This window comes from Archocentrus centrarchus, chromosome 10 (genome assembly GCF_007364275.1).
Source record: "Archocentrus centrarchus isolate MPI-CPG fArcCen1 chromosome 10, fArcCen1, whole genome shotgun sequence".
NCBI lineage: Eukaryota > Metazoa > Chordata > Actinopteri > Cichliformes > Cichlidae > Archocentrus > Archocentrus centrarchus.
This window is the reverse complement of record NC_044355.1, coordinates 29,725,519-29,869,697: the sequence shown is the minus strand read 5'-3', so window position 1 is coordinate 29,869,697 and position 144,179 is coordinate 29,725,519. Positions and strand designations below refer to the sequence as shown.

General features: G+C 40.2%; 1 protein-coding gene across 1 annotated transcript; it reads right to left on the bottom strand.

Moving 5' to 3' along the window:
* Positions 1-27,607: 27,607 nt before the first annotated feature.
* LOC115786548 (zinc finger BED domain-containing protein 4-like) lies at positions 27,608-143,152 on the bottom strand. The gene is made up of 4 exons (XM_030738737.1): positions 143,039-143,152; positions 32,575-32,630; positions 29,427-30,814; positions 27,608-28,856 (listed from the first exon to the last, which is right to left on the bottom strand). The coding sequence occupies exons 1-4, from the start codon at positions 143,150-143,152 to the stop codon at positions 28,429-28,431; spliced, it is 1,986 nt and encodes a 661-aa protein (XP_030594597.1). The 3' UTR covers positions 27,608-28,428.
* Positions 143,153-144,179: the final 1,027 nt, after the last annotated feature.

Here is a 144,179-nt window from a genome sequence, read left to right as displayed (position 1 = left end):
TGTCCACTGTGAACAACCATCATTGAACAGAGGAGGTGGATTACGTCACCAACTTTCCCCCGCTTACAGTGCTGTCCTGAGCTCCCTTCCCAGACGTCTCAACCCCCATTCACACCTTTGTTCCAGTGACCTCAATAGGCCACAGGAAACAATGGAGCGGAGTCCTAAATTGGTTTCAACTGAAACCACTGATTAAATATGACCCACGCCCCCTTCACACCTGGGCACATGTGTTCACGCACATGATCAATAGAGGGTCATAACCACCTCCAGGGGACTACGCCCACAGGGGTTTAAATACCTGGGTCTCTCCACCATTTGGTTGAGAACTGAAGAAGCCTTTCGGATGAGAGGTGAAACGTCTTCAAGAAACAAAAAGAAGTCCAGTCGCCCCTTTTCAAGCTCCAGAGACTACTATGACCTGGATGACTGAGAATCTACACAGACATTAGCTTACTAATTAACATTAGCGTTAGCCTGGGCTGAAAAATATTTCTTGCTTGAACCCTGTAGTTACCATGGCTACCAATGAGGGCAGATAAGTAAGTTGTTTCTCCACCATTAGTACATTGAGCTAGTGGTGGGCAGATCGATTCTAATATCGATAATATCAATACCAATGTTGATATTAGTATTGATCAATATCAGTGTAATGAGATCGATACTTTGGCTTCAGTTTCTCTCCTGTATGCAGTGCTGTGGTTTCATCAAAGATGCGAGCTGACTGTCGTGTCGCTCCTGTCACAGCACAGAGCACTTTGCTCCTCCCCTCCCCACAGTGGTTTGTTATACTGGGGGAAATAAAGGAATTTGCTATGAAACATTTAAAGCAAAATTAAATTTAAATTTGTACAGCTTGTTTATTTAAGAAAAAAATCTAGAAAATTAGTGAATGAATTGACATTTTTATTAAATTTATGTATTATACTTTCTGAACAATCTACCTGGAAAACAGTTTGCATTTGTTCTTGAGTGATGATTTGGTACACTTCATTTACCAAAAAAAACCCCCAAAAAAACATAAAGATAAAAGACAAAAGATAAAAGATACATACTGCAGCTTTAATCTGTATATGAGAGAAACCTGTAGCTTTAGTTCTTACTGTCGATGATTTTCACATATTTAGCTATGTGGTTTTGAAATAGCGCACATTTTTGTAAAGATTGTTAGTTTAAAACAGTGATTCAACACAACTGAATCAAATGGCTGAATTACCTCCTCGATATGCAGTCAAGTTCTCCAGAGTCCTGCTAATGACTTCTATATTTGACTCAGGTGTGTTAGATCAGGGACACATCTAAAATCTGCAGGACACCGGGCCACGAGGCCTGGATTTGAGAATCACTGGTTTAAAAAAAAATATAACTTTATATATTGTTTATGAAAGGCAGAGAACAGTTAAGAGTATTGTGATGAACTATGAATAATTGTTTTACATTCTGTGATAAATAATGGAAGTCACCCAGGAGTATTAATAAAGATGGTTACATTTATTTGAGCTGTGAGTGTTTAATATCAGGGTGGTTTTATGGCAATGTGGATCTTTCAGATCAATTTGAGAAGTGATTTTTATCATTTTTCACATTATATTATGTCATATAGCATCAGGCATTGGTCTTGGTCTTGTCTCGTCTCGCCCTCCCTCGGTCTTGGTCTCGACTGGTCTTGGACCCTAAAAGTCTTGGTCTTGTCTTGGTCTCGATACCCTTTGGTCTTGGTCTTGTCTCGGTCTCGGGTTAGGCGGTCTTGACTACAACACTGATTAGACCCTGAAGGTGTGCTGTGGCATCTGCTCCAAGAGCTTAGCAACGGATCCTGTTGCGAGTTGCAGTCTCCATGGATCAGACTTGTTTGCCCTGCACATCCCACAGATGCTCTATCGGATTGAGCTCTGGGGAATTTGGAGGCCAACTCAACACCTCACACTCGTGTTCCTCAAACCATTCCTGAACCATTTTTGCTTTGTGGAAATGGTGCATTAACCTGCTGAAAGAGGCCACAGCCATCAGTGAATAATGTTTCCATGAAAGGATGTACATTGTCTGCAACAATGTTTAGGTAGGTGAAACGTGTCAAAGTAATATCCACATGGATGACAGGACCCAAGGTTTCCCAGCAGTGCAGGCCCAAAGCATCACACTGCCTCTGCCTGGTCTGTGGCTATTTGAACTGCTGTAGCTTGTCAGTTGGATTGGGCCACACAGGTCAGCCTTTGCTCCCCACATGCATCAGTGATCATCCATAACCCTGTCGCTGATTCACTACTGCTTGGACCACTTTTGATAGATAGTGACACCCGCAAAGCAGGAACAACCCACAAGAGCTGCAGTACTGGGGATGCTCTGACCCACTTGTCTAACCATCATACTTTGGCCCTTGTCAAAATCACTCAAATCCTTATGCTTGCCCATTTTTTCCTGCTTCTAGCACGTGTTAGAACCAGGAAAAATGTTCACTTTCTTCCTAATATATCGCACCCATAACAGGTGCCATGATGAAGACATAAATAGTATTCACTTCACCTGTCAGGGGTCATAATGTTATGTCGGTGTATAGTGGACTATAGCTAGATAAAAGATAACCAATTACTGCAGAGCTGAACTGGTTGCAGATGGGATATTATGGGATAGCCATGGCAGAGATGAGAAGAGTGGGGCAGAGTGTGTGATTGGATGTGTGAACTCTATTCAGCTCTGTTCAGCCTCAGGTCCAGAGTGTGGAATACAAATCAAAGTACGTAAAGAGTGAAATCTGCAGCCCTCCCCAAATCTCCTCAGTGGGTTTCAGACCCACTGGATTTGGCTGCTCTGATGTGGGGCAGTGTGGATGGTAGGCTGCAGGGCAGGTGAAGAGGAGGTGATAAACTTTATTGGTAGCATAATTAATTTTTTAAAATATGTTTCTTATTTTGTTGTTGTCAACTGTGAGGCCACTTTTAAAATATATTTTACCTGTTGTCGTCATCCTTGATCCAGCAGTTTGAGTTTAGACTTTTAAATTCTGTATATTATGGGCATGTCCTACATCACTGTTTGTTTGTTCATTGTTTATGGTGTTCTGAGTTTTGTTTTCTTGTTAATATTTTCTATTTGGCTTCACCATGTTCATATTTTCAGTTTTTCTTTTTTCTCTTTTTTTTTTTGGTCACCTTTTGCTGTCTAGTTTCTGTTTATAATTTCTGTTTATAGATAATTCCATGAGTTTCAGGCTATTGTTTTCCTCCATGTTTCCCCATTGATTTGTCTCCATCTCTGGTTTCCCTCCATGTCTTCCTCCCTCATGTTACATATACTTTTGTGTTTGAATTTCATTACTGTTACTTGTTTCCTGTTTTACTTTGCTAGTTAGTTGTCTGATGTGTTTGCTATCTATTTTTACTTCCTCCCCCATCGTTCTGAGGATTATGTGTCTTAAATCTGCACTTGTGGATCCTCATCCACAGCACATGACACCTATACAATTTGTAATGAAATTATTTCAAACATTTGTAAAACTAATAAAACCTAATCTTAAAAAATGCAATCTTAAATATGTATTTTGCCAAATTCTTATGGTGGCTCTAGTGTCATTATCTAAAAAGTTCCCCATGTTTGAGATCTAAGTTTAATTTTAGTAAAATAAAACCTAGCACAACAGCACCAGCGAGCTATTGTGTGATTATTTTCCCTATAGAAGTAATTCATTCAACTTTGTTTCACTTCACATATTAGCTCTGGTTGGCCATGATCCACCTGCATTAATTATGTGCCAATTTTCTCCAATTTGAGAAACACTAGCTTAAAGTTAAAAGGTTAGCCTTTAAGGGGGGAGGAGCTAATATAACTTAATTTCAGACTCTGGATGAAGTGATGGACTGTACTAAGGTTAATCATATCACGAACAAGGCTCCTCTTCTTCAGTATCTTTCAGTTGAATGTTAGTTTGTTTTTTTTATTTAAATGTATTTATTTTTTGTATGTGCTTGACTGAAACATGGCAACAACTAAATGGTTTGTCCCAGCTGAATCAGTCCACTCCTCCTGGTATTTGTTTACATCCGTCAGCCCCCATATCTCTGGCAGAGGGAGAGGTCTTGCAATAATCTACCACAAGAAGTAGAAAAGTTCAATCTGTTTCTTTGACACTTTACAGCTCACTTAAATTCACTGCCCCACAACTGATCGGACCTATCCCTACTATAGTTACCACTCTATATCACCCACCTAAGCTCAATAATGATTTTATAAATTAATTTGCTGCTTTTCTCACCCATCTTTGTTCACCTTCCCCTGAGAGATTTTAATATACATTAAAATCTCTCACAAGGGATGTTACATCTTGCTTGGAAATCTGTGGACTGCAGCAGCATATTGATTTCCCTACACACTCCAAAGGACATATTCTGGATTTAATTTGCTGTTTTGGTGTCACTCCTCTGACCACATGTTAATTTAATATCTTTTGATGTCAAATTAACTCTATCCAAAAACAAATCTACCATGTGTCATTTTATTTCAGGGGTGTTAATTTACAGTAATTGCTCTTTTTGAGTGGTAAGCTCCCACCACCACCACACCATACACTCTCTATCCACCCCTGATAAACTGGTTTGCAATTACAATGTAGGTCTTCACGAACTTGTAGCTGCCCACCAAACTCTGTGTTGCCTCATTTGTACTCAACACCCTGGGGTTGAAGGACATGCCAGCATATCTAAAAGACATTGCCGATTTAAGATGATGTAGCAGCAGGATGCTGCCTCACTGAGTCTCTGTTTAAACATGAGTCCAAACTGTGGACTTCAAACTATGTACCAGTTTTTAAATTGCATTGATAGGCCAAATAAAACCAGAGTTATGAACAGTAGTTTAGTTTTCTTGTATATTGTCCTCACTTTTGGTGTGAGTTTTGACCAGGAAGAAATGGTTAAAAACAGACGATTTGTTAGCAGGACGTGCATGCAATTTAAAAAACAAAAGAAATCACAGCATTGCCTTTCCTACTGGTGGAAATATACACCACATCAACCAATCAACAACCAATCAACAAGAATAAATGGCAACATGTGACATTTGGTTGCTGAGGAACAGGTGAAAGGGTGTTAAAGGACAGACTAATATTGATGGTGAGTTTTGCCTGTGATGAGAGCCTCTGTCTTGTGATGGATGGGAACTTATTGTGACAGCTGATCTTTTTAGAAATAGTTATACCAAAATACCTGACGCATTGCCTGCATTTTAATGTAAATAGTTTGCTAAATGTATACATAGGTTTTTAAAATTTACAACTTATATTCTTTTGTGGGATTTTTAGCTCCAATGTGTTAATACAGTATTTAAAAATGAAAAAAAAAACAAAAAACTTTTCATTCACACACGAAGTTGTGCTTAAAAAAAAGATACCAAACAAGGCAACATAAGCGGTTTTTAAAGTGAAACATAAAGGTAAAATTAAAAGTCAAAAACGGCCAATTAGACCCCAGAGGGTTAATTCAGTTTTATTTATATAGCACCAATCACAACAAACAGTCACCTCAAGGCAAACAACAGCTTATTGTAATTCTTCATGGCCTTTTTAATACTAAAGTTGACAAGTAATCACTAGCAACTACTAACACTACCCTCTTCCTGCTGTCTTGGTAAAAGCCTCCTCACTGTCCACCAGAATGCCAAGTTTCCATTAGTACCTACTCAGCGCAAGTCGACTCTACTTGCACGACTTGCCATTACATCACCTCACCATTGTTTCCATTACAATTGAGTACAATTGTAGGAGTAGGTACGGCTTGTAGGGCAGGTAACGGGTGCTTCAGCGGTGATAGCACAGCAGTATAGGGTTAAAATATGTATGCTGTGTGTGCATTTCAGATGGCTCTTTACTGCTAACTACCACTGCAAATTGTCACGCTAAGCATTCAAACGAGCCTCCCCGTGCTTTGTGTGCCTCCTTTTTCTTGCTGTTGGGTTTTAAAAATTGGGTGGTTGATTCTGGTGAAGGAGTCACTCTCATGACTCAACTAGTAACGACACTCCCTAGCCAATCAGTGGCATGTTGTTATTCCGCATCACATTTTCGGATCGCTTGGAACCCTGGCCGAGTGAGTACTAAAAAGTACCTGGTACCTGGTACCAGGTACTAATGGAAATGCCTACAAACCGTGCTGAGTCAAGTTGAGCCGTGCTGAGTAGGTACTAATGGAAACGTGCCATAATAACTGCAGTCATTCCTTTTTCACCACTCACTGGCATTAATGATGTGCAGATTGATACTGAAATATCGATACTTCTGATACCAGACCTTTATGCTTTAAAATTGATTCTCAAATCCAAGTATCAATACATTCAATACTTCATTTTAGATAATAAATCTTAACAAGAATATGGTAGAACGTGACTAAATTATTGAGATTGTACCTAAATGAGATGTGGTTGATGGGAACTACTTTTTCTTCTGCCTGGTACGTGTGTAATGCGTAAGGATGTAATGCCAAAGTGCAGCGTCCTGGTACAGAGAAAGGAAATGTCGAGCTTTAAGGGGAGATAAGCACGGTCTCTGTTTGATTTGGACAGATTAATTAAGATAGTATAAGTAACGAAATAAACACATGCTTCAACACATAGCTGCATGATTTCAGCTTGGAGTAATATTTGTATGATGCCTACGTGAGATAATCTTGCATAGGTAAAAAAAAAAAAAGCTTAGATTTATTCAAGTAAGCTTTTGTAAAGTGTAAGATAATTTAAAGTGTTTACATAGATGTCATTAAACAATACGATATAATTAAACAATTTAAATCGGGTTATTACTTTAAACAACAACAACACCATTTTCACATAATTTTGTGTGATTGATGTTGTTAAAGTAGACTGGCTATTGTAAATGAGGCTGCTACCTACTTCTGAGTTTAAAATAAATAAATCAGAGTGACGTCTTGTGTTCTTTATGATCTGAATTACACCACTTTTTTTGCCAGACACTTTAAGTGTTTTTGCACAAAGTATCAATATTGGATTGGTGTCACCAATATCAGTTTGAATTTTACTCAGTATTGGTTCGGAAAGAAAATCTTTGATATCAAACATCACTAACTGACATAGGCTTTAAACCAGTTTAAGGGTATCTCCTTGACCTCAGTCATTCAAGTCAAAAAATTAAAATCCCAGCTATTTCCATTTAGTACCAGTGGGATTCGACCTTGAACCCCTCCTATTTATGATCTGCTTCCTTTTAGTCATATTGTCCATAAATTTAAATGTCCACTATTATGCTGACGACACCCAGCTCTATCTGACTACCAAACCTACCACCACTCTCCCATCCACAGCCTTCTGTGTTTGCCTCCAGGAAATCAACCCCTGGTTCTCTTGCAACTTTCCCAAATTAAAGAGTGATAGAACAGAGGTTCTCCTCATTGGCTCCAAATCCACCTTGTCAAAATGTAACAGTTTTTCCCTTCTCGTTGACACAGGGTTTATACAGGAATCCTAGAGTTCAATTTACTACCTTTTACTACCTATTTTTACTACCTCTACAATATTTTTACTACCAGCACGAAATCGAGCAGCAGCTTTTTTTGGGATGGCGGTGGATTCACAGCACTAAGCCATGAAAGATGATAGCCCATCTCTCACCAAAGACAAAACTTTATCCCACTTACTTGAAGGTGTAAATGTGACTTTATCTTGACTAAGAACTCATACAAATTAATATTCCAAACACATTTCAAGAAGTGTTTGGAATATTAATTTGTTGTCAGGAAATTTGTCTTTTAAGAATATAAACAAAATACCATGAAATTCAAGTTTATTTTCCAATATAATATTGATAACATGGCAAATCCTAAAACTAAATAATCAGCAGGAATAACATTAAGCAACTAAAGTAAGGTAAATAACATCACCAACTGCAACACAAACAGATGTCAGTGTGAACATGCCCCAAAATGAAAAATTCCACTGCAATTTTAGGAAAAGTGGTAAAACTTTTATCTGTACAATTACATCATTCATCAGCTGATACCATTTAATATTACACTCAGATTGAGGAAGAGCGTGCTGTGGGGAGTGAGATGGCAGAGGAAAGGAGAGAGACAACTAGATGTAGAAGAGAGAAAATTTCCAGAGAAACATACTCACTTTCACAGACACACACACACGCACACACACAATGTGACAGGAAACAAGCAAGAGACGAATGGACAGGGAGGAGGAGACAGGTGGGGTGAAAGCGTGAGCTCTGGGGGAAGAAGATGGCAGAGTAAAGAAGAGAAATCAAGACATTGAGATAGAGAGAAGGGGTGGGGCACAGTTACAGCAGTCTCAGTTGTGAGGCCTTCTCCTCAATCCTTTCCTCCAATTGGCAGAGCTCTTCTTTTTTTTCTTTTAGTCTTCTACGAAGTGTGTTGGACTTTGTGATAAGTTCAGCCATTTTGGACCCGGCCTTTCCCTCAGCCTGTTCAGCCAACTTGTCGGCATCATTTTCAAGTGATTCACAGACACTGCTTAGTACCCGACACTGGGTTCTGAGGTCCAACAGCTCCTCCTCTGCTCTCTTCCTCTTCAGAGCATGTGCTGCACTTTCCTTCTTTTTTCTTTCATTCTCCAGGTGCAGTCTGTATTGAGATCTTGCAGATGCAGCAGAGGCAAGGAGCTCCTTTGTCAGAGGCACTTCTAAAACACCTCCACAACTGCTGATCCTATCACAGACTAATCGCAGTGATTCCAGGGATTCTTCCTGGAGGTTACAGGTTTCCACCTCTTTGTTGATTGAAAATCCTCTTTCAACAGTGGCTTGTCCATGGGACAGAAGGAGGAGACTTTTGCAAAACTGTAGTAAGTCAGGGTAAGACGTGCTGAGAATTGTGTGAAGAAACACATCAAGTCTCTCCTTCATTGGTTTAAAGGACAGGAAACGCTCATCTCTTACTTCCATTGAGGCCAGGGTTGTAAACTGCTGAATGATGACATCACCTACAACATTGATAAGTAAAGTAAGATATAATTATCCATGATATTTATGTACACTGGAGTCAACTCCTTAATTGTCCAACAAATAATAGCTCAAATGGAGAGTCAAAAGTGCATATGGTAAGTTCTAATAACTGTAAAACAGTTAACACCCTGCAGACCTTAGGGTAAAAATGCAGACTCAGGTCTATCAAGATAACAAATTTTGATGGGCGATTAATTGTCCCAGAAATTATTGCAATAAACGATAAATTGATTTATTGCTTATCGCGACAGGCCTATGCAGTCTACCTTTGATGACACCCTAAAACATGACCTTCATTAACCTTTGCACTTCTGCTGTCCCTACACATATGTTCTTACCAGCTGGTATGCCACCAGTCAATTGCTTGCCCTACAGGAACGTCTGCACTATAGTTTTCATCTGCTTGATGCACCTCTCTGGTTCTTGGTGGATTCTTCTGGGATCAAGGCATGCAATGTTCCTAACTGTAGAAAACTTTAAGGGACATTTCTCCTGCAGTTTTCCCACCACCTTGACAAGGCACTGCAAACACTCTCGCCTGAAGTTGAGCACCTATCTTGCATCCTGGTTTTCTCTGTAGGGCCTAACAAATAGGGAACATTAAATATCATTCACTATACATGCTATAAATTAAAAACAATGAAACCAGTGAAGCATGAGTGAATGAGGAGGCTATTCTCTGTATGTAAATGCTGCCCGTAGGCAACATGTCCATTGATTGAGATGGGGATTACTGTACAATATTTCAACATATTTTATTATATATATATCCTAACTTCTACACTCTGCAATTGTGAACATTGTTAAGGTGACCATTACTAACCACACAATCATGGTAGCTATTTTGCTTGTCACAGTAGGTAGTTAAATAATGCCCATCATGTAATACTAGTTCATTGTCTACTTCTTAGTTTGAAGCAAAGCTTTTACAAGAGGTCTGGTCAATTCTTAATACTTCCTGTTTATGCAAACAGCACAATATAGGTATAACCAGCACAAAACGTACCTTAATGGCAGATTCAGCACCCAGGCCAATGTCGATATTTTCAAGACAGACCCAGTTCTTCTCCTCGGACACCTGGATTTTGATCAGGTGCAGTGGGCCTATGTCTTCTAAAAGCTCCCTTTTTGATAAATCGCCGCAGTAAACCCTTAAAATGACAAGAGAAGACGTTAATCAATCTACAACTGTCAACTGAAAGAATTTATTCACATTTAAATGAATGAGTCTCCCCAGTAATTACAATTATTACCATCAATAGCTCTGTCAGATCTTTAGCCAAAAAAGGCAGCACGGGCTCGTCTGTCTGATATTTAGTCAGGAATGGGCTGAAGGTTCTTGCCACTGACAAGAAGAACTGGAGTTTCGGTACCATAAAGTCATCGCCACGTGCTGCACAAATTGTGTCCTATGAGGCAGTGTTGGGGCTTGGCACCTTTTTCTTTTCGACAGCATCAATATATGTTAAGAGCATGGGCCATATGTCGACAGCTCTCTCAGCCACAGGAACATTTTCCACCCACCGGTGGCCGCAGAAAGATTGGGGAAAGACAGAGGATCCTGTGGTGCTGGTGTAATCTTCTCTACGCGCTGGAACATTGTGGAAAATGTAGTGCATGGCCCGCAAGAGCTTGTCTATCTGCCATATTGTGAATCCTGCCTTCATTGCATTGTGGAGGGTATGCAGACCACAGCTGCCAGTACGGATGAGTTGTGCATCCCTATGAAGCTCTGAATGTTCACTCTGAAGGAGCTCCAGCATCTTCAGGTTGACGTTTGGGCCATCCATACTGACTGACAGCAAGTGTCGCATATTGAGTTGTGCAACACATTCCTGTGAATTGTCACAAAGAATACAATATATTAAAAATAGATTTTTGACCTGAGTATTTGGTTATTCATAGAACATTGCTAGATTGTAGCCATGTCCCAGTAAGTATTCATCTTTCAGAAATACTCAAATCTTTCATCTGTAGATGTTAACATAGATCCCTTCACAGTCTCACTCTCACCCACACACACTTAACTGCACTCCACCATATCAAGGACACAGGCCAAGTCTCTGAGAAAAAGTCATTACCAGTGGTCTGATGTCATTTATACTAGAATGGAATTAAAGATATCTCAAATAGGTATTTTGTCTAGTCAAACTATAATTAGAGATATAATGTACTAATACGTCTAGTCATAAAGCAATTTAAGATAACTGGAATGTAAGTGTGGTGAAACCGATTTTATGTTAAAATGGCCTGCCATAGTGATTGTGGCCTGTAACTTTGCTATGAAATTGCAAAAAACATGTTAAAATAGGCCTAAGATAGAAAAACAATAGGAGATCAACTTACTTTGATGTGTTGTAGCCAAGTCTTCAGCCTTTGCATGTCCAAGAAACTGCGATCTGAAGTATGAAGACGTTACACGATCATCTTTTCACACACGAACGTGAATATCCAGCTGCTTTTTTTTGACCGACTTGTTCAGAGACTCATCGAACATAAGTACAAATGGTCCCGCGTCGTTAATGCTATTCACAAGCAACTTCTTAAAATGAGATGCAATACCAAACCTAATCATGTAAGCAGTCTTGTCCTTGCCGCATGCAAAACTTTTAGCTATGTTGGAGTCTGTGAACATGTTTTGGAATAGCTCCCCGATGCCGTCATTAGAGGAGTACGAGTGATGCTTAGCTGCTGTGTTCAGGCACCAGAGAACCTCAGCTCTTATCGCTGACGTTGGTGTCAGGAGGGTCTGCTGCCTGTCTGTGGCCCCCGTCACGTTGCTGGTAATGCTGGATTGCTGCAGAGGTGTGACAGCAATACTTGTGCTTGTCGCTGACTTTGATGCTGCAGTCCTTGATGTAGCACCAAAAAACGAAACAGGGATCTGCTTCTCGCACGCCCAAATTTGCTGCTGGTGAATGTTGGATGCTCGGTGAGATTTGATAGCCGTCACACTGTTCTAGGTCAAATTTATATTTTTTTTGCACACTTTACAAAGTGCCACTCGATCATTCCCCATGACTGGCATAAGCCAGTCTTTGAATTCTGGGTCATCGAGCCAAAGTTTTGAGAACTTACACTTTCCCATGACGTGGTGAAAAAAGGACTCACTAGACTCAACATATTAGGCGGTTGCAACACTGCACATGCGCGCAGCAGATCGGACAGCGGAACCAATCGAGTCTATCAACGTCAGCTCAGGTCCTGCTGAGTAGTTATATTTTTAATACAGATTTTATAGTTAAACGAACTTAAAACAAAAAGTCTGCATCAGTGGAAAAGTCAAAATATATTGAAGGGGTGAGGAAAAATTTACTACCAAGTCAAATTCTATTTGTTACCTTTTACTACCTTTTACTAGCCTTAATTTGAGCTCATTTCATTTACTACCTTTTACTACCGCGCGGAAACCCTGTGACAGCTCCCATTTCCCAGACATAAGAGTCCCGCTTAAGAATCTGGGTATCATATTTGACTGTACACTTTCTTTCAAAGCACGAGTAACATCCTCATACTTCCATCTCCATAACATTAATCACCTCCGTCCATCTCTCACATGCAACAGTACCACCGTCCTGGTTCACAGCTTGGTATCTACTATATTGATTTGTACTGTTTTTTTTTTTTTATTATTGCATTCTTTTTGCTTATCACACACACCAAGTCTTTATTTTTCCTTTGAAAAGTTAAAACCAAATAGCCAAAATGCAGTTTAGCTCAAGAAATGAATAATTCTGACTCTAAATTAACCACCTGCTGCTTCCTGTTAACCTCTGTTTTCGTGACAAGCCATCATCACCTGGCTGTGCCTTGCCTGCACCTGCTCTATTCACTGTGGTTAAAATATCAAGCTGAGTGCTATAAACCAAGGACTACATGACTGCTACTCATCTTCAGCCCACAGAGAGGTGGTTCTGATACAGCCAGCCTGTGAGTTCAACAGTAGTCATATGAACTTAATTTCAGCTGTCTTATGATGAATGAGTCTGAATTAATTACCCTTGTTGTAATCTTACATAAATGTATTTATTAATTTATAACCTGATATCTTTCATTTATTATGCTGCTTTGCTTATGTTGATATTTAAGGTGCATTCATCTGCTCATTAGTTATGTCTATATTAACATCTGGTAACATCTTCATTTAATGTATTTCTGTTCCTTTTATTCGTTTGCCAGTGCACTAATCTCTGATCCTTTGCATGAAGGGTAAATTAATGGATTTCCTTACAGTGGTTTAAACTACTACCCTAAGATATACCATATTGCCAAAAGTATTCACCCATTCAAATTATCGAATTCAGGTGTTTTAACCCCTTCCATGACCACAGGTGTATAACACCAAGCACCTAGGCATGAAGACTGCATCTACAAACATTTGTGAAAGAATGGGTCATTCTCAGGAGCTCAGTGAAATCCAGTGTGGTACTGTGATAGAATACCACCCGTGCACTCCTCGCTACTCAATATTCCACTTGCCTCAGTTAAGGTCAGTGTTCACTAGTCAATAATAAGAAAGAGAAATCCATGGGAGATTTCCAAGGCAAAAAACACTGCTGGCCAAAAACAGCACAAAGGCTTGACCCACATTTGCCAAGAAAACATCTTAATAATCCCAACATTCCTCCACAGAAATGTTAGACTCATTACCTGTTATTGTAAACACTTGAACACAGTTCATCTTACCAAGGGTGGCACAACCAGTTAGTAGGTTTACGGGACAATTACTTTTTCACACAGGTAGGCTTGGATAACCTTTCCCCCTTAATAAATGAAATAATCATTTAAAAACTGCATTTTGTATTTAATTGGGCTTTGTCATATATAAAAAAAAATTTTTGCTGTGAAAGATTAAAGAAATATGCAAAGCAAGCAAATACTTTTTCACAGCACTGTACCTGTTACTATCTCGCCAAAACTACATTAGGATTTGGGGAAGGCTGGGGTTTTTCCCAGGCTTACTTCTGCACATGTGCATCTCATTGCTTGCTGTGTATTTCAGGACTGTGGCAGTGATCCTCTGACAGGTCGTTGTCTCCACTATGGTGGTTCATTGGCCAGCCTTGTTTGGCTTTGACTTTTGCAAGTTCTGATCAATAACCCTTGTGTCTTATCTGCTTTGTGGAGGTTCTGCCTCACTGTCTGAGAATCTTACCTGCTATCCCTTCTCAAATTTAGGGCTCATAACCAGCAGCAACAGCACTCAGGTTTTGTGATTCTCTTCATAAACAAGGACTTACCGGCCACTATCCATCTCCAAGCCCCAGCCTACCCACCAGCTACCCCTCTCATGCCTCAGGATTCAACTTTGACAAGTTAGGACTGTAAACTTCAATCCACTGAGCAGTTGCAGTTCTCTTCTCATCACAGGCATATGTTAACTACCTCTTTCTCTCTTTGCAGATCCTCCCTGAACACCATTGCCTGAGTAACCTGTCCTTTAGCCCCCCGGATCCTGTTGTAATTAAACCTTTCAAACTTGTCATCAGTTGTCTGAGTCTGCTCTCTGTGAGGATTTTACAAAGGATGGACCCTTGCTACTTTATTCTTCTAAGTTTTGCAGAAATGTACTTTGCCTTTGCACTTGAATCCTTTGATGCATGGCAATGCCTTTTTATAACTTCAAGCTAACATTTAAAAATATAATTTGCAATGATTAAAATAGTCACACATTGGCAAGTGATTCTACTCTGTTTTAGTAGAGTTATTAAAAGTGTTGACAGCTAACACTTGAACAGCAATAATGTGAATAGACTGTTGTACAGCTTTTATCATGGTCTGCTACACATGCTTTATATTCTGTAACATTGCCTCACCTGCTTTATCCCTCATTTATCATTCTACAGTCTTCAGCTTACACTGTCATTTATCATTCAGTGAGTGGAGAGGAAGAACTGTTAGTTCTCCATCTTGTTCCATTACGGCAGAATGTGTTGAGTATAATTTAACATTAATGAGTCACACTGTGCGTGTGTGTGTGTGCGTAATCTTATGCCCTCTCTCGTTCCCATACGCCATATGACCCCAGTTTCCTGCACAACTGTGTGCGTGAGTCTGCATTTCTTAATGAGTGTGTATTAACCAGCTAATGAAGGATTTGTGGTTCCAGACGGGAAGACACAGTTTGACTTCCTGATTCATGATCTGTCACTTCCACTTTACCTTTCTCCACCTCTCACGGAAAGTGGAGCACAGGCATAGCTGCAGCACTGTGGAAACTGACCAACAGGCTTAAAAAGAATTTTCAGAATTTTCAGAATTTTCTCTTACATTTTAATGGAGCCTTGCCTGAAATCCATGATTTATATGGCTTAAGTTTTAAGGTTAAGAAAGTCATCAGGTTAGGATTACGGTCATCACTGTATTATTTGTTTTTTAAGACTTGGCAATCAGGGTACAATGAGTTATTATTCTAAACACATATATTAAAAAAAAAAAAATTACAATTTTTCCCAAAAAGTCCTTTTTGATTTTCTCCAAAACATCATCAAGGATGTCTTGTGCTAATGCCAAAAACGCTGCATTAACATTTTAACTTTTGTTTAAAATATTTATTCATTCAAATAATTAGAGAAATGGTTTAAAGCTCTGGATTATTGCAGGCCTTTGAGGTTTGCACATTGCAATATCTGTAAAACAGCAACAGCAGTGCTTAATGTGAATTACTGTGAGTAATGTTTAGGCCATAAAGCTGGACTGGAGCCAAAGACCAGGCCAGAAGAATGGATGTGCAGAACGGATGGATGAGAGTGTGTGAGCACACTCATCCATCCGTTCTTCTGCCCTTTGACACGCAAAGTGCCCTCGTATCAAGATTGTCTTATGCCTTAAATAGGACCGTATAAAGTGGGACATTTAACAACTATATTTTAAATAGAAGTAAAATCACTAGCTGGGAGAAATACCAAACTCACATGAATTTATTTTAATACAGTCATGTAGGTCTATAATTATTTGGGAAATAATTTTCATAATTTGGCCTCTGTGCACCACCACAGTGGATTTTAAATTAAACAATCAATGTTTGATGTGCAGTTTGTTTTAATTCAGAGGGTTTAACTAAACTATTCCATTAAATATTTAGTAATTACAGCCATTCTCATACATAGTGAAACATTTTCAGAGGTTCAAAAGTAACTGAATGAAAAAAAATCTAAAATTTTTATGAATTATTAGTATTGTGAGGAGAGGTAGAGAGGCAGCTGCACTTCTCTGCCTTCACTTGTCTGTGTGTCTGAACGACTGTTTTCATTGTTGTGTGAGGAATATTTAAAAAAAACAAACAAAAAAAAAAAACATTGGTCAGTTGAGTGAGTTTTGATGGAGATTCCACCGCACACAGTAGTGGGCTGTTTTAATTTACTGCTGTGATTTTAAATCGTAGTAGTTCTCGTTGTGGCGCTCTATGTGCAGGAAGCATGCTAAACAAACACACTTATTAAAATAAAGGAAATGGTTTATCTTGTAAAGAACAGCTTACATAAGCATTGCTTCTGGAGGACTTATACAGATACAGCCACTTAGAATTGCAGTCTGATGACCTCCGATGCTAATTTGTGCTTCTGATTAGGTGTGAATATTACTCATTGGTCAGGCTACCTGTAGGAGCCATTACCCAATAGCAAACGTTTGTTTGCAGTGCGCCTATTGGCATACTCTACAAATGCACACTGTTAGGCTCCTACTGTCTAAGCACCTGTCTGTTGCTACAATGGAGCAGACATGATGAACATCAGTAAGACCTCCCAACAGATCCAGCTCATGACGGCAAGTTAAAAATTCAAAGGCAAACTTCAAAAGTAAGCAACCATTACATTACATGTACATTAATATAATCAATTAATTAATTATATACTTGGATGTAGCAGTTCTATCTCACACTGCATAACATAATCTGTTTATTGCTGTGTTATCTAATGCTTTAATTTTTTGGACTTCTACAGTGATGTCCTGGCTGCCACTGACAACATGACCAAGACATGACATCACTGCGCAAGTGTTACAACACAAAACTGAGAGTGATATGGGAACATTGCTTTGTCTGACCAGCATTCATCATGCCTGAAGAAAACTTGGCTGGAAGTATGGAAAGACCCAATTCTCTCTGTTGATATAGGATAACAATAAAGAGGTGAGGCTTCAGCAGGATAGAACTGGGGAGATATAACACAGCTTGCTCTTCACTGATGAAAAAACCACAGCTCTGGAGTACTATGCAGAAAAAGCACCTTGTTTCTAAACCACAGCCCAAACATCCACTGAAGCTCCATATCTGGTGCAGGTCCTGTGGTCGTCTTTGAGGGAATCATGGACAAATAGCATTTTGAATAGACAGTTATCAGAGAATTTCCTGCATCCTATATCAGGGAACATTTTGGCCAGCACACGCTCCAGCCTATATAGCATCAGAGGGAATCACCTGGTAAAAACTCTGCCAGAATCACTGGATTTAAATCCCATCTAGCTTGTTTGGCACTCCATCAAAGATTTCACCCGTAAGAAAGCCAAATCAGGCACAAAGCAGGTAACTCACTGAAGCAATAAAGGTGTTCTGGAACACGATACTTAGACAGGATTACAAAAAAAGAGTGTCACAAACTGTTACCAGTATTGTGGAAAATGTATGTGGATATTTGTTGTATGTTTTGCAAAATTTATTGTTTGTACTTAGTCTTATTATCTTTATTTTACATGTTTCTGAGACAAAAATGTGTACTCAAAATAATCTTAATTGCACTTTATGTTCTCCACACTGGATTAATTAGACATGATTTTTGAATAAACTGTTAGGCTGAAGAAAATTATGCAATTCATACATGAGTAAATTGGTGTTACAGTAAGACATTTATGTAATACCTTTTATAAATCATGTTATTAATGCGTTTATTCATCTATCATCATTCTTAAGTAAGCTTGGAGGAACTTCAGCGGGTTTTTGTTTCCCATAGTTTTACAGTATTTATACTGTAAATCAGACACATGTACTGTCATTAAAAGTCTTTTGTACTACAGTTGTGCCTCGCTATATTCAGTTCAGTTATTGCAGCTTCACTGTATCGTGGATTTTTAAAAACATATCTAATTCTGTATTGCGGCATTTTCACTACATTGTGGGATTTTGAGGTATATAGATATTAATATAATTCCCCAAAACTATGTTCATCACTCGGATGAAGCGATAAGTTACGCCTACGCCGTTAGCAGAAATAGGAGTTACGGCAGAGGGGAAGAAACAGCACCATGTAATCCTCTTCATCATTTATGTTGTAGTAAGAGAGTGGGAAAGGTTTATAGGGGTGTGGGAAGGGTTTATAAAGCCTTAAAATATATATAAATAATAAAATAAATATATAATAAATATATGGATTTTCACCTATCGCGGGGGTCTCTGGAATATAACCCCCTCGATAGGTGAGGGATCACTGTATTATTAAAGATCTTTAGAACTTTTGCAAAGGAAAAAAATGTCGATTTAAATACTAAGGATAAAAACATGTAAACCTTTGCAGTACCCCTTTGTGACTGACTGGCAATTGCATGACTGTTTTACGTGTTGGTCAAATTGCAACCACATACAATAGAGCCATAATTCTTTTTGCAAATAGAACCAGAGGATTTACGCTTCATGCATTCAGCCAGAGCGCTGTATCCTTCCTCTAGCGCATTTGCAGATATCGTGTAAAAAGCGCAAACAACAAAATGTACTCCATGCGCTTTATCGTCATTAGCATTTACAGCTATGGCATTTCTGTAGCTAGCATAATAAATGGTAAATGGACTAGTTCTTTTATACCGCTTTTCTACTCAGTCTGAGCACTCAAAGTGCTTATACAACAATACAAAAAACTACAAAAAACAACTTTCAATTTTTTTATGGGTTAGTGCACTTTTTAGCTACTTTCTGTAGTTACTATTGATTTATTTCATACATATTAAAATTAGGGTTCTGAAGATTCTATTGATGTTTAGTAAGTTGAAATATTCCACAAAATTGTACTACAGCATATATATCTGTGTAGATTCTCAGTCATCCAGGTCATAGTAGTCTCTGGAGCTTGAAAAAGGCGACTGGACTTCTTTTTTTTTTTTGTTTCTTGAAGACGTTTCACCTCTCATCCGAAAGGCTTCTTCAGTTCTCAACCAAATGGTGGAGAGACCCAGGTATTTAAACCCCTGTGGGCGTAGTCCCCTGGAGGTGGTTATGGAGCGGAGTCCTAAATTGGTTTCAACTGAAACCACTGATTAAATATGACCCACGCCCCCTTCACACCTGGGCACATGTGTTCACGCACATGATCAATAGAGGGTCATAACCACCTCCAGGGGACTACGCCCACAGGGGTTTAAATACCTGGGTCTCTCCACCATTTGGTTGAGAACTGAAGAAGCCTTTCGGATGAGAGGTGAAACGTCTTCAAGAAACAAAAAGAAGTCCAGTCGCCTTTTTCAAGCTCCAGAGACTACAGCATATATAAATGTACAGATATGGTCTGGCAGGCTTGTTCTATTGTGGGTCATTAGGGAAACAATTGGCATTTGGTTAGATATGTTTTCTTTTTTATTTTTTTCTTCATCTGCAGGTAAAATAAGGCTTTCATTTCACACTGACAGAGAACTAAAATCTGGGCTCTAAACACAGGAAAAAGATGTATAAATATGCTTACTTCTTCCCAATATGGTCACAATTGCTGCTTTTCAGCAGATCAGACATGCAAAACTCCCATCTACGGACAGCTAACTAGAGCTAGCTAAACAACAACAACCGCTGGTTATAAGCTAACATTATGCCAGAATTTTCTAAAAATCACTTTTCCGCTGATAAACAGTTTGATTAGATTGATAATATGAGAGTTTATTTGTTAAGTGCCTGAGTCTGACATTAGATACACACTGAAAAAAGTTTAAGTAACACAACAGGAACAACGGAAATCCTCAACAACTCACCTCAGTATTGTTGTCATCAGACAGAAGTGAGCTTCACTGACTCTTCGACTGGTATCAGACTCCTTTCACGAAGTTTTACAGCCAGAGCACAATATAGAGGCTTAAACACCAGCTCGGCATTAATGCTCCCAACAAACTTTAAGAAAAGAGAGGGAAAAGAGCAGAATTCTAGCGTGAAACTCCTCACTTTTTGTTAAAATTTACTACCTACTCTTTTTACCTCTCAGAAGTAGTCACCACAGCGGCAATGAAAAAAGAGGACAAGAAAACTGGTGAGTCAAAAAGAAATAGAGGCAAACAAACACAAATCGGTGTCTGCTGGGGATACTCCTACTAAATCCCCCAACAAGAAAAGTACTGGATGAAGATGACTTTGCACAAAGCATTATAACCTCAATAAGTGTAATTATTAATGAAAGAGCTGACAACCTGCAAGCCAGCATTAATGAGTCAGTGAATTTTGTCCACTCTCAAATGAAAGAAATGAAGGAAAAAATCACGGAAACTATCATGAGAGTTAATAAAACTGAACTAAAAATACAAGAGATGGGAAGCAAGATACTTGAGCTCTCTCGTTATAAAAGGCGCTGGGGCCTTCATCTAGTGGGATTGCCTGAATGGGAGGGCAAGGATGTTCGCACTGAAATCAGTTCCATCTGCTAAAACACAGCACCCAAATGCAAGGATAAACTCACAGATGTCATTGACACTGTCCATTGGCTGGGTCGGGCAGGTGGTTCCGAACGCCCACGGAATGTCATCATCCAGTTTGCCATGAGGCACTACTGGGATGCAGTCTGGAAGGCAACAAAATATTCCTCATTTCTGAAAACTGAGAATCTGCCCTTCAAGGAGGATCTGTCCCCAGATGACCATCAATGGACACTTGCACTATGGCCGCTAATAGAAAAAGCTTGAAAAGAAGGTAAAAGTGGTCTTCTACAGCAGATCCAAGGCACATCTCATTGATGCGGGAGGGAAAGGAAAAGAGCTGCAGCACCTTGAATAAGGTGCGTCTTCAAGGAGGTGCACCATTTATATTGACTGTGACTGCTTCCTCACCAGCAACAAGGCTTCCAACAAAACGATCAGAAACATCGTTCTCAGGAACTCTATCACCTCTCCTTCCTGTATTCCTTTCTGGAACAACGCCTTTGAGGACATCAACTGGGAATGGTCGTGGGTTTTACCTAGGAAGTTCTTACTGACCAACAAAGTAAGAGAGGTGACATTCAAAATTATTCACAACTGTTACCCTGTGAAGATGTTATTGAACCACAGATATAAAGTGGAACTGTATAATCTATATTTAATCTATGTTTGTGGAAACAATAATGAAACAGTGACGCATCTATTTTGGAATTGCTCCCTTACAAAAATCTTCTGGTTTGAAATGATGAACTTTTTTCATAAAAAAGGACAAATTTATATTATTTGGCATAGATAAAAGTGTTCTTAAGGATAAAGATATATTTTTTGTTGTTAACCTATTTCTGAGTCTTGGAAAAATATTGCATCCATACCAGCAAATTCTCACACCTAAAGCCAAAGTTTAACACATTTTATGCCTGTCTCACTCATTATGGGAACAAGTTGAAACCTAGCCTTAATGCCAAAGCCCAAAAGAAAATTTCTACACTTAAAAGAATAAGTCTTCCATAATTTACACCCTTGAGCATAGCTTTATTGTTTGTTGTTTTTATTCTGCTTTGTTTTGTTTCTCTTACAGTCTACTGTACATTGCACATGGACTACCTGTACTGTTTGTCTTCATTTATCACTTTGATACTTGTTTCTCTGTATATTGGTTGGAGTCAAATAATGATTATAAAAAAACAAAAAAAAAAGAAGTTTTATAGCCTCCTTCAAAGTAAATAGACATGGACACCACCGCATTTTGACAGCTGAGGTGAACAGAGGACTGCCAGCCTACACTCACTACAGATGAATGCCGGCCAGAGTTTTCAAGGTGACTTGGGAGTAAAAATGTAAAACACAAGTGTCACATTTCCATTTTTTTATTAATTTATTATACAAAGTGTATTAAAATGCTAATATGTAATGTGTACAAAAGGTTTTCATACACAAAGAGTAGCAGAAACATGGCGGCAGTTGTTATGGGGGAAATGCGAGGCAGCTGGCCGCAGTGGTGTATGGAGGGTTACGAAGTGACAGAAGTGCCACTGTAACACAATGATGTGCAAAAACAATAATCAATAAAACAGGAAAAGCAACAATCCTTAACCTTAATGTCATCCTACACCTAAGAAAAATACAAAACTTATTTTAAAGGATTATTTTATTTAAGGATTTCATTCTTAATATACTTTCTGTCTATTATTGGCTCTGAGAGGACAATAGACTGTTCACACCCTTGGCATGGATATGACAAAGAATAATAACAAGCATAGAATAATGTATAGGAACCAGTTATCTACCTGTCATGGTCGCAGAATACAATCAGTACATTCCATGCAAAGGATAACTTGTACAGATGACTGTATCTTGTAACACAGGATAACATGATACTATGAAGCCTTCTCTCGAGACATAAGAACAGAATAACAAAATAAAGAGAAGGTCAAAAGATTCAGAATTTCCATCACATTTGAAAAATGATGTGTCAGCAGTACAGCAACACAGGAGAAGCAACAATCCTTCATTTTAATGTCTTCCTACAGCTAAGAAAAACACATTATTTTAAAGGATTATTTTGATGCTAGCATTCTCACAATATTTTCTGTACATTATTGGCCCTGACAGGACAACAGACTATGTGCACGCCTTGGACATGGAAAGGTTTGTGATGGTGGCTGAAAATGGTCTGTGGGGACCAGGAGAGCTGTTTGCATGGTCGCTCATTAAGTGCGCAGATCAGGTTGAATGCTAATGATGAGTTGGTTCTCTTCTGTCAGCATCTTCAGTTTTTGCCCTAAAAATAAATAAATAACTACTGCATTTTTAATTTAGTGACTGCAGCGTTGGGCACTTGCAATTAGAACGTCCCTTTCACAGTATTACAATGAATCACACGAAGTTGATATACTGAAATTAGTGGTTTAGTGGCACTTAGTGCATTGCTTAGTGCATCGTGTAATGCTGAAAGTAAGCATGCATGACTGTGATTGCTGCCACTATGAATCTTAATTCATTTGGAAAGCAAGTGTGTAATTGGCACTGGAGGATTGCCCATAGTTGTAAGCTCCCTGGACAGAACATCTCCTTGGTAAATGACGCACTTGATGGTGACTTATGCAATTGGCTTGAAGCCTGTTCAGGGAGGCTGCTGTGGTCTGCTGTTAGATCATTACTTTTGGTCTGATCCATCCTTTTCCCATATGCTCTTCCAGTATTGCTCTGTCACCAGGGCTGTTCTCATTTTGTACCCGTGCCACTGAGAATATACACACACATATGTGTGTGTGTGTGTGTGTGTGTGTGTGTGATTTTTCACAAAACTGATACAACATTAGTTTGGACACACCCACCCATTCATATGAATGAGGAAGTGACCATTTTAAGAATGTACCATATTGTTGATTTGGCCTGTTTTTGATATCTCTCTGACAGTGCTGTTTTGGCTTTTCAGCTTAAATATGACCTTCACTTGCATCTGCATTTCTTTGGACTTCATTGTTAGGACCCAGGTTTGTATGTATTATTATTATTTGCTTCTCCCTACCTGGGAGTGGTGCTGTTCATTTTGTTCTCTATTTTCAATTATGTAAGCTCTAGTTGGCAGCTTGCCACTGATTGGAGTCTGGAGACACCAAATTACAGAATCAAAATGACAAATATGTGTCATTCAAATATTTATGGACCTAACTGTAATCATTTAGATGGAGTCAGAACACATCTTCACCTATTTTAGGAGCCAGATGGGTCTGTCAAGGTGAGACCCTGTCACCTATTCTTTAGTTATATCTGTGATCAATCTAAAACATTTAACGGGCATCACAATGGATGGATAATGGGAGAGTTGTATTAACCCTTTTATAGCTAAATGTTGAGGGCGACATGCCCTAAGCCACCTTTAACGCTCTTCTTATTGTTGCTGGCATGATTGGGCAAGTGCACTTTGCATTATCATAATTACATGACAATTTGTCCCCTTGGAAAATGCAAATGATTTCAAGAAAGCTGAGAAGTTGTGCTCCACAACCAACATATGGTTATTAAGGTGATTTCACTCATGCTGTTGCAGGAAGCCCATGAATGTCAGCACTTTTGAAATTCATGGCTGGCGGGCCCGTGGTAAATAAAGGGTGAACCATCTTTTGGATGCTGAAGACTCAGTTTTCCTCTTTCTTATGGTACTGGCTTGCAGCAACTGATCAGTTTTCTTATTATCATTATCATTTGCAGTATGATATTGAATTTCATTTTAATTTCAAAATAGTGCATCAATGATGATCAGGAAGGATCCCGAATACAAATGACAATTGTGTTCTAATCATTAATAGCATTTTTTTTTGTTGTATTCCTTGTGGTATTTTTTACTAATTCTTTCATATTGAGATGGACTACAATGTCTGAAATAGTGTTACTTCAGGTGTGGTCCTGCTCTATTATTTCATCCACCTGTGTTGCAGTAAAGAGCCTGTTGTACTAGAGCTTGCATGTGTCCAGGTAAACCTCACCTATTACGATTAGCTGTTTAGAATAGATTTTAGCAGGTGAACCCCCAGGGTGAGAGCAGCAGTACTATGCATAATTTGTTTTACCCCACAATGCATTATAAGCATCTATTAATAAAATATAGCTTTATTCCTGCAAGGACTCATCCTCTGATGCCCTTACTAAAGCTAATAAAGCATAATGGAGAAATGTCTAATAGAATTATTTGCATTAATTTAATAGCTGCTATTTGTAGTTTATGTAACACAGTTTTATGCTTTGGAAACATGATTTCTTCCAGTGTGCATCTGCACTCAGCACAACCCTTCTATGTTGTTTGAGACTTTAATGTGTGCTAATTAATGAAGCTGGATAAAGCAATGCCTTCTCAATTAAGTTATGCTTCTTGTGCAGTGGAAAGAATTAATGTTGCAATTAGCTTCAGAATGTCGTATCAGCCTTGTGAAAAACATTGCATGACATTAATTACATGATTACAGTGTGCAGAACTGATCTGTATTTTTCTAAAATAATACCTCAAAGTTAGATTTATAACACCTGAGTATATAAATTATGAACCACTTTAGCCATGAAAGGAAAATTATCAACCTACAAAGGACTGAATTCAAAAACACCCCGAAAGTCAAAGTGACAATGTCAGGGCATGCTCCTAATGAGACTACAGATGGTGTCCTGGTGGGTCTCCTTCCAGATCTGGATCAGGGCATCACTGAGGTCTTGGACAGTCTGAGGTGTAACCTAAGATTCAGTTCAGCTCAATTCATTTCAATTTTATTTATAAAGTGCCAGCTACTTGGATGCAGAGTCCAGTCAGAATGTAATGTAAACCAGAAATTCCTCCACGAACAGTGATGTAGTTGCTTCAGAACTGATTTAACTGCAAAATGACATCAGCGCTCGGCAGCCTTGCCTTTATAAAAGGATGGAACAGGAATATGATTGGTTGTAGTAGCTCAGCATTGGAAAAAGAATAATTTTCTATCACAACTTACAATGTCTTCTATTGTGAGCGCCAGTAAATTTTCTTTGTGTACAAGCTAAGCTGACCTGTGCTGCTGCTCTGAGGTTTACTGCTCTTTGTGGATTTACTCAACTGAATTCAACAAGATGTCAGCAGATGTTTAACAAGCCATTTTGGCTGATTTCCATTCCCTACACTGACAGTAAATTATTTATACTGTCTTTGTACTAGACAGTATCCAGGCAGTATAAACATGGAAATCAGTGAATGAATCGAAACATCACCAGCTTAATTTTAAATTCACCTCTGCTATCATTGATGTAACACTGCAGCTGTAGATTCACCACAGTACGGCAAACTATCCTGCACTAAACTGACACGTATTTGAATAAGTTAATATACCTCAGTTAGTTTCACATCATTATATATATATATATATATATATATATATATATATATATATATATATATATATATATATATCCAATATTTGATTAAAAAAATAGGACATGTAAGCTTTAAATTTCCAGTTTGTCACTGAGCAGTCCTTACTTATAAATGTAACCTCTCTTTTTGCACCCCTGTCCTGTTTGCCTTACATACGTTTCCATCACTGAGTGAAGTTATCTCACTTTTTTTTCTCTCCCTGAGACACAGCAGCTGTACCTTTATATGGTAGACACACTTAGAGACAAACTACACAGAAACAGTTTGTGTGTGTTGGCTGATGTTTGTTGAGCTGCATTTGGACCGGCCACTTGAGCGTTTCGGTCCTCTTCAACCCCTCAGTTTAGTGCTATAAATGGTGCAGAAATTATATCTTGTTTTGTTCTGCTTTGTTTTTTTTTTTTTAAATGTTGAGAGTAGAAGTAAAGAGTTGTCAGAAAAAGTACAGATACCTAAAAATTCTACTTAAGTACAGTAACAGAATATTTGTACTTTGTTAGTTCCCATGTCTGCACGTTGCAGATGAGTCACACTCATCAGTGCAAACGGACTCAGATAGATTGATTGCAGTGTGTTGGCAATCTATGTTTATAAATTAGACTGACTACAAGCACTCTCAGATTGGCAAAACTTTTCAAATAATTGCTGTCTGAGTGGGACAATGACTGCTGGGGGACATACTGTCTCCCTACAAATGCCTTGTGATCAAATATTAGGTTGGGGGTGTTGGCAAAAAATAAATAAATTAGTGAAATAAAAAAAAAAAGAAATCATGCGGTCACCAGGTAACCACTGACTTTTCCTAGACACAAAGGTGTTGCCATCTTTGGTGGCTGTAGCTAGTGTTGTAGTCAAGACCACCTAACCCGAGACCGAGACAAGACCAAGACTTTTAAGGTCCGAGACCGAGACAAGACCAAGACTTTTAGGGTCCGAGACGTGACAAGACCAAGACTTTTAGGGTCCGAGACCGAGACAAGACCAAGACCAGTGCCCCATGCTACATGACACAAGAAAATGTGAAAGATGATCAGAATCATTTCTCAAATTGAGCTTAAAGATCCACATTTCCATAAAGAGTGTTAGCAGCACGTACACAAGCATGACTGACAGTGCTAAGACCCTCCTCCTGGCTCTGATTGGTTGTTTCTGACCTAGCTGTGTATTTCTGCAGTTCCTACTGGGAGTACTGGGAGAAGGCAGAGGAGCTCAATCTTTTCAGATTATCTGTCTCATACTATACTGTCATGACAGTGAGTTTTACATATTAAAACTCACTGTCATGACAGTGAGTTTTAATATGTAATATATTTTTTTTTATAAAACATTTTTTATAAAAGTTACATACTCCAGCATTAAGTTTGCTTTTGAATTAATGTGTAAGCTTTTATAAGTTTTCAAACTACATAAGAATATAAAGAAATCAGAATTTCAATAACCTAACCACGTGTGTTTCAACCATAAAATTACACAACTGTTAAATTAGGAGCAGTTTCATCATATCCCAAGCCTTAAAAAACTCCAGTGGCAAAATAATCTTTGTAAGTCCAAACTCAAGACCAAGCATGTGTCATGGCTGCTGCTGCAGCAAGGCTGAAAAGACCTCAATGCAGGACACAAAGACAAGACCTGTACTTTTACTTAACTTTATTGTACACATGTAACAAGACTAGGTTGGTTAGGGGCCAGCTATATGAAAAAACTTGAAACTAGAAACCAAAACAGTGTTTTGAAAACACACAGCAGGCAAGCCAACATGGATGGCTACACTGACAAGGACCTGACAAAGACAAAATCAGACAATAAATACACCAGGGCTAATGAGGAGTGTAACAATGGGTGAGGGGCACAGCTGAACATAATTACACAGGGGAGCCAAAACTGAACACAAAGCACAAGGAACACGAGACTGTGAAAATAAAACAGCAAGTGACTAACCATGACAGACATGCAGGCTTAACGCACGGAAACCTGACACAGACAGAATCTAAACATATGACTAAAGAGACACCTACTTGAACACAGGCTGACAACACGGGGAAGACAGAGACAAGACAAGGATGGGACACTAAGGGAAAACATAGGGAGAACTAAACTCTAAAGCTATGGGAGAGGGAACCTAAACACCACACACACAAGAAAACAATGGGAAGGGAACTAAACACAGAGAAGAGCCAAGACACGGGGACAAAACAGATACAAACATGGAAAGACCAGAACAAAGGGGAACCAGAATAATATACAAATAACTAATAACAGAATACCCAAACAATAACAAACTGAGGATCTAAACTGAAAGGAAATCTAAGACAACATAACTACAAAATACAACAAAACAGAATTTCACAAAAAGGAACAAAACACTGGGCCACAGGCCCAGGACATGACAGGATAACCATATAGTTGCACAGTGGTTGCAATAAAGTAGTAGTTGCACACCTTTAAAGTTAAATCAGTAGAAATCACTTTAAAGTAAAGTTTGGTTGCATTTTAAAAACATGAGAGATTGCAACATTCTGTGACCTAAACGTGCACGATGGGGTCTCATTATAATGCCTCCTCTACTGAAAACCCTCTCCACTGGTGCAGAGGAGGCAGGGACTGATAGCACCTTCAATGCCAAATTGTGGAGTTGTGGAAATCTGGCATGGTTTTTGGCCCAGAAGACAAGTGCATTGTCAGGATCAGAGTCACGGACGGCATCAAAGTATTTGCTTATCTGTGTTACAATACTTGAATCCTGCACTGAGCTGCGTTTCTTGTGGGCCTTGTAGCGGGACAGAAGGCGAGGACATTTAGCTGGTGGTGAATCACTGGCTGGATCCACATTCCTGGCTTCTGAGCCCGTTTCATCTTTACTGTCCATCATGTTCTCCACCTCAAAGATCAATGTGTCTGAAAAACATAAACACAATGACTGAGTTAGATTTAAAGGGATATGCACGTATCAGAGTTAAATTAAACACTTTTAGAACCTTATATAGGGCCTTTTTTAAAAAAATTATCCATTAAGTTATATTATTGCTTTTCAAAAAAACACAATAGGTTATTTTATCCAGTGCAGAGGTCAGTAATGAAATGATTCTATGAATAGTTATTTCTTTAGGTTACAAGATGCTGCTGTACTATATCTAACTGCTGGCCTACTTATTTAATAGTATTTGAAACACTTGGTACTTTGAGTACAGGTGCAGGTAAGTATGACGGGCTAGTATAAAGTGAGAGTTTGGATTATGAAAATAGGCATGTTACCAGCCTAATATTTAGGCTGGTAACTTTAAAGAGTATAAGGTTCAATAGAGTATACAACATAATTTTTACGACAAGTAAACAGATGAAATGAAGACTGTGAATTCCACTGTAAGCCTAGTTAAAGCTTTTATGGGCTACCAATTTAAAACATTTTAGGATTTATGATTTTGCAAATAAGACATTTATTTTCAGCAGAGAAAAATGTATACTAACCTGTCAGAGTCTTCTTAAGTTCTTCTCTGAACTTCTTCACTGATGCTGCATTTCCCCCATTGGTAACATCTAAGTCCACCCAGCTTAAGCCAAACTGCGGATCCAGCATGGTAGCAAAAAAGTACACATTGTGGTTAAAAGGTTGCTCTCTTCCGCTCTCTTTGGCCATGTTTATTTTTATAAAGATTCCAGAAAATCTTTTCATCAGAGACTGCTTGAGGGCTGCAACTAATGGCCGGCACTGCATTCGGGTCTCCTCCATCTTGAGGAGGTGTGTATTCAAGTCCAGGACAGTTGGAACCACCATACTAATGGTAACTGATTTCTCTCCTTCTGTCAGGTCTGTTGCCTCAGAAAATGGAGCAAGAACTGCACTCAGTTCCTTCAGTTGGTTCCACTCACGGGTGCTAAACACCACATCCTCATAATCCTTAGTGCACATTTCGTTCAGGGCTTTGTGGTCCAGAGCTATGAGGGCCTGTACTTGTTTAAATGTACTGTTCCAACGAGTCATGCTTGCAGCTGGAACAGTCCTATTAGTGCCAAACATAGCCTCAAACTTGTCTTTGAATTGTGAGCTGCTATGTAATAGAGTTGTGAACCGTGATGTTTTGGCTATGGAGCGGGAAATGGTCCTAACCTCCTTCATGCCATCATTCACAACTAACTGCAGAGAGTGTGCAAAGCAGGAAAGACGTTCACCTGATGACCAGGGTAATTCTGTGTCTTCTGCTAAATTAATGTCCTCCCACAAGTGCTCGTTATCTAGATTATCCTCCTCACTCTCACTGTCATCAGATTGCTGTTGGGGCATGTGTACTTTAAAAGCACATTTCATATTGCTGGCATTGTCTGTTATGATATAGCTTATTTTGTGACGAATCCCATATTCCTCTGTGATCTCCTCAAAGGCAGATGAAATATGCTCTCCAGTATGCCTGCCTGTAAAACGCCTACAGTCCAGCAGGTAGGATTCAAGTGCATAGGAATCCTTTGATTTGTAGCACACATGGGCAGTCACTCCAAGGAAGGAGCGTAGCCTGCGATCAGACCAGAGGTCAGTTGTTAATGACACAGACGACTGGGTCTTCAGTTTCTCCAAAACAGTTTCCTTGACCTTCTTTACCAACTCTGGTATTCGCCTCTCAGAAACTGTTCTTCTAGAGATTGGTCTGTATTTACTATCCATGACCTCAAGAAAGTGTTTAAAATGTCCATTTTCCACAAGTGAGATAGGCAGACAACACCCAATGATCAAATCTTGAACAATGGCTTCACTGATGGCTTGTTGCCTTGGCGATTGTGGGCTGTAGAGCTGCACTTTCTGGGTAAATGATATCGTTGGCTGTGTGACATCAGTCTGTTGCCTTGACTTGTACTCCAAGAACCTAAAAAATAGGAAAGAGGAATCAGTATATCTGGTCATGTGTACATCAATTACATCAAAAGAACAATCTTAAAAATATGTAGCAACTTCATAAATGTATGTCAAACATGTGTAATAATGTTACTGCATAGAATGACACGTGTGGGTAAACAACACAATGTAAATCAATGGTATTTTGGCCATCATATTTTTCAAATCGATAAACAAGGAAGTTACATGACTGATACGGTATGAGCCTTAGAAAGCGCACTAGTAAGAAGTTATTTGATCTGCAACTGTAAATTGGAACTTAAAAACACTGCATTTGCTTACTTCTGTTAATATGTTAATTAATTAGTGTTTGCAAAAACTTTTGAGCTACAGCAGATGTGGGAGTGTATCAGGCGGGACATTTTTTAAATATGTAGGACAATGTACTCGCGTGCTGCAGATTTGTATCTATTTAATAGTGGGTATTGTAGTGGCCTCTAACAGTTGCACATTTTACACTGTACTTGAACATTAACATTCTACTCTACATAGATCCGTTCATTTTAAATATGATGACACAGTAAATTAAAATTCATATAAGGGTTAAACAAAGGGGGTCTGATACACAGTAATAAATATCATTATCATTTCAAACCCTTCTTTGTTCTGCTTTGCTTCCACCTCTGCGCCACAATCTGGTCAGTTTGGACGCAGCGCAATCACACTATACCATGATGTGAAGTCATGCAGCCGATAGAAATACAGAGGCCTGTTGAGGAAAGCTGTTACCATGGAAATGGATTTAAATACCAAATTAAAGCCGCAAGCGGCGATAATAGGCCCTCGCCGGCCGCCGCCCAGGTGCTGGTGCCGATTTGAACCCAGCTTTTCCAGCCGTGTCTATTGCAGCGGGGGTTTTTTTTGCTGCCACATATGAAAAACTGCAATGGATGTATTGACTTTATCAAAGAAAAAGATGCCATATTCTGGGCATCGCCATGGCAACGCCTTACACATTACAGTATTTTCACCTGCAGGTTTTATGTTCAGGGAGATGTGGACAATGCGTGTACCAAATTTCAGGCATTTGTATGCATTTTTGAGAAAGCAAGGGTCATTTTTCCATTGCAGAAATTTCACATTTTTTCCCATAGGGATAAAATGGGGCAGTTTTGGCATCGTCATGGGAACAGCGTCCAAAATATGACATAGGTGTGATTGACTTTTTTTATCAGGCTGACATCAGCAATCTGTGTACCAAATTTCATGTATTTCGGGCAAAGTAAGCAAAAACTTTAGTATGGGGGATTTTTCGCTTTTTCCCATTAGAATAAAATGGGGCATTTCGGGCTCCGCCATGGCAACGTGTTAGAAAATAGAGCATGGGTGTGATTGGCTTTTTTGATGAGGATGACGTCAAGAATGTTGACACAAATTTTCATGCATTTCAGTGAAACTAAAATTGTGGACCTCCATACAAACTTTTGTTTGCTTCTGTAGGGGGCGCTATTGCACCTAGAAACTTGATTCCCTAATTGTGGGTTCAGGCCGGGTCAGTAAACAAGTTATTAAATTTTGAGGCTGATCGGCCAAAGATTGTGCGAACGAATGCACAAACAAAATTGCGGCGAGAGACAAAAACGATCCCTTCGGGAGGCTCGGGCCTAATTATTCAGCTCGAATCAGTTACCTGTAGTCCCTGCTTCAAGATCAAAACAACTACTGCAGCAGTGATGGCTCTTTTTGAAGGGAACCGAATCTTTGGGATCCGTTCACCGCGACTGTTCTCACCCTTTCTCCTGCTGCATGAAGCCTGCATCAGTGTAGCAGCCAGGTACCACGCAGAGCTACATATATGACTGCCACCATGACAGGTGACGAAAACAGAGCAATGAGCATGCGCTGTGTGCTCTTACGTTCTTACATTTTATTTATTCGCCGATTAAACAAATGTAATTTTTAATTCAAAAGGACCTTCAAAGCGCCCTGAGGCGACGGTTTGTTGTGATTTGGCACTATATAAATAAAATAGAATTGAATTGAATTAAATAGAATAATAATAGCTACTGTAGTGTGCAGAGCATTACAAAAACAAAGGACGGTTTTCACTGAGACTCGAGTCCTATCGCTCATAGTCAAGAGCCGTCACATCACTGTATTTGCAGGCTTGTCGAACAACACGTCTGCACAATAATTCAGCGTAGAAACAATTTTTTTCATCGCAAATGCAACATATTTGTCACTGTACAGCCCTGTAATTTTCAAGATTTATTTAATGGCAATATATTGGCAAGGTTAGAGGAGAAGCACGTCGGTCAACATGTCAGACGATTTTAAATCAGTAATGTCTGACGCAAATACAATTAGGTGACGTTAGCTTGTGCGCCAAGCTAGGTGGCAAATAGCTGACAAGAAACGGAAAATTGCACCCTAAATATACATGCTCTACAGTGTGAGCTAACTTAATATGCATAGCTAATATTGACAAAATGTCTTTGTGTGATGGCCAGGTAAAGAATTTCGGTAGAGGCAGATTACTAACGTTAGTTAGCTAGCTTTGCTAACATCACTTACACATAGCTTACCTTGCTTTGTGCTTCCTTTCTAGGTGACGATAAAAGTTGGACGTTGTCCCCACCGTCTCTGATAGCGAAGCACGGCAGAATTTACATGTCGCAGTATGCTTTTTTCTCGATGTTGTTTTACAAACATATTCTTTATGATTTATATAGCCGAATTTTATAATTGACGATTTGGCAGACATCTCCTCCCGCTCCCAGACAACCACATCTTACTTGGAGTGCAAGTGAAAAGGGGGCGGGAGTGACAGCGGTAGGATCAGTCACATTATTGCTCGGATTTGAATCAGTACGTTTTGCACTCAATAAAAGCAAGGATGTTAACAAATAAATTTGAGAATATTCTGGCAAATTAGTGATATTTCGACAGCTGCGGTCTCGACTGGTCTTGAAATAAAATGCCGAGTCCGCAATGTCCGAGTCCATGACAAGACCGAGACCAAATGCGGTCGAGTCCATGACAAGACCGAGACCATCAAAAAGCGGTCTCGAGACCGGTCTCGAGACCAAGACCGATCTCGAGTACTACAACACTAGCTGTAGCTCAGGAGGTAGAGGAGGTTACCTACTAATCAGAAGGTTGGTGGTTTGATTCCTGGCTGCTCCAGTGTGCATACCAACGTATCCTTGGGCATGATACTGAACCCAAAGTTGCTCTCTGAGGCACCTGTCAGAGTATGAATTTGTGTGACTGATAGGCTACATTCACACTGCAGCCTGATGTGACCAAATCCGATTTTTTTGCCCTTATGCGACCTGTATCTAATCTTTTCATGACAGTCTTAACATCACAATCCGATTTTTACAAATGCGACCCAGGCCACTTGGATATGTGGCCCTAAATCCGATATGTATCTGATCTTTTCAAATGTGACCTGTGTCTGTAAGGCCAGGTTCCATCCATCCGACCTATATGTCACTGACACTCGGCAAACATCACTATTCTGCGTCCTGATCCACGTTTACTTCCGCAAACACTGAGCACGCTCGCTACATGTGACGTTATTGCGTCCTCTACTGCGCATGAGCGACACTTTTAGGTTGTTTGCAGTTCACACAGGAGATCACATACAAGTCGCATATATTTGGAAATGTGATCGACCACGCAGAAAAAAATCGGATTTCACAAAAAAATTGGAATTGAGCTTTAAGGCCTGCAGTGTGAACGTAGCCTTAGACAGAAAGCACTTAAGCTTAGAAAGAAGTGTATGAATCTGGGTGAGTGAGGCATGTTGTATAAAGCGCTTTGAGTGCTCAACATAGAGTAGAAAAGCACTATATAAGAACCAGTCCATTTACCATCCTATGTTACTCTAGTGTAACTGAGCCATATATGTACTTTGGACATGGATATTATTTACATTTTTCTTGCCTTTCTTTTGCTTGAGAGCTGCTCTTTTGTTCATGATTTTTTCTTTTAAATCACTTATTGTTATTTTGCCCTTTGTTTTTAACTTGTACTCTTGAAATTTATAGGGTTTATTTAAAAAAAAATCAAGCCCTATGTGTAATATACAACATCACGCTGTTCTACAGTTCAGGTGCTGGTAGTTAATTTAGGTTTAAAGTGATATTTTCTTTCAGCATTTTGACAGCAAAAAAACAGTTTTAAAATAGCGCCTCTGTTTCTGTAGGTATACTTGGACCTATAGAAACTGCTGCATGGTAACTTTGACTTCCAAAGTTTTGTTCAAGTGTATTTTATTTCTCTGTCACTGAATTTAATAATGAAGCCAGTTGTCCTTGCTACAAATCCAATTCTTTCAGTTGTTGCAAGGTAGTGATAGAACAGAGTGGCTTTGCCTGAGCAGCTTGAGCCTGGAGGGAAATACTATTCGCAAACATTCCCTGATTAAGTTATTATGGCATTTTCACCTGTGTCTGTGTTCAGTATTCTGTGTGATGCAGCACTTTGGGGAGGATACAATGGTGGGAAAGTTGATTACAGCACTTATTTTTCGGATCCTCAGCACATTCTTGTTACACAACTTTTTTTTTTTCCTCATTAAAAGAATACAAATCAGGCTACTCTCATCTTAAAAGCTCATGTAAAAATAAAATAGTGGGCAAAAGCAGAAGCGCCTGCACGCTGCAACATAACATGGAACAATAGAAAATGTGTTAAAACTAACTCCAGCCTGGCACTTCAGTGCTGCTTCTTGCTCATTTCCGTACCTTAATATAGCTGAATATATTTTATTTGGGCAGCCAGCTCCAGTAAGCCAACACAGTACAAGACTGATCCACCATCATCACCTGCTGGGCCAAAGCTGAGTGTGATTATGATGTCTTCTGATGAATTATTAGATATTATTTAGAAATAAGCTTGTGGTGGCCACATATATACACATTTTCACACCAGAATGCCCCAAGCTCTTATTGCGAAGAGAGAGACCGGAATAGATAGGGAAAAGGTGAGAGAGAGGCCTAGGATAAAAGGGCTTGACTCCTCCTTTTGAGGAGTTATATTTGGAGTTGTAGTGTTGTGAGTTTTTCCTAATAAAGCTGAGACTACATACTGGCTCGTGTCTCCTTCCACCGACTCCTACATTGGTGACCCCGACTAAAGAACATGTCTGCTGACGACAGCTCAGCGGCCGCTGTTTCCTCACCAGCCGCCGCCGTTTCCTCACCAGCCGCCGCCGTTTCTCCCGCTATTTTTGCGGCCACGGTCAAGCTCCCGGAGTTCTGGCAGCACGATCCAGAGCCTTGGTTCCAGCATGTGGAGGCCCAGTTTCACCTCCGCGGGATCACCTCAGACGACACCAAGTATTACCATGTCGTCGCGGCACTGGACTCTGCTTCTACCCGCCGGCTGATGGGACTGCTCCGGGACCCGCCGCCTGCTAACAAGTATGGAGCGCTGAAGGAGAACCTGCTGCGGATTTATCAGCTTTCAGACGAAGAGCGGGCTGATCGCCTGTTGTCCCTGAATGGCTTGGGAGATGGTAAACCCTCCGAGCTGATGGAGCACGTGCTGGCTCTGCTCGGCCCGGGCGACGCTTCGTTTCTCTTTACGCATCTGTTCCTGCGCCAGCTCCCCCCTCCCGTGCGCACCGCGCTAGCCAGCTCCGCTCTGATACGGGCCAAGGATTACCGCGGGCTAGCTGAAGAGGCGGACAAGATTTTGCTGGCATCCAGGCATTCCGGTGTGCATGCACTTTTACCGAGTGCGGCTCTACAAGGGACGGAGGCTAGTGAAGCTGGTGCTGTGGCCGCCGTCGCAGAGCGCCGGAGGAAGGAGAGCGTGCTCTGCTTCTATCATCGCCGGTTCGGAGTGAAGGCGAAGCGCTGCATTCCGCCGTGTACCTTCCAGCACCAGGGAAACGAGAGGGCCGGTGCTCACTAGCAGCTGTGTGCGCTGGCAGCTCGGACAAGCTGCTCTTCATTGAGGACACTGCTTCGGGACGCCGTCTGCTTGTGGACTCGGGTGCTCAGCGTAGCATCATGCCGGCTTCAGCTGCGGACGCCTTGGGACAATGTCACGGACCCCTGCTGGACGCGGCGAACGGTACCCCCATTCGCACATATGGAATGAGGTTGGTGACTGTGTGTTTCAAGGGACGTCAGTTTAACTGGGACTTTGTGATAGCGTCTGTGTCAGTACCTATACTCGGCGCTGATTTCTTGTGTGCTTTCAGGTTGTTGGTCGATGTAGCTAATAGGTGCTTGATAGATGCTGTGTCTTTTGATACCTACCCCTGTACACTTGGTAGTCCTCGCCCCCTGCCCCTCGCTAACATGCTTGCCACAGGTGATGAGTACCAGCGTTTGCTTGCCGAGTTTCCCACCCTCACGGTTCCCACCTTCTCTGCAGCCGTAGCTAAACATGGTGTGGAGCATTACATTACCACTGTGGGTCCGCCGGTTTTTGCGCGTGCACGCCGTCTCGATGCCGCGAAGTTAGCGATAGCCAGGGAGGAGTTTGCAAACATGGAGCGCCTTGGTATTGTGCGCCGCTCAAACAGCCCGTGGGCGTCCCCGTTGCACTTGGTCCCTAAAGCTGACGGTGGGTGGCGCCCTTGTGGGGATTTTAGGCGCCTTAATAATGCGACGACTAATGACAGGTACCCGGTTCCCCACATTCAAGATTTTTCGGTTCATCTTGCGGGGGCAACTATTTTTTCAAAGGTGGATTTGGTGAGGGGATACCATCAGGTTCCTGTCCATCCGCGTGATGTGCCCAAGACCGCGGTTATCACTCCTTTTGGCCTTTTCGAGTTTTTGCGGATGCCCTTCGGTCTGAAGGGCGCGGCACAGACGTTTCAGCGCCTCATGGACTCCGTTTTGCGTGGTATGCCATTTTTGTTCGTCTATCTGGATGACATACTGGTTGCCAGCCCTTCCGCCGCGGAGCATTCAGTGCACCTCCGCCAGTTGTTTGAGCGTCTCAGTGAGCACGGTTTGATTGTGAATCCAGCTAAATGCCAGTTCGGTCTGCCGGCCATAGAGTTTTTGGGACACCTCGTTTCGCCCCAAGGGGCGTTTCCCCTGCCCGCTAAGGTGGAGGCGGTTTCTGCTTTTCCGCGCCCTTCCTCAGTGAAGCCCCTGCAGGAGTTTTTGGGGATGGTGAACTTTTATAACCGTTTCATCCCCCGGGCTGCTCACCTCATGCACCCTCTGTACAATGCACTTAAGGGCAAGAAAGGCAACCAAGAGATAGAGTGGACACCTGAGCGGGTGCAGGCATTTGACAGTGCCAAAGCTGCTCTTGCCAACGCTGCCCTGCTGGCCCACCCGTCTCCCGAGGCGCCTGTTGCCCTTACTACCGATGCCTCCGATTTTGCAGTCGGGGCCGTGTGCGAACAATGGGTGGGTGGTGCTTGGCAGCCCCTCGCCTTTTTTAGCAGGAAGCTTCGGGATGCGGAGAGAAAGTACAGTACGTTTGACAGGGAGCTCCTTGCCCTTTTTCTCGCGACGCGTCATTTCCGGTTCCTGCTTGAGGGCCGTGACTTTACCGCTTTTGTAGACCACAAACCTCTCACATTTGCCATGGCAAAGGTTTCAGAACCATGGACTGCACGGCAGCAACGGCAGCTTTCTGCTATTTCAGAGTTTACCACTGACATTCAGCACGTCGCCGGCAAGTGTAATCGGGTGGCTGACTGTCTGTCCAGGGCGCAGGTTAGTTCTCTGCATTTGGGAGTGGACTACTCTGCCATGGCTGCCGACCAACTTACGGATACGGAGATTCAGGCTTTTAAGGCGGCCGAGTCCAGTTTGCGTTTGGAAGATGTCTCATTTCAGGATAGTGGCGTAACCCTACTTTGCGACGTCTCATTGGGCAGGCCTCGCCCCTTGGTTCCTGCTTGCTGGCGTCGGCGGGTTTTTGAGGCAGTTCATTCTCTTTCGCACCCGGGAGTTAAAGCCTCAGTTAAGTTGGTAGGGGCCAAGTTTGTGTGGCCCGGCCTCCGGAAAGAGGTCAGGGCGTGGGCTTCCTCATGTGTTGCTTGTCAGCGCGCCAAAGTGCAACGACACACCAAATCCCCTCTGGAGCACTTTCCCATACCACAGAGAAGGTTCGAACATGTCCATGTAGACCTGGTAGGTCCATTTCCCCCTTCCCGGGGTTTCACCCATCTCCTGACAATGGTGGACAGGACGACTCGGTGGCCTGAAGCAGTTCCTTTGGCGTCAACCACCTCAGCAGATGTTGCTCGTGCGTTCGTCTCCTCCTGGGTATCTCGGTTTGGCGTACCGCTTGACTTGACATCTGACAGGGGTCCTCAGTTCACGTCTGAGCTGTGGACTGCTGTGGCGGAGAACCTTGGCGTCAGACTCCATCGCACTACCGCGTACCACCCGCAGGCCAATGGCCTTTGCGAGAGGTTCCACCGTACCATGAAGGCTGCCTTACGGGCTGCGCTGGTGGACAGCAGCTGGGTTGACCGCCTTCCTTGGGTCCTGCTGGGCCTGCGTGCGACACCTAAGGAGGACCTGCAGTCTTCTTCAGCCGAGCTGGTCCTGGGCCAGCCTTTGAGGGTTCCAGGGGAATTCCTTCCTGGTGCATCTGCTTCGGGGGCCGACAAAAGGAGCGGGCCGGTTTTCCCGGGGAATGATAGGTTTTTGGCCCCAGTAGCGGCGCATCACTGCCTTCCACAGTCATATGTGCCAAAGGACCTGATGTCTGCCAGGTACATTTTTATCCGCCATGACGCGCACCGTTCTCCACTTCGACCTCCTTATGATGGTCCATTCCGTGTGCTAGAGGTGGGACCTAAGGATTTTTTGGTTGAGCTGGGAGGTCGTCAGGAGCGGGTTTCGGTGGATCGCCTTAAGCCTGCTCACATGTTTCCGGATGGTCCTATTGAGTTGGCCCAACCTCCGCGCCGCGGTCGTCCTCCCGTTTCTATGCCTCACTCGGAGGACCTGCCCCCAGCTGCTGTTTTTTCCCCTGCGAGGGGGCAGTCTCGCCGTAGTCGGGGCTATGCCCCTCCCTCGTTTTCACCACCTGTGGTCGCCAAGCACAGCCGTAGTGGCCGCCTTGTTAAACCCCCTAGGAGATACTCTTGATGTGGTATTTTATTTTTGCTATGTTGAGTTAAAATGGTTGCTGTTTTTATTATTGTATTGTTTGCCATTCTGTGTGTTCAGGGGGGGCCTGTGTGGTGGCCACATATATACACATTTTCACACCAGAATGCCCCAAGCTCTTATTGCGAAGAGAGAGACCGGAATAGATAGGGAAAAGGTGAGAGAGAGGCCTAGGATAAAAGGGCTTGACTCCTCCTTTTGAGGAGTTATATTTGGAGTTGTAGTGTTGTGAGTTTTTCCTAATAAAGCTGAGACTACATACTGGCTCGTGTCTCCTTCCACCGACTCCTACAAGCTCTACCTTCTATGCCATATGTGACTTAGAGTGATTAGACAGAGTCATTGGATGGGTGGATTAATAAAGTTTTTCTTTTGACTACTGTGATCCTGACTGTTCTTCAGTGACCCTCAAATGTATAGTTTGTTTTATATCATATTTACACTGTTACATGATACCATCTTACAGAGTGACACAAATAAGCCCACAGTAATCACATGGCAACTTAGTTATCACACAAAGCACCCTCTGCTGTCTGAAGACTTTTAAAGCATCTATCATTATACTATCCAAGTAGTGCCTTGTACTAGTTAACGCTGACAGGAAATGGCTATCTAAAATGTTTCTACAATGTTACTCATCGAAGTAACCAAACTGAGCAGAGTGGTAGTTTAGTCAGGCCACAAAGTCAACCTCATCCACAATCCTGGCAATTTAGCTGATTTCAGTGCTAGCCCACTTCAGCTGATGGATGAACTGATACTCTTCTACATATCTAACTGGCTGATGCAGAGTATTTTAGCTGTTTTAGCTAGCTTCTCCTTTTCATGCTTGATCTGACATAATGTTTTATATTTACAGTCTCATCAGAACACTTGCCATAGAGTGATTCTTACTATGCACCTAAGTGTGAACAGTGTGGAGTGGAGAAAATCCAAAATAAATTAATAATTCTCCACCCAATTCTTGTTTTGAATATCATTAAAGATGAATGTGGTACAATCATTCCACCCTGGATAAAGAACAGTTTGAAGAAAAAGCACAAAATGATCATGACATCTGTGCCTACGATGAGTGTATGTAAACTTTTGACCACAACCTCATGCACTGTTCATTTTAGAAAACATGCTAGCGTTAGCCAGAAGAAAATCCAAGCTTTGAGTTGGATTTGATGCATTAAACTAAAGTTAACTCCAGGAATCAAATTATTAATTTTGTTGTTGTGGCCAAATTCTTAGAATTCTTAGAAATTAGAATTTGAGCTTCACTAGATAAAAATTGTATTTCTTTCAGCTAATTGTGTTAGTTTTCCTGTTTATGGAGACAAATTGCTTGAAACCCATTGCAGAAGTGCTCAGGAACAAGCAAAAACTTTTTTTTTCTTCAAATGCATAATTGATTTGACAGATTTTTACTAAGGATGCCCTTCCCAAAGAAAATTTGTGTCTCCGACTAGAATCAACCCTGTGACCATTTGCTTCCCAAACAAGTCTGTTAACCATTATACTATGGAGGCACCCACTGGTGAGCAAGGACTACAGTGCTAATAATGTACAAACAGTATTTACTGATTGTAAGAATGATTGAGCCTTCACTGAAGATCCGATGCAGCTCCCAGGCTTGGCAGAGCCTCCTGCCACCTATGAGAATGGGGGACAGATAAAGGAAGAGGGAGGCAGGTAGGCATTTATAGACATATGACAGTAATAGGGGTGTCTGAGGTGAGGTCTTACTCCTGAGCGATAAAATTATCTCCAATATTGTGTCTCTGAAAGCATGCTCCTATTTTCCTCATATCATATCAAGTTATATGGCCTTCCTGAAATGACTCCAGTGAAATCAATATAACCTAATATGCACCTACTTAACCTCGGACCGTTCCAACATGAAAATGAGTTTGATGTCCTTCTAAAGCACTCACTGGGAGCCAAATGAATTATAGAAGGGACCTGAATGAACTCCATCCGACTTCAACAGCAACTCGATAACTCTCTGTGTCTGAAGATGACTTCAGTGACCTGAAGATGAGTGGAGCATGCACAGTGAGTGGATACGACTTTTAGAAGGCTCTACAGGGTACATATGGAGCCATAGGACTGCAGTCAGTTAGTGATGACTGCAAAGAGCATTGTGTACATGAGTCTAGCTTTGTGCCAAACAGGTGATTAAAGTGCATATTTATATATATGTGTGTGTGTGTGTGTGTGTCTACAGCTGTGTGCTCGATAGAACTTTAAAATGTTTACTGTTTACCTGCCTATACACATCGGTCTCTTGAGCTACACACACACAAACTATCTCTTGTGAACTTCGTCTTGAACTGCTTTGTGCAAGATTCCTGAGGCAAAAGTGTGTGTGTGTGTGTGTTTGTGCGTGCGTGTGTGCGTGCGTGCGTGCGTGTGTGCATGTGAAGTGGAAAATCAACATAGCCAGTCTGTATCACATGCCCTGGGGAGTAGGCCAATCAATAATGGAGTGAACTGCAATACATCCACTCAGTCACACACACACACACACACACACGCGCGCGCGCGTGCGCTGCTGTCCCAAGGGGCTTGTTTGAGTGTGTGCTTGTGTTTGTGTAACGTGAAGAAAGAAAAGTGTTTGTATGAGAGGGACTGGAAAATTGTGTATATGTGAGAACATGTACAAGCACACTCTCTCTCACACACTTAGCCACAGGCAGCTAAGGTGCTTCTTGTAGGTGTTGTTGATATTGTGAATGTAAATCCATCAGGCTTTGGGCGGCTTCGGAGCACGCAGTCTCATAACCAATGCTGCAGTTTCTCACTTAGACTCACAGCTTATACATTCATCTTAGGGAACATTTCACTTGACTTATCTGCTCACTTACTAGACATTATTGTGGGTTTTCCAGAGTCCAAAAATATACATAATGAAAAAAAAGAGCTTGCAATTACCCGAAAGGCACTGACAAGACCTACACCTCATCAACTACATTAAGAATAAGTGGATAAAGCCCGCCAGTGCCTGTGGTAGAGGTAAATGAGATTGTTGCTGCACAGTGTCCCCTTGGGACATATGTGATGTCACTGGGAACACTGGGTTAAATGAAAGCAAGCTATGGCATACACAGGAATGTTGAAGTGGCCAAAAATTATTAGTGTTCATACTTGAGTATGGAGTCTTTCAATATGCATGTCATATTACTCAGCAGTCTGATAAATCTGCTAAAATCTGCTTAAAAAGGTCAGCGGCTTTGCATCAAAATATGTTTGAAACAATGTTTTTTTTTCCCCCAGCAAATTATACTTCTACTATTCAAATATAAGTTTAACATTACAGCTTTATTCATCCTTTAATGTCAAGTGTATCATATTTGATACAAGAGTTTTTGAGACTTCAGTTATTTTTTCCCCCCAAAAAACTAAATAATACATTTTAAGCAATAAATTGTCAAAAATTCCTGATGTAACTGTGATACAAATTAAAACTCACATATGCAAATTATTTTTAATTTATCAGAACGTTCAATAAACACTCCATTTTAAAAAAGGGTAAACAGTTCAAGCCAGAGGGTCATCATTGGACTGAGCAGTTTGAGGCTGATGGCTCAAATAATGGCCCTGAAAAGGCAACACCAGGACCAAGCCCTCAAGGACAGTCAAAGACGGGTGCTTGTTCTTATTTTGAAGATATTTCTTCAAATTTCATATGGCTTCAGACAATTCCTTGCATGTGTAAATGTGTGACTTACTTTGCAATAATCACTATTTTTATTCTGATTCTGCATTACGTGTAATGTGCTTTAGGACTACTCTGTTGACACCAAACCTATCTGAGTTTGAGCAGGAGGAGGAAACTGAGCAGGACAGAGAAGCTTGGAGCCCACTAATTTGTGTAGAATAACATATAGATAAAGATTTGATGAAAATTATTGCAGACTGCTCGAATGCCATGTCACTGGCTAGGAATGGGGACCTACACAGCAGGTCAGTTGATGAGGTTTACCATTGTTTTGTGCCTGTATATTGATGTCCTGCATCCGATACCCCAAAATTAGGATGTGCTGGTGCAAAGCCTTGAGATTCCCAGCCATCACTACCTCAACAGAAGCTACCAGTGAAGATGGAAAGTTGTGCGCAGTGAAGTGGACGACAACAAACCAATATTGATGATGTTTGTTGTCTATGGTACAAAGCCTGAAGACACTGAAGCGATATGTGACTATCTTGCAACCAAGCATTATCTGTGAGTACATCTTCAAGATGTGGATGCTAATGCACTTCACTGATCTGGTGTTAGCCAACAGATGGCTACTCTACCACAAAGACCTTACTGTATGTGGTACACCAAAGAAGAGCATGGTGCAGTTCCTTGACTTTCACATGGAAGTGGCTAAGACCTTCTTGGCCCAGCATCACAGTTGAGAAAACAATGCAGACCTTTCAGAACAAGGACAAAAATATCCAGTGATGGCAGTGCCCCATGTTTCAGTCCACATGAGGGCTAATCTCCCAGAGATGGTCAGTCTCAAGAACAGTGTGCTGCAGAGCAGTGCTAACAAACATATTTTTAATTTGTATCACATATAGCATAAGTTTTCTAGGTGTAATGCGTCCACCACTATCATAGATTGCAGAGAAAGATTGCCAGAAATCATCACCTTCATATGTGCCATTAACATTGTAGGTCATGTGGGAGGGAAAGCAAGGATTGTTTCAACACAGCAAAGGTCATCTTAATGCTGACACGTGGTGTTTGTCTCAAAAAGCAGAGTAATTCTCCATGAGCTTGAGATTGTGTCTGTTGAGGGTGAAGTTTCTGTACATTTCCTGGTTTATTATCAGCACCTAATGTCCTTCCAGTCTGCACTATTGCACAGCAACAGACAAAGCATTTCAGATCTATCTGTATTAGACACTGAGGATGACCAGATTAGTAGCACAGTTAATGTAATGCATGTTCCCCACTGCAGTGCACGGTCTGGCGCTCTCTCTCTCTCTTGCTCTCCTGATTTCACTCTATCTCTCATGATGAATGAGAGGATCCGCTATAAATCTGGAATGGTTGGATGCACAAGTGCATGCATGGACAAACACAAACACACACACACACACACACACACACACACACACACACAGAGGCAGTGAATCTGGGCTGGTTGCTTCTTTTATAAATGAGCTCTGTTGTGCAGGGAGGTCTGCAGTGATGACACTGCAGAACCAGGACGCTGTGGCACAAGCACGCACACTGCAGAATCAAACACTCACACACTAGAGAAGTAAATACACACATTCCCCGTCACATGCATATGTAGCATGAGCATGAGGTCAATTGGCCTGGAAGCCCCTGACTTATCATATATGATTACAAATACCGACATATACTGTATTTAGTGACAGTGTTCTGCTTGTAATGCACACACTAATATGGTTTGACAAACTAAAATATGTAAAAACAAATTGGGAAGTGTGGCTCAATTACAGTATCAAACATATACAAATATAAAGCCTGAGAATGCTGACGATCTCTTTCACCATGTGGACTGATGCCATCTATACTGGAGATACCCAGATCGCTCTCTCTCCAGCCACCTCCAGTTCTTTGAAGTGTCACATGCCCTGGGTTTACCCCAGGGCCTCCTACCAGCTTGGCACCTCATTTTGGAGGCATCCAGGAGGAATTCTGATCAAATGTATAAAGCAACTAGCTCTTATCGGTGCAGAGGTAGAGCAGCTTGTCCAGACACCCTTTTGAGGAACCTTGTTTCTGCTGTTTGTGTCTCATCCCTTCAGTCACTACATGTAGTTCGTGACCATGACCATACACTCCACATGACAGAGAACCATGTTCTTGGAGGTGCTAATTCTCATCCCAACCACTTTGCCCTTGGCAGCAAACTGCCCCATTGCGAGCCAACGGTCACACATCCATACAAGTAGAGATGGGATCCTAAAACCACTGAACCTGACATCCTCTTCCCATTGGCAGTACCTAGATTTTCCATAAAGGTTTTGCTGATGATGTAGAGTGAAAAAAAAGTGAACAAGACAATCAGTCTCCTTTACGCTCACTGATTGATGAATGAATGCATATCAGCTCTGCAATATGCAACATGGACACAAACACACATCTGCTGATTTAAAAACAGCCTCCCTCCCAGTAACAGTTTGGCTTTTCATCAGTAAGCAGTGACCCACTGTTAATGCTTCAGAGTAAAGCTGGAATTGCTGATGTAGCATTTCCTCTATCATCCCAACTCATCTTCTCTTGATTAAAATGAATATTTAAATCACAATACACTGTTGGTCTACTTTGTCAGTCCAGCCATCTATTCACAGCTGAAATCGAAGACATTATGGGTGTGCTCAGGTAGTGCAGTGAGTGTGTAATTTCAGTTAGCATCCAAAAAAAAAAAAAAAAAAAACACACACAGCAGGAACACTTCTGTTTGAGGGCCACCACCACAGTTTTCAGTTCCCTCACAGCTCAGTGGAGACCTGTAGCCTCTGGTAGCACATTGTTTTTCAGCAGGCAGGCACTGGGGGCTGGTGAGAGCACAACAGAGACCTCTTTTTTTTTTTCTTTTTTTTTAATTTCACTTCAGTTTTATTCATGTAGTGCCAATTCACAACAACAGTCACCTCACGAGCAGGGAGCACAGAGAAACCGAGGACAAAATTTTAGATTTAGCTGTGAGAACCACTAACCCAAACACTTTTCTGGAAAAAAAAAAAAAAAAAAAATTGTGAATAGCTTTTAATGCAAGTCAGGAAAATATTTGTTCCCTATTTGGCAAAACTTCAGAAAACAATTTCAACAAAAGCAAAAATGAAAAATTCTGATTATACTCAGTAAGGATTGTGTTGAGGTCATCACTGATGATGATTTAGACCTCACAGGGTTAATAGAATTGGGGCCTGTCCATTTCCTGATTCTGTGTTGTTCTCTTTCTCTTAGAGAATGTAATCCACGGAGCACTGGGGCTGTTCTGTAAGATACTTAAAATTACTGATAAGTATTTATCAATTCCCTCTAGCCATTTTTTCCATCTTTCTCCCTTTAATACTGTAAAATTAATTAATCAGATGATATTAACTAGAGAGACTCTTTTACACGGCACCATAAAATTATGATTCCTAAATCAGTGGATGTGTACATATCTGTGACACACTTACATACAGTACTTGATCCTTTTGTACATGTAAACATAATAATGTAGTTAGGAAAATAACTCTCTTCCAACAAGTTCACAGCATTCAGCTTACTAATGTACCCCAGTGTAATTCTGATAGTGCTCAAGTCTCACACACACACACACACACACACACACACACACACACACACACACACACACACACACACACACACACACACACACACACACACAAAGATTCATATTCATTCACAGAGCTCCCCCCTGAATCCCCTCCTCAGGTTCAGAATATTGACCTTGTCATCAGAACGCAGTGACCCTCAAGCAACAAATAATGAATGGTTTGACATCAGAAAGCGCTGAGATAATAGAATCTGGCAGCTGTGATGGGCACACATTTGCTGCCTAAGCATTCTGGCCTTCTACTCTAGATTTTGTTTATGTGTTGAGTCGCAGCCCTTTAAGCGATAATGTTAAGCTGTAATGCCCAAATTCTGCCTGTGGATCATGGTATTTGCCCATGGCCTGCCAGCCCACCCGCCACCATTCAGCCCACACCACCCTCAGAAACCAACCTGCCTGCCCACGGACCCCCCCTCCCAGCCACCTACTGTATCATAAACCAAGTAAGAAGTAAGCTGCTACTTACATTTTTCTCTCACTCTCCAGACTCTCCCAGATCGCTGTCTTTAGGTCATGTTGCTTTTTGTCAGCTTACTGTATATAGTTTTGTCATTGTAAATACACTTGTTGAGCTTCACATCGGTTGTGTGAATCTGCTTTTTGGGTCCAGCCATTAATCATAACAAGAATAATCATATCTAAAGTGAAAAGTAATTTTTTGTACACTTATGGGAACAATAATAATTCTGATAAATATACATAAAGAATGGACCCCCATAAATATATATTTTTAACATTTCATCCTTTGATTTTGTAATTTCCTGTTCATAATCACTACATTGTAATGCTTTGTAGAAAACTATTGCTAACAGACCTGGAGTAGCAAAATTCATTACTGCAGAATCCTCATAATCTAATCATCTCAAGAGTCCAGTTGTCTTTTTTCACACTCTTGGCACTACCATGACCTGGATGACTGAGGACCTACAGTACACAGACACCTCAGGCTAATCTGAACCCTTTTGCATAAAAATAATTGAAAATCATAATGAAAAAAAAACAGAAAATTTCAGAATATCTGTCATAGATAAACAGTATAAATATGATAGACACAAAGAGAGCCTTTGGGGGAAATAAATCCTAAATGAAATGCAATGAGATTGTAAATGACTTCACTCAGTCATTCCAAATTATGAAATCTGCCCCTCCCCCCACAGTTCAAACACATGTATGTCAGGCTAATTGGTGATTCTGAATGTGAGCATGTGCAGTATGGCTGTCTGTCTCTGTGTGCTAACCCTGCGACAGACCGGCAGCCTGTCCAGTACCTCGGCTCTTGCGTGACTCTGAATTAGAAAAGTGGAAGAAGATGGATGGATGGTTGTAACTGCACAAAGCAAAAAGCAAAATATAAAGTCAGCCTTTAAAAGGAGACTCTTTAGTGGGGATTTGAGAAAGCTTGAGGACCTCTTTTGAACTTTGGATTTCCATTAGATCCACATCCCAAACAATCAGAACGGATGTTTGTTGTGAACCATGCAGTCTTTTGTTTTGTTTGTGTCATGGTACCTGATGCGTGTCTGAATTTCTCTCTTTTTCCTCTTCGTGCTCCCTCTCTCTCCCTTTCTTTCACCTTTCCCTTTTGGTCCAGTGATTTTCTTCTTGCTTGTTTGCAAACTCAATCAGGGGAGGTCATCGGAAAGAACAGAAGCATAATTTATTCACGCAGAGAGTAATAAACTACCTTGTGATTAGAAATAAATGAAACTATATAGCACAGCTGATCCCAGCAGTGGAAGCAGGATGTTATCCCTGTGTAGAAGCTGGAAGTGATGGAGATGAAGCAGGTGGAGACGGTGTGAGGCGGTGAGGAGGTGGGCTGCATGAATGAGTCTCAAAGGTAAAATGACAGAAGAGCACTGATATTTAAATCACGGGGAACAGGTTTGTGGTTCAGCAAATTTCACCAGAGCGATAAACATGCACATGCCAACAGATTTATTTGCTATTTTGTGACTTTAAACAATATTAAATTATGCAGCCCTATTGATTGACTTTCAGTTGTACTGGATTATATATATATTTAATACATATCATATTATAGAATTGAAATTAGGAACACAGTTTCATGCTCTGCACATCACTATTATAATTTTCCACATGATTTTCCCCAATGCTATTAACTTAGCATCACTATTAACTAGTTTGCATTGCTTTGTTTCATTCACCAAGTGACTGAGAACAGTGTGCATTTGAACCTTTTCCATGACACTGCAATCATAATATGTGTCAACACTGGTTCTCATTGTGAATTAAACATTCAATAAAGTGTTTTGACTTTTTTAAAGATGCAGCTACAAAATATTTGTTTGGGGCCAATTCCAGCCTCTTTTTTCCTCCTCAGTTTTCAGATGACTCATGACGCCATCCTGACGTTTATCTCTCGGGACATGCTGTCTGTTAAAGCCACTGATTTAAACCCAGCCATTGAGTCTGATGTTAAGCGATCAATTATATTGCAGTAAACCATTTTTGCACTTCCTGATGTGCCTTTATGTCCAGTTAAATTGATTAAATATAGCACAAATCCAGCACTACCAAAGCTCCCCTTAAAGGACATTTTATTATCTTTAAAAAAAAAAAAACTTTTTATATCTCTGTTATATTTATTATATACGTGCTCTTCATTTATTAATTATCAATAAAAACAAACAAATATTATGTTTTCCACTGTTGTATAGACATTACAAAACAATACTAGTGTCATATACTGTGTGCTGTCCTCATGTCTGTCCAGCTGACCAGCTACTCAAAAGAAGTGAGCGTAAGCAGCAGTAAAGCAGGTTTCCATTGGGCTGTGATGGTAAAGAGGGAGCTGAGTGAGAGTCACAAAGTCAAGCTCGCAATTCAATCATTGATCTTGATTCCAGTCCTCACTTGTGGTCTTGAGCCCTGCTGCTGACTGAAAGAATGAGATTGCAGACACAGGCTGCAGGAATAATGTTTCTCTTAGGGCTTCTCCGGCGCAAATTGAGTAGAGCCAATTTAAGAGTTTCAGGCATCTGGAAGAAAAGATTCTGCTACCAGTGGAGTGAGAAAATACATCAGGTTTCCAACTCTGTTTCAAAATAATGAAATGAAAATGGGCTGAAAAGAAGAAAAGATTAAGAAATTTTGCACACCTCATGATTAATGTCCAGTTGCAAACTTCAGTGTTACTATGAAGCCATAACATTAGGTTCTCTACTTTGGTTCTGTATTGGACAACATAGTTGTAGACTCTCTCTCTCCCTTTCGCTCTCTCTCTGTCTCTCACACACACGCACTTTTCTTTTGAAACAGATCTTCTCAAATCTAAGTGACAGAATGAAACAGATTGTCCTCCACTTTGCTGAAATTTCATTGAAATGCTGGTTGGTTTCAACGGGGATCTCCTCCGAGATCTTGACCAGGTCATCACTGAACTCCTTGTCAGTCTGAGGTGAAAACTGATGGATGGACTGAAGCATAATGTCCCAGAAGTGTTCTACTAGATTTAGGTCAGGTGAGCATGGGGGCCAGTTAATGGTATCAATTCCTTCCTCCTGCAGGAAGTGTCCGCATGTTCTCACCACACGAGGACAGGCACTGTTGCACACCAGGAGTAACCCAGGACCCGCTGCACCAGCGTAGGGTCTGACAATGGGTCCACGGATTTTATCCTAATAACTAATGACAGTCATGGTGCCATTGCCTAGCCTGTAGAGGTCTGTGAGTCCTTCTATGGATATGCCTCCCCAGATCATCACTGACCCTTCACTAAAGCGGTCGTGTTAAACAATGTTACAGGCAGCATAATGTTCTCCACGACTTCTCCAGACCCATTCACGTCTGCCACATGCACTCAGGGCGAACCTGCTCCCATCTGTGAAAAGCATATAGCACCAGTGGTGGACCTGCCAATTCTGGTATTCTATGGCAAAGGCCATTTGAGCTCCACAGTGCCAGCCATTGTGCACAGGGCTCACTAGAGGCTTTTGGGTGACTCTCATGAAGTCTGTTTCTGACTGTTTGGTCAGAGACATTCACACCAGTGACCTGCTGGAGGTAATTTTGTGGGGCTCTCGCAGTGCTCATCCTGTTTCTCCTTGTACAAATGAATGGATGCCAGTCCTGCTGATGGGTTAAGGACCTTCCATGGCCCTGTCCAGCTCTCCTACAGTCACTGCCTGTCTCCTGGAAAACACAGCAAAACTTCTGGCAATGGCATGTTTTGCTCTGCCATCCTGGAGGAGTTGGACTCCCTGTGCAACATTGGTAGGGTTCAGATATCGCCTCATGCTACCAGTAGTGACACTGACCCTAGCCAAATGCAAATCTAGTGAAAAAACAGTCAAAAAATGAGGTGCACAGAGGCCTGTACTATGAAGCAGCATTTTGTGTTATCCCGGTATTTTTGACAGCAGGGACAGCAGGTTTATAAGAAGTCAACTCCTCTGAACACTATCACTTGCTAACTTCACTTATAATTATTATATTATAAAAAATCAATTACATAATGAACAATAACATTGGCCAAACATAAGGTTAACCCTGGATTAACTGGGTTTTCTGTGCTATGAAGGTGTTTCACTTCTTACTGGGGTATATTGCCATGGTAATTTGTGCTGTAAACCTAACCTGCTCAGGAGCAAGTTTTCTTCCAGATTAGAAACCACCACCTCCTGACCAAAAAGTTCTGCGGAGAATAACATCACCATTCCTGAAAGATTCCTTGGACTTCTGTGAACAGATAGTAGGAGTGTCTAAAGTTTTTCCAATAGCATCTAATGTCTTTGCTCTTCTCAAATGAACATCAGAAATAAACAAAATCATTAAAGAAATAAACAGTAACTAAATAAATAAAGTTTATACCTTGATGGGTTTGTTTGTTTGTTTTTCCTTTTGGCTGCCAACATTTTCATAACTCAGCCACGGGGGGGTCACAAACCAGTGCATTCCTGATGCCTGTCCCAAGCCCTGAGTAAATGGGGAGGGCCAAATCAAAACATGCAGATCATCAAGAATGAGATTTTCATACCGGATTGGCTGGGGCTTGGGTTAACAATGACCTCCTCCAGTTTTGCTGGCTAACAGAGTGCTGGTGGAAACTGAGCTACTGTTGGCTCAAAACCAAAAAAGAGTAAAGGTGGAAGGTACGTTAGGAGAAAAAAGTTAGTAGAACCAAGACAGAATACATGTGTGTGAATAAGAAGGAGACAGGTGTAATGGTGAAGATGCAAATAGAGGTAGTGAAAGTGGATGAGTTTAAAAGCCTGAGGTCAATGATCCAAAGCAATGGGCAGTACACAGGAGAGGTGATGAAGAGAGTTCAGGCAGGGTGGAGTGGCTGGAGATGAGTGTCATGGGTGATTTGTGATCAAAGGATAGCAGCAAATGTGAACGGAAAGCTGGTACATGGACCAGTCTTTATGTAGCGCTTTTCTACTCTAAGTGAGCACTCAAAGCTCTTATACAACACTCTTCCATTCACCCATTCATACAAGCACTTCCATCTGTATCTAAGCTAAGTGCTTCTACTGTCTACTATTCACACTCCAACGCTTGCATCAGAGAACAACTTGGGGTTCAGTATCTTGCCCAAGGATACTTTGGCATGCAGCCCCGAACTGAACCGCCAACCTTAGTTGTAGGTGACCTGCTCTACCTCCTGAGCCACAGCCACCCCAAAAAAGTAAGTAGTGAGACCTACTATGATGCATGGTTTGGAGAAGGTGGCACTAACAAAAAAAAACAAAAAAAAAACAAGAACAAACAAGAGGCAGAGCTTGAAGTGACAGAGTTGAAGATGAGACTTTCACTGCAAATGACCAGGATGGACAGGAGTAGAAATTAGTATATCAGAGGGACAGCTTCAGTTAAGTGGTTTGGAGATAAAGTTAGAGAGGCAGAGGACGTGTGCAGAGGAGAGATAGTGGATATATTGGACAAAGGATGTTGAATATGGAGCTGCCAGGCACGAGGAAATGAGGAAGACTGCAGAGAAGATTCATGCATGTAGTAAAGCAATAAAAGAGGGAAAGAGGGTTGGTGTGACAAAGGAGCATGCTAGGGATGGGGTGAGACGAAGCCAGGCAATCTGCTGTGGGAACCTCTAAAGGGAGCAGCCGAAACAATTTTACACTTTCTTTGTTTGATAAGCATTATGGTCCACAAACATAGAAATTCATACAGCGCTATTAATACTACTGTACAGTGATTTTTGTCACGGCTGGGTGCTGCGGGCAGGGCAGAGAGGACCTCAGAGCAGGACGTGAAACGAGAGCTGAATAGTACTTAACGTTTATTGATAATATCACAAAAACAAACTGGACAGCGGCCAGCTACATGAAAACTAAACACTTGAAAAGAACTCGAAAACTCAAAACACTCAGCACGAACATTTAACTGAACGTAAATAGACTTAGAATCCGACAAAGACAAGAGCAGGCGATAAATACACAAGGGTAATGAGGGGAGTAACAACAGGTGGGAAAAACAGCTGACCATAATCACGCAGACGAGACAGGGGGAAGCAAAACTTGAACACAACACACAAGGAACAGGAAGTGGAACAAACACAAAACACCCAACCTAACACGAAATCCAGAATAACATACAATTCAACAAAAACCCTAGCCACAACAAACTGAGGATCTAAAGAATAACAGCCAACAGGCGAAAAATATAACAAAATGAAACTAAACAAAAGGGAACCCAAACCCTGGGCCACCAGCCCACAACCATGATAATTTTCCTCTCTCTCTCACTCACACACACAAGCCACTGCTTTGTCTGCAGCAACGGTGTTACTTTCAGAATGTATTATGTGTTAAACATCTTCATATTCCTATCATCCTATAATTTTATCTTCCTTTGTAAAATCAGGCACTTTGCTGTCAATAGACTTCATAGTGAGTGATTAGATGCTGCCAATGCCACCACTTTCATATGAAGGCACAGAGGAAAGCCTAGACTAACTTATCCAGTTCATAACAAGCTTTATGTGACTGCCGATCTTAAAAGAAGTTAATCCAGATAATGGAAAGATATTCTGGCTATGTGGAACTTGCTCACCCAGGTGCTATTAGCTGCAAGACAAGCCTAAATCATCACTCCGATACCTATAATTGGTATGAGGTATTTGTACTGAAATGCTACATGCATTATGGTCAAACATCTCCACTTTGGTCTGTCTGTCCAAAGGACATTGTTTTAGAAGTCTTGCGGTTAGTTAAGTTGCAACTTTGCAAACCTAAACTATGCTGCCATATTTTTTTTTAGAGAGAAAATACTTTCCACTCACAAACATTCAAAAGAAGCCATACTTGTTCAGTGTTTTTCAGTTGTACTGTCATGAACTTTAACATGCTGAGGTCTGTATAATATAATCTGAGATGCAGCTAGTCTGACCGTGGGATGAATTTACTGTAACATCCACACCTGGGAAGTTTGTGTCATTGATTAACACTTACCTGAATGCTGGAATTAGCAAACTGACAAAACCTATGCTTTTTAAGAAGTGGTCACACTTGCTCACAATCAGTTAATAAAGTGCATTTGATTAGCAGTGCCTGGCTGCTACTTACCCTCTGAATTCCTGTGGAAACAGCAGGGATGTACTTAGTTTTTTACAGGGATGCGTACACTCATGTTAAAACTTTATTTTTCACTTCACCGCATGACTTGTTTTCTTGTTTACTTGCATTCTCCCATATGCTTCATGTGCTAACATGTGCAAACTAGAAATGTGCATGACTAGCCAATCAGAACATTAAACGTTACTGCTAGTCAGCCCCAGAGATATTATTCAGATTAATAATTATAATTGTATCATTTGTATTTGTAGCAAGTGCTGCAACCTCAGCGGATGGCAGCAACTTTCTGTGTGAGGGGAAGCTCTACACAAGGGAGGTGAAAGTACAAGAAGACACAGCCATGCTAACCAGCACTGTTCAGCAGTATTTTAAGCTAGAAAACTTTGTAATGTCACCTGTGTCTGAGTAAACGTGCACATAAACAAACAGCTGTACCAATGCATGATCACGTTCTCCAGCTGCATATGGATGTTAACCTGCAAGGAAAGTGTTACAACTGATGCCAGCCTTACAGTCCACGGTGTTAGCATTGTTGGTGCTAGCATTCATGGCAGACATTTCAGGGAAATTTTAAATACGGTTTCATTATTAAAGAATTATATTAGCAGTTCTTAAATGGGTCTTAAATTTATAATACTTGTAAAATATTAACTGAGAATAACTGACATTGGCCATTAGATTGTACTAAATTTAATAATTTTCTTTTTAATCACTTTTTGACTAGTTGACTAGTCTTTTTCCCTTACATTTAGTCATAAATTAAATTAGTCACTAGATACTTACCCTACTTAAAACCCAGAGGAATCTGCTGCTTTATTCGGTGCAACAACTTCTTTAACTGTGGTCTGCTGTCAACTGTCTATGTATTTTTGACCACATAGCACAAACTAATACATTAGCTGCAGCAGGTTTAGTAATCAACTCCTCTGAACACTATCACTTGCTAACTTCACTTATAATTAATATTAATATGATATAAAAACAATTACATAATGAACAATAAAATTGGCCAAACATAAGGTGAACAAAGATTTAGTGCCATATCTTGTCCTTGAATGGGATTTCAACCTCAGTCATCTTAGGTTTTCATCTGCAGTTGTGGGGAAGATAATATCCATGATCCCAAGCTACCTCATCAATTATGTCTCTATTGTTATGACTATGTGACCCAGCTGCAGAAGTTATATAGTGAGCAGTCAACCATAGCATAGTAGCCATAGAGTAATATTTCTACATTGTATTTAAAACAATAAATAGTATATCAGCCTGATCCACAATTTTCAGTCAGTCTTATTTTGACCTTTTTGGACAAATTTGAGTTACAGAATATCACTGCAAAATGAGTCTCTTCTTGCATCATATATCCATTCTTTAAAAGTTTTATTTTCTGATGCAAAATTAATCACTAAAGACCTAAACACTTAAGATTTTCCAAGTATATGTCAGTGTTTAATCTGTTAGGGCCCACTTGGTGATCTGGCAGTTAACACTGGATGTAGCACACTGTAGAGGTGAGAGGCTAACACTGTTAAAGGTGGGCAGAACACACTACCAAGGATCTTCCTCCTGGTTTCTACCAGTGGCCATGGTAACCACAGAGAATCCTAGCACAGAATCTATAAAAAGGCTGCAGAACACAGCAACTGGCTGCAGAGCTGGATGAGAAGAAGGGAGGCTGACTCATATTAAAAATTGGTAGCAGGTTTCAGAAGCACTGTTTGATACTGGCTAATAACCAACAAGGCCTGAAGGAAAATGAACAGCTGTCACACACAGAGACTAGACATGTAACTTATCTGGTTACATGGTTGAATATAAAAACTCATCCAAGGAGCTATATTGGTTTAGTAAAAGTATTTTCTCCCCAAAATGTCTGGCAGAATTTAGAAAAACAGAACTACAGGCAGAGAGGAAGAAAGATGTCCAAAAGTGAGAGCACTGCTAACCTTCAGCAGACTATGAGATTATATATGATGGATGTGAAATGGAGATACAGTGAGAGGACTAAATTTTTCATGATTCAATAAATCACTAACCTACTACCCAGATTCTGTATAAATTAATATACAAAATGAGCACATGTGCTGGGTAGTAAATATGGAATACCATTACGTTAAATGAAACTTAAACATTAATTTCCCAAAAGGTGTGCACAGTGTTGTAACCTCTATCTGGTCTCAGAAATTGCATAATAGATTGTAAATTTAAAAAAAGCTTCCATTCTGTCTGCACACGGGCAGACTAAAGTTCTCCTGCTAGTGATTATAAGCTGAAGTGTCAAACTTGGAGGCAACAACAGGCCCAGCAAAACTCTTTTGTTGCAGAGTTTATATTTATTTCACCCTCTCTCATCCATCATTTAGAACACTGCAGTGGTGCAAACCTGATTTCTTTAAAATGTCAGGCATCCACAGAAAAGAACTCCTAGTTTATGATGAGCTACAGTTACTGTGCTGACTGTGAAATGCACTAGCTCACATAAACTGCAAAGAACTGACACCACCTGCAATATCTGATCTATGACTGATGAGTTTATTTAATTGCATTTAAAAAGCTGGTAGAATTATACTAAGAGTTCTGAAGCTATTTCACTGGCACTAGTATGCTGAAGGGATTTGCAGAGCCAAGTAGTTCTGTGAGGCTATACATAGATAGTGTGGGACCTTACATTATCAGAAATAGGGGGACAGAAACCATCCATTTTTGTACTATATGCACTCAGTGTGCCCTTTAGGGTTAATAACTCAAGGTAAGTATGCATACATATTAACCCAGCCATGGGACAGCCACAAGGCCCAGACCCAGATTAATGAGGGGAGTTATATCAGGAATGGCATCCACTATAAATTTTGGCCAAATCAAACATGTGGATCATCATGAATGAAATTTCCATACTGGATTTAGCAGGGATACCAATGACCACCTCAGGTGCTGTTAGCCAACACAGTACTGTGCTACTGGTTGCTGAAGACAAAGGAAGAGAAGAGGGGAAGGCGAGCCCAGAGACAGCGGAAAGAAGCAGGAGTGCGGAGATGAGAGTATGGACTTTAAATGTAGGAACTATGAGTGGTAAAGGGAGGAAACTAGCTGATATGATGGAGAGAAGGACAGTAGATACACTGCCCAAAGAACGTAAAGGAACACTTTGAAAACACATCAGCTCTCAATGGGGAAAAAAAAATCATGCTGGATATCAATATTGAAATGGACGGGGTAACGTATTAAGGAATGAAAGGATACATCATCATTTCATGGAAATGAAAATTATCAACCTACAGAGGGCTAAATTCAAAGACAACTCAGAAATCAAAATAAAAAACAAAATGTGGCAGTCCATTTTACTGAAATTTATTGCAGCAACTCAAAATTTTACTCAGTCCCACATGGCCCACATGGGGTTGTATGCATGCCTGAAAATGTTGGGGCATGCTCCTAATGAAACAACAATGGTGTCCTGGGGAACCTCCTCCTACATCTGAATCAGGACATCACTGAACTCCTGAATAATCTGATGTGCAACCTGGTGGCATCGAATGGACTGAAACATAATGTCCCATAAGTGTTTTATTGGATTTAGATCAAGTGAGCGTAGGGGGTCAGTCAGTGATATCAATTCCTTCATCTTCCAGGAACTGCTTGCATACTCTCACCACATGAGACTGGGCATTGTTGTGCACCAGGAGGAACCCAGGATCCATTGCACCAGCATAAGGTTTAACAGTGCGTCCAAGGATTTCATCCCGATACCTAATGGCAGTCTGGGTGCCATTGACTAGCCTGTAGAGTTCTGTGCGTTCCTATTTGGATAGGTCTCCCCAGATTATCACTGACCCAACACCAAACCGGTCATGCTGAACAATGTTGCAGGCACCATAATGTTCTCCACGGCTTCTCCAGACCCATTCACGTCTGCCACATGCACTCAGGGCGAACCTGCTCTCATCTGTGAAAAGCATACAGCGCCAGTGGTGGACCTGCAAATTCTGGTATTCTATGGCAAATGCCAATCGATTACCATGGTGTCCTCTAATGAGCACAGGGCCCACTAGAGGACATTGTGCCCTCAGGCCACTCTCATGAAGTCTGTTTCTGATTGTTTGGTCAGAGACATTCATACTAGTGACTTGCTGGAGGTCATGTGGTAGGCCTTTGGTAGTGCTCATTGTGCTTGCACTGATTCCAGGCAAATGCAAAAGTAGTGAAAAACCAGTCAGAAAAAATGAGGGAAAAATGTCAGTGGCCTCCATCTGCAAAACTATTCATGCTTTAGAGGTTGTCTTGTTGTTGCCCCTCTAGTGGACCTGTTGTTAATTTCATTAACACCAAAGTAGCTGAAGCTGATTAGCAATGCCCTCTGTTACTTAACTGACCAGATCAATATTCCAAAACTTTAACTGACTTGGTGCTACAGTATACTCTCATTAAAAAATATTCCTTTAAATTTTCAAGCAGTGTATATTGTGTGTACAAGACACCAGGTAGAAGAGAAGCAAGGGAAGAAGCATCAGGGCATGCAGACAGCACTGCAGAGAAACACAGACCACCCTCTCCCCAGCCACCTCTTCCAGTTTATCCGGGGGAACACTGACGTGTTCTGATTATTCATTCAGTTGTTTGTAAACATTTGTTTTCAAATATATGCCAAGGAATCAATGTTTGGAAATAGGTCTATAATTATTGATTACCAGTGGACCTAAATTATTTTTCAGTGTGATTACAGCACATTTGAGATAAATATTTACCAAGTGATTTATGAAACAATAAAGTACAGATTTGAACAGTTTGGTATAGATGGGATCATGAAAAGAGATGCAAGACTTGAACTGATAAATAAAAAAAGAAAATACAGGTGAGAATGTAGACAATGAGCTTGTGGCAGTAATTTGATAATAATGTGAGGTGGTGCTAGATAAATTACTGCGAGAGATATTATTTCTAATACTAGAAGGGCACTCAGTAGAGTGCATACCTCACCCGATGTGCCGATACTATGCTAACAAAATCAACTGTTCCTTGTCCCAATCGCAACAACAAAGAAATTTTCATCGAAACCCATTCATGATTTCCTGCAAACAGACAAACAAACAGACAGACTGACAGACCAATGCAACTAAAAACATAACCTCCCTTCACTTATTGGTGGGCGAGGTAACTAGAAACTTTGTTCTGGAAGGAATTATTAAAGAAGTTCATTCCTTACATTTACTTGTTGAAAGAAATTCACTCGGTACAGTTTTGGGGGAATTAAGTAGTTTATTGATGGGTAAGCAGGACACATAGAATGAATTACTAGACAGACTTTAAAAAAAAAAAACCCAGATAATTGTCAAATGACAGATTAACAATTAAAAATATTTTATATACTCCAAAGGGCATGCCTTCTCCAGGTCCCCAAAGTAGACTGGATGGGTAAACTCCCACAGACACTCGGATATGCTTGAGAGGATAAACAGTTGGTTCAGCGTTCCAAGAATCCAAAGTTTGGCTAATGGATGAACTTTCAGTTCCTTTCCAGCACCCTGGCATAGACCTTCCCGGGGTGTCTGAGAAGTGTTATCCTCAATAGTTGGATCACACCCTTCGGTCCTCCTTCTTAAAGACAGAGACCAGTACCCCAGCCTGCCAATCCAGAGACACCGCCCCAGATCTCTGCGTGATGTTGCAGAGGCGTGTCGACCAAGACAGCCCTACAACATCCAGAGCCTTCAGGAATTCAGGGCTGATCTCATCCACCCCAGGGGCCCTGCCATCAGGGAGTTGTTTAACTGCCTCAGTGACCTCAGGCCCAGTGATGGGCAAGTTGTCCCCCTCATCCCCAGACTCATCTGTAGAAGGTGTGTCAGTGGGATTAAGGAAGTCCTTGTAGTAATCCGTCCACCACTTGACTACAGCCACAGTTGAAATTAGCAGCGCCCCACCCGCACAATACACCATGCAGATAGAACAGTACTTTTCCCTCCTGAGTTGTCTCTGGAGTCCGACATGCTAACCAAGCCCAATAGGATGCTTTCTTCAGCCTTACCACCATGACAGGCACCAACCACCTTGCAATCGCAGCTCTGTGAAGCAGCCTCAGCAATGGAGGTGCAAAACATGATACATTTGGATTCAATGTCCTCAACCTCCCTCAGATTTGTTGAAGTTCTACCAGAGGTGGGAGTTGAAGACCTCATGGACCAGGGCCTATGCCAGACATTTCCAGCGCACCCCTCGCTATGAGTTTAGGTGCACCAGGTCTGTTCAGCATCCTCCCCCGCTACTTGATCCAACTCACCACCAGGTGGTGATCAGTTGACAGCTCAGCTCCTCTCTTCATCCAAGTGTCCAGAACATACAGCCGCATATGATGATATGATTACAAAATCGATCATCGGCCTGCGGCCTAGGGTGTCTAGCCAGCATCTCTCAACGTCACACACTAGCTCACCACCAGAGAGGTGACATTCCATGTCTCAAAAGCCAGTCTCTAAAGCTGAGGATTGCTCACCCAGGGCCTTTGCCTTTGGTCGCTGCCTGACACACACTGCACCTGACCGCGACTGTGCCTCCTGCAGGTGGTGGGCCTACAGAAGGGTGGGGCCATGTCTCCTTAGCCCCATGGGCTAAGGTCTGACCACCAGGCTCTATCCCATGAGCTTCCTCCCCAGGAACACCTCCAGGGTATGGCCTTGGTGACCCTATGGCAGACAGGGTAAACTGTACCCTGTCTGCCATAAGGGTCATTGGAAACACACTTGTTGTGGCCCCTCACCCAAGACGTTGGGTCTTTTGCCCCCAGACAACATACCCCATGGGGCACACAAAACCCTCTACCACGATAAGGTGATGATTCACTTTTTTTTTCTCATTTTATACTTCTTAAGAAATTAGAATCTAGACTAAATAGTTTTCTTGTTACGGTTTTAACATTTCTTATACATATAATTTTATGTCCCATAACAAAAATGAGCACAACATCAATAACTCAACAATTACTGTGCCAAATGCTTCTAAAAATCATTTTACTACCTGTACTCTGCTCAGAAGCAAATCCTCCCCATCCTAAATGATCTGTGAGTACCTCCAAATTATGTGACAAGCCTTAATAAGCTTCCTAAATCTTGATACATGACAAAACTACAACCAGAGGCTGAAAATATTTTGCAGTGGAAGAAAAAAGTACGAATAATCAGAACTCTTTAAATTGAATGACCCTTGTGTTCAGTGTAACCATTGGTGCCAAGTGTCCCATTACAAGAGAAGAAATATTGATCCAAACTGTCTGTACACTTGCAGTCTACCAAACAGCGAACAGCTTGTGTCCTACTTAGAAAGACAGAGAGTGAATGAATAATCAGGTGTAACCTTTCATGTCTCATAAACATCATGACCTGAGATTCACTGCTTATAATAATATACTGACTTTAGCTTTGTAGTGACACAGATATATTACAAGGGAATATGGACTGATAATAGGCACAGACGGAAAATAAAGATGGTAACAAATAATAATGACACACCTTTGTACCAAGAGGGCTTGGTAGTGATAAAACACTGTGGTTCTGTTTTTTGGAACAGACGGTTTCTCACTGTGAAAACTTCCCGCCTTCCACATAATGAATAGTTCCCCTATGATGCACAAGGACAAAACTTCACCACAAGTTTAAGCAAAATAAGAAAAACCTGGGCTGACAATGACTCAGCTAAAGTAGTGACCAAAGGACACAGATAAACAAAAACAAGACCTGACCAAAACCTGCCACCTAATACAGAAAGAATGAACGCACATACATACAAGCAGCAAACACAGACACACACATATACACGCTTTACATCACACACACTACTAGTCTAGCCTGGGGCTTTTTATCCCATTTTGTAATGCACTGAAAAGGTCAGGCTATCAAAAATTCACTTGATGGAATAATGAGACGATGTAAGAATCCCCGAAAAGCTCTGACAGTGCGTACCATCCACCCTGCTTACTGACGTTCTCAATTCTGTTGTTTTGCTTGCCTTCCACAGAGACATTGTAACTGCTGACATTTTGTGGGATTACAGTTTAAGTTTATTAAGTTTATTACATTTGTTGATAGAAATAATAATAGTGGAGATTATTGTTAAATTGCATTCCTTGAGTGTGAAAACCAAAAAATGATCTGCAATATGTGAGATTACTAGAATAAAACTATTCAGTCTGGCTAATGTTGTGATATTTAAATGATTAATTTTAGCTACATGAAAATGTTCCAAATGCATTGGACACATTTTGATTCATCTATGATATGAGAGGCATGTAGGAAATGTCATACTTTCACCTGTTTATTAATCACGGTGTATATTTGAAATAGCAAATACAAAAAGGGTAGAATGCTGCAGTCATTGATTTTGTTATAATATCATCAGTGCAGTCTTTTGGAGGACTTGGCATCATTTGAAATCAGGAGGCCATGCAACATGCTCTGTTTAGAGACTGAAACAAGAATGAGCATTAACTAGTGTAAAAGAAAGGTATATTGGATATTCTTCAACTGAACACAATCTGGCTACCAGGGAAAGGAAATGGTGAAGAATGTACTTTCTATGGCTAATCATTTCAAGGTCATTTGAGGATTCATATTTAGAATCCATTAGAAAATGAGCTTGTCTTCCTAAAATTGGGATAATGCAATAAAACCATTATTTTTGCAACTTATACAAAGAAATTAGGAGCCAAATCTCCCCCAGTAGCTAGGAAATACACAAACCTTGCACATGTGAGACAAGTTAATAACCATGGAGGAGCCAGGAAAAAGAAGTAGGTCCAAAGTTAGGGTATTTTATCTCAAAGTCTCAAAGCCCGGTAAGTTGTGACCCACTATGTTCATGTTTTTTCATGTTGAGTTGCTAGTTTGCTAACTAATCTTTCAGCAAACGCAGCTTGAAAAACATAGCTCAGATAAACTTGAGTCTTAAAAATCATCCAAAATCACTCACAGTGCTTAAACCCCTGTCACACTGATGCAAAATTGGAAGTGGACGACAGTCCACAGCCACATTCAGAAAGAATAGAGAAATGCTCTGCAAAGCTTTGCAGACATCAGTCATGTCCACAGGCATCCACCATTATCCGCAGAATGAGTTCTCAAAAATTAGGTGCTGCCTTATTTTATAGCCCTTCTGCAACCATACACATTGATAGTTGGTGTGGACGAGCAGCAGATGCTGTGTTCACTCCGCCTTAAGTATGTCCTACCAACACCGCTATCCACAACGCATGTGTTAAGTACGTTACCTCTCCGCAAATGTCCTCCATCTGCAAACGCATGTCTGCCACCTTTCAACACAATTTTCCATGATCTCCTTGTGTTCTGTATGCATCACACTGTCTCATGGTGTTCATACAGTGCATGCAATTTGCACACTAATTTTTGAGCCAGACAGTTTCTATTTAAGTGATTTCTTGATGGTTGATCACAGTTAATTTATTATTTGAGGGTGCACAATTGTTTTTTTTTTGTTTTGTTTTTTTCACAATGGCCAGGTAAGTTTGGATAGCTTTTTTCCCCTTAAGAAATGAAAATATTTAAAAATTGTATTTTTTTTATTTACTCAGGTTAACTTTCTAATGTTAAAATTTGTTTGATGATAAACATGTGAGTGTGACATATGCAACAACAACAACAAAAAAAAAAAATCAGGAAGGATGCAAAGATTATTTCCGCAGCACTGTATGTGTGTCACATCTTGCAAATGTACAGATTGTTTTGAACATGAGCAAAATGGGCGCAACATATGTCTTTTTTCACGCACAGAAATCTTTACTTGTTTAAGCCTTGCATTTTCATGTATGTAGTGTGTTTAGTGGATTTGCTAAATCATCTACTGGTGTACCAGACTCCAATTTTTAAAACTTTGACTGAACTAGGCTGTTATAGTCATTTTTTTGAAAATGTACATCTTTTCTGAGACCAGATTATATATATGCATATGCATCAAAGCAACTCATCTTGTTGAACATTTCTTTCTATATCAGGACCTCCATTACCAGCCTAGTCTTAGATCTGACTTTGGAACATGGCAGTGTCAAGCAACGCTAACTCTGTCAAAGGGGATATATCATCATCTAAAAGTGACTCCCCTTTTTCAGAGTCTGTTTCTGGTTGGTGACCAACAATTGTAACAGTCACCTTCAGATCTTGTGATTATAGTTTGGGCTATTGAATCAAATTGTTTGCTTTAGGGCTAATTATTTGAGGCAGGTATTGGACTGTCTGTTGGGCCTACACCAATGGACAGGTTATTGGACTAGTGTTGAGCCTGGAACTGATCGACACTGGGGAAGGGATTGGGCTTGATCCACAGTTGGAAAGGCCCGAGAATAGGAGAGGCACTGGCCAATCCAGGAACAGAAAATATACTGGTTGCTATGTCTTGTCCAAGAGATGAGATACCATGTTGGGGCATGGGCTGGGTCCACAGAAAGATTACTGGTGGAGTGTGATGTTGGTGAGGATCTGATGTGGGCTGGGCTTTCTGAAGAGCAGGCAGTATACTGGCAGTGGAGAGGTCAGTTTCCACGGCAGTTGACTATTGCGAGGAGTGAAGGCTTGAACAGGTCCTCAAATACAGGAACTTGATGAGCTTAATGAAGCACAGGTGCACCAGGCTGCTGCAAAGGAACAGGACTTCACCCTGAGGGGAGGAGAACTAGCGCAACCCACCCAAAACACAGAGGAATCCCCACACACCAGCACAAGCCATGACACCTACAATAATGCAGAGAAAACCCCAACAATCACACAGCCCCCATGAGCAAGCGCTTAGTTACAGTGGGAAGGAAAAACTTCCTTTTAATATTAAGAAACCTCCAGCAGAACCAGGCTCAGGGAGGGGCAGCCATGTGCTCCGACTGGTATTCTGTCTTCCATGCAGTGTGATATAAGTGTGATCAGCTGTTCAAAAAGCAAAAATTAATTGTGAGACTTTTATTAAAGCAGGTTGAAGCAATGGCTGGAGGGAGAAAGAATGCAGAAAGAATTACAACATCATCTGATATAACCCTGACTGGCTGGACTTACAAAACCAAAGGAGGGAGGGTTATGCATGTATTGTCTACTTCATTCCCTTTGTCTGTTTCTGTGCACATAAGGGTGCAGTGCCCAGAATAAACTTCTCTGCCTCTGTTTCTCTGCTTTTTTATTGCACACAGGCCAGTGCTCACAGTCTCTCCTACTATGTTTCGTTCATTTTACTTTCTGTCTCAACCCTCCCTCTGCACACACACCTGCAATCACTGCAGAAGCTCCTTCAGAAATGGGTCGCTCACTATTGTTTTCTGCCTCCATGGCTATTTATTTATATATTTCCTAATGAAGAGATGGTCAAACTTGTATGTGACCCAGTTTCCTGCGAGCCTGCTTGGGGCTTGCTTCCCGCTCTATTGCCAAAGTATACAATAGGAGAAATGTCTTCTACATGATGGCAATTTAATGACTAAAAAAGGTCGCTTCCTGATTCAATGTGGAATAAGTACGCTGCATTTACTGCAGGCAACCCAGTGCATTACTAAGCACGCATCTGGCGCTCTCGAGTGTAGTCATGTAGATATGTGTTTGAGCTCTGTGTTTGTATGTTTGTTAGGACAACACACACACCCAAACCCATATTTAACTGAATTTAATTCTAATTTATCTTTACTTCTTTACCTTTACTGTAAACTTAATGGAACACCGCAACTCCTGTTTATCTTTTAAAGAAAACCCTAAAACAGTTATGGGACTTGATTGGGGCTGTTCTTGTAAGAAGTGACGTGCTGTCTTTTTGTGCCTTTAATTTGTTAATTACTTAAGACAGCAATTTTCACATAGCCAGCTGTTAAGGAAGCATCTAGTCTTCCTGCAGTAATCACATTAGATGCGTACCTTGCCAAAGTCCAATTGAACAGCATCTGTGTCCAGCTCTTCAGCTGGGCCAGAGGAGTGTAAGCTTAACTGACTTTGGGGTCAAACATGTTTAGCGGTAATATGGATTATCTAATGTGAGTAACTAAGGGAAGATTCACATGTATGCTTCAGTAACTGAATGCACGCTAGCATGAGCCAAGCTAGTTGTCTGTCGCTGGCATTGTTCATGTATAAAAGGGTGTTTACATCAATACTCCATTTTGATGGCAAACAACTTTCACAATCAACTACATTGCTCTCTCTGGCTATTTTCATGATTCCATTGCTGGAGCGTTTGAATGTTTTTTGATTGGCTGGCACTTGAAAAATTACACCTTTCTCAACTTTTCCAAGCAAGCAGCACACCAAAGCTAAGCAACAGGTCTGCAGTTCACTTTGGCAACAAATGACATCACCCCATTCAAAGTGAATGAGAGGCGAGGGCATTGAAGCCTGAAACAGCTAGACATGAATCATCCCCAATTTAGGATGTCTACAGGTTCAGGTCTCTGTAAATAAAAGAAAAAGACAGACAGCGCACTCATACTGAAGCCACCACATTTCATCCATTCATTTCTTCTTTTTGCTTTTTTTCCACAAACTCCGTAATCTTTCCATTGTATTCTCGAGTGGCTCAAATGACATTCTTGTTTTCAAGTGCCGAGCAAATTAGATTTTTTTCATAGAAGTACACATATCATATTAGTCATCAGACACTTGCAGTATCATCTAACTCATATATGTCTACACAAGCCTTCACAATACCACCAACACAGTGACATAATTTTAGCAAAAAATAATCTATATATCTCCTTAAAGCCCATTCTCAGTGCAAAATGTGTTTTTAGTTCAAAGTGTTTTTACCAAGTAGTCTAGTAGTTTCTCTGTGGTAGTCTCAAGCACAAAGTTAGTTCAGGCAGGCTACCAGATCAAACTTATCCACAATCCTGGCACATCACCTGATTTCAGTGCCAGCTAATTAGCTGAGGGTTCAGCTGATACCCTTCAGATTTACCTGCCAAAATATGCTGCAATCTGCCAGCCACTTTGCAACCCACTCCCACTCCCACCCCACCCAGCTTGTTTTATCAATATCATATCTGTTGTCACCGATGCCTTCTCGTTGTGTTTTGAATGTAGTTGGGTAGAGACATTTTCTCCCAGATTTAATTACTGCAAGATGGAAATGACAGTATTTGTGATTGCAAATCAAAGGTTGCTGGTTTAATTCCAAACACTTTTGGCATTGTGTCAGGAGGTGCATCTGGTGTAAAACTCTGCCAGATCAAATATGCAGCACTACTGAGGGCAACCCCCTGTGACAAGGTAGCAGCCAAAAGAAATAAGTGTTCAGTGGAATGTAAGAGTCGTGACATGCAGGAGGTAAATTAAGTTTCTTTTTTTTTGCCCATTGAGAATGAGGCTCACACATGATACAACAGATAATATAAATAGAGTTTATTATTTAGTATTTCAGTAGAAAGTACTTCCAATTTTGATGAAATTTCAGATATTGGGGTTTTTATGGAGCTGCGTAATGCTATGAGAGTAAAGAAACTAACCTTCAATAGTACTTATCACTAGTATGGCCATGCTTGCCCTCCCCTTGCTTAACAGATGAGATCCTCATGTTAAATTTCTCCACCCTACAGCAGGTGATACTAAATTTAGGGAGTGTGTGCTTGCAAGGGTTGTCACCTGTGATTGGCCAAGCTGTTGGTGCTCATAATTTAACAAACAAGTGCAAATGCCGTTGCTTTATAATGATCTATGTCCAGTGTTTGTGTTGCAGTGAGAAAGCAAAGCAGAAATAACCAACTTTCTTCTCAAACTTCTGATAAAGTTCAGGTAATGTAAATTTCTATCTGTCCATTTTCTAAGGTGCTTCTTCATTTTAGGGTCAGAGGTGAGAGCAAGTTGGAGTTTCAGGATACATCTTTATGGTTTTATTGTTGCTGTTTTTTTGTAACATTTTATCTTATGCCGGACTTCTGTTATTAGCAGACAAACACTATTTATGGAATTATAATTGTGTTGAAAGTGGCGTGTGAGATAATACTATAACGATTGAATCATTTCATTTTACAGGTGCGTGTATAGTATTCACTCCCACTCATGCAGTTAAACTTTTTGTAAATTTAACAACCCGGGTGTGTAAAACTCTGCATTCAAGCTCACAAAGCAGCCGTTGTGAACCCGAGTGTGTCTGCTTAGAGAGCACTGCAGATTTGAGTGCTACAATAGATTCATGGTCTTGCAGGCAGCTCTGCTCTCGAAGCTGAATTCTGCTCAGTCAAATCAATCAGACTTTTGACAGTTTGAAGGACAGAGCCCAAAGGAAGAAAACCAGTGACACCACAACTTCTGGTTGACAGGTTCAGTTTACCATCTTAAACCAAGTTGCATCATGGTGTCAACATAAGCACAGTTTTATATCATATTTTGTTTACAATTTGGAAAATGAACATTTCTGTATTAACGAGAACAGTTAGCTTTTGCTGTGTAGGAGTGGTACTGACTACCATCACTGGATTCCTTTGATGCTGAAGAAATCTTAAAATCAAAGGCACATTCTGAAGCCGATGCTTCTTCTGGAGGAAAAAAAAATCTAATATTACACAATTTTTATGTTCTGTTTTACCTAAGACGTGACAACCACAGTCATAATGATTTGAGTGATGACTTTGAAATGAAGAGAAAATGGCAGGAATATTATGGAACTGTTGCGAGTTAATTGTAACTTCAGGTAAGATCAGCACATGATGGAAATACCATCTGCAAATCTGATTATATAACATGATAATGGTGTTGGAGAGGTGGTTGGAAAAGAAAATTTTATGCTTCATTTTCAAATTAACCCCTTCCATGCTGAGTTGGCAATCCCCACTTTTTGGACGCGTGAGTATTAAAGTAGCTTTATCCCTGATTATCTTGAAGATCGGGGGTTAGGTTAACTGGCTACTCTAAATTGCCCACAGGTGTGAATGTGAGTGTGGATGGTTGTCTGTCTTTCCATGTTAGCCCTGCGACAGGCTGGCGACCTGTACTGGGTGTACCCTGCCTCTCGCCCCATGACAGCTGGGATAGGCTGTCATGGGGCGAGATAGAAACTAAAATAGGACATGGTGCTGTATCCTTACACGGTTTAAGTAGACTTTAGAGTGTAAGCTGATTTTGGTGGGGGTGGCCTGAAGTCCCTACTTTGAGGGACTTTTTTTTTTTAATCTGCCGAGTATTGATTAAGTGTGTTAATCAGAGTATTAATTGATTAAGTTGCAATGAAGACATCTGTGGGTTCATAAGATGTAAGATACTGACTTCCTTACTGGACCAAAATCAATGAAGGGAGCAAATCCAGGTGGCATTACGCTCTATTTGTACTGTGTGATTAATTTGTGCCTCCTCATGGTCTTCTTGTCATTCTTAATCTTTATTGATTGTGCAAATGCGTCATCAAACACAACACGGTTACAACATGTGAGGGCTCCCTGGATGGTGTGTTTGCACTGCACTGGGCTTTGCTTGATGTTGTTTACCCACAGCATAAGCCATAGGAAATAATGGGTTGACACATTGTGAAGGGCCCTTTTTCTCCTTCTGTTCTTTAGCCACCTTTTCAACCACTGCTCTCTCTCCTCCCTCATCTTCACCTCATCCTCTGCCTGCTCACCTCAAGCCTCATCTCAGCACTCTAACACATGAAAATATTGTCACAATTATCGCTGTTGTGTGAAAAGTATACATAGACAGGCCACATACCCTTCACTGTAACCATTTTCCTTCATTTCACTCACACTGATGGATCAAAGATCCATTTCAAGATATTAATTTTTTGTCATTTTCAGAAAATTCATCAACTTTCACAGTAAAAAAAATTACATTTGTTATTTTTACTGCTGTCAAATGTCAAACACAGGTCAAACTTGAACAGTATGCATGTTTTAAATGCAAGGACATGTTGGAAATCATCTTTTGCGGCAGTTTTGTTATGAATATATACCAGACAAAGAACACTGTTTCACTATGCTTGAGTTTAAAAGATTAAAACATTTTAAGATGAGGTCAAAGTGACTTGTGTTATCTCAATGGAAATTCTGTAATATCTGTCTGGATATTTCTACTTGGAAATATGGTGCTGATGAGCTAATAAAATGCACAAACATTAATGGACCTCTTTAAAAAAGGCAGAAAATCATAGACCAAATGATACTCACAGAATAAGGATATGTGTGCCCACGACCTCATTTTCAGAGGGCTTCTCAAGCATGTATTGTTGCTAAGTTACAACTGTCTTCTTAAATGTTAGAAATGTCCTCTGCCATCATCTCCACTATTAATATTATGAGTCCCGCCCCTTTTTGAGTTTGATAGACTTGACTTGGGGGAGAGAATTGACAGTAACAAATGCCTGCAGTGTTATGTCTTGTTATTATAAGAAGCAGATGTTTATTACTATTAAAATATCTATCTGTCAATCTATCCATCTAGAAGAGAATTTTATTTTATTTTTTTTGTCTCTTTGAAAACGTATTGGGGCAGCAAGGTGGTGTGATGGTTAGCACTACTGCCTCACAGCTAGAATGACCTCTAGAAGGTCTGGGTTTGATTCCACCTTGGCCCAGACCTCTCTCTGTGTGGCGTTTACATGTTCTCCCCATGTCTGCGTGGGTTTCCTCCGGTTCCCTTCCAAAGACATGCATTTACTGGGGTTAAGTTAATTGTTCACTCTAAATTACCCACAGGTGTACAGGCTGGCGACCTGTACAGGGTGTACCCCGCCTCTCGCCCTATGACAGCTGGGATAGGCTCCAGCCCCCCTGCGACCCTGAACAGGCTAAGTGGAAGAGAATGGATGGATGGCTGAAAAAATATTGGTGTCTGAAACATCAAGTGAGCCAACTTTGACAGAAAGAATCACCTTTCCCATGCTGACATGAAAGTAGTATATCAATTCAGAGTCCAGCATTAGTAGAAAGGTCAGAATTTGATTATATGGCAATGCCCTGTGCAGCAGATAAGAAGCTAAATGTGTCTCAGTCTAACATCAGTGTGAATAGACGGACACGGATCAGCTCTTTTTAGAACACTGTGAACAATGTGATCATCTAAAGGACATGCTTCCAAATGTGCAGGACTGTCTGTCAAATCCTTGAATTTTGTGTATTTTTTTTTAATTCACTGCTGAATAAATTGAAAAGGTCAAGCAGGAACTGGGGGTACTTTTTGTATGAAAAGGTGACATTTTAGATATGAAATGCTTTCATCCGAAGGGTGACATTAAAAAAAAAAATCTCTAAATCAATTGGCATTATTAAGCTCTAACAGGATTTTGGCTTTTTGCACGTGTATTTTCTAATGAAAATGAACTAGATTGAATGGCTCTGAATTCAGTTTAAATATGTTACTGTGCACTGTACAAAACACATGTCTAAAGCTTCAGTAATACCTAGCCATCACAACCACAGACTGCATATGAAAGATAGTCACAGTCACACCACCCATTGGATTCTGGAATCTTTTTTTTTATGACAGGGTGTAAATTTCCAGCTAACCCTAGCAAAGCTTGTTAACAAACTGTGGCCTGACACGGTGGACATTTTGGAGTCTAGAGATAAGACTATCCAGTTTTGATGCACACCTGTCCTCAATGAAAGTTCTCCACACAGAGTTTCAGGCTGTGGTGATTCAGTGGAATCCAGCCAGCAACAGGTGGAAACATTCACTGCAGCGAACACGGTCCTCGGTAAAATCCCCCACTGAGGCAATGACACAGCTTTTTTTTAAGAAAATAAAACTCAAAAAAAAAAGAAACTTATTGATCCCAAGACCCACAGCATGAGAGACAAATTAGTATTTTCAGGTATCCTGGAGAAGGCAGAACAAGACAGGGAAACAACAGTGACAGAGTTTATTGAGACTCGCATGAAACTCCCAGAGGACTCAATGAAAACCATGAGCTTTTATCAAGTTCACCACCTGGGAGAGAAGTGACCTGATGGACACACACACCCACACCAGTTATGGCTAAATCTGAACATTTCAAACAAAAAGAACTGTTGAGTCAGGGGGAACTGGGACAAACGGACTTAAATGGCCAGTTTCCCAAGGAGATCCTGGAGCAATGAATGGTCCTGTTCCCAATCCAAAAAATGTATTGAAGGAGGTTCTTGTGCTGTCAATAAGCTGTACATCAATGGACAGATCGGTCATGATCAGAACACCGCTCCCTGACTGTACTGATCTAGCAACAGGTGATCTGTATCCACATTAACACCCTTTTCTTGTTTCATCAGTCCACTGTTCAACAGACACGTCTAATAGAATAATTACTGCTGGGCTAATCAGCACAGTGTATTGTTGTTTGGTCTACGCACCGGTTTATATAGACTCTCACACACACACACACACACACACACACACACACACACACACACACACACACACACACACACACACACACACACACACACACACACACACACAAAGTATTTAGAAAACAAAGACCTGCCAGGAATATCGGCATGTGCTGTTTAGAAAGCAGGAGAGGCAGTTACGCGGGGCAAAACAATATCTTACTGTTCACACAGGGAAAAAAAGAAAAACACTTGTATTAGAATCAGAATAAAAAATTTAATCATTGGAAGCTGTCTCACTACAAGAACATATATTTGACAACTTCAGAAAACAAAAACTGGAATGAAATTAAATAACTGATAAGAGGACACAATTTCTAGACTGTTTGAAGAACTTTGAACATCGAAATGTATCCAGAAAATTATTTGCTAACCAGTTAAAGCTAAAAAACAAAAACCAAAAAAAAAACAAAAAAAAACAGACTATTTATTCATTAAACACTCGACTGGGAATATTATTCATGATCCACAATAAATACACTTTTATGTGGCTGACTTTTATTTATTTATTTTATTATTTATTTATTTATTGTTGCTCTTTTCTAGATCTTGTATTTGTTTGATATATTGTGTCTCAATATTGCAACCGGGGAAGAGGTCTGGAAATCAGGTGTGGCTTGAAACCTTACATACATTTCATCAGTTACATTTTGTTTAAATGCAGCAATGTTAATATGTGTAGTCACTACTGTATAAATAAATGCATTTCTTTCTTTGGTCATTGTGTACACAATTGTGTACATATTGTACTGTAATATTAACATTTCCTGCCTAAAAAGATTATGTAGGCTGAAGAAAATTTTTTTTTTTCCACCAGTATTTCTGTATTGTGACTCAAAGGGCTAAAGGATGAACAGATGTGGTTCTGGTTTCACCTCTTTGAAGATCTAAATTCCATAAATTCCATAACCAAGTAGATTTTATCAAGATTACACACTCAACACTATGCTTATGTGCTTTGAGGCGACTGTTTGTTGTGCATTGGTGCTATACAACTAAACTGAATTGAATTGAAAACCAATAATACACACAAAACATTATATATAATAGACTATTGTTCCATTAACAAATTAGAAACCACTGTTGTCTCTTTAGATGAACAGTAAGCATTTGAATGGGTAAACTGGAAATTGGAGTTCTACACAAATATAGATTTGGTCCATTCTTCATAGACTGGATCAAAACACTACACAGTGTCCCCAAATGCATGTGTTAGGCCAACTTATCCCACTTTCCAAAGATTCATATATGGTCTTTCCCACCTGTCCAGAGGTTGAAGACCAGTTGACATGGTTTAGTTGCTGTTTCCCAACCTCACCCACACTGCATTTTAAGCAATGTAAGTGAATTAGATATGGAAGCAAATACATCTCACATGGTTCTTACTGCCTTATGCATCGCTAATATAACTATCCTCATGAATTCTATCCATCTGTTTTCTTCCGCTTATCCTTTTCAGGGTCACAGGGGGGGCTGGAGCCTATCCCAGCTGCCACAGGGCAAGAGGTAGGGTACAACCCTGTACAGGTTGCCAGCCTGTTACAGGGCTAACACAGAGAGACCATTCACACCCATGGGCAATTTAGAATCACAAATTAACCTACCTCCACATCTTTGGACTGTGGGAGGAAACCAGAGTACCCAGAGAAAACCCACGCAAACTCCACACAGAAAGACCTGGGCCGAGGTGGATTTGACCCCAGAACGTCTCGCTGTGAGGCAACAATGATAACCACCATGCCACCAAATTCTCAGGAATTTGAAATCAAAAATTACTTATGTATTACTCAATATTGAAATTTACTTCTAGATCACACTAGTCTGGAGAGAATGTCTGCCTCCTCAAAACAAAACAACAATTGGGTGAATTTGATTCTTTCTAGTCCCCATTGATCAATTCCATTACTTAATCAAGGTAGTCAGCTGTGGTCTTGTCTCCTCATGTGCTTTGCAGCACTGAGGGTGGACACAGGGGCTGCAGGTATCTGGTGGCTTCTTGGGGTTGCAGGGCTGTGGCTGGCATTTTGTGGGTGGTGGTGGGAACTTGGGTGGGTGTTGCCTTACGCGGTCTACGGGCCTGAGGTGCTTGGTGGGTGCTGGCCCTGAGCTAGGTGACCGGCCTCTTTGAAGGGTCCTTGTCCTGGTATGTGACTTCTTCAGTGTGGGTTGGTCTCAATCAGGATGTTCGAACTTTGCTTTGGGGATTTTAGGATGCTTACAGGTCCTTTCAGGGTTAGGTAAAGGAGGGGCTATCACTCAGTTGTGGGTTAGTTTGTGTGGGTTGGGTGCACCATGTCCTGGACTTAGGGCAGCTTGTCTTGTCCCTTTTTTTTTGGGGGGGGGGGGGGTGGTGGTCTGTTATTGATTGAGTATCTGACTGGTGATGGGGCTCAGTTTGCAGATGCACCACCAGACTTGGGACCCCTCTGCACACTCTAGACTACTGTTTGCAGTGAAGAGTGTGGGTGCTGAACTACGGCATGGCAGTGCTCTATTGTGTTGTTACTCCAAGCCCCTGGTCTGCTTTTCCTCACCTTAATGGGGAATATGTGGAATCCAACATATCACCTACAGATGACTGTGTGAGTGTGTGTGTGTGTGTGTGTGGGTGCGTGTCTTTATGCATTTAGTCTGTGTGATGAGTCTGTAATGCACGTGACGGCTCCGTAATCCATGTGTTCTCTGTTGGGTGCCGGGCAGTTCTCTCTACAGAATAAAACCCCTGTGACATCACCAACTGTGACAAATAACAGGCAGGCAGCCGCCATACTGGATCACTCTCAGAGCAGCATGAATGAATCAACAGCTGCACTTTTTTGTGGAGCTATTTTCCCTGCCTGAAAGAGATTTATTCAACTTGAAATACACCCATTACTTTGTGCAGCTTTTGAAATGGTTCTCTCATAAAAGTCTTGGGTTCTAATACAGATCAGTCTCAATGTATGGATATTTTGCACACATGCCACAAAATTAGGATGCTTTTATGACATTGATTATCATTACAATTTTAATATCTTTATTGAGTATCTAGGACGTACAGGTGCTGACAGAGTGGTGTACCAAGAACAACTGGAACTAAACAAACCTAAAGTGATGGTCATCGACCTCAGGAGGTGGAAAGGGGACCACGCTCCACTAACTATCAGCGTGAAGAGTGTGAAGTGTCAAGAAGGTGGCATCCTTTAAGTTCCTGGGGACACAAATATCAGATGATTTGACCTGGACAAGCAACACATCTACAGTATGCTGGTCAAAAAGGCTCAGCAAAGGCTTCACTTTCTGCGGGTTCTGCGGAGGTGTCAGCTGGAGGAGAAACTGCTTGTGTCTTTTTACAGGGCCACCATCGAGTCAGTATTGACACACGGCATCATGGTGTGGTTTGCTGCTTGCTCAGCAGCAGACAGGAAAGCTCTGCAGAGAGTAACCAGGACAGCAGAAAAAGTAATTGGTAGCCCTCTGCTCACCCTGGTAGACATCGCTAGCTCCCGCGGGCTTTGCCAAGCCAGGAAAATTTCCATAGACATCACTCACCGCGGCCATGTGGTGTTTAACCGTCTGCCATCAGCCAACAGTTCAGGTCCCAGAAATGCAGAACCAACAGACTGAAAAACAGTTTTTATCCATGTGCTATCAGGCTCCTAAATGCATCACTTTAACTCAACAGCTCCTTCATCCCATTAAACAATCACAGAGCAACAAAAGCTGAACTGTAAAAATGCCTTTCCCCTCAGTAATCAGTGCAATATTCTCCTTCTGCAATACCTCAACCCCTGTTGCAATATAACCCATGTGCAATACAATTGCATTATTTATTAATAGATATTTATTTAATACCTGACAATATGTGGAATGTAAATATACTTGCTGTGTGAATGTTGCATTCCTATTGTATTTTTATTGCTTGCAGTTGTATTTCTATCTTTTTCTTATACACTCATCTTATGTATGAATGCATGTGTGTGTGTGTGTGTGTGTGTGTGTGTGTGTGTGTGTGTGTGTGTGTGTGTGTGTGTGTGTGTGTGTGTGTGTGTATATATATATATATATATATATATATATATATGTATATATGTATGTATATCTGTAAATACACACACACACATGCATTCATACATAAGATGAGTGTGTGTGTGTATATATACTGTATATATGTGAATGTCTATTACTGTTAATACTTCTTGTAATGCTCTAACTAGCAGCAGCTGTTGCAATTTCGTCACGCACTTGTGTTTAATGACAATAAAGGCTTCTGATTCTGATCCTAGCATGTTAATAATTTTACATTTGTTTTCTACTGTGAGAGGGGCCAAAGGTTGCTGGCTGAGCTTAATATAACCTCTTTTTATCTTAGTCCCTGGTGGAAACTCTGCATGAATTTCAAGTATGCACAGCCAACTGTCAACATGGGCATAAAAGATGTTTGTAAGGATCCTGTATGATCATCTGATGATTCATTTATTCATGTCAATTCAGACTGATGGCTAAAAGAAAACTGGTAGAGGCAGTTGCCATTCCTGTATCCCATAATCTAAATCAAACTTTCAGAGTTGTTTTCTCTACCACTTCCAGAACAACTCCAGAGTTCAGCATTCAGTTTACTACATTCTAATTAGTTTAAGTGAAAAATGAAATCCGCCAACATAAAGGAACAGAAAAGAGAAACATCAGGCATTTTCTATATGTATTTACTGTATATTTCTACATGTAATTCCTATAAGTTCCAGCAAGTAAAGGAGGTGAATGAAGGATATGGTGAGATCAGTGTACAGTATATACAGATGCCTGGACCTTTCTGTGTGGAGTTTGCATGTTCTCCCTGTGTTTGCGTGGGTTTTCCCCCGGTACTCTGGTTTCCTCCCACTGTCCTAAGACATAAAATTAGTGGGGTTAGGATAATTGGTGATTCTAAATTGCCCATAGGTGTGAGTGTGAATGGTTGTCTGTCTCTCTGTGTTGGCCCTGCGACAGGCTGGTAACCTGTGCAGGGTGTACCCTGCCTCTCGCCCTATGGCAGCTGGGATAGGCTCCAGCCCCCCGCGACCCTGAAGAGGATAAGAGGAAGAGGATGGATGGTAATTCGGGCAGGCATATGAATGAGGCTAAAAGGGCACTCTGTGTGCAGCACATTCCTCAGATCAACTCTGCAGACATTAAAAATCTACTTCAGGCACCTTAAATATGAAGAAAAAAACACAATATCAAACCTTTAAACACAAGGCTGTGAATGGCATTTGTTTAATTATGTAAAGCATATTACATAGAAACTTAAGCATATTAGAGAGAAGAAAAGAAATAGGTCTCATGAATTAAAATATCAATAAAAACAATGAATGTGTTATGATTCATGACTCCGTGAGGAGACACCCTCCTCCAGCTAACAAAACTTGCACCAATCTGTCTCAGGGAATAACTACTCTCTTTCAAAGAGCATTCTCTTTGACAGCCAAGTCAGAAAGTGGGTCACTCACTCACTGTTTATGTTTTCATTGTGCAGAGAAGCTGATCTCATTCAGGGTCACTGAGTACAGTTTGCTAACCCATCAATAAGGTATGTTACAGTCACCGTATCTTTGAACGGTGACGCTGTCCGAGCTCACTTTTTTGCTTTTTGACTCCTTGAACCTGATTGGCCACTGATCGCACATTTGGACACTAATTTAAGGAACATGGAGGCGTATTTTTATGTTTGAACTTACAACTAACCTAGTTTCATCACGTTTTCTGAATGGAAAATGCTTTATAAAAGCCTTCCATCACCTGGCAGCTGAGAGATCGGAGAGATTAATTGGCTGTAATTATTGTTTGTTTTACTGGAGTGGCTTAGGTATCAAATTCGATCTTTTTCCATGCTCTTTTTATCTGCACAGGTTTCAGAATGAAATAATGTGTGTACTCACATGTCTTTGTCTTTCTCCGGGTGAGGAAAGTGATGAAAACAGACATTTAAGCTAGTTGTTGGATCCAGATCCCTGCACTCTGGTTGCTGCAGTTACACTGCAGTAGTGCTTGTTGGAGCATTTATCTTCCTGGTTGGCTTTGACTTCACTGTCTTTTGTTCCTAGATTGGAAGATGATATTCTGGTGATCAGAACTACATTGCCCGTGGGAGCAAATCAAGATGGTGGTACATCAGGAAATGATGTCACTCACTAATCAACCCAAAGCGAGGTTGTGCATTCTGTTCAGTTTACATTCTGTGGTCCTGTCCGGCTGTTGCCCTTTGGCCGTGGGGGCTTCGTCTGGGGCTTCCTCTGGGGCTTCCCTTTTCAGTCTGCTGGGGTGGGCACTTGGTTGTCTTTGGAAACTGTGGCCTTGGGTTTTCAGCACTCTTGGGGGGGCTGTGGATGGCTTTCTTTGCCTGCCTCTGGCACCCGGGGGAATTGTTGTGGTTTCTCACACTATGTTTCATGACAATATGCACACACACACACACACACACTGTTTACTTTTTGACTGTGTTTTGTTATAAATGCAGCCTTTGGTGAGCCGTTGTGCCAATCCTCTTTTTCCTCTTTGTCACTCTCCCAGTCCCCCCCCCCCCCCCCCCCCCCCCCCCCCCTTCAGCTATGGCATTGTTAAGCAGTACATACATTATTGTGAATAACCAACCAAAAATAAAATTAAAGGAAAGGAAAGGAAAACAATAACACAAACAAAAACAACAAAAAGAAATTGACTAACAAAAGGAGCTCCTCTCTGCAAAGCAAATGTGTTCGACACAACAACAACAGGGCCATCAGACGATGATTCTGCTTGCTAAAGCTGCCCAACATGAATAAAAAAAATAAAAATAAATAAATAAAAAGGAAACAACTTTACCAACACTCTGGAGAGATCCAGTTCAGTGATTTGAATTAGCAGAGGCAAAGTCTAGAACACATTGATCGGCTACAGCTCCCCATATTTGCACACCTGTCAATCACAGCAGCCACACCCTGAGCTTTAAGCCTGAACCAAAATCTAACAGGGGATTTATTAAAAATCACACACACACACACACACACACACACACACACACACACACACACACACACACACACACACACACACACACACACACACACACACACAGCACAGCTGTTATGAAGGGAAATTGTGTAAGAATGAAATAAGATCAGGATGTAACTAAATTTATGGGGTTTTTGTCTGCTGGGTGTTTTAATATGTGAGTTTATGCAGACTGACTCCCTTGAGTCAACTTCAAGTGGCACCTAGAGGAACTGCAGTGTTTGGGACTTTGGCTTTATTTTTTTTATCCACAGAGGTAGCTGCTTGGTCAATACATAACCATTATATATACATAACCATCTTTATACTGTATCAGGCAAGGGTGTTGCCAAAAACAACAGGCTTAATCCTCTGGGGGGGGTGGGGGGTCATTGACTGTCTACAGTAAAGTACAAGGCAATTTATCAGTGATACTATATACATGAAGTACAAAACATTTACTTTATATATATATATATATATATATATATATATATATATATATATATATATATATATATATATATATATATATATGTATATATATATGTATATATTCAGAGATAAAAGGGAGGCACCTGACTGGTTTGATATTCATTCTGCAGCAGCTCATCCACTCAGAATTATTAAGAAATTTAGTCACAAAAATAACAATTAGTCCTGCAACAGCTGATCTGTTCCCCCACAAAACCTGACTGAGGCTAAGGGATCATTGGGATGATTTTAGGGTAACTCAGGAGCTAATCAGGGCCTGCTGTCTATGGGGCAAAAAAAAAGAGAAATTCACTCTTTTAACACATCTGTGTTAGTTTGCAGGTGCTGATGATGGGGGTGGGGGGCACAACTACATGCAAAATAAGCCTATAAAGCAATTTTATGGCTCCAAGGGGAAGCTGTGTGATAAAGCTGTGATGAATGTCCTCATAAAATCCTCATTTATCTCACTTGAGTCAGTGTTGTTTGGGGCTGAAGACTACAAGTTAGAAAATTAAATAAAATCTGAAAGAAGTGAGCTTACCAGACCTCTGTAGCCTGCCCCTCAGGCTAAATGCTTGAGGCTACATTATCCAGCCCAAAACTCTCTCCTGTCATGTTGCGTTGTGGGCAAAGTTGCTGCAAGGATTTGAAAAGGAGGAAGAATGCAGGGAATTTAAAAAAAAAAGAAAAAAAAAGATATTTCTGGTTCTGAAGCATCAATCTTAGAGCATTTTATGCTTTTTTCTCCTTTTCTGTCATACAGTGTTCTAGTGGTCGATGCTCTTACTAAACATTCTGTGTGTGTAGAAGTAACCCCTGTGAGGCAAACGCTCAAGTCTCATGCTGCTATAGAAAGTCACATTTTGACATTTTTTAAAATTTTATTTACTCTTGGCTCTATACAATTTCACATAGATCAAATATTAACAATATGGTCATTGCAGTCACACAGCTTTGGCTGTGAGTACAGAAGCTCCACCTATCTGCGACTTAAACCTGTCTTTGCAGTGGGGAAACCTTGCAAATCTTGGTACACACCATTAATTACTGTGACAAAAACCAATTGTGTGCAACATTTCTTTGACAGCGGTGTTGCCTGAAAGTTGCTGTATTTGTAAACACTGACAATCAACTTATTAAACAATTTTCAATGTTTGATCCCATCAAATGCTTATAAATACTGGTTAGGGCCATTTTCAAAGCAAATAAGTCAGTAAAACACACACTGAAAACCCACTGTAGAAAGCCTTTAAAAACAGGATTTAGAACAATTTATTGTTTTATGAATGTTTCAGTAATTGTGAAGGATATAAAAACCCTTTAGTAAATGAAACCTTGAAGAAAGCCAGCAGCAGAGCATTAAAAGTGTTTCTAATGTTGCAGCTCTTTCTTCTACTGACAGTATACAACTAAAGGTGCCACTGTAAATTGTACGTGAACTATTCTCATTCTATGAGCATTACACTCTCATGAAACTTACTTTAGGCCACTTTGTACTTCCTTTTAATTCACAATGTGGTTTATTGATGCAGCACACAGTCACAAAGTTTGGAATGAAAAATGGTGTTTTTTCTTCATGCTTTTTAAAGAGTGTTGCTATAAAGAAAAGGAGCTCTTCCAGTACATGCTAGGAATTTAAATAGGAAGCTTTTATAACACAAACACACCAGTACCTACTCGGTTCACTGCTAGTTATTGGAACACTAAAGACTATGATGGATGGCTGGCTGGATGGATGGATGGATGGATGGACTGCTGCAGGAGTGAGTGTACAGATTAATGAATATCTGAAATCATACTGGAAACTCAGAGCTAAATGCACCCTTGTAGTCACATCACTGACCAGCTTTGGTAGGAATTACATCCACATCATCAGTTCTGCAACACTGAATTTCACTGCTGCCTCAAAAACACTGAGAAAAAAAAGAAACACCATTCACTGACTCTTTTATTCTGAAGGTATGAAGGAATTATTAAGGTAGCACTCTTTAAAATCATTCCTGGTTGCCTTGGTTTGTATTTTAATTGTTTATAAGTGTGAAAAACAATGTCTAGAGACCAGGTGGTTAGTAACTAATGTTCTTGATACTGCTGGCACCTACCATACAGGTTCTGCAATGCAGCCTTTCAGACTACCGTTGGCCAGATTTGTGAATATCATCACCAGCATAATTACCATCCACACTCTGCTTTATTCCTCCAGATAAAAATTACTTTTTTTTTTACTCTAAGTTTTTTTTTTTTTGTTCTTTTCCATTGAGTCTCTTGACAAACTTTTACTCTATTCCCCACAGGAAAACAATCTCATAACACATTCAATGTTTTAATAATTTCAGGTAACTTATAAAAATATATAAAAAAATATATCTGGGGTGAAACCTGAAATATACAGTACTGTGCAAAAGTCTTGAGGTGCCCCTCATTTCTTTATAGACTGCTCAAACAATGTTAAATCTCAACTGGGGAACAAATCTTGCTGGATATCTGTACTGATATGGACTGCGTGGTGTGTTAGGAATGAAAGGATGGCACATCATTTGATGAAAATGATCAACCTATAGAGGGCTGAATTCAGAAACACTCTGAACATCAAAGTGAAAAAAAAAAATGCAGCAGGCTAGTCCATTTTACTGAAATTGTATGGCCCCCAGGTGCTTGTATGCTTGCCTGACAATGTTGCCCCCCCCGAATGAGACAACAGAGGGTGTCCTGGGGTTCTCCTTCCAGATCTGGACCAGGGCATCACTGAGCTCCTGGAAAGTTTGAGGTGCAACCTGGTGATGTTGGATGGACCGAAACATAATATCCCAGAGGTGTTCTATTGGATTCAGTTCAGCGTGGGTGCAAGTCAGTGGTATTCCTTCATCTTCCAGGAACTGTTTGCATACTATCACCACACGAAGCCTGGCATTTCAGGGAACCCAGGAACCACTGAAGCAGTGCAGGATCTGATACTGGGTTCAAGGATTTCATCCAGATACCTAATGGAAGTCGGGGTGTCGTTTCCTAGCCTGCAGATATCATGCCCTCAGATGACCCTCATGATGTCTGTTTCTGATTGTTTGGTCAGAGACATTCACACCAGATGTAGCTCATCCTGTTCCTCCTTGCATAAAGCCTCAGATTCTTGCTGCTGATGGTTTAAGGACCTTCTACAGCACTGTCCAGCTCTCCCAGAGTAACTGGATGTCTCCTGGAATCTCTTCCACGCTCTTGAGACTGTGCTGGGAGACAAAGCAAACCTTCTGGTAATGGCATATGGTATGCATCATCCTGGAGGAGCTGGACTACCTGTGCAACCTCTGTAGGGTCTATGTATTGCCTCATGCTACCCCGACTCTAGCCAAATGCAAAAGAATCGTAAAACACTCAGAAAAGTTGAGGAGGAAAAAAAATGTCAGTTGTCTCCACCTGTAAAACTGTTCCCGTTTGGGGTTGTCTCCTTTTGTTTAATATGAATGAAACGTGTATTTATTAGTCTTTTCCACATTTGTCACATTCAAATGTTTCAGATCATCAAACAAATTTTAACCTTAGATAAAGATAAATGGAAAATGCAGTTTTTTCAGTGATGATTTTATTTATTAGGGAAACAACGCTATCCAAACCTACCTGACCCTGTGTGAAAAAGTCACCCCCCCAATTAAATCATACATTAACTGAGAAAATCCACATTTTCTCGAAAGCTGAGCTCAATTTCTCTAATGAATTATGTATTATTATTAAATATTATGTTTAACTAGCCAATAGTCAGACATGTTTGATGTACAAACGATATGAAGATATAACACATGTCAGATTTGCCTCATATGTCCTTTTTTAATAGGCAGCACTGCTGAAATCACTTGACACCCTGTGAAGGGAGATAATATGGACTTTTTCATTCTCTGGATCTCATCCACTTACTGCAGACATTTACAGAGACAGTGTTATCCCTGACATGGACCATGGACATGGGAACCTGAAGATAGATCTCTTGCTATTACAGAGAGTGAGGTCATGAACGTCCTTCGTCTCTCTCTCTCTGTCTCACACACACACACACACACACACACACACACACACACACACACACACACACACACACACACTCTTACACTCGTGTACCCAGTAACACCTCAGAATACACTGATGTGAACCTTTCCCATCTCTGCCACGCTGTTATTATCTTGCCTACAGACTGTTTACGACTGTTACGCAGCAATATAGGCAATACATACACATATTTGAACATACATACATGCACATGTGGTTAAATATAATCTTCACACATACACTAATCACTCAGCTGAATGGCTGACATTAGACCAAGTTTCCCTGTGGCTCCCTGACCTTTACTTCCTGTCAGAGCATGGAGACCAAAACCCTAATTAAGAGTGTGAAGCTTCTATGTGTCCTTCCACTCACTCTCAGATCTTTCACGATTGAATGTCTCCATTCACTGCTTCTCAGCAGCTTCTCTGTTCCTTTAACCTTTTTTGGTTCTATCTTACATTCCTCATTTATCTGTCCATCTAGCATCAGTGGTGCACAGACTAGAAATAGTTTCCATTTGTCAGAATCAAAATATCCCTGTCATATAAATAAATCAATAAATAAATAAATGGTCTAATCCAGAATGGAATAGGGATAGGAACACACAAGCTGAAATGTCAATATTGTCATGGCCGGGGAGGGAACGGACGAGGAAGGGCAAACACGAGGGACTCCAGAGGTGAGCATAACTTAAAAGGTATTTATTTTTGCTTGGGAGGAAAAATGAATACAAAAACCTGAGAAGGGAGACGAAGGGAGACGGAGGGAGACGAAGGGCAGGCACAGGGAACACAGGAACATGCAGGCACAAGAACGTCAACGACGCGACAAGGAACCAATGGAAACTGAGGGCTTACATACAAAATGGGTAATCAGGGCAAGAGGAAACAGCAGGGAACAACAGGTGAGGCAAAAGAAACTAATTACACAGGGAAAGCAAAGCTAAACACAAAGCACAAGGAAATCACATTGGCAAAATAAAACAGGAAGTGATAAACCAAGGAACACGCAGACTAGTCACAACACTGGGAACATGACAAACATACAGGGAGGACAAACTCAGGAAATAAACTATTAACACAAAATGCTGGCAAACAGCCCAGGACATGACAAATATCTTCTCAGCTTTCACACATTATTGGAACTATTCTTAAAAATTAAATGTTTTTTTTTTTTTTTAATTTACTCTGGTTTTGTCTGGGGCAGCATGGTGGCGTGGTGGTAGCACTGTTGCCACACAGCTAGAAGGTCTGGGTTCTAAATCACCTTGGCTTTCTGTGTGGAGTTTGCATGTTCTCCTTGTGTTTGTGTGGGTTTTCTCCAGGTACTCCGGTTTCCTCTCACAGTCCCAAAGACATGCACTTACTGGGGTTAGGTTAATTGGTGATTCTAAATTGTCCATAGGTGTGAGTGTGGATGGTTGTCTGTCTCTTTGTTTTGGCCCTGTGACAGGCTGGCGACCTGTACAGGGTGTACCCTGCCTCTCGCCCTATAACAGCTGGGATAGGCTCCAGCCCCCCCCCCCCCCCCCCCCCCCCCCCCCCCCCATTAACCTGAACAGGATAAGCAGAAGAGATGGATGGTTTTGTCTGTATTTGTTTCATGGTCTGAAATATTTAAGTTTGCTAAACATGCAAAAACAAATTAAGAGAGCCGTAAGGAGGCAAGTACTTATTCATAACACTGCACTTTTTCTTTTTTTTTATCTGGGACGTATATACAGGGATGTATAGACATTGCAGTATGTGCAGATCAATGCATGGAGTTGTCACCTGCACAAATCACAAAAACATGGGGACTACACTGGATTGTAGGATGGCATGTTTTTACTGTGAAAAGGAGGAAGGAAAGCATTAAAAACTCGATGCTCTGGTTATTCGAGGAGTTTTTCAGAACTCTTTAATGGCCTCATTTATCTTACTTGTGAGTGTGCCAGTGGTGATGCTTGTGATTGCTACTTTTCCTATCCCCCTTTTTTTGTTGCTAATTCTTTAAAACTTTGGTGGAGCCTGCTTTGCAGCTTTGCTGGTCCTTTTGTGTGATAGATAATAATGAGTGTTTCTACCATAAAGTCTTGAGGTACCACAAAAAATGACATCTGCATCTGGTAGAGGCACAGATTAAACTGAGTTTCACTCAAAAGACTCGGGTTCAGATCCCATGTGCTTCGATAAAGCCACCTAAACTGCTTGGTTTAAGGAAGCAAAATGGTTTGAGTTAAAATATATCGCTTTTATATCCTTTCTCCTTCGTCCTGGAGGACTGGTGAGACCATGGCCTTGCTATCTTTCCTTCTTTAGCTCTCTCTCTCTCTCTCTTTGGGTGGCTTATCTTCCCCTGGCTCCTCCACTTTAAAAGCACCACTCAATCCCCCCGCTCTCAGCCAGATCATTCTGTCTACTGCTACCACTACTGTAGTAGAGTTGCATAGGCTCCCTACTTTTCTCTAGTTTTTTGAAGTACTTCCATGTGTACAGTATACAGCGTATTTCCAATCACAAGATTTACCCTGTTGCTCGCTTCCTCTGCCTCATATCCCTTCCTTAAGTACCAAACAGCATCTAGGAGCTCCCTATGGCTTTTAGATTCCCTGTCTGCCCATTGTCACAGCCACACATGGATCCCAGTACCGGCCTGTCCTTCCCTGGGTTTCCTGCTGCTCACTTGTTGCATTAATTCCGGTTTTTTAATAAAATCTTCATTTTTCAAGTTCTGCAAGTCCACTGGCTTAATAAAAGTTAACTGGCTTAATAACTGTTTTCTAGGGTGCACTGCTCCATCCAATCTAATATGCTTTATTGGGTGAAATGCAACACTAGTGCCTTTCAGAAAAGGTTGAAGATTTTACATGTGCTTACTGGCATAACAACAAGAGATCTTCTATATAAGCATCAGTCATTTTAACCAGCGTGCAGCCTCTTGCCCTCAGGTTTCCCATTTAAACGATGATGCACACACAACTGGGGATTATACCATGTGCATATCCCATAAAATTTATATAGAGATATGTTAAAAAAAACAAAAAACAAAACATGATTTAGTATGCTGGCAGATTGTAATTGTTTCTTATATTAAATGGAAATGGTGCTCTAGCCATCTGGCCATCATTCCAGCTATTATTTTTTGGAAGAGTTTAGTGTTGTAGACTAAGTAAAATATGTAGACCTGTTGCCTTATGTCAGTCAGCCAATGTTGCAGAGGGGTAAATGGGATTGGACTGGTTCTTATATAGCACTTTTCTGCTCTGCATGAGCACTCAAAGCACTTTATACAGCATGTCTCATTCACACATACACATTCATACTGTACCAGCTCTTTCTACAGGTAAGTGCTTTCTACCTAACATTCACACGATCACACTCTGATGAATGCATCAGGAGTAACTGGGGGTTCAGTATGTTACCCAAGGAAACTTTGGCATGCAGACCGGAGCAACCAGGAATTGAACAACCAGCCTTCTGATTAGCAGGGGACCTGCTCTACCTCCTGAACCACAGCCACCCCCAAAAAAACAATATGGCAGGAAACTTGTTATTTTTCCCGCTGACTCAACACAAGAGTAACAAAACTTGCAAAAGAACTGGTCTAAAATCACACGAAATTCAGTCCTCATGGTTGTTCAAGCTCCAAAATAGAGCCCAGAAAAACTATTCTAGACTATGCAGTGATTTTAGAATTGTAGCCAAACTGCATTTCTGACATTTTCTTATTCCTTACTTGAAGAGCATTGTCCTGAATAGAATCACAACAAAAGAGTGGCTGTAAAATACAATACAAAAAGACATTTTTGGGAGAGTATCTCACTGTAAAATTAATTCTTTTGTTCGTCCAGTCAGCCCAATAACAACTGGAAATTTTTCACAAGCTGTTTAGTAATTCTATTTAAATTCTATTTAAATTAGAGTCAACAAAAAAGGGATGTATGTCACCCATGATCTCTTCTTCTCTTTTTTTTTTCTCTTCTCTTCCCTGATGCTAATACTCCAAAACTGCAGAAACATTTCAGCACTTAATGGAGGAAGCTTTGAAAACTGTCTTGGTGTAAACATCACTGAGTAAACCTGACAAACCAGTTTGTTTTCTTTTTTTTTCACCCCAAACTGTAGAAAGCTTCTTGTATGGCTCCAAAATAGAGTAAACACATGTTCTCAAAGGCTGCAGGGCACTCATGAGACATAAACTGGTTCATACTCATTCATGCCTTGAAGTGTTGTCGCACATTCTGCCAGATGTAAGAACCATAATAATAAAAAACACGTTTGTCATTTTCAGCCTTGTAATACTTTTAGCTTTTCAGGACTTCAGCAAAACCTTAATTGTACACATACAATATTTTAGGCAGTGCATCTAACTAAGTTTTTTTCCCTTTGGAATTGTAAATATATTTGAAATAAACATTTTAAAATATTATATTTGGAAGATTACACGTGGAAGAAAAATCTAATAAAATGAGCGCACTGGAGAGATTATCATACTGTACTCTAAATTACATGCATAAAGTAGTATTGCCATGAAAAAAAAATGTCTATATATGGCCTTATGTTTTTAGAAAAAACAGAATAATTTATATTGTTTTTGCAAGAAAGCTGAAACTCAGCTGCAGTTAATCCCCATGCATACAGTGACGCATTACACTGAAAAGAAATGGCTCAGTGATATTCCCCTGCCAAGAACTGACAGTTTACACTTAATTCTATTAATAATTTACACCTTCAGCACAGAGAGTAAGATGAAGAAAATGTAGTAATAAGATTTGAATTCCAGTTAATTCCATACCATATGGATGTGTTGCAAGTTGAAATACACAAGGGGGATGTTGTGCCACTGTTTCTGACTTAAGGAGTAATGGATTGTTCCATGCATACACAGTATATCCTGGGAGAAGACACAAATCCCTTTGAGGTTGCGTCAGAAGGGACGTTCGGCTTCAAAAACCCAAACATGCAGAGCTACCCACTGTGGTGAGTCCTTGTGTTTAAAGTAGCTTATATATAGAATATCTACATTTAAGAGTTCACTGTCGAATTCCAATTTCCCTTCATCTCATTAATATGCTAATGAATGCTATGGGGCTAAATCAGTACACTCTCAGAAGTAGAGGTGCAGTAAAAGTCCATTTCTTTCCTTAAGGTACCAGCGAAGGCAGTCCCTGGGGCCAATTAATAGCCCTCATGGTAATTCTAAGCACATCTCAAAAGCAGTGAAAGGTCCACGTTTGTACCGATTCTTCTAGATTTTAAGGTGGATTATCAGGAGACAGTTTGTCCTAATGCAAAAAGGAAAATAAGAAAAATGTGATTATTTTTTTCCTTTGACTGTTGAGATTTCACAATCTGTCTTCAGCCCAGTATAAAAAGAAATGAATGATTTAGTGTTTAAAGGTTAGCACCTTCCTGTGCTCTGGTTTCTTCCTACAGCAAATAAAGCCTTGACTGGTCATTAAGAGTAAAATAGTAGCATAAAACAAACATTTCTCACTTTTTTTTTTAAATGGCTATTTTTGTAATGTCACTTTAAGGTACAAAATTGTTACCAGATGACTGGGACTGGCCTCTGGAAAGTACAAAACACAGGAATACAAATATCCTCTGTTAAGCGTACAACAACATGTTCTGGCCCAGTGACAAGCCATTGTATGTCTAAGGGTACAATGAGGTCATATATTTTCTGAGAGTGTTGTGTACTTGGGCTATAGCCTCGGATTTCTAATAACACCCAGTATTTCCAGCACCTTTATCTTGCTATTCAGGCTGGGATTCGTTGGTATAAAACCTTCCATTTCTCTGATTCTCCAAATCATATTGGAGCGACGGCGCACGTCATGCCAATATGATATGTGCAGTCAAATGTAATGGAATCTGATTTATTTCCCCCCCCACACACAATAAGAAATGTCACACAGAGAGTTCCTTTTTCTTCCTGCCAAAAATACTCCCCGCCTATATTGGATAATTTCCGCAGGATGTCATGCCACTGAATTCCCAGACCTGCTTGCTATTATCGGGGGTTTGAGTGCTGGACGGATCGGAAGGAAACGCTCCATCAAATATGACCCACTTAGCTACTGGAGAGGCACCAAAGGGCCACCATGGCAATTATTTAAACCTCTGCTTTATTATTCATAATTAGCAGACACTGTACAAAGTGTGAATGTGTGTGTGTGTGTGTGTGAGAGAGAGCCTCTGTGTGTCTGATAAAGCCCTCCTAATAACATGCTACCTCTATGCAGGAAAAATAATAGAGCAGAACAATTTGTGTGCATACCTGAGTGCAGAAATAAAGTGTGTGCGTATTTTTAAGCCTGTTAACTCTTGTGCATATTGTTTATTTATATGCACACGTGTGTGTTAGTGGGTATTTATGTGTGAGAGTGTGTTTAGCTTTGCAAGCATTCATGTGTTGATGTGTGTCACTGCTGCGTGGACATACATGAATGTGTCTATATGCACTGATGGTGAAGATTGTGGACTGTGATGAGTACTAAATGTTCAGACAGGAATTTCCACCACGTACACAGCGTGTGGTGTGATGATGCTGTGCAGGCTTGTATGCGTGCAGAGTTATATCTGCCTCAAAACACACCTAGAACTGAAAGACACAGATCACACACACACCAAGCAGACAAGAGCAATTACAGAGTGACCTGCAGCATAAACTGTGTGGGAAGCCAAGCTAACCATGATGTATAAAAGATGAAAGTGGCCACCGTGAACTTACCCACAATTTCTGGACTATACTTTTTGATGCTTCAGTGGTAGTGGCTGTTTCCTCTTCCTGTCAGTCAGGTTAAACTGGCATTAAAACTGTCACTTTAGCAAAAACCTTTTTGTGGACACATTCATTACCTCACCGATTTTTCCCTTTAAAGTTTTTCCCTCAAACGATATTTCTGGTTTATTTAGAGCAGATGTATTTCACACTAATGTGGCTCTTTTGGCCCTAGAGGTCATGCTAACATTGCACTCACTATCTTATAATTAGTGTTGTTGTTGCCTGTTTATGTGCAAATGCCACACCAGCAACAACCGTTTCTTCCTGTTCCTTTCACAGTCCTTAACCTTTGAAGCTGATTTTGTGATGTGTGCTGGTTTAAAAAATGGATATATTCTTAAAATACAGTATTTATTAGTACTATAAATGTTTGGAGTACATTTTTAGACAGAAACTGCTAAACATATATCTACCATTAATAACATGAAATGTACAAAGAGAGAAGACAGTACACTGCAAAAGAAGAAATTTACTTTAACAGATAAAAGAAGACTTCTTTGTAGAAACAAGTAAAAATATATTGTGTGTCCTTTTTTTTTTATATATATAACACTCATAGATACGTTACAAATGTCAGGTAACAACAATAATTTTAATCCAACATGAGCAGGAAAAAATACATTTTAAAGTGCAGAGGCGACAGGAAGTATGAGCACAGTTGCACATGACTGAAACCATGTCAGCAAGGGTTCATGCAAACTTTGAATCAGGGATCCTCAAATCCAGGCCTGCAGGTTTTAGATGTGTCCCTGATCCAACACACCTGAATCAAATGGCTGAATTACCTCCTCAGTATGCAGTCAAGTTCTCCAGAGTCCTGCTAATGACTTCTATACTTGACTCAGGTGTGTTGAAGCAGAGACGCATCTAAAAGGTGCAGGACACCGGACCTCGAGGCCTGGATTTGAGGATCCCTGCTTTAGATGATTCCCAGAAGTGCTTAGCAGACAGCTGGAATCTCTGAAAATAGAGACAGAACTCTCTTTTGTGGTAATTAATAGTCAATAAATGCATTGATCTACTATAGCGTTATAACACAATGAATTACATGTGGTTAAACCCTTGTATATGCATTCATAAGTAAAATATTCAAGGATCAGTGCTAACACCAAGCCTAACTTACTTTCTGTATATATGTAAGGGGTGGCTGTGGCTCAGGAGGTAGAGCAGGTCATCTACTAGAATGGAAGACTGGTGGTTCAATTCCTGGCTCCTCCAGTCTGCATGCCAAAGTATCCTTGGGTGTGTGTGTGTATGTGTGTGTGTGTGTGTAAATTCAAATGTGTTGCGTAAAGTGGTCTGAGTGCTTAGCTAGTGTAGAAAAGCGCTGTTTATCTCACTGACACCAAGAGGAGAAAAATGAATCATAGCACCACATTCACATTTTCTTTTTTTCCTTTTTACAAACTATGCCCAGACTACTGGGAAACATGATGTTTGGTTTTATTAAAAATAAGAAGCAGGTAACGCTTGCAAAACCAAGGGGGTTATATCTGAGGGTCAGGATGAATCCCCCTGTGGTTCCTGTGCTGAGAAAAAACATTAGCTGTACCTGTGTAGGCTCGGACAGGTAAATGCATTAGGATATGAGATGTGGTTTTTATTACCCACCTCAAATTATGGAAATTAATTATCTGTTGATGTTAAACAAAATGTGACATGTCATCAGTCAATTTGTTTCAACAATATACAGCAATACTGTAATACCAGGTTGGTGTGATAATGCTATATAATATAATATAATATAATATAATATAATATAATATAATATAATATAATATAATATAATATAATATAATATAGTGTAAAAGTTTAACTATTTAGCATAATTCCCCATTTAGCCTCAGATAATTAATTTCTCAAATCTGGTAGCATATTTTAAAATGACCTTATGTTGTCAGTCTCAACATGACACCAACCACAACAGTCAACACAATCACAAAGCCTAAAAACATTATTTACAAGACGAGTTAAATATGGTTCGTGTGTATAGATATGACAAAATATACATTTCTCTTATAATTGTGCAATGTTCATTTTATCATATTAGGTCACCAGACTGAACAGCTACATGCCAAAGTGTTATATTTAGGTGAGATCTTCATCAGAAAAGTCACTTTGGAAAAATGAAGCCAATGCGGAGGTGCTTCAAACCTCCAGTTCTATCTGAAAGTCACCAGATGGCGATAGCTGTGGTAGCAAAAAGACTTCTGGTCCCATCGAAGTCTATAAGAAAACAGCTTTCTGACTTGAGCTCTGTAAACACTTTGCTGCTGAGTTTATGGACCCAGTCACTCATTTTGGGTTGTTTCAAATAAAAAGTCTGCTTTGCGAGTCTTGTTCCTGCCATATTAAAAAATAAATAAATAAATAAAATAAAATAAATCAAAAGATACTGAACCTGGCTCACTTTTGGAGACCGGCTAAAGTGACCATTAGATGAACCAGCTGGTCTGACCACATCAGCTATAACATTACTTTAGTCTCACTCCACTGTCTCCCAGTTTAAGCAGGATTTTTAACCTAAACAGTCCCAGTATTCTCATGTTTTATGAATTGTAAATAACCGTTTTCCCCCCAGATGAGCTTTAATGCACGTTATAAAGACAACCTTTTGTTTCCTCCATAGTCCAGGTATACCACTGCTCTTATTCTTATTTAAACCTTTATAGGTATCACTGTAACACCTACAGAACATCAGAACAACAACAAACTCCTGCATGTATGGTGTATATACAAAAATGAATTTGTATATGCTCCCACACCTCTGCATCTATGTCTGTGTGCTCATCAGCCACCGCTTGGTGTAGAATGCAGCAGCAGAGTCTCAGCAGAGTTCACGTCCACATTTCCTCATATTATTGTTTCCTCTGTTGTCTCTCAGGCCTCAGTAATTAGCGGCTACTTTAATGAAACTAATATCACAACTCCAACCCACTTTACACCACTCTAAATGATGAGAGGCTGATAAGTGTGTGTGTGTGTGTGTGTGTGTGCGTGGTATGTGATGATTAAGTAGTGCCAGTGTGTACGTGCGATGGCGAACGAGGCGATGAGAGGGTGTTATATGTGAAGCCTTGATGATCAAGTGCTGCGTAATTGAGTGCACTGTGTGTGTGTGAGTGTGAAGAAGAAAACGGGAGGGAGTGGGAGTGTGTGAAAGAAGGAGGCTGTGCCGCAGTAAGTACTGTGATTTTAAAGGAAATAGTCACATACGTTCATACGCGCTGTCATAAACATCGTTTTGTAATCCTCATCTGCTTCTGCTTCAGCCCGTGCAGCACCAGCAGGTTGCAGTAATGAAAAAAAGTGAGTTTGGTGGTGTTAATTTTTAAACTGCACAGCCAGGAGGCTGCCAACAGGTACCTGTATTTTTGTCTTTTTTTGAAGAAAAAAATATCACTTTGAATGTCTTAATTACACATAATTCATATGTGATGCACAATAAATATTCTATATACCTGGCTTCAATCTCCTCTACTTTTGGCATGAGCTTGTCTTTCCAGAAGTTTGCTTTACTGTGTTTCTCCATAAAATTCCCAGCTAAACACTTCAGCCACAACAGGGTTGCTTTGTCCATTTGTAGTAGTTTGGTTCTGTTCTGGGACCTTCCCACCCTTCAGTGTGTGTACACGGAAAGCAGAACAGCAGCAGGACCTCCTCACAGAACAGAGCAGGCATCATTGACAGCAGATATGACAAGTCAGAAGCTGAGGTGAAAGTGGCTTACAAAGGCAGTGTAAGGATCACCAAGGGAGGAGGGCCCAAATGGAGGGTATCAGGAGGCTGATTAAAAACACACAATCTAAATCTTTAATCCAAAAACAAAAGAAGGCCAAGGTTCTTCACAGGTGCTCTGTCAGTGGAGCAAACTAATCCAGCAAGGCAAGAGGCAAAATCCAACACTTGCCCAAAAAGTTATCCACAGCGAGATCCATACTAACATGAGAGAAAAGTGCAAGAAAACAAAGAACATCATCTCGTGAAGCTTAACCCTGTATTTTACAGAAAGGCCAAACTGACTTGTTTGGAAACATTTTGAATAGTTTGTGATACCAGTTACAATGATTTTGTTGTTGTTGTTGTTGTTGTTCCCTGATAGCCAAGACTTTATAAAAAAAAAGTTTATAAAAAAGTTTATAATAAAAATAATAATTACATATTCTAATAGCCAGGGGTTAGAGTTAGGGCTGGTGTTAGGGTCATCACCGATGATGACTTAGACCTCAAACGGTTTGATCAGGCTTCTTCTCTTAGGAATCATATTAATCAAATATTATTCAGGCTTGGGAATGTTATTAAGAGTTTTTATTATTATTTTATGTACTAAATGATCAGCCATTTTTCAGGCAAGTGCAGCAATAATTGGACAAAAAAACCATTATAACCACACAAGAAAAGCACACACTGAAAGCCACTCCAGCATCCTGCTGTAAACATCTGGCCAGGTATCCTTGAGAGGGATGAATCAAACACAGGGGAGACACAGAAATGACTGAAAGAAATTCTGTGAACTGCAGTTTTCTCCACATTGTACGGTGGTCTTAGATTGGCTTTTAAAGCCACAGCACACAAAATAACAGGGACCATGGTGCACGAGTGTGTTGTAGTATTTCTGAAATGATAAAATGTGACTTCCAGACGGGTTCTAGTTAAAACAGTCAGAATGCACATGTCGGTACTGCCTCATCGACGCCCCGCTGGGAGAAGGTCAGCACCCCGCTGTTCCTGATTGCTGCAGCCGAGTCTGGAGGGAGACGTGTCCTCATCAAACGTGGTCGATATTTGCAATGTAACCGCTCTGTGCATGCCTGCTGAGAGTTACTAAATGAAATAAGGAATCATTCCAGTTATCCCCTTCTTTATTATGTTTTTTAGACAAAATTTATGCCGAGAGTCATGAATAACCTGTAGCTACAAGTACTGCTAAAACAAGTGCACCTGTTCATTTTTGTCCAACAAAGACCATATGGGTCATGTCTTACAACTAATTATTCTAAGGAGTTTTTGGCATAATTTTTCAGGTCGCTTGTCCATTTGTTTTTGTTTTTGTTTGTTTTAACCAGGAATTGAAATTCTTGAGATTGTTAGTCTCTTTTGCAAGAGGGTCCTGGGAACGTTAGCAAACACTAACTTTGTGCCTAATTTTTGTTTTCCTTTTCCACATAGAAATAAATGTAATCATACGGTAGGAAAGGTACATACTGCTGTAAAATAAAACAAAACAAACAAACAATAACAACAACAACAACAACAAAAAACCCCACCAGAATGCAGAAAATGGATCCTTTAAATGCTCAAATGAAACTTAAATGTATGCCCATGACAATAAATAAATCAAAAGAGGCTTCAAAGCCATGATTTGAATTTATGGAACGCCTCAGAAACTGGTGCTCCAACAGTAATCTGGCAGTAAAAATAAATTATGCGAATATTAACACAGAGACAGAAAAGTTAAAAGTATGTAAATTGCTTTCTAATTAGGGTCAAGCTTGTGTTCTTAGCAGGAGGAGAAGCGTTTTTTTTTTTTTTTTTTTTTCTTCCATGACCCAGTTTATAATTTGGGCTTTTTTAACATAAAAACCTTGCCTAGTGCAACTTTTAAAGCATAATGTCTCTGCCAGTTTTTCTCACCATCTTTTCTTCTCTTCCCTCCATCTCTCTCAGCACCACTGGGCTCCACCGGCTGCACTCAAAACAAATGCCCGCTCTAACTCTCCTAAAGTTCCACAGAACAAATTGGAAAAATACTTTTTGACACGTTGACTAATGCATCAAATTGTATTCTCTTTCCCCCAGCAGCCCGACTATTCTATTTCATCTGCAAGCCTTCTCCAGGCAAATGGATTGCTTCCATAATGCTCTCTTTATCAGGCTGACTGAGTAAGTGCTGCTGCTCCCTGTAAGCAGGGGAAGACCAACATGTATACTTGCGCAACAAATGTGCAGGCTTCAGCTCGGCCTCATGGCAAATACCAATCAACGTTATATTGCCAAAAGTATTCACTCATTTTGCCTTCACACATATATGAACTTGAGTGACGTCCCATTCTTAATCCATAGGGTTTAATATGATGGCAGCCCACCCTTTGCAGCTATAACAGCTTCAACTCTTCTGGGAAGGCTTTTCACATGATTTAAGAATGTTTATGGGAATTTCTGACCATTCTTCCAGAAGCACATTTGTGAGGTCAGACACTGATGTTGCACGAGAAGGTCTGTCTCACAGTTTCTGCTCTAATTCATCTCAAAGGTGTTCTGTTGGGTTGAGGTCAGGATTCTGTGTAGGTCAGTAAAGTTCTTCCACACCAAATTCACTCATCCACGTCTTTATGGACCTGCTTTGTGCACTGGCGTGCAGTCATGTTGGAAGAGGAAGGGGTCATCTCCAAACTGTTCCCACAAAGTTGGGAACATGAAATTGTCCAAAATGTCTTGGTGTGCTGAAGCATTAAGAGTTCCTTTCACTGGAACTAAGGGGCCGAGCCCAACTCCTGAAAAACAACCCCACACCATAACACCACCACCACCACCAAACTTTACACTTGGCGCAATGCAGTCAAACATCGTTCTCCTTGCAACCGCCAAACCCAAACTCATCCATCGGATTGCCAGACAAAGAAATGTGATTTGTCTCCACTGCTCTAGAGTCCAGTGGTGGTGTGCTTTACACCACTGCATTTGATGCTTTGCATTGTGCTTCATGATGTAAGGCTTGGATGCAGCTGCTCGGCCATGGAAACCCATTCCATGAAGCTCTCTATGCAGAGTTCCTGAGTTAATCTGAAGGCCATAGGAAGTTTGAAGGTCTCCAGCGAGCAAAAGAAATGGCGATCTCTGTGCACTATACACCTCAGCATGTGCTGACCCCACTCTGTGATTCTACGTGGAGTACCACTTTGTTGTTAACTTGATGTCATTCCCAATCACTTATTTTCTTTGCTTTAATACCACTAACAGTTAACTGGGGAGCATATATGTCCAAGCATGCACTTGGTAAGGGGTCATTCACAATTATCAACATTTTCCAAAGCGTACTCTTTCTCAGACGCCCTTCCCCAAAAATGTACAAAGAAAATGTTGATCTTTTTTCATCTCCCGGTTCTTTGGCATTTTAATGTAATATTAAAAACACATCCTGGTGTTGAAAAATGCTGGAAATCTTGGTGTCAAATATATTCTTTCTTATCTATTAAAACATTGTACTGTTGCACTAATAAACAGATAGACCTATATATTAGAATTTATAGGGTGTAATAAACTGATTTGAATTTGAATGTGTACTGCATTGCATGTATGCAAAATGTACATGCCGCCACACTGTACACAGTGGCAGTGGAGCCATTTGTCATCTAAATAACCGGTCTTGTGCCAAAAAGTGATTTCCAGTATTTGCCAAAAAATATTTATATTGTTGTAAATTGCTTGTTGACCTATAATCTGTTATGCATATCTCAGACATTATCTCTCATGAATGATATCAATTAATTTTGAGTTATAAAGAACATTCCTGTAACATGGTAGAAGCTGCAATCAGTTTTTGGCAACACTGGCCACCAATCACCAGATTATGCACAAACATACAGGCCAACATAGATGAAAACACGCCAGGAACATGTAGAATTAATGTAGATACATTCTGAATAAAATCCATCATCATTTTCTGTAGTTTACTGCGTGCAGTTTCCATTTCTGATTCAGCTTTTTGTAACAATATTTCCACTTGTTGAATTTATCTTAGGTGACTTTGGCTGCTTCCACACCCGCTGCATCACACTCGCAGCTTGTTCCTGCCCAATATCGCCAGTAGAGTCTTTCTGTGAATTGAAGATAGCCTATTTTAGAGAATTCAATGAGGCCTTTCAATCGATCCGCCAGACCAGAGGCCATATTGGTGCAGACTACACAATAGTGCAGTGGTGTACAAGTGAATGAGAGTGAATTCCTTGGCGGTCAGTGTCCAAATTACATAGTTCTGACCGACATTTTCTAACTATTTGAAAAGCATACATTGGGTGTTAAGTTCCTCCCCCAAGCTGTACGGCTTGTAACCTTTGGAAAATATTGATAATTGTGAATGATCCCTAAGTGCTTGCATCTTGTGTATATTCCTAACCAACTTCCACTGTTTCAAATCACTGTATTCTGTTGACATGCACGCTGCCAGCTCAGTGGCTCAGAATGCCACTGAGACTGAGCCAGTGGTCTGCTCTGAAGTCTCTCACGCACGCACACGCACACACACACACACACACACACACACACACACACACACACACACACACACACACACACACACACACACACACGATATACTAAGTCTAAGCTTCAAAGTCGACACCAAAGCATGCTCACGCTGACTCAGACAGCGACAACATGCCGATTCTTCCTCACACACACCACATGCGCTGTCATTCACACACACACACTCACACTTGTGCAGTAAATGCACTCACTTCCTACATGTGCACACACTGTCTCTCCTCTGCCAGGCACCCAATGAACATTTAAATAGACTTAAAGGCTTTTTGTGTCATGTTATCCTGCAGCCCTGTGATCTAACAGCTGAGCCTGCTCACCAAGGACATATGGAAGAAGCAAAGATGCAGTTTGTGCTCGCAGTGTGTTTGTGTGCGTTAAAAGCGCGGCATGACACAGCCTCCTCACCAAGGGTGTGTAAGACAAATACTGTAATGTGCAGCGTTTGTCATTGAATGTGTATGAGTCTCTCTCACACACACAAAGCTCCAGCAGTATTACATCTATCTGAACAGTTCAGATGTCCTCCCTTTGTCATTGCAATTAGAATAATTTACACGGATCATTACAGTTACTCTCAGTACTGTACTAATGTATTCAATTCTCTTTCAGGATCTATATTTTTGTCATTTAAAAGAGAGTTTTGTCCTTTGCTTTCCTGCAGTCCAAATTACATTCCGTTTATGTGCTCTCCAAAAGCACTCTAACCAAACTGCCTTGTCTTGCATTTTTATTGTATTTTGCACATTTTCAATTAAGCACCCTGTGCTTCAGCAGTGTTAAAATTACTGGTGTCCGTATTAGCAGAGAGACAGGAAATGTGTCGGCTCCTTTCTTAGCCAGCATTTCTTACACTTCATTGTCATTATAAGTTGTTGTTCCCACAAAATGGTGTGTTAATGTTGCTGATACAGCCAGCTGAGAAATTGCTGCTGTCACTAATCTCATTAATTCTCCAGTCCTACTTTCATTTTTTTCTTTTTTTTTTTTTTTATCTTTAATGTTTCCACTGTAGGTAGACCTGATTTCTTTTTCAGTTAAACTTTATTTCTTGTTGGTGAAACAACTGAGTTCCTTTCCTGGGGGTAATGTGGATTCATATGATGTAAACAAAAGATTTAAGTAAAGATTATGGACTTAAGAGCCCCAGCTACTCTGGAGAGACAGAGATTTATGCTGTTATTTCAACAAATGAAATGCATAATCATTTGGGTTGAGATCAGCTGACTGACTTGGTTACTGCAGAATATTACACCTTAAAAAAACCCTGGTTTGCCCTGACAGTATGTTTTGGGTCATTGTTCGTAGGTACGCAGGCTGGTCAGCTTCTAAGCCTACGCTTTAGTTTTATCTTCCTGTCAGTCGAGTACAGGCTAATCTTAGCTTCATCCGTCCAAAAATGCTGTTCAGCTCCAGTTCAGCTCAGTTTTTTTTTTTTTTTATTTTGGTAGAGACTAATTGGGCATGTCTATATGTAAAGCTGTTCACTGATTTACACTTTGTGGTGAACCTTCTCTCATTAAGTCTTTTCTCTCTGGTAGACTTGGATAATGATATGCTTAGGAGAGAGTTCTCCTTCTGCTGGATACAATATTGTGACTATTTCTTTACCATGCAAAAAAATAAATAAATACATTAAAAAAAATTCTGCTATAATCCATCGTTTCTGTCTTCAGTGGAGCGCCAGACATTTTTAGATTTAGGGCCATAATCTGCTGCACAGAAACACAGGTTTTGTAGTTTTTCCTCTGAACACCACCACTGTCCATAAAATCCTAGCAGAGCATCTCACAGCTTTGATCATAGCATTTGGTGATGTCTGTGGGTTTTAGACTTCAGGCAATCATTGACCGCAGAGGATTTTCCCCCAAATATTAAAAACAGGCCTTAGATTTAATACTGTATTTGTTTGTCTAGTGAAGGAATATACTCATGGTATATGTTTCTCCTCACCATAGGTACATTTATTTGCCTGAGGAACTCTGTCTTAGACTAGAAAATAAACATAACTGAACAATGACACAGAAGCACGTAATGTTTTAGGACAGAATGTTTCTGCTATGTTGCCATTTTATCAATAACAGAAGCAAGGACTGTCGAGTGGAGTGGTCACCGAGACTAAACAGACGATAGATGAAGCAGCTGTGGAATCCTTTCTCTCTGTCTTGCACATTTCTTGTTTTGTATATTATGTAACCAAGATAGATAAGCTTTCACTATATGAAACTGTGAGCTGAACTAGAAGGCGTCGGTGCTTCATGCCATCCCACACGGGGCTGGGATGCAGTTCTGACCCAGATTGATCCGTGAACTGTGTGACAAATGGCTAATTAAATTTAATAATTGGACTCCTTATTCTGTTGTCTTGTCTCATTCCTGTTTGATAAACGAACACGGAGAAATCTAAAAGGCTTAAGCAGCAGCACTAATTAATAATTTTTATTTTACTAATTTTTACTAATTAATCATTTTAAAATTTCTTCACTAGTTAATTTTGAGCCTTTGAAAATGAGGGACTATGAATGAAAATGGCTGTAATTCCTAAACAGTTAATGCAATACTCTCATCAAACTCCTTGAATTAAAGCTGATGATCCCGCTATCTCTCATGGATTTCTTTTGTTTTTGCAGTCTAAAGATGGCCCGTTTCTTTTGCACTCACACCTCCTTTGACTGCATGTTGTGTGTTCACAGCAACTCCTTCCAAATGCAAATCCCACACTTCAAACTACCTTTCTTCTTTCTTAGTTGGTGAAGAAATAATGAAGAAATAACCCCACAGAGGACTGTCTATAAACATGCCTATAATTCCTCAACAGTTAATCCAATCCTTTTGTTCAACCCCTCAAATTAAAGCTGAAATTCTCCACGTTTAGCCCACATAACTGTAATGTTTTTACACAGATGCAATTGAAACCATTCAGTTGCACTTGTTCAGCTAATCAAATTTCTAAGTAACATTTATAACAAATTACATTTGAAAAATTACCTTCATAACTGAACTTAGTGCTGAAAACAGTTTATGTTTATCAGATGTGATCTCTGGGGATAAACTCCACTTTCATAGACACACACACACACACACACACACACACACACATGCACAATGTATAGTACATGTACTTCAAAAACATTGTCCTGCATTTTCATGATTATGTAGTTCCCATTTATTTTTTTCTACTATTACAGGGCGACATTTCCTGAGCTTTTTTTAGAGCCCTGTTGATTTCTTAATTTCATTCTTGGATTCAAAGTGTCTGACATACTTAGTTTGCATCGTATTAAATTAATCAGCAAAAGCTCTCCTGAATAAAATGATTAGAAATGGAAATTGCAGTAAAAGGGATACAAAACCTATTTATTTTTCAGGCAGAAATCCAAAAGTGAATCATCTCTTTGACATCACACCCTGGGAATTATTCTGCTTTTAACGCGCCTATGGAGGATTATGATTAAGAAACCTGCATGCGCACGACAAGGTTTCCAGTATCTTCTACGATAATAGAACATGTTCACTTCGTACCAATCAGTTGTACAAAGACTCAATTATGTACAAACTCTGTTTCCTTTGAGGGGTATAGGACAAAAATAATAACTATCAAGTTTTAACAGGCAAAAAGGATCTGAAGATAGCTGTGAGCTCTCAGCTTTGTATGTAAAAATGCTGAAAGCTTTTGTTTCGCCAAAAGCCTCCAAAGGTGACTTACGAATGTGCAGGTTTCAGTACTTCTGTGCAGACACTATTGCAGAGGAAAGAATCTAACATAGATTATACCATAGTCAGTTACAAGACAGGCCTGCTTTACGCCGGCCCTGACTTGTGCTTGATCATCCTTTTTGACTGCATTGTGGATTAGAATGCACAAAAGCAACATCATGTTGAATTCAGTGGGACTTGAAACCAGTGATTAAGACTATAATAAAGTTACTGGACACAAAGATAAAGGAGCCAAAGGCTGTTTTCCCATTGATTTTTTTTGTTTTTGTCACTAGAGGAGTCACCCCCCCCGACTGGCCATCAGAAAGAATGTATTTTTTAGGACATTCCAACATTGCATTGATCTTTTTAGGCTCATCAGCGACGTCCAAGGAGTCTATTGAAGAAGAATCAAATTACAGCCAATATTGTTCACATACAGTGATTAATGACTTTATTCAACATTAATTAGGTAATATAAGTGGACAGGAATCAGCTAAACTGAAAGTAAAATTTCAAAAAGTCATTTCCAAGCTTGTACACGCTTTAATGATTTCTATCTCAGATTTTACATTTTTTTTCTTATTGTTTTTGCCCTAAAGAAATGTTATAAAGGTACATTCTCAGAAAATGATTATATCTTTAGTGGTACAACTGCTTGTCAATGGGTCATTACTGTCTAAGGTAGTGCTGTGGTATCCTGGAAGGCTGTACTTATTACTACACTTGTGGTTTGTACGTTAAAAATATCATCCCTGAACCTCTGGTGACAATTTTGCACCTTGATTTAACAGTCCAAAAAGATGCAAGTAAGACACTTGATTTTAAATGTAAGATATTCTAGTTTCTATGCTGTTTAGCATGTGGCTAAAAGGCAACCTAACCCTAAGCCTATGCCTAAGTGGTTTACTGGCATCCAGTGGTTACCTGGAGGTTAAATTTCAAAGGTTACAATGAAACATAGCTCTTAAAAATCATTCTTCAATGTGAACCAAGGTTTTTACTTGCAGAAATCAAATAAGCAGGATGTACGGTAGTCTAAACTTAATTCTGGCAGAAATTATGGTTCCTTCAAAATGCAAACCAAATGAAGATATCAATTTATTTTAAAGAAAATGAGGTCTTGGAAAATGCTCAGGTCCTTGTGGGTTTCCAGTTTTCCCACACCCTTTAATCTCTGCAGCTATGTGCGAGTCCGTTTTGCGTGTCAGAGACTAATAAAGTCGCCTCTAAAGCTCTCTCCACTCATTTGTGCAACAAACAACACGCTAAATGCCAGGCGCATTCATCTCCTAATAAGCCAACACTAACACGGGGATTTTCATGAGGGGGAAAATAATTGCCTGTTCAAGTGCTTTTTCATAACTTCCACGTCTAATTTGGCAACTCATGAAGTGTGTCGTGACGAGAGAGAAAGAGGATCACAGCTTTTGCCTCCAGTAGACTCCTCACCCAAAAAAGCCTTCTCCTGCATTTCCTGCTTTTTTTTTTATTCTGCTTTGGTTTGTCTTTTCCGCCCTGACTCATGTTTCAAATCTCACCTTCAATCAGATGTTTTTACCTCAGAGGCCTCTCCCCCCCTCATCTCACACCCACACGCTTATTTCCTCCACTGACATGCCTTTCAACAGTAACTCTCAAGTCTTTCTTCTTTGACTTTCAAGTGCACCGGCACAATGTTAGTGCCTCTTCTCTCTTCTTTTTTTTGCTTAGTCAACAATCCATGTATGGAGACAAAGTGCCGCCAGTGAGCATTAGTGCCATTTTAAACTGTAGCAGATCAAGTATTATACAGCCACAGCAGGTTTTAAAAAAAAAAAAAAAATCTGCAAAGCACATCATCTTTACTTGATCATTCCCCCCCACCCCAACAAGGCGGTGGCAGCAGACATACATGCTGGCATGCTGGGAAATTTTGAGAGGTCAGGACATGTAAAAGGCAAAGAAAAGAGACGTGCTAGAGGGATGAGGGAGAGGAAATGAAACCACCGGGGAGAGGGGGAGAGCGAACAGGAATATGAAAGAGACGAGCACTGCTGGAATGATAACGTCAGGAGAAAATTGATGCAGAGAGTAACAATCCAGTTTAGCTGTTCTTTGTCCCCTGTGATAGACACCCAGAAAGGAGTGATCTGAAATCACCATGAAGGTGAACGTTGCATAAACAGAGCGGCAGGGGGTAGAATACATTACCAGTGGGGGAAGCATCATGTGCATGATGAATAGAAATGCTTGGAGAAGCCTTTTGACGGCTGACTGCGGTGCGTATGAACTTTTCTTTAGGACCAGCTGCAGCACTTTATCAAACATATGTAATGATGGCACAGTTTTAATGTATTACTGTGGGAAGACAAAACTACTGTATGATAAAGAAAATGACACCAATCCCCATATGGCATTTTACCTTAAGATAAGTTGGCAGTTCTTCTTAGGCAGCCCTCTCTTCATCGCACCTTTCTGTAGCTCTCATAGTTGATTAACTTCCTGTTTTCCATGGAGGGTATTGCTCCTTGTGGCTGTTGTTCATCTTAAAGCCAAGCATCTCAAGGATCACTGCTGCTGTAGTATAGATCAGCTGGTTAGGTTCAGCAACTGTCGCAGTAGGGATTGTCTATAGTGCTGCACTCACATCTTCTACTAGACTCTCAAAGGTACTTCACCTATTCTTGGTAATCGGTCAAGGAGGGTCCAGGTTTTCAATTTAGCCATTATCTTCTCTTTTAGGTCAGCTGCTCTCATTCAACCTGCCACTTGTTCTTGGGGCTTGGTATTCCATTTCAGAGTGTGCGGATGATGACATCTCCCCCCCTGACCTGACGTCCTGTCTCCCCCTTGCCATAGCGTTTGTGTTGTACCTCATCGATCTCTAGTTGTGACAGTAGATACTTTTTGCACATGTTGGAACACTTGGCTGCTAGTTGTCAGTCCAAATGTTGGGTTTTGAAGAATTTACAGGTCCCACATCCTCATCGTGTAACCCGTTTCACTGGGGTGGTGTGTAGTAGCATTCCAACAGTTTATCATGCCGTAGCCTTGTTCCAGTATGCCCTAGTTCCTCAACACCTGACACAGTCCTTGTTAAACCAGGCGATGTCTGAGCCAGTATGGCTTCAATTATATATCTTTCACTCATGTTCCTAGCTAGGCTTGAGTAGCATGGGGAACCTAGCCTAGCCTGGGGACACTTAGTGGATTTGAACTGAATATTTGAGTATATGGATTGCGCCCATAGCAAAAATTTCTGCATCCTCTCTGCTAATGCCAAACAGCTTATTCTGCTTTTGACTCTTGTTTGTTGTTGTTCATTGGAGTTGAGGTCAGGCCTCCTGACAGCCCTATGAGACCAGATTGATTGGCTGTGAGCAGTCTGTTCCAGATTGTCTTTGATTGGGTAGAGAGCTGTCGGCCATATCATCCTGCAAAGCTTCTTTTTGTGGTGTCATATTCTTGAGACGTCCACTTCACGGCCTGCGTCTGACAAACCCCTGTTATATGGAACTTGGACTTTGAATTTGAAGATGGTAGCAGGGCTCACTCTAAATAATGCTGCAACTTAGTTTTGCGGAACACCAGCTTAAAAGGGTCGTGTGGCGCGGGCCCTGTCCAGATCAGCACCCATGAGCAGGGTCCGTGCTCATGGGTGCTGATAATCCGGCATCAGTCAGGCACCTGATTGTAAGGTTTACAAATGCCTGGAGAAGCATTTCTAAACCTGACAATAAAAAGTGCTCTAACACTTTTCAACTGTTTTCCATTGACACTCCACACTTCACCGAGCTGAACTCATGTAGGTGTGTCATTAGGTATTCGACAAAGGCATTATGACCACCATTTATTACATCAATTCTCCATCAGCTCAAACCTTTGCTGCCTCAAATGAGCATTGTAACTACTTTGTGATATTGAACAAAATGCATTGACTTTCACTTTGTCCATTTCTCTTCAAATTCCACCATTCACAGTTTAAATAAACACTTGGACACAAAACCCATTGTGGAGAGCAAGAGAAAAAGAGTGTGGGTGTAACAGAGGTGGCAGGATACTGGATAATGCTGATTCTATGCGCACACAAACACGTGTGCTAACACGCACAGACTGCAGATGACAGAGCTATCCATTTGGGCCAGAACAAGGTCATGTACTGACCGCTGGCCCTATTCCCTTTAACTTATTTTTCCAGTCATTGTTTCACTGATGTATCTTAAAGAAATAGACCAAGCTTTTGGCCAAGGCATGAGTTGATCTACTGCTGGGTGACAGAATACCAGTTTAGCACAGACATCAATGTTAATGTCATTCATGTCTGGGTTTAGAGTCATTTGCTTTTAACTACAAAGACTCCTGTAGCTGCATTCTTTCAATAAATATGGGTGGTACGCTTCAAAATGTGGTATGTAATGTTCACATGTAATTTTCTCTTTTTCCTGAATATTTCTCATTGATGCAGCACTGAGGCTGCAGTTCAGCTAGCTGTGTGATGTGATTATGTAAAGGTACGCACAGATCAGCGTCAGCTTCGTGAAGAGTGAGCATTTCCTTTTCCTCCAACAGGGTGAGAGCTGAGGACTTTTTTCTTTTGGTGTGGGGGTCATGCACAAGTGTGAACTGCAAACAGTGTGTTTTCATTTTTAACTCCACTACACTGAAGAGGGATAGATATTCAATTGATTTTCTTCTAAGATTAGTAGTAGAAATGTCTCTACTAAAGATCTCAGATAAAGATACCTCTGATAAAAACTGTAAGTATTTAAAATCCTTTACTTATTAAAAAAAAAAAAAAAAAAAAAACTTTGTTAGTGTTAATTAGTGTTTCCTTCTTCAATGTACATCCCACATCCCTAGATAACAAAATAAAAACATGCTTTTAGAATCCATTTATCCATTTTTTAACTGCTGATTTGACTTAGGGTTATGGTGGGTGGGTGGGCCTGTCATAAGGTGAGGGAACATCCTGGCCAGGTTACACGTAACAAAGAGAGCCAGACAACCACACCCTCTTACACGAAAGAAGTCTGACACCATCAGAACTCCAGACAGAGTCAGCCACGTGGACAAACACAGGAATTGGTCAGGGAGGTGACAAAGAACTCAACAATTACTCTGAAGGAACTTCAGAAGCGTGCTGGAAGGTTTAGTAGTGTTTCATCAATCTGTACTGCAGAATAGCAATGAGTCACTTTGTGGAAAAGGCACGTGACAGCTTGGTTTAAATGGCATCTCAAACTTGAGGGAAAAGATTTTTGTCAGATGAGGAAATTTTTGGCTCACTTATGCCCTACATTGAAGCACGGTGGTCATGCTATGCTCCTACCATATATATTTGACATTAAAAGATGAATATGAGACAAATGATAAACATGTCAGCTTTTCTTTACAGGTATTTCCATCTGGATCAGATACACAGTTCAGGAGGAAGCAGCCTTTGTCTGAACCCACCCATCTGTCTTGTGAGCTAAATTGTTGGAAAATTTAACTGAGTGTGTTTTGTTGACAAGTGTGTTTAGTGCTGAATGTCTAGGTTCAGTTTCAGATTTGGGTTTTGCTTGTGCAGATTGTGCGTTTGTAGTTAGAGGAGTAACCAACATGAAAACCAGAGAGCTGTCTGTGGGTGAAAAACAAGCCACTGTGAAGCTGAGAGAATAATACGAATCAGAGCCATTGCACAAACATTGGCTAGTACAAGCGTTTGGAAAGTCCTGAAGAAGAAAGTTTCCACTGGTGTACTAAGTAACAGATGTTGAACAGGTAGACCAAGTTTGATTTCTGAACTCTGAAGTTAAAACATTAGTACTGTGTTGTTAAAAAATGAATATAAATCTGTTTTATTATTTGAAGTGTAAAATTGCTGCAACTACTCTGTTATTTTGAGCATTTGTTATTTTCGGCAAATGAAAGCCCTAAATGACAATATTTTTATTTGAAATTTGGCAAAAATGTTGTTTATGCAGTTTATGGTATAAAACAAAAATATTCATTTTACTCATACTTAGTGCAATCAGAGAAACTGATAATTTTGCAGCGGTGACTTAATTTTTTCCACAGCTGTATATATGAATGTATATACGAAACAGTTTTGCTTTGTGGAAAGGTGCATTTTCCCGCTGAAAGTGCTCACAGCCATCAGGGAATGCTGTTTCCATAAAAAGGTGCACATGGTCAGCAAAAATGCTTTGGTTGGTGGTACATGTCAAAGTAATATCCACATGGTTGGCAGGACCCAAGGTTTCATAACAGAACATTGCTTGGAGCATCACACTGCCTCCGCTGGCTTGCCTACTTTCCATGGTGCGTCCTGGTGCCGTGTTCCCTAGATAAGCGATGCCCCCCCCTGGTCATCCATGTCAGATAGAAGAAAGCATGATTCATCAGACCAGGCAACCTTAGGGTTTGAGTTTAAATATTACTATGCTGTCCTTACATCTGTGGTGATGTTACTATATTACGTAGCACACATCTTTAACAATAAAAAGGAAACCAGTCAGTAGTGTTCAAGAATTTGCATGCAAAGTTAAGTTCAATATGGAAGCATGCATGGTTACAAGTAAAATGTTCTTTTTGCATAGTGTGTGCTGCAAATTGTGATAAACTCTTATTTTGAAGGGAGAAAATTTTATTATCAGTCATGTTCGTGTGTTTGCAATTGTCCAGAATGGGGAATCCCATCACTGTGATCATCGTGTCCAGTCCAGAGCAGCCAGGTGACCGCGAAGGTGAGAAAGTCTGTCATCACTTCCAGATGTTCGCTACAGCTGAAACACTCTGTTTACATACTTACTATCATTTGCAATGTATGTGTGATGTGATGTATGTGATGGTGTGGATCCATGATTGAAATTGTATTTTAAACAAAATCCCCTTATAAGAAAAATTACTCCTCACTGGCCCTGTAACCCTAGGATAGAGATAGCCAAATGAGTAAGAGTGAACTGGTCCCATTTAGAAAATATTTACTTTTTGAAACTGTAAAATGTGAAGAAAAATGTAAAATTGAAATACTGATTGATTTAGTAACACAAATCTATGATTTATAGGTATTGTAAACACAGGCAGATGACCAGGCTAGTGCTATACTGTATTTCATTGTTACTGTAATAAATTGAGGGTTTTTTTTCACATAACCAGAGTAGTGTGATTTTAACGTACTTAACTACACTGTGTGTAAATTGTTGACAGTCTGTTAGGTTGAAACTACAAGTATAGTTTTGTTGGTCTGACTAAATATAATTGAGTCAGGAAAATGAAATATCTTTATGTTGGTGTTAATACAGTTACATAAAGCAAAGGAAATTGTCTTTTGTTGAATTTATGTTGACCAGTTTAGTTAGCTGAACACTGACTTTTTAATTAAATGCAAATTGGCCACACATGGATGGAATTGCCATCTATATATAGAAAAGTCAGTTATTTCCATTTTAATATTAGTAAATTACATCTAGCATAACGGAGTTTGGTGGAAACTGTTGATATAAGAGGATTAAGTAAATCCAAATAATTATTTTTTGAGTGTAAACAGCAAAACTAATAAAATAACTAACTAATAAATAACAAACTCAACCTACAACAGAGGTGAAAAAAGCTCTGAAATAATACATGAAAAACAAACTTAACAAACTGAAGCTATTTAATAATAAATGTAACTTGAAAGATCAAAAACACAGAACACTGGGTAAGAGACCCAGGGCCATGACAGGTACTCTGTTGTGATACTATGGTACAAGGATGGGGCCTGATTATTCAGGACTTTGTATGTGAGGAGAAGGGTTTTAAATTCTGTTCTGGATTTAACAGGGAGCCAATGAAGAGAAGCTACTACAGGGGAAATATGATCTCCTCAGCAAACAATCAGTTAACTGTTTGACAACCAATCTTTGAAGACCTTATTTTAAATATAAGGAACAGTAGATATTGGCAATAACATCAGGTGATTCGAACTCGGAAAGGTCGATCTGAGAAAAACAGTCCAAGTAAATATCAGCAGTTATTAAAGTTCTTGTATTTAATGATCCTTCTGTGGGACACCTGTGAATAATTTTCTCTAATGGTTACGTTTTTATTTTTGAAGAAATTAATTAAGTCATTACTAGTTAATGTTAATGGAATACTTGGCTCAACAGAGGTCTGACTCTTTGTCAGCCTGGCTATAGTACTGAACTGGGGGTCCTGTTTTCCTCAATCAGTGACAATCAGTAAGGTGTGCTAGCTTTATGGAGGGCTTTTTAATAGAGTAACAAACTGCGTTTTCCAAGACAAACAAAGATCTTCTAAATGAGTGCAATGACATTTCCCCTCCAGCTTATGAGTTACAGTATCTGCTTAAAGGCACACGTTTGAATTATACCAGTGAGTCAGACCTTTCTGATTTGAGGCTTTCTTTTTCAGAGGAGACACAGTATCCAGCGTCATATACAACAAGAATGTAACACTATTAATAAGATAATCAACCTCTGTGGGAGTAAGGTTTAGATAGCTGCTCTGCATTGTGTTGGCACACGGCATCGAAGAAGATAAAGGTGAAGAAATTATTCCATTTTATAGCACTCAGAAAGACATCTAGTGTATATATATTTTTCAGCACAGTAAAGTCCATTATTGTACAATTAAATGTTATTAGGAAATGATCAGATAACGGTTTTCAGAAAAAAAAACAAAAGAAAAAAAACTGTTAAATGTTTAGCTTCTATGCTATATGTCAGGACAAGATCCCGAGTATGATTAAAATGGTATGTTGGCTCATTTACATTGAGAAAAGCCAATTGAGTCTAATAATCAATTAAAATGCATCTTTTATTTTCAACATCTACATGAATCACCCACCAAAGTTATTTTATCTGAACTGAGCACTAAATTAGAATAAATTCTGAGAAATTGGATAGAAGCACTTAATAGGGGCCAGGTGGGTGAATATATATATATAAATATATATATATATATATATATATATATATAAATATATATATATATATATATATATATATATATATATATATATATATATATATATATATATATATATATATATATATATATGTGTGTGTGTGTGTGTGTGTGTGTGTGTGTGTGTGTTTTCCAGTTAGGGTGAACAAGGATAAGAGGAAGGATTTCCCATGAATTAAAACTCTGTTTAGGTTTTTGACTGACTGAGAAGCTAGGGTGAAAGATTGTTACCATAACTGGGCTTTTAATAAGTCGCCTACTATAAATCCCACTTGACTTTTTAACATGCCTTGCCCACTCTAAGACTGACATTTCTGGCTGCATATGGAAACCCTTCCTGGACTATACTGAAGGACACGTGTCTACCATCTTGTCTCGAGCATTTATTACCTTTTAAGTCTTGGATTTTAAAAAATGATGGGAAAATGTGTAAGCCCCCCTAAATTTCTTTGACCTCTCCTTTAATTTCCATTCTTTTTTTTATTATTATTCTTTTTTTCTTTTCTTAATTGTTTTTTTTAACTTACTTTATACTCTTTTTTTCTAAATTATTATTATTTAATTATTTTCTATAGACTTTCTTTTTAAAAATAAAAATTAATGAATATATTTGGAAAAAAAACCTTGGGGTTTCATTCATATTTTGAGGCTAAATAAATCACTATGTTAATAAATTATTGAAACATTTACTAACAGGGACTAAAAAGAGACTGACTTAATGTTTAATAGTCCCCATTTAATTGTTTTGCTTTTTGTTGCAGTTAAAACATTTACATTTTTCTTTCTTTGTGAATTTCTATAATTGAGACATTTGCTGGTATATCATCTATTTTTAGGTAGTCTGGGAGTGGACACGCCCTCTAACTGGTTAAGGTTTTGGGAGTTATGGCAGTCAGTCATTCTGTTGAAATAAAAATCCAACTGTCAACTGTTGTAAAGGGGGATGGAGTGAGGACGGAGGTGGGACTGGCCGCGGTGTCATGGAACAAACTGGCTGTGGATGGAATGTGAGATGGTGCATTATTCCAGCCCACTTTTCAACCAGTAAGTGTTTGACCTATGAATATTACCATCCACCTTGAGCTATGTGCTTTTGGGTCCTTGGAGAATTGTACAGAAGCATATTTGCAGTGGCGGTATACTCTTTTGTGTAGAATCTGCACATGCAAAAGCCTACACAAACAGAAATAAGCGCACTATTAGGCTTTACTGTGAATGTCCAGGTTTGGTTAGACAGCAGGTCAATAAATTTGTTTTCAAGTTAGAATTAAAGGATTTACAGTATTTGGCTACACTGTACTCTAATAAAAGAAATATTGATGAATATAGAGGAATTTTGTTGCAATGGCCAGCGTCAGAACTGCAGTTCAAGTGACACATTATGTCTATAATCATTACAAAACTGTTGTAATATAATAAAATATTGTTTCTCGCTGTCACATACAGTGGCTTGCAAAAGTATTCATACCCCTTGAGCTTTTCCATATTTTGTCACATTACAACCACAAACATATGCAAAATTATTCAGCCCCCTTTTCTCTGAGTGCAACCAATTGCATTCAGAAGTTGCCTGATGACTGCTAATGACTAAAAAGAGTCCACCTGTGTGTACTCTAATCTCAGTACAAATATAGCTGCTCTGTGACGGCCTCAGAGGTTGGTTAAGAGAATATTGGGGAGTAAACAGCATCATGAAGTCCAAAGAACACAGCAGACAGGGCAGGAATAAGGTTGTGGAGAAGTTTAAAGCAGGCTTAGGCTATAAAAAGATTTCCCAAGCTTTGAACATCTCACGGAGCACTGTTCAATCCATTATCCAGAAATGGAAAGAGTATGGCACAACTGTAAACCTACCAAGACAAGGCCGTCCACCTAAACTTACAGGCTGAACAAGGAGAGCACTGATCAGAGATGCAGCCAAGAGGCCCAAGGTGACTCTGGACCAAATGCAGAGATCCACAGCTCAGGTGGGGGAATCTGTCCACAGGACAACTATTAGTCGTGCACTGCAAAAATGTGGTCTTTATGGAAGAGTGGCAAGAAGAAAGCCATTGTTAAAAGAAAACCATAAAAAGTCCCGTTTGCAGTTTGCCAGAAGCCATATTGGAGACACAGCAAACATGTGGAACAAGGTGCTTTGGTCAGATGAGACCAAAATTGAACCTTTTGGCCAAAATGCAAAACGCTGTGTGTGGCGGAGAATTAACACTGCACATCACTCTGAACACACCATCCCCACTGTCAGATATGGTGGTGGCAGCATCATGCTCTGGGGCTGCTTCTCTTCAGCAGGGAAGTTGGTCAGAGTTGATGGGAAGATGGATGGAGCCAAATACAGGGCAATCTTGGAAGAAAACCTGTTGGAGTCTGCAAAAGACTTGAAACTGGGGCGGAGGTTCACCTTCCAGCAGGACAATGACCCTAAACATAAAGCCAGGGCTACAATGGAACGGTTTAAAACCAAACATATTCATATGTTAGAATGGCCCAGTCAAAGTCCAGACCTAAACCCAATCGAGAATTTGTGGCAAGATCTGAAAACTGCTGTTCACAATCGCTCTCCATCTAATCTGACTGAGCTTGAGCTGTTTTGCAAAGATAATGGGCAAAAATTTCAGTCACTAGATGTGCAAAGCTGGTGGAGACATACCCTAAAAGACTTGCAGCTGTAATTGCAGCAAAAGGTGGTTCCACAAAGGATTGACTCACGGGGCTGAATACTTTTGCACACCACACTTTTCAGTTTTTTATTTGTAAAAAATGTTTTGGATCATGTATAATTTTCTTTCCACTTCACAATTATATACCACTTTGTGTTGGTCTTTCACATTAAATTCCAGTGAAATATATTTATGTTTGTGGTTATATTGTGACAAAATATGGAAAAGTTCAAGGGGTATGAATACTTTTGCAAGCCACTGTAATTTTCAGATTGACTGTATTGTCACAATCTGAGCTTTTGGGTCCATAAAAAAATGACCAAATATATTAGTAATGACTTGACCGGATTTTATGTACATGCTCAGCAAGGGAACATCTAAGGAATTACTGCTTTTGTTGTTTGTCTGTTTTTCAAAGGTCTCTCAAGTTTTGATTTGTGAAAAAAAAACAAAAAAAACACCTGAACTGAACTGCATGAAGGAGTTTGGATCAAATGTGTATGGTGCAAGCTTTCATTTTATTGTGACAAGTTTTTCTTTTTAGAACATGAACTGGTCAAGACGCAGTACAATGTATTGATGATACTAAATGGATTTAATACTGTAGTCATCCAAGCAAATGTGAAATATTTTAACTTATTAGGCATTTCTTATTACAGTGTTTTTCATAATTACAGTTTGTTTTGTAATGTTGCAGTCACCTTTGATTAAGTCGAGTTAATGATTTCACTGAGTCCAGCTGAACATTTGTGCCAAAGTTAAAGAAATTCACAAAATGGGTCATGTGAAAAATAGAGTGCACTCTTTTTCATTTCTTTTATGTATCGTTAGATATTCCATAAAATTCATCTCATCCCTATCAGGTCTTAAAATTTTAAAATTAGGCAAATATAGCCTCACATGGCATATTATACCTTTTTATTCATTTAATAAAAACTAAGTCCAAATGTAGAAGCAGTGCATGAAAAACTAAACACATCCTTGCTGCTTCAATTGGAATTAAGAGTGTAAGGAGCAGCCAGTTGCAGCTAATTAAATGCACTCGATTAATTGAGCATCAGCAAGTGTTACCATGTCTATAAAAGCAGGCATTTTGGCAGTTTGCTGTTCTGGAGCATCCAGGTGTGTCTGAGCACAATGCCAAGGAAGTACTCATCAAAAATAGCTTATTTGGAATGGTTACCAGGCAAATCATCTTCCTCTTTAAAAAGAACATTTCAGCAAAGCTCAGGTTTGCAAAGTTACATCTGAACAAACCACATGACTTCCAGAACTGTTCATTGGACAGACGAGACCAACGTGAAGACGCTTGGGCATAGTGCACAGCAGCGTGTGTGGTGAAAATTAAACACTGCATATCAGCCCAACAATCAAGTAGGCTGCTGGATCAGGTTGTGCTTGTTTCCTAGCCACAGGACCCGGGCACCTTGTAATCATGGGGTTGAGACAACCCACTCTGCCCTGTCTTCCTTTTGGCCTGCTTGTGTGATTTAGAAAGCATTCACATGATGCAACAAATTCCTCTTTCCCTACCATTATTCCATCTATGGTTCAGGGATAGAAACAACAAACAGCATTGCTCCAGGTCAGTGGTTCTCAAATCCAGGCCTCATGGCCCAGTGTCCTGCAGGTTTTAGATGTGTCCCTGATCCAACACACCTGAATCAAATGGCTAAATTACCTCCTCAGTATGCAGTCAAGTTCTCCAGAGTCCTGCTAATGACTTCTATACTTGACTCAGGTGTGTTAAAACACATCTAAAACCTGCAGGACACTGGGCCATGAGGCCTGGATTTGAGAACCATTGCTCCAGGTCAACCAGTGCATCAAAGAGTCATGTCACTCAAAATGGGAACCCCCCAGTCTACTTATCTGCCTACACAAACTTGCCTACTCCATGAACCCTGGTCTTCATGCAGATTAGTGGTGGGCTATTTAAACCCAGCAACCTGGTTAAGGCCCCAGCAAATTGGTTACTCACCTGTCAGCTCTGGAAGTGTACCCGAGCCAAATGCTCTAACTGCACACCACACAACATACTTAAAAACAAGCCAACAGGTCCAAAAGAACTGTTGCTATTTCTACAGAGGGTGAGTCCACATTAGCCAGAACTCACTGCACTAGAGAACCATGCAATCACTGTTAATACCACACACCTGCCTGAGTGTGCAACACACACAAGCTGCAGGACTAAACTTACCATCTCAACAACTCAAATCAACCAGAATTCAAATTCTATTCAAAATTTATCTCCCTGGATATAGGGTACAGAAACAATCCATATTGCATCGCACTCACACAAACCCAATGTCCTGGCAGCACCTGTCCCCACTTGTCACAAACCAGGCCACAAGGCCATAAAAAAAAGCAGATGCACAGAAATGCAAATTAAAAAGTTTTTTTTTTTTTTTTAATTAAAAGAACAGAAGCAGAACTCAAACTAATCATGATATGTGTAGTCAGTACAATCAAAAGTGCCAGTAAGTGCATGGGTGGAAAAAAAAAATGATGTATGCAACGTTGTCAAGTGCAAAAAGCCAAAGTAGTGTCTCAAGGAGGAGAGCCTCCCATCAACTGATCTGTGAGAACTTATATAGAGCACTGGCCCACATTAGGCCCAGGTGTTGTCAGTATAACTGATTGGCAAACAAGCCTTTAATGCTTGCAGGAGACCTGCCACACAAGCAGGCCAAAATGAAGGATGGGCAGAGTGGGTCGTCACAGAGTCAACCATGAACTCCTCTGTATGCCATATATGTAATAGAATGGCGGAAAAGGAAAAGAATCAAGGTGTTGCAATGGCCCACAAGTCCAGACTTTAAACAGACTGAAAGCTGTGATGGGACCTTAATAAAGCCACATGAATGCACTGAGACCTCAGTGAACTGAAGCAACATTGTAAAGAAGAGTGGGTCAAGTCTCCAATCTCATTGTACACACTGGATAATGAGAAAAAAACGTTCTATTTGATTCTTCTATTCAAAAGTATCCACAACAATGTGAGAGACTGATAGTCCTGCAGAAAACAATTACTTCAAGTTACTTGAAGTTATTGTTGTTAAAGTGGTTTTATAAGGGGCTGTACTTAGTTTTTCACACACTGCTTCTGCATTTTGACTTCGTTTTTTATTAAATAAATAATGACATTATGTAATATGTCATGAGTTACTGTTTATCTGGGGTTGTTGTTCTGTTGTTAAATAATTCTAGTTGTGTACTTTCTTTTTTGCATGATTTTATATATAAAAATAAATAAATGAATATAGAAACAGCTCATGAGCTCTATAGCTAAGTATTAAAGAGAGGCTTCTCTGACCTAGATCTGTAACCCCCTTTAACCTTTTTAAGTCTTATAGTCCTATCTCTCTCTTCATTTTGAATACCCCATTTAACAAATAAGCATGCATGGCCCCAGTAATCAACATTAATTTAATTTGTACCCACATCACCCAACACGACATTGTATAGGCATTGGTCTTTTTCTATGTGTTAAAAGAGAGTAAATTATGTATGCACAAATAAGATGTCATGGGTTATGAAGGGTTAATTGATTTTTTAACATAACACTTGAATGGCAAAGCTCTCATATCTGCTGTCACTCCTGACATATATTGACCCAAAAAAATTTAGAGCCAATTGAAATCAGTAGTTAGCCCAATGAGAACATAAACATGAAGTCATTTGTTGCTTCACTTTAGTGCAAATGAATGAGTGTGTGTGTGCGTGCGTGCGTGCGTGTGTGTGTGTGCATATACACATGTACTCCTGTGTTAGTGAGGACCAGTTTCAGTTTTAAACCATGGAAGTGAGGACAGTTTAACAAGTCTTCAATTAGGCCCAGCCCATTAAATGGCAAATTAAGATTTGGTTTCAGTGTTCAGGTTAGAATAGGGTAAGGCTGATCTGTTCAAGTCTACGTTGTTCCATGTTCACTTCACCAGCAGCAGTGAGAGGTATTTCATGCTTGGTATGCCACAAATTTTTAGCTAACTGAAAACTGTAGTCAAGTGAGTCAACAGCATGAAAACATCTGATGACAACAATGCTCTCCTGCTGGCTTCTGTCTGTCTTTCTCTCTCACTCATTCTCAGTGTGTTACACTATGTTTGGTGTAACACTTTTTATGAATATTTTATTGCACTTATTCAAGTGAAGTCAGTGCTACTGGGAGACTGAAAGCACATCACGTCTAGAGGTCTGTACAGTCCCTACAATTATACGCCTTACCAGACCATCACTAACCCATCACCAAACCAGTTATGATACAGGCAGCAAAACGTTCTCCGCAACTTCTCCAGACCTCTGTCACATGTTCTCAGTGTGAACCTGCTCTCATCTGTGAAAAGCACAGGGCACCAGTGGTGGACCTGCCAATTCTGGTATTATTGGGCAATTGGCAATTGGACTCCACAGTGCCAAGCAGTGAGCACAGGGTCCACTAGAGAAAGTCCTTAACCCACCCTCATGAAGTCTGTTTCTGATTATTTGGTCAGAGAGGTTCATACCAGTGGCCTGCTGGAGGTCATTTTATATTTCTGGCAGTGCTCATCCTGTTCCCCCTTGCACAAAGGAGCAGATACAAAGACAGACATGGAGAAATACAACAAACATGGGAGTAACAGAAGGAAGTTTCACAAAGAGATCATTGCACTAATCCAGTAGTAGTCCAGCCTACTAGAACAAATACATGAACAAGATATTCAGAATCACTTTAATATGAAAGATGGCTGTCTTGGTAATGAAATTCATTTGTGCTTTGCAACTCAATCAATGTCTAAGTCTACCTCCAAGACTTTTAAATTGTGGTTTTATCCTTTCAACCAATTTGCCAAGCTTGTGAATGAGCAGACTGGAATTGGTATTAGGCCAGTAGAAGAATTTCTGTTTTGTCTTTGTCAAGTTAAAATTAAATAATCTGCTCATTCATTTGTTAACAGTCTTGGAGAGTTCTACAGAAATGGACCAAGAAAACTGCCCTGTGCAAAACCACAGGAAATGTCACGAGTGGTTTTTGTCAACTTGATAATTATTATTTCACTGTAACTGTCTAGTGTCACCTTCACTCAACACTTGCATGTGTGACAAGAGATGAAGCTCCTGTAGGTGTAATGTGTAGGTGGCCTAGTACTTCTGCCCATGGAGGATATATAAAATGAAGTAAAATAGAGATGTCCTCTCAATTCTGCACATGTATTACATTTTCAGCAATATATAAATGTTCATTTTGATAATCTTTTCTTACATTGATTTTTCAAGGAGCACTACAGAAGCAATATTTGCTTTGAGAGTGTTGGTGGAGCAGGTCAGAAGATGTTCAATTCAATTTTATTTATATAGAGCCAAATCACAACAAACAGTCACCTCAAGGCAGTTTATTTTGTAGGTAAAGTCCCCACAATAATTACAGAGAAAACCCAAGAAATGACCCCCTATGAGCAAGCATTTGGCAACACTGGGAAGGAAAAACTCCCTTTTAACAGGAAGAAACCTCCAGCAGAACCAGGCTCAGGGAGGGGCAGTCATCTGCTGTGACTGGTTAGGGCTGAGGGGAGAGAGACAGGACAGAAGACATGCTGTGGAAGAGAGACAGAGATTAATAATAACTAATGATTAAATGCAGAGTGGGGTATAAACAAAGTAAAAAGAGGTGAATAGGAAGAAAAACTCCCCAGCAGCCTAGGCCTATAGGAGCATAACTAAGGGATGGTTCAGGGTCACCTGATCCAGCCCTAACCATAAGTTATTCATAAAGGAAAGTTTTAAGCCTAATCTTAAAAATAGAGAGGGTGTCTGTCTCCCGAATCCAAGCTGGGAGCTGGTTCCACACACTGTAAAACCCCGATGAGTTAGTTCAACTCCAATTATTTGAGGAAACCGATTGCCTTGAATCATTTAAGTTCATTAACTCAAACATTTAAAGCATGACAAAATTACTCATTATGAGTAAAAGTAACTCAGATATTTTGTGTTAAACAGCTTGGATGAATAAAGTCAAAAATGCTCTGATTTGAATAAAAGGAAACGTAACATGACTGCCATTTTTTCCCCTGGGGGGGGGGGGGGGGGGCTTTATTTGACAGTCAGCGGTGAAGAGAGACAGGGAAGTCACGCAGGACAGGATGTGAACCTGCACCTTCAGCACCACCACGTGGCATGCGCAGGCGGTCATGAGTGCCTCTTTTTTTTTTTAGTCTACAAATGGGCTTATACAATAGTGAATTTTCTGTGAATCAACTTATTTAACAGTTACTGATTTAATTAATTAATCTATCTTGCTGATATGACCAACATCAAATTGTTACACTTAACGTTAACAATTGTCTGCATACATATTTGGTATGTGATTATTTAAAAACTGAAATAGAAACAACTGAAAGATGAAAGATGAAGTGGTGTTTACATTTTTGGTAATGATATAAGGTAAACTCCAAGAAAATGAGTCAGTGGAGTTAACTGGAAATATATTACCAATACTTAAAATACTCAACAAATTTAGGTGTACTCAAAACAACTGAATTAGAACTTCAAAAATTCATTTTTAATTCTATTTATGGGAATGAGTGGCTCTAACTTTTTCAGCAGATTAAGTTAAATGAACTTACTTCTTTTATCAGGATATACTGTTAGGTTTTACTGTGCAGAAGAGGGGCCTGAAAGCTGAAGGCTCTGCCTCCCATTCTACTCTTAAGTATCCTGGCAACCACAAGTAAGCCAGCAGTCTGAGAACGAAGTGCTCTTTTGGGGTGATATGGGACTATGAGGTCTTTAAGATAAGATGGTGCCTGATTATTCAAGACCTTGTATGTGAGGATTTTAAATTAAATTCTAGATTTAACAGGGAGCCAATGAAGAGAAGCCAATATGGGAGAAATCTGCTCTCTCTTTCTAGTCCCTGTCAGGACTCTAGCTGCAGCATTTTGGATCAGCTGAAGGCTTTTCAGGGAGCTTTTAGGACAGCCTGATAATAATGAATTACAATAGTCCACCCTAGAAGTAATAAATGCATAAATTAGCTTTTCAGCATCACTCTGAGAAAGGATGGTTCTAATTTTAGAAATATTGTGCAAATGCAAAAAAGCGGTCCTACATATTTGTTTAATATGTGCATTGAAGTACATGAAGGATATGTTGCACTGTGTCTTTGTGGATCTAGAAAAGCATAATTGAGTGCAGGCAGGGTGAGGTGGGTAGAGACAGGTGTCTGGGGTGATAGCAGCAAGTATAAAAAAGAAGATGGTAGTGAGACCTGCTATAGTGCACGATTTGGAGACGGTGGCAGCGACGAAAAGAAAGACGGCTGAGCTGGAGGTGGCAGAGCTGAAGATACTAAGAATTTTGTTGGGAGTGACCAGAATGGACCAGGTTAGAAATTAATATATCAGTGGGACAACTCGGGTTTAGTGGTTTGGGGGCAACATTAGAAAGATGAGCTAAAATAATCTGGGCATGTACTAATCTGGGTGGCTGTAGCTCAGTAGGTAGTAGGTAGGTAGAGCAGGTCACCTACTGATCGGAAGGTCAGCGGTTCGAATCCTGGCTACTCCAGGCTTCATGCCAATGTATCCTTGGGCAAGATACTTAACCCTAAGTTGCTCTCCGACCGTTCTGTCGGAGTATGAATGCGTGTGAATGCTAGTTAATTTAAAAAAAGCACTTAGCTTAATTAATGATGGAAGTGCTTGTATGAATGGGAGTGCATGGGTGAATGCAAAACAGGTTGTATAAGCGCTTTGAGTGCTCTGAGTAGAAAAGCGCTATATAAGAACTAGTCCATGAGTGAAAGATGGATGATGGAAAACAAAGTACAAAGGATGCTGCTGAGATGGGGGCACTGTGGCAACCACTAAAAGGGGCAGCTGAAAGAAGAAGAAGATTGGAAAAGATTGCATTGGGAAATCCAAGTCACTTATTTTTATAGTCCTCCTATATTGCTGTCATTGCACACAGTCACCAGTGACTTCACTTGTCCCTTTGTTCAGTGTTAAAATCTCATGTCGAGAAAGCCACAGAGATAAGTACAAGCATTAATTGTGGCTGTGTTCCATTTAGGTGAGCCACGTCCAAGGTATTATGTACTGATCTACTTAACTGTTTATTATGTATGAGTTGTCCATTCACTTGAGGGCTGAAATTAACTCTTGCACTCTCACTCAATAATTCTTCTACATGTTTTACACCCATCATACATTGACTGTCTTTTTACTACATAGGGAAGGATCAGGTGGGTGGCATTGGGAAATAAAAGAATTTTTTTTGTTTTTCAATCACATGCATCGTAAGTGAAATTAAAATCTACATAAATCCTTTACAAAGATAATTCATATGACTTTTTTGAGTGGTGGCACAAAAATCTGAAATCTTGCTCCAAATGTGATGCTTGCCCAAACTCAACATTACTTAAAGTTGACCCACTTTATTCCTGACACTTTCTCCACCCAGAATCCCCACAAGCTGATTTAAAAAGTTCAGAAGTGACTTACTTCTTGGAAATACAATGAATTTCAATTCATGAGCTGTTAATTTTGGTACAGACTGTCACTTTAGTTTATTCATGTTTCTTTTTTATTCCCTTGCCCTGGCTGCAGTGCACATGAGAAGGGTGGCAGTAGAACAGCCCACAGCCCACAGCCAAAACATTGTTCGTGTGTGTGTGTGTGTGTGTAGAATCCTCCAGCTTTGCACTGGGACGTGAGAGTCCAACTAGCAGAATGTAGCCTAGTGTCTTTTTGTACACATAAGCAGATCGTCTCTGAGTCTTCACCACGACCCTTGGCCTCTTCTGATTTCAGCTAAAAACTCAAAAAGTTAACTTAAACGGACAAGTGAGCACAGCAGAGTGGAGAGGGGCGCTACTTGTGGACAAAAGGCGTGCACTGCTGTGGGCTGTCACTCTAAGGCAGGGGTGGGCAACTGATTTTCCAAATGGGCCACGTGAGAAACTGGAACTGTGGAGGGCCACACCAATAATTTTAAATAAAAGATATTGGGTTAATATTGAGCAGAATTGCTGTGGCCCTCCACAACGGTCCCAGTTTCTCATGTGGCCTCTTGGTAAAATGGATTGCCCACTCTTCAAATCAAATCAAAATCAAATCAAGGTTTATTTGTCACATACCTGGTCATACACAGTACAACTGGCAGTGAAATGCTTTTGTGACTCTTTTTTGTCACTCTTGCTCTAAGGGCTGGAATAATTTAATGAATTAATTAATCTTCTAAACTGTGGCATTACCTGTGTGCAAAAATCATAGCTTTTACGACAGGCAATGAAGGCTTTCTGAAGAAACTTAATAAGATATATGTGTAGATGCTCTCCAGAACCTCTGGGGTCATTTTGTTCCATCTTGCAGCAAAAGAAACCAAAGCAAAGAAGTCCTTTCCTGAAGAAGTTATGTTTCATCTAATTTTCTAATTCTGAGTAGGATTTGACAAAACAAGTATTTATGTTTTTAGTTGTTTTTTTTTTGTTTATTTACAAATAATTTATATTATTGCAGATCACAAAGTTAAAATGTTTACTAGAATTCACTAATAAACTAAAGATACAGCAAACACTACAATAGCTAACATGTCTAAGTAATTGTAGAAGAAGAATATCATGGGAAACTGTTGTATTAGTTACACTCACTATGAAACAGATTGAACAGTTCACTGCCTACATTTAAAAATAATGTTACAGTTGGTTACAACTTTAATAAACGGATTTTTCTAAAAGTACAACAGTGACAGTTTATCACATCATACACATCTGCCTCTGGTTCACTGGACCTGTGGCCTTTCGCTCTCATCCACCGTCCACACTGCTTCACCTCAGGCTGCAGCTCTTTACCTCCTCAGCGTACCTGCTCAGCCATGAAACCCATCTGATTTGGCTGCTCTGCTCTGAATTTCACTCTTTATTTGCTTGGATTAGCACCCTACACTCTCAACTCGCTGCTTAGTTCAGCTACAGTTCCCCCACTGCTCTGCAGAGCCAGCAGCCCACCCAGTTCTCCATGCGTTCCATCACAAACTCCTCTGCCCTGGCTCACCATCCCATACATGACTCGATCTGCAGTAATTATTCATTTGTCTATCTACAGTCAGCTATATATTTATCTATCTATCACATTTAGTGAGCTCTGGCTGATGTTATAGCAGCGTTCATATCAAAATATGTGTAAACAATAAGCATTGCTAGGCAACCCAGCATATTGTGATTGTTACATATTAACTTCTATGGTGTCAAATTGACATCTTCTGTGGTTCTAGGTATACGTGTCTGACATTAGTTATTTGGATTATGGGACATTATCTTTCAGGCCATCAGATGCCACCAGGTTGCACCTCAGATTATCCAGGAGCTCAGTGTTCCCCTGATCCAGATCTGGGAGGAGATCCCCAGGACACCATCTGTTGTCTAATTAGGAGCATGCCCTGACATTGTATTCAGATCAGTGTGTGGAATCAGATTTTTAAATGTGTAAATAATTCTGCAAGCATGCGTAGATATTAATGGTTGAAAAGTCTTGCTCGAATCATTAAAAATACACATAAGTCATCAATTAGTCACCCAGCTTTTCAACTGGCTCTCTTTTCACACCTGACTTTTGCTGCACTTCTACTGCAGCAGATCTGTGCAGTGATTTGTCTGTAATTGAGGGTAAATGTGTTAATGCTCAGTACGTACCACCAGGTAGCGCATTACTCAGTCTTCCAGCATCACATTAGTCTGCTGGTAGCAGTGGCTGTGTTGACGCAAGGCTGGCTCAGATGGACAGATCACAGTGGATTCACTGTGCAATATAGTGAAGGTTTCCATGAGACTGTATTGTACCTGACCAGATCATGGTGACCTCTGCACCTCATTTTGGAGTCACAGTAGCAGGAATAAGGAGATCAAAATGCAGCTAGAATATCTGTTTGACAGACACGGTGGGTTTTGTTGGTAATATCTTTTTAGGGGCACCTTGTTCCTCTTGGCCAAAAATTCAAACCCAATCAAATCCAAAGTTTCAGTAAACAGTCAATATCAATATAAAAGTGATAAAAATTCCCAACAGTCTGCAAAATATGTTTTTCACCAAGAAAGACCTTGGAGAGATTTGGAACAGATAATTAAAGATTAGGTCAGAAAAAGAAAAAATAAGGCTCATATTTTTACTTCATATTTAGTTCTACTCATTGTTGCAATTCTCAAGGATGCTCCAATACAATTTTACATTTTGTGTGCTTTAATGGAATTTACAATAATAAGATACTTTATTTCTGATGACACTGATGTTTGCATAGTGGTAGCTGCTTGGGTTGAAGATGGCACTTGCTCCAGAAATGGTTAAAGTGCTAATAAAGTTTACTTTTTTTGAAACTTTGTTGATAATACACTTTGTACCCCAGTTTTCCTCAGCTCATCAAATCACAAAATGCCCCAAAATAAAAAGGAGCCAAGTTCATTTGGAGTCCTCAGTGTCACTCAGTGTTTGAGACTCAACACCTGGTTTCTCCACCAATCTTAGATCATCCAGGAAGCTGCCATTCATTGTTTACACTGATGCCAGTGATTTGGGATTGAGCGCAATTTGGGTTTAACACTCAGGGCTTAGGACAGAACAGACTTTTTGTCTTTGCCAACCATACCGTAAATCAAGCAGAAAGAAATGACTCCTCCACAGAACAGGAATGTCTTGCTGTAGAAAAAGGGCAATATTACCTGGAGGGAAGGCATTTCACTGTAGCTACTGGCCATTTTTGTTTTGATTTCTAAATCCCAAAGACCAAGCAGAAAGTTGATCCAGTGGGCCCTCTGTCTCCAGGAGTTCTCCTTTACAGTGGAATAATGTAAAGACAGTGTCATATGCCCTATCAACAGCACCACTTGAAATCCTTCAATCACTTGTGCTGCAGTGCTGCACTTAGCAGATTAAGTTTCATTCTGCTAACACTTTTAATATAGAAGGATTACCAACCACCCAAGAAGACTACAAGTATCACCTAATATGAACTACTTCAAAGAGAAAAAGAAATGTCACGTTATAAAGAAAAGGTTATTTTGTTAATTTTTTTAGAACATTATTGTTGATGTGAATGTATGATAAGATTCAAGTAAAACTTATTTGTATTGTTATTTGTGCTGTCATTGAAATTTACATTTTAACTACATTTTTTCTTTACAAACGTAGACAGAGAGCTTTGTATACATATGAATTCCTCTCAGAATAAAGGTAAAAAACATGTAAGGTAACAATAATTAATGAATTAATTAAAAGGCATCTGTCTAGTATTTCTACAACATTGCAACAACACTAAAACACTGCTGACAGACACCAATTAAAATTGAATAAGCAGATTTGGGTAATTTGAGTGGCTTCCAATAAGACAGAAATACAGTGACATTTAAAAAAAGACAGCAATTAAACAGACTCTTGAAAAATGGTGACAAAGGCATGAAAAACATGGAGATATAAAATAAAACACATGTGAGATGTAACCAAAGTATACTTCTGAGGAGGCTGTGCTGCCAGTTAGTAGGATTACAGTGAAATTACAAGATGAGAACTCATGAGCGTCAGGCACAGCTCTTAGCAGTACTTAGAAATGGGGTGAAATAATCACTTTAATCACCATTCTGTGACTAAAAAACCATATATTTGAAATACAATTTATACTTCAGATGTTCTCTACATTTTCCCCAGCCTTAAGATAACATACAGTACCAGTCAAAAGTTTGGACACACTTACCCATTCTTGACTCATACTCTACATGTATTAATTCTCCCCATATGTCTGTGACAACTCTGATTACTTCTAAATTGATTGATTGATTGATTTTTTTTTTCCCTTCTACTTTTATTTCCAGTGGCCCTCAGAGCTGAATGATAGCTGGTGCTGCCTCTTTCATCGATCAGACAGCATTTCAAGGTTTTTCCACAAATCCGCTAATGCACGGTCCAACAGTCTCTATGGCATCTATCGTAACTCCCAAAGCCCTACTGCTTGAGATATAGGTGCAATATTGTCTTCAGCAGGAGACAGGAATTAATGTAACTGGATCAATGGGGATCACAAACACTGTGGATAACAATGTGCTCCACGGACAGCACAAATACAACACAGAGACTAGATGGTCAAGCAATACCACATAGACTGCTTAATTAATGCCAACTTTATTTGCGCTTTATAGAAACAGAAACTACTTCTTGCCAACACAGTGACTCCTGAACAAACCATCATTCTACCTTCACACTTATACCACAGGTCCACCCTACAGAACAGATGTTTTGATTAGATGCATTCATTACCATAAAAATAAGCAAAAACTCAATAGGCCATGTAACATCTTGGCTCTTAATAATACACAGTAATACTGGTGCCTCCCATGGGTTATATAAAGATAAGGATGCTAGACTAGAATATCTCAGAAATGGGGCGTGGCAGTCTAGAATGTCTCACTGTTATAGTAAAGTCAGTGAACAAGTGTGTGAAATTTGATGGGTCTGGATTGAACAGCGTGCACCTTTGGTGTGAATCTGAATCTCATCATCAGTCAATCATCAATCTCATCATTCTCGAGTTACTGAAAATGATGTGACCTAGGGTGCCTGTTCAAATTTAATGGGTGTCTCTCAGTAGCGTGTGGTATTATTGCAACGTTGTAGAAATACTCGAGATATGCCTTTTAATTAATTAATATCACATGATTTTCAGAAAACCTGACCTTTACCTTGAGGTCAAGGTTGCCGAGATTTGAACTTGTCTGAGATGAATCATAGATGCATCACAGGTCACATCGTTCTGGAGTTATGGAAAACGTTTTGTGGAACAGATGACACCGCCAACACAAACTACAATTTTACAATGTTTTTAGGTGAAAATGTGGATATGTAAACCTCAAATATCTGCTTGATTTATCAAGATATTGCTTAATTACAGAAGTGCTCCGACTGACTCCGGGCCCATCGTTTTCAAAATCCCTGCTGGCTTTTAGCCACTGAGTGGAAGTTAAACACAGATATAATTCACTTTAATTGTTGATGTCTGGTTTATTTCAGTGTTTCATTTGTTCCTGTGCTTATTGGTTTGGCTGAGATTAAAGTGAAGCTTCACAACTGGGTCATTTTCTTTAACTTTAAAGTCTTACTGGAGTGCTGTCAATAGATTTGGAAAAGAATCAGTTACTCATCTTTGTTTCCTTTCTGTAATATAAACAAGATTCCTGCATATTTAAGTAAAAAAGAAGTTAGAAAAAAGTAAAACATAACAAGCACCTTACAAACATCATGGCTTTGAAGGCATCATTTATTTAACATGAATTGAACATGAATTCCTGAATGCTGAATAAAGGTTAATCATTTCTCCTGTTCTGTATGATGAATTTGAAAATGTGAGGTGAATTCACTATGAAGTTATTGCATTCAAAAGATTTTCAGAAAACTTGACCTCTGACCTTTTTACCTTCAGGTCAAGGTTGCAGAGATTCAAACTCAGCCGAGATTTACAGAAAACACTTAAAATCACAGCACAGAGAAATATATTTTGGAAATACATACATCAGCCTATATGGATCATCAAAATACCTACCACTAGTCAAAAACAACCAATGGAGTGTGTTAGTTCTATGTAATATTTTTATTGAAAAATATCTGCATTATTTTACACTGCTGCTTTATGTTACTGCTGTAGATCTGTTGGACTAGCTTAATCTACAGTAATACATCATCTTCTACAGAGTAATAGCATTGTGGCTTTCCTGTGAGGACCACATATCTTTAAAAATTCAGCTCTTGGTGAGCTCAGATAAACAGTCATACATCATAATTGGACACCCACGAAAATGACAGGAACAACAGACGTATTAGTCTCTAGAAGCTAGCTTGACTTTCTGGCAGTCAAGATAACCTCTAGAGATAATGACTAACTGAAGCCACAATTGGGTTCAAATAACTTTAATGCATTTGTTCAACTTATACTAATTATATATATATATATATATATATATATATATATATATATATATATATATATATATATATCTCAACTTACATGCAATTTATAAATATGCAGTATATGGCTTACATGAACTAATGTTAATGCTAATGCTGCTAATTTATGTTATTTGTGCATCTTTGGCAGCTACTTACTAATTGTTTTAATACATTTTTTGGCTTTGTGGTTTGACAAATTCCACAATTAAGGGCAAAGATGCTTACTAGTTTTTATGGTACTACCAATCCACTGTGATAGACCTGCCTAGTAAATTTTGAAAAGCATTGTTGAGCCAAGATCTCAGCACGGGTTGCATGTGGCACCATACAAGGTCTGTGATCATGCAGTTTTTGTAGGCTTGTGTCCTTTCATTTGGTGAAATCAAAGATATGTAGACATCAGAAGAGAAAGAGAGACTGAATAAAACAAAGACAGAGAAGAGAAAGAATGAGGAGTGATAATACATTTGAGATGGAACAAGTGAGTCAGGCAGATATTAAATTATTCTCTTTTGATTTACAATAATAAAACCATTTGATCACTGGAAATGTCCCCATTTTTTTCCCCCAATGGGAACTGTTCTTCTCCCTCCTAATATCTTCTGCTACTGTTCCAACGCTATGACTGCAGGCGAGGAGGGACAGAATTAAGAATAAAACAATATTTGCTCCAAAGTTAGCACTGCTCAGCCTTGCAGGATGAACTGTGGCTGTATGTTTGACTTCACATCTTTGAAGCATATGTGTCTTTCTTTAGAGCCACTCGAGTGAGATTAAAACATAAAGATCTTCCTGTATGACTTACAAAACAAAGTATAGTGCCAAAACCCATGTGAGAAGACTGCATTTAGTTATAGATCATTCAATGATTACAATGTCAGTTTGCCTTGAAATCTTTCACTTCAAAGAACTCTCCTTTTTCATGTTTGACAAGCTCCAATAAAAGTGAGATATACTCATTTGAAATCAGGATATTCTGTAGCCAGTTGCACATGAAGCTTGCAGTTTGAAGATTTCTTGACTGGTAGTTTCATACTTATCTCTTATTTTAAATTATGAATGTAACTGAAGGGGGAATGAAGCCCTTGACTTGGGAAAATGACATTATTGTATGTTTTTTCTCATTGTTAACCAGTCCCAGTGATAGGCAGGTCTCTCATTCTTCCACACATTGTTGCCCTGCTCGTTGTTATCAGCTCCAGCCACGTACGTTACTTCCCAAAGGGGCTCGCCATTGTAGTTTTCATCAAATGTTACTCAGAATGGAAGAAATAGATCATTAGTTGGGGATTCTGGTTCTTTAGAGTTTATATAGCAGCAGCATGGTGTATGTGGGATAGAGTCAAAAAGGACCATAGTGTGTGACAATGAAGGAACATGTTTACCTGAGCATTGCAGCTCACTGATGTGCCATTAATATTTTCTGTAAAACAGTGGAGCTCTGTGGCATGAAAGGAGAAGCTATATCAGGTTTTCAGTATATAGGCAGAACTTGAAGTACATTAGGGAAAGAGTAATTGAAAGAGCGATGACCATCTTTACATGGTCGTTGCTTACTCATAAAATATGGAATATCACCAAATATGTTGAGAATGCCAGGTTCAGGTGATTTGATATCAGTCTGATTATTATAGCCAGATCTGAATGACGTAGGGCTTTGGACTGAAAATGGATGAAAACTCCCGAAAGCTAACTATGTTATCTGGCATAGTGTGCTGAAATGAATAAAAACCTACAGTATGATGCATCTGGGATGTCTCGTGACGTCTCAACAGAAAGAGTAGCAGTGTATAATTCACTGCATTGTCTTCCATCATGGTCCCCCATTTCTCTGAGAAAGAGATGGAGGTGGTGAGGCTGTGAGATGTTTTTGACTGCAAAGTCTGTCCCGCAAGGCATCAGTCAGTTCCACCCAGCATGCAGTCTCCTCCATGAAATGTCAGATGTGGGCAACAAAAGGCCCAGGCAGCAGAGGACTCACAAGCGTATGAAGGCCTGCACGGTAGCTATGCAGAGAGTGATGGCAATCCAGAGATCAAAGGCAACTGTAACCATTAATAACTATTACTCCTTCTAGCTAGAGCTTGTTGGCCAAATGTTCTCTTTCTGTCATCTTGGCCAAAGCAAACTGTGAATGAATTTGGACTTTTAGAGAGGGGTGAAAGGGTTCTCCTGGAAATAGCTCTGTGCATGATAACATAAGAGATTCTTAGTCAGGATAAAAAAAACTGCTGTAGGCATCAGTTTTCTGTCTTGTTTTCACACTTGATGGAAGCCAAAATTGTAATTAAAATTTGATCAACCCACACCGTCAGTTGCTATTGTCCATTTAAATTCTTTTTCTGGAAATCCCTATCTAGCACCTCCTCCCGAATGACATAATGCATGTTGTGAAAGCCAACCAGTATGACTGATAAGGGAGCAGTGGCTCAGTTATGAAAAGGTAAGATAACTTCTTAATTCCCTAATCTGACAAAATGAGCATTATGACAGACAAAAATGTTACATAGTCTGATTAGTATCATACAAATCTAGTTTTAATGACTGTTCACACTAGAAAATGAAAACAGAAGTAGTTCTGTGTTTATGTATAGAGTTACAATGATCTAATCTAATTCCATTAGCTTTAGCTTTAGCATAGTCTCTGTTTGTGCTTATGTGCTATATTTGAAAGCTGGCTTAAAGTTCTTGATTTTACATTTGTGAAGACATTTCATAATCAATCAATCAATCCTTTATTAGTAACTGTACACAATGTACACAATGAAATTACGCTTCCAGAACACCTATCCAACGACATGTATGGTGAAAAAAGTAACACTAAGGACACTTGATCAGTCAATTACCTTGACATCACGATGAATTATTTCATAGAAATAACATTTAACATTAGCAGTTCCCTTCCTGCAGCACAGACAGTTTTATTGGAAGCAACAGAGAAGTTTCAAATACAAAAGCAGGTCACTGACTAAGAAAAGGAAGACAGAAAGGTGGCCCCTCATTCAGCAACAGAGACAAGGCAGCTTGGGAGAAGGCGAGCAGCGAGCCTTATAAAAAGGCTGTGCTGAATTAGCGTGCAGCAGCAAAGAAAGCAGGATGGAAAGAAAATGGAAAGAAAGAAACAAGAGAGAAAGGCGAGGTTCTGTTTAACTGAGTTTTATAAAAAGCCTGTAAAAAAGAAAAAAGACCTCTGTGTGTTTCCCACACAGGTCATCACAGAAAGGTCCTTTCCACTTGAAAAGGAGTTGGTGCTGAATAGACTCGAGGTCCTCTTCAGTCTGATGATGAAGCCTTCCTGCTTTTACTGGAGGAGGGCCAAAGACTCGAGTTCAAGAGTAGCGGACTGAAAAAGGGTAAAGAAAGCAAGAGATGAAAAGAGAGGCGAAGAAAAACTGAAGAACGAAGGATGAAAACAAGAATCAGAAAATTGGAAAATCTCCACAAAAGTGAAGAGAAATTGAGGGCATGGAATCTCAACAGTCATATTTCTCCAACAAGGCATTTTTTGTGACTGTAGCTGGCCTAAGCTTGTTATGGGAAAGAGATTCAAAAGTAAAGTAGGAAATTTTATAGTGTATCTGCAGTTAGAAGATAGCAGAGATTGGTTAAGCGGTTACACAGACTTTCAGTAAGAATGTGGCTGCATAAATTAGAGCACTGTGAAATAAGAAAGGTCTTTAAATGTATCATACATGCACACATTTAAGGTGCTCAACACAGCCCATTTTCCCAAATGTTCAAATAGATGTACAAATTATTGTGCATATCTACTAGTGCACATACAGGTCTCCTATTTTTTTTAAAAAAAAATAGCATTAAACATCATATAATAACAGGGAACATCCACTTCTTGACATTTAGGGACACATTTGAGGCAAAAAAGGATGTTCTGAATGACTGCAGTGTGTATGAAAGCTTTTTCATGAGAGTTGACCTGATGGAGAATGCGTTGTAGCTCACTAATGATGGGAAATGATGGGAAATGGTGGCAACATGGTGTGCAAAGAAAAAAACTCTTTCACTTTGTCTCCTTTCTTGGCTGTGGAAGACATGTCAAGAGCAAGCCTTTTGCCCTGACAAAGAACCATTCACATTTAAATATTTTACCCCTGAAAGCCCACCCTGACTTCTCTTTATCTTTCAGATGATGTGAATGACAGCGTGCTTTTTGAAAAATTCTTTCATGAGTTGTACTTTGCAAGTTTTTAGTTGAAGAGAACTTTGTCAACTCTTAACATTTCCACCCAACTGAAAAGCCAGCAGGGGACATCCATCCATCCATCCATCCATCCCATCTCATTCTTATCCAATCCTCAGCTCAAGAAACACTGTCAGGTGACCCTGTATGTATGAAAGCCATGTATAATAGTCTTCATAAACATGCATGAAGCCACCATGATGTCACCTGTCACCATGTTGGCTGTTTTGTTTTGAAAATAATCAAATGTAGGCTATGCCAAGCTTCACCTAATGTGAGCAAGCCGTGCAAACTGCACAGGTACAACACAAAAACACACATCTGCTAATTAGTGCAACAGTAACAGATTAAGCAACAGACTAAACAGGTAAATGCGCTGGTTCTTACATGTCTCATTGATACAAGCACTTTTTTTTTTTACACTCAAACGCTTTCTATCGAGCACGCGTTCAATTCTGATGAACGCATTGGAGAGCAACCTGGGGTTTAGTATCTTGCCCAAGGATACTTTGGCATACAGTCTGGAGCAGCCAGGGATCAAACCACCGACCTTCTGATTAGTAGATGACCTGCTCTACCTCCTGAGCTACAGCCACCCCATAAAAAAAACAAAAAAATAAATGAATGGGGGAACCATCTATTCATATCGAGCTTTGTGTCAATGAAACAGGCTCCGGGTTGTTTAGATGGATGGAAACTTTTTTTTTGCAGCAACATACAAAGAGTTTGATTCATTTCCCACATTGCAGCAGTCAGTGGCTTCAGTTCCTTATGGTAAATGTCTGTATCTGTTTGCCAAGTATCCTCATTTTAACATGCATCTGTAAATCTCTTTAAGATATTTTGCACCTTGTTCAAAGCAAAGATGTCTTGTCACTAATGCTTACTGCTTCTCCGCTCAGGGTTTCAGTGCAGTACCATCACGGCTTAAACCGAGGAAATTTTGGTACTGAATCATTTTCGGCACAGCACATTTGTCTTTTCTCAGAAATCTTGCTGTTTTTTGCTTAAGCACTCTCTCTGACCTCTTTCTGTCCTGTAAATCTGCTGCTGTATCATCCAGGGCAGCACCTCCTGTGTTGCATTATTCTTGCCACAGTTTTAGGACTGTGCACCAGTCTTTTCCACTTAGCCTCCTCCACACTGGAGCTGCAGTTTAACACGTCAGGAGCAGCCATTTCCACCCCTGTTAATTGCCCACGTCCACTGACAGACAACATCGCTCACAAGACAAGTAGTTTAATTTAATTTTTTAAAAGTTTCATGAACTATCACTGAAAGACAGTGATTTTACATTTTTAAATGTACACTGTATGGGTATTTGCAACAGTACCTCTAGGATTTCTTTGCTGCCTACAAACTCCCGTCAACAGTCGATAACCTGCACTTCCACAGAAATATACAGAGCTGCTTACTGACAGAAATCCCACTTTTCATATGATCACTACAGGCTAATATGCTCTCTAGAGGCTGCAGATGTCACACAAAATAACTTAATCATCTGACTGAAATGTCATAATCAGTTATGATGTCACTTGCTCTAACTAGGGCAACCTAATGACCACAAATTCAGCATCACAAATAGTAACTGAGAGCCAGCGTTGGCATCTTTACTCAAAAAGTCATATTATACATTCATGCATTACTCTACCTACTTATTCTCTGTAGAAATTAATTCTTGATACTACTTTGATTACTTTTATGTTACTGCATTGCCATTTAAAGTGGACATAAAACATCACATATATTAAGGCTAATTTCCACCATGGAGTTGAGCGCAGATGTTCACAAGATGCGGTCAGCACTATTTTATGCAATAATCAGTTATCTCCAGGTTAAGTCTTTCTTTTCCCAACTACACCCAAACAGCTGACAACATAACAAGTTACTAGATGTGCATCATGCCATGAACATAACTAAGTTTCTTACCAAAGCATGATTGGAAATCCGAGCATCCATCAGCACATCCGCAGGGAAAACAGATCAATGTGAGAAATAGGGATATAAGTGAAGGAGACTATAGTGTGTTTTTTAAAACATAAATCTCACTGTTGGAGCCAGGCGCAGCATAAAACAGACCTCCTTGGACTGCTTTTTAGATTCGGTTTCCTTGTTTCCCACTGAGTCATTGTTCTTTCACCAGTTAGCTAACATGAACTTATGTAATTGTATTTGCAGCAACCAACCAACTTATTGATGTCATGTTCTGTACTCACACATGCTCTAAAAAACTTTCAACACTTACTTTTGTCAAATTCTGCTTCATGAACAGTGTTATGACTGTGGGAGCTTTTTAGAGTGGGGCTCCGTGGTGTAAATTAGCCGTCATAAATGTAGTATTTCATGTCCACTTTAGGAATTCAACCCTTTTGCTGCAGTTCCAAACACTGCTTTTGTTACTTGTTGAAGATCAGGCTTTGACACATTCAGCTCTAACACCACTCTGAGTTCTTCACTGCTAGCTTTGTGTTAGGAAGTAATGTCCATTTCTCCTCAAATGTTGTAGATGAAAAAAAAAATGATGTTTGTCTTTTCTTTCCACACATCCTGCAGATAGTTACATTTTGTTAAACACAAGATTTCATATCAGAGTTTTTCATCTACAAACTATGCCTCAGGAAAGGTTTTCACCACCATGAAATTTTAGCACACACAGTCTTCATCATCATTATAACTTTGCTTCATTATTCTGAGATATTGCAATTTGCGATTTTATACCTACACTACAAGTGAGCGGCACTAAAGAACCGGCACATTAGTGATTTCTGCTGTGGCTCCATTAATTTAATTGTTTTTGAGTTCACATATTTAGTAGCTTACTGATTTATTTAAATTCAAAAACAGGTCTCTTAAAGAGATTAACAACCTGCACTAGATGCAAACTCCAGCAGTTTTTTATTTATGTTTTATTACAGAATTACTAATAAGCAATAAAGTGACTGTTATAACAGAATCTTGATTCAACCCATCCACAGTCCCTAAAAACTCTTGCCATTTTGTAAGTGGTATGTAAAAACTTTTTCCTCAATATTATTGTCTGACAAACAAGAAAAAATCTTTTATTTTCCATTTCTATTGGTATCAAACAAGGAACAAGCTAGTTAGTATGAGCAGTGATAGCTCCAGAGACACAGAAGATCACCACCTACACAAACTTGTGAGGGACAGACCATCAAAGGAAAAAGGCATCTGTGTTTGACTTGTGATAAATGCCCACAGCTGTCGGGATAAAACTCTAAAAGATGTAACACTATACAGTAACCTTAAACCTATAATGATGTTGAGAATTTCACATTATTGAAATAAGAAAGATAACTCCTCATTAATTGTATTATACCAGAATTTTTCACTGTTGCTTATCCCCATATTATCTTATCTATTTCTGCTAAGATATAATTAGGTTCCCTATACTTGGCCTTTTCATTTTATCCCTGCTGTATCTGGACCAAAATAGCTGTGCTTTATCCCCTCTAAATCCCCCTTCTTTTTCTCATTTGTTTTCACATTTTTCTGGCAGTTCATCACTTAACTCTCTCTTATTTCACTGACTTTGTCACTTTATCAATGCCTTTTTTCCCTCCTCTGTATGAAAATAAGAAAACCATGGTGTCCATATGTAGTAATGGTGTGATGAGGAAACTCGCACACCATTGCCAGGATGATCTACACTTTTGACTGTATCATAAAAGCATATTTGACAGCATTGATTTTGCCAAATGAACTTTTGACGATGAGAGCAATTTCATTGATGGAGTCATAACTTTAGTATTAACGGACTGACTTTCTCAGTGTTAAGATAAAAAAAAAAAAAGATCTGTGCACTCTATCAAAGGGATAATCATTAATATGCTTGGGGGGGGTTGCAGCCAAAAAAAAACCTTCTACTAATGTCAGACTGCAGAAAATCAGTCAAACATTTCACTCTGGCACTGACACTCTCCCATTCCACTCTTTACCATTTTCATATTAATTATACTGCATGTAATTGAAGTAACTGAGTGAGCTGATGTTTTAGCTCAGTACTGGTGTTGCTACACTGTAAAAAAGAAAAAAAAAAACCAGAAAACTCAAAATATGAAGTGAACTTGACTCGATACATTTTTAAGTTTTCTCAGCCTCTGATTGTTGTTACTGACTTAACCAAGATTTACACATTTAAACACAAGTTCTGACAACTTGAATCTTCATGTCTGCATACACCTTACTGGTCTCGATCTCAGGGCCTTTCACATCTTAGGTAAATGTACAAACCACACACTGTTATGTGAAAGCACATAACGGAAACACTGTGGATTTGGGGAACTGTTACACTCCTAATATCCAGTATTTGAATCATTCCAGTACTTTTTCAGTGAAATGATGGGGCTGCACAAATTAATAATGCCACTAATTTGTTTTTCCAAGGCAAAGACAGCATGCATACTGAAACCTAAAGTCTGTTTACGTGCACTTCAGTTTCATGTTAAAAGCTGACCATCCAATAATGTTTTACTAACAATCAAATTAAGTGTCATGGGTCAGCTGTGTGGCAGGCAGGAGATAATAATAATAACTTAGATTTATATAGCACCTTTCAAGAAACCCAAGGACACTGGACAAAGAGTATAAATAAACAAAACAAAAAAATAAATAAGTAGACTAGATTAAGATTTGAACAGGTGAGTTTTCAACACTTTTTTGAAGGGGTCCAGTGACGGGGTGTTGCAAAGCTGAGAAGGGAGAGAGTTCCAGAGGGTGGGGGCTGTCACAGTGAAGGCTCTGTCCCCAAAGGTATGGAGGTTGGTGCGAGTGACAGTGAGCAGACCCATGGCTGAGGACCGAAGTGTCCGAGACTGTTTGTATGGAAGGTCAGACAAATATGGAGGGGCCAGAGGGATCTATAAGTGAGAAGAAGGATCTTGTAGGTAATGCGTGACTTTACTGGGAGCCTGTGATGGACCCAAGATACGGGACTCGAAAACATGATTAAACTAACCTTCAGCTTTATTTGCTGATTGAAACATGGTTTTCAGAGCTGGATGGAGCCAGCAGCACTAACTAAGAAAGCTTACTTAACTACGATACAGACAGATGGAAGAAGACAGAGTGAGCAGAGAACATAAAACACAGAACACTTGAGCAAAGGTCCCAAGACCATCACAGATACTGCAAGTGCAAATCGCATGCACATACATGGTATCTACAGGGTTTCCTCAACAGAAAATTAGTCTTCCTTAGTCTTCTTCTGTAGTAGTATTCTGTGCAACTCAGAAACCCTTGCTATCCAGCTTTGAAGAAAATCGGTGAACTATTGGGTGTTCTTTTGGTATGACAAGCTTTTGCTTGTTGCTAAGCCAGATAGATTTGAAAACTTTACTGAAATCAACAGTTACTAGTTTTTACTAGTTACTAGTAATTTTGTGGGGTAGCTCATACAGATAGCTATGTGATGTTTTGTTTGGTAGAGATGGCTAGTTCCGTTATCCCAACAGGACAAGAGGGAAATTAACATTTATTTATCAGACAAAGTAATAACAAATCACTGACCAGAGAAACTATTCATCTTATATACAGCAAAACAGATGTGGACCATGGAATAATAATAATAATAGGTACTTTTTTCCTGAACATTTTTAAAACTTCTTGCTTTTTTGAACAGCATTGTGTGAACAGCATATTCATTATAAACATTAATTTTCATCAAATAGTAATAATGTTAACCTCTTAATATTCAGTTACTGAGGATGCCAACTGTCCCTAAGACTAAACAGCTCACTGACAAGCTGGTGCATGTTAGGAAGTTAATTTTATGGAACAGGAAATATTGAACAATATAAGTGCTACAGCCCCGAGGACCTGAAATACTGGCAGTTGAACCCACAAGGTAAGTCAGCTGATTATGTGGCTGAACAGGGTGAAAATGTCCAAAATAGTTGAGGAGTGAAACAGCTGTGGATGTTTGTTGATTATGCTTTCCTCCTTCCAGTTCCCAGAAGGGATGATTGCATCTGCTGGGTCTGTATTGGTCAGAGCATACTGTCATGAAGTGCAGGTAGTCATGGGATGTTTGATGCTCACATTTCAACACTGTGTCAAGATGCCAAAGAGCAGAACATTTCTCCAAAGTGTGGCTCAAAGCACCCACAAGACCACGGCTGAGTGAGGTTTTGTGTGTTCTAGGCAGGCAAGGCACCAGCATTCCCATTTTTTACAAACCAGGCATTTGTCCTGGGTCTTGTAATTACTGAATCAGTGTTTTTGAACTACCATTTCTATTTATTGCAAGCGGACACATACGCATGTATAATTTATTATTAATTTTTTTCTGTGGAATGTGAAAACCAATATAGGCTATCCATTCACTTAAACACCAAGATCCAAAGTGTAATTAAATAAATATTGGCTCATTCAAATGATTACTGTCATATAGATGAGAGAAAGAAGGAGACTGCTGGGTGAGATCCACTGACTTATGTATAGTGAGAGAGAGAAGTGCACTGTGCTGTAAATTCATTAAATCTCAATGAAAACCGCCCATGGTTTCAAGGAGAAAAATAAATCAGGCAGAAATCTTCAGCTCTCACTCTGTAATGTTTTTTGCAGCATCAAGTGACTTCATCTTCACTTTAACCTGCAGGGTCGGCAGCAGTCCGTATCAACTGGATGGGCAACCAACTTTGACAAAGAGGCACTCGGCTCAAGTCACTTTGCCATTTAAAAAAAAATCAACAACAAAAAAAACAAAAAATGTTGTGCATATTGTGGCAGCCCAAGGGGAGGGGCCACCAGTGTAAAGACTTATGGGACTGCTTGTGCTGGCTTTCATGTGTTGAGCTACAGTGTTATATCAGTTGTTCCAGTTATATTGTGCTGCTCTCTCACTGTTATTGTTAGTTTGTAATGTGAATTTCATCTGTTTGTCTGGTATTGAGTGCGGTTAATAATGGACCACCATGACTGAGACTGTTGTGGCAGCTAATGATCTCGGGTCACTGTTCCTATTTGTGGCTGTTTTGTTTTTTTTCCTTTATGTTAATAAAGCTGCACTTCTGGGGTTGAGTGGTGTAACAGCAACTACAAGTGTCAATGTTTCCTCCTTCCACCTGAGCTCACCACATCGGTGTCAAAAGTGAGATTGGAATAGCCTGCCAGAATGGAGAGAAAGATCCAAGAACTGGAACAAGCCACAGAGCACAGCAATTGTTATCTGGAAAACTTGATGCAGCAACAAGCACAATGAGCCAGTGATGCCAGTTTTACCAGCTGACCTGATGGCTTCAGTGGACCATGACTCAGTTGCCCCCAAGTGGCAGAGAAGACAAGTGAAAGTCTGCTGTATGCAATGGATGCTGAGCCAATTCCTAATGGAGCAGTTTTTCCTACAAGCCACCCCCGCTGGTGCCCATGCCCAGCTCACAGCAGCCTGCAGCAATGCCCAAAACACCAGCCAAGCTTCCAAAGCGCAATGGGTTGACACCACTAGAGCCCTATCTCTCACAAGTCCACCTAGCAGCATGGCACAGTGATTGAAGTGATTAAGAAGCGACACACCTGGCCGAGGCATTGGAGGGGAAAGCACTGCTGGTGATTCTCAACCTTTCCCCAGCAGAGCAGCGAGGCTTCCAGGCCCTTACCATGGCACCGGAGACATAATTTGGGCAGCGGTGTTCCACCAACCAAAGCAGGGAACAGCAAGCCAAACATCATCATCAAGAAGGAGGGAACCTGGCTGCTTTTGCTGCAGATGTGCAGGTGTAAATGGACTAGTTCTTATATAGCGCTTTTCTACTCAGTATGAGCACTCAAAGCGCTTATACAGCCTGTTTGCATTCACCCATGCACTCCCATTCATACAAGCACTTCCATTGTTACGAAGCTAAGTGCTTTTTTAATTAACTAACATTCACACGCATTCATACTCCGACAGAACGGTCGGAGAGCAACTTGGGGTTAAGTATCTTGCCCAAGGATACATTGGCATGTAGCCTGGAGTAGCCAGGATTTGAACCGCTGACCTTCCGATCAGCAGGTGACCTGCTCTACCTACTGAGCTACAGCCACTGTATGCCTAACATGTTCCCTCTGGCTGCCCAGGAGGAGTTGGGCTTACATGCCTTCCTGCAAGGGCTCGACAGGAGCAGGAAAAAAATAGTGGAGATCTGCCAGCTTCAACCCCCAGCATTCCAACGACTCCACAGCAACCAACAAACTGCTGCTATGGGCCTGGTCATATAGCCTGTGACTGCCCAACACTGAACCTGAAGACCAGACCCACTCAATCACAGGAAATGACAGTGGAGTGGTCTAATGAGGGGACCACCACTCAGCCAATGGGAAGCCCTGGTTTTGTTGGTGAGGAAGAAGAATGGCCGCTGGCCATTCACTGTGGATTTTCACTGCCTCAGTCCTATCACCAAGAAGGATTCTTATCCACTATCACAGATAGATGATATGCTCAATCACACTGCAGCTGGTTCAGCTCCCTTCATCTGCAGAGCGGCTACTGGCAAACAGATATTGCCCCCTAAGCAAGACCCAAAACCGCCTTCACCATTGGGCAGGGGCTGTGGCAGTTCAAAGTCATGCCATTTGGACTCTGCAATGCTCCAGCAACATTTGAAAATGCTGGGGGACAGTCCTCATAGCTGCTGTGTTGTGTACCTGGATGACCTGCTGGTGCATGCCAATGACTTTGACAAACCTGAGTGAGGTCTTTGCTACTATTCGACAAGGTGGGCTGTGACTGAACCCAGCAAAGTGTCAGCTGCTGGCAAGAGAGACCATATTCCTGGGCCATGTGCGCTTATGGTCTAGCAACTGAGGGCTGGCTAACCCCTGTGAATGTCAGAGAGCTTTGGAGATTATTAGGCGTAGCGTCATACTGCTGCCACCATTACCAGTCTTCACCACTGCCTGACCAACAACGGCAAACACTTTAGCTGGGGGCGACACCTTTGTTGCAGCCTTTGCTCGACTCAAGGAGGCACTCACAAAACCCTTGATTCTGGCCTACCTTGATCCTCAGTGGCCTTTCATTGTAGACACTGATGCCAGCAATGTAGGGGTCAGGGCCGTCCTGCCCCAGCAGGGTGGAGACAGAGAGCGTGCTGTGGCCTATTTCAGCCATGCCGAGTCGAGCCAAGAAAAGCTGCTGAGTTACTTAACACAAGATGCTGGCTGTAGTACTCCCTCCACCCTCCACCCCTACTTGCATGGCAACCACTTCCTCCTCCACTTCCCTTTCCTGGCTTCTAAGCTTCAAGCACCCAGAAGGCAAAGTGGCAAGTGGTTGTTATTACTCCAAGCATATGACTTGGACATCCAGCATCGAGGCTGGGACACAGGTGAACACTGAGAACACTGAAGACCAGCATTCCCCACAAGGGTGCAGACATTCTAACGATGACCTGCTGCCCTTCCAGCCATCAAATGCGGCTGCCAGAATGACGAGACAAGACACAGGTGCGAGAAACACCCAGAACCCAAACTCCGCCCCCAGGTGGAACCCACTGCTGAAACAGGAGGGGAGAGAAAACCAAACAAAGAATGTCCTGACTGTGAAAGAGTATCTACAAAAAGTTTAGTTTGAAGGGAACTATAGTGGGGAACTGTTAGATACATTGAAACGATACAGAGGAGAAGATATAAACAATGCCAGTTTTCAATTAATTGTCAGAAAAAAATAGTTTATTGTTGCTAAAGGAGGGTAATAAATGTCTATGCATGTGTAGTTAAAAGAGGTAAGATAGGGTATGATAAATACTTGTACAGTATTGCACATAGATGAAGAACTATTTAATCTGCAGTATACTTTCCTTTTAGGCCTCATTACTGGAACATATCACCAGTACAGCATGCCACTTTAATTGATTGAGTTGCAGGTAATTACATACAATGCCAGGGATAACCTTCCCACTCCTATTAGCCTTGCCTTAAAAATCAATATGTGAAGTTGAGGGAATAAGGGGGTTACTACCATTGTTATAGGGCGGGCGAGGAACTGCAGTTAGAGAGAAGTTGAGCTAAAGTTTATATAAATTGTTTTGGGATTATTAAAAGATTTTGATGGAGGGCCTTTTGAGAACAATATTTCTGAGAAGGGGAAACAAGAAAGGAAAGTGAGAGGAAAAAGAAGAGTACAAGAGTGAAAGAAA

Bases quoted from the DNA above. Each gene is read 5' to 3' on its own strand.
- LOC115786548 (XM_030738737.1), bottom strand. From the start codon at position 143,152: ATGGCTGAAATAGGCCACAGCACGCTCTCTGTCTCCACCCTGCTGGGG. The intron at 32,631-143,038 runs GTAGGCCAGAAT...TCATATATGTAG, and splicing joins AAAGGCCACTGAGGATCAAG to CTCTGCGTGGTACCTGGCTG. The intron at 28,857-29,426 runs GTTAGTATACAT...TATGTTTTTCAG, and splicing joins ACTTAAGAAGACTCTGACAG to ACACATTGATCTTTGAGGTG.